This window comes from Trematomus bernacchii, unplaced genomic scaffold, assembly GCF_902827165.1.
Source record: "Trematomus bernacchii unplaced genomic scaffold, fTreBer1.1, whole genome shotgun sequence".
Classification (NCBI taxonomy): domain Eukaryota; kingdom Metazoa; phylum Chordata; class Actinopteri; order Perciformes; family Nototheniidae; genus Trematomus; species Trematomus bernacchii.
In genome coordinates, this window is record NW_022987641.1 from 1,412,958 (window position 1) to 1,557,136 (window position 144,179).

The 144,179-nt window shown below is 42.5% G+C and overlaps 2 protein-coding genes and 1 long non-coding RNA gene across 5 annotated transcripts in view; 1 reads left to right on the forward strand and 2 right to left on the reverse strand.

The window, feature by feature from the left end:
- Positions 1-33,284: 33,284 nt before the first annotated feature.
- On the reverse strand, positions 33,285-51,648 carry nrf1 (nuclear respiratory factor 1). Of its 3 annotated transcripts, none has more exons than XM_034133607.1 (12): positions 51,562-51,648; positions 49,788-49,908; positions 49,501-49,645; positions 48,840-48,954; positions 48,493-48,619; positions 48,215-48,355; positions 45,312-45,470; positions 44,846-45,070; positions 44,644-44,742; positions 44,171-44,328; positions 40,622-40,743; positions 33,285-34,427 (listed from the first exon to the last, which is right to left on the reverse strand). In XM_034133607.1, the coding sequence occupies exons 2-12, from the start codon at positions 49,863-49,865 to the stop codon at positions 34,261-34,263; spliced, it is 1,536 nt and encodes a 511-aa protein (XP_033989498.1). In that variant the 5' UTR covers positions 49,866-49,908; positions 51,562-51,648; the 3' UTR covers positions 33,285-34,260. The 3 variants fall into 3 exon arrangements, with proteins under 3 accessions (XP_033989498.1, XP_033989497.1, XP_033989496.1); XM_034133606.1 differs by having other exon boundaries at positions 49,782-49,908; XM_034133605.1 differs by having other exon boundaries at positions 44,644-44,766; positions 49,782-49,908.
- Positions 51,649-52,350: 702 nt separating this feature from the next.
- Positions 52,351-69,143, forward strand: LOC117485048. The gene is made up of 4 exons (XR_004556190.1): positions 52,351-52,418; positions 54,096-54,154; positions 54,346-54,419; positions 68,954-69,143. It is a non-coding gene; the product is annotated as an uncharacterized LOC117485048 (long non-coding RNA).
- A 70,734-nt stretch (positions 69,144-139,877) lies between these two features.
- Positions 139,878-144,179, reverse strand: part of plxna4 (plexin A4) — a 216,184-nt gene continuing 211,882 nt past the window's right edge. The window contains exons 31-32 of the mRNA XM_034133662.1: positions 143,687-143,837; positions 139,878-142,540 (exon numbers count right to left, since the gene is read on the reverse strand). Coding sequence (XP_033989553.1) covers positions 142,445-142,540; positions 143,687-143,837 — 247 coding nt within the window. The 3' untranslated portion in view covers positions 139,878-142,444. The remainder of the gene's footprint in view (positions 142,541-143,686; positions 143,838-144,179) is intronic.

Here is a 144,179-nt window from a genome sequence, read left to right on the forward strand (position 1 = left end):
CTGAGGAGGTTCAACATGGACTCCAGGATACTCTGCAACTTCGACTACAGGTGCACCATAGAGAGCATCCTGACTGGCTGCATCACGGCCTGGTACGGCAGCTGCACCGCCCTCATTCGTACGGCTTTACAGAGGGTGGTGAAAACTGCACAGAGAACATCACCAGGACGGAGCTGCCATCCATGGAGGACCTTTACTCCCAGCGGCTCAGGAAGAAATCCCTCCAGATTATAAAAGACCCCCATCACCCCAGCCACAAACTGTTCTGTCTGCTGCTGTTCTGTCTGCTGCTGTTTGGCAGGCGCTACCGCAGCATCCGGACTAAAACCACCAGATTCAGAGACAGTTTCATACCACAGGCAATAAGACTGCTAAACAACTGAACTGCTGATACAACATCTGTTAAACACCTGAACTATGTTGAAACAACATCCATAACATTCATCTGCTACTTAGTAATTATTTATCTATTTATCTAATATATCATTACAATAACTTGCATATAGACTCTTATTGCACTATTTCACTTTTTTTAAACTATTTTTCTTTTTGTATTTACTATTTACTATTACTTGCACTATATTTGTCTATTTATCTGTGTTATTGTGTTGCACTGTTGGAGAAGCCTACAAATGTAATCGGCATAACTACACTGTAGATATGTTTGTATGACAAAATAAAGAACCTTGAACCTTGAATTTGTTCGCTCCGTTTTTGTTTCACACAAGTTGTAACTTGTGGATCCGTATCATGCGGTAAGTGACCGCGTATCTCCCTCAACTCTCTCAGACCTGAATTCCAGCTGTGTCCATGGCTGGAAAATCCTGATGAACATGTTCAAGGTAAACAAAATGATTACAGTCCTCTAACACAGGGGTTCCCAACCCCCGGTCCGCGGACCGGTACCGGACCGCGGAGGTGTTACTGCCGGGCCGCAAAATAGCTGTGAGTTTATCGTAATATTTGCAGAATTATAAATATATAAAAATATTTTATCATAATATTTTTTCAAAAAGTGTTTAATTTTTGCACCTATGCCACTAGTCATATTATTTCATCCAGTAGCTAGTTAATCTTTCACCAGAAAACCGTTGAAAATGGCTTTTATGATGTTCCGAGGGATTCGGCGGCTCAGCCTAAGGTCTCAGCCTCTTGTGCGCACGAGCATGTTACCGGTGCGCCAAGTAGGAAGAGGAGCGCACAGGAGACAACCGTTTGATTGCAGACTGTTATGTTTATGTGGGGAAATGGTGATGCATACATTATTTGAGATATATTTCAAACTCGGACTTCATTTTAAGGACATGTCGGCCAGGGGTGGAGAGCTATTTGTTTAAGCACCGGATTGGCAAAACAGGAGAGTAAACCAGTCTGCCTTGATCTATGAATTAATCAAATCAAATCAAATCAGGTTTTATTTATATAGCACATTTAAAAGCGATGTTTGGTCGAGCCAAAGTGCTGTACATGTAATAAAAACACATTACTACAATCACAATAAAAGACAATAAATTACAACAGATATATATAAAAAATAAAATAAAAAAAACACAAGGAACAGTCAGGAGTCGTGCTCCGCTCTAACTAGAAGGCCAGGGAGAAGAAGTGTGTTTTTAGTGTAGATTTAAAAAACCCTAGGGTCTGGGCTGACCTCACATGGAGGGGCAGAGTGTTCCAGAGCCTAGGGCCAGCTGCTGCGAAGGCTCGGTGCCCTCGGGTTTTAAGCCTGGTCTTGGGCACTACCAGCAGCAGCTGGTCAGCAGACCTTAAAGCTCTGGCTGGGGTGTAGCGCTGGAGGAGTTCAGCTATATAGGCCGGAGCCAGCCCATTTAGTGCTTTAAAAACAAATAAAAGGATATTAAAATCAATTCGGAACCGAACTGGAAGCCAGTGTAGTGAGGCCAGAATAGGGGTGATGTGGTCACGCTTTTTGTGGCCAGTCAGCAAACGTGCAGCTGCGTTTTGGACTAGCTGCAGGCGTTTAATTGAGGCCTGGTCCATACCCACATACAGAGCGTTGCAATAGTCCAGTCTCGAGGTTACAAAGGCGTTAATAACCCTTTCTAAGTCATTAAAAGATAAATACGACTTGGTTTTGGGCAATAGTCTTATTTAAAAAAAGCAGGATTTGACTACGGTGCTGACCTGCTTGTCGAATTTAAAAGTGTTAGTGAAGGTCACTCCAAGGTTCATGACCGAGGGGAGGATGTTTTTTTTGAGAGAGCCCAGAATATCAACCGGAGAGGCTGGAGGTTGGGGTCCAAAAAAGATGACCTCAGTCTTGCTCTCGTTGAGGTTGAGAACGTTTTTGCTCAGCCAGGATTTTATCTCTGTTAAGCAGTCCATCAGCTGCTGTAGTGAGTGTTTGACATTTGCTTTGAGAGGCAGATAGATCTGTACATCGTCGGCGTAGCAGTGGAAGGGAAAATTATGTTTTGTGAGAATTGAACCTAGGGGCAGTATGTACAGTAGAAAAAGGATGGGGCCCAGAATCGAGCCTTGGGGAACCCCACAGGTAAGAGGGGCTTTGGCAGAGGAGAAGGCACCTAGCTGTACCGAGAAGTTACGGTCTGTCAGGTAGGACCTGAACCAAGCAAGGGCAGAGCCTGTGATGCCAGCGGACTGTTCAAGCCGTGACAGCAGGATGCTATGGTCCACAGTGTCGAAGGCAGCTGTCAGGTCTAACAGCACCAAGACAGCTGGGCTACCTGAGTCAGCGGCTAGGAGCAGATAATTAAAAACTCTTAAAAGGGCTGTTTCAGTGCTGTGCATGGGTTTGAAGCCAGACTGAAACTTTTCATGGATTCCATGGATGGTTAAAAAAGATTGCAGCTGGGCGTAGACTACTCGCTCCAGGGCTTTTGATAAAAAAAGGTAGCTGGGAGATGGGCCTAAAATTTGCGAGAATGGAGGGGTCGAGATTTTTCTTTTTAAGTAGTGGCTTAACCACGGCATGTTTGAAGGCAGCTGGGACACATCCTGAGCTAAGAGAGGTGTTTAAAAGTAATAAAATACTTGCTCCAACTGAATCAAAAACATCACTGAGAAGGCGAGAGGGAATGCTGTCTGAGGTGCAGTTTGTCGGCCGCAGGTGCTTGACTACATCCGAGAGAGAAGAGAGGGATACAGGCTCAAAGTGGTCGAGGACAGCAGGGCACAGAAAAGGAGCAGGATCTGGGGTAGCACTAGTGTGGGCTAGCCTAAGAGCAGATACTTTTTCAATAAAAAATGTAAGAAACTTATCACAGAGAGTAGTCGATGGGACAATAGAAGAAACATCACAGGGATTAATGATAGAGTTGAAGTACAAGTGCGCCAAGTAGGAAGAAGAGCGCACAGGAGACAACCGTTTGATTGCAGACTGTTATGTTTATGTGGGGAAATGGTGGTGCATACATTATTTGAGATATATTTCAAACTCGGACTTCATTTTAAGGACATGTTGGCCAGGGGTGTAGAGCTATTTGTTTAAGCACCGGATTGGCAAAACAGGAGAGTAAACCAGTCTGCCTTGATCTATGAATTAATGTCCGGGACTCTCACGGTATCTGCTGCCCGCAGCTGTTTTATAGAAGGAAACCTTCCTTCACTTCATGAAATGGCTGCAGCATCAGGAGGCAGCGGGACGTATACTCGGTAAAGAGCTGTGCCTTTTTACGCACCGCCTTCGCTGTGTTTAACTTAATCAGAACAGCTTAAGAGTGACTGCAGGCTGCTACGTGTTAACCACACACACATCTACACACATCGAACTGCCCGATTACTCCCCCTTTTATTAGTTTTATGAAGGAGATGTCCAGTCAGTCACCAAGGCGCATGATGTGTGTGTGTGTATGTGCTCTGCTCAGCTCAGCTCTGTGTGTTCGGTGTGTTTGTGTCTGTCCGACACCGGCATATATGCGGCTGTTCGCAAAATAAATTAGTTTAATCTTAATCTCGATGTAGTGCTAAATGCTGTCGGGAGTGCACCGGAAAGAACGACACTATCATAATATCTTCTGAAAACAAATGCCAGTGTCACACACACACACACACACACACACACACACACACACACACACACACACACACACACACACACACACACACACACACACACACACACACACACACACACACACACCCTGGCGACCAGACATCTCCTTCACAATGCGCCTTCTCCTCGTTTTCCCAGCATTCACTGGATTATCCGTAAATCATACAAACAAAACCAAAACGTTGATTTATCTGTTTTCCCGTTTTGGTTTAAAAACTGAATAACGTCGGTTTTTTGGTTTTCCGAAAAACAAAAAACAACACCGGTTCTTTTTTTAATTTTGTTAATATGTTTTGGATGCATATTGTTCTAGTATTTGTTCAGGCTGTTACATACAATTAGCCTCTGTTGCTACCTGCTGGTGGTGAGTAAATATTAAAATCAGTTAAAATTGACAACCGGTCTGCGATTTTATTTTAATGTATCTACCGGTCCTTGGCACAATAAAGGTTGGGAACCCCTACTCTAACACACTTTCTATGTTCACTGACAGATACAAATAATGTTATCAATGTGAAAACTGTTGATTCCATATAAATGCACATACTTCTTTAGCCATGTTAACACTGTTTATATTGCGCAGTATGTTTTACGACCCGTGCCCATCTTTATTTATAAAGACGATTACACAGACCACTAAAACTAAGCATTTAATACTTAAACTGAGTCACTTTCAACACTTTGAATGTCTATTATCTAAAGTCAGAGGTGTAAAGTAACTAGTAGATTTACTAAAGTACTGTACTTAAAGTGGACCTATCATGCTATATTTAAATGATATATTGTAGGGCCATACCTATATAAGGTATATTTATACGTTTCTGTTTTCAAAATACCAAACAGATCATGCATTTTAGCCATGCCTCATTTCGCTCTATGTGCTGTTTGCTGTCTACGGGTCTGATTCTGCTGACCACGCCCCCCTGCAGGAGAGGGGAGATGTGCTCTGATCAGCTGCTGGGCTGTCAGAAGAGGGGGAGAAAAAGAGATCTCCGTCCTCCGTGTTTTATTATATAGAGTCGTTATTCATTTGTTTTAAAGCTCAATAAATAACAAAGAAGACCTTTGACCGACACTTTTCTAATTTTGTCCGGAAGATTTAAACTTTAACGGACATCTTGACCGGCGAAAGAAACTGAAACTGAAACTCTGCCGCACGGTCCCCTCGTTCCTTGGAAGCAGTGTTAATTTCGTTAACGAAAACTATGACGAAAAATGTTCGTCAACGACCTTTTTTACATGACTAAGACGAGACGATGACGAGCTAAAAATAGATTATTGATAACGAAAATTTGACGAAATGTATATTTAGTTTTCGTTGACGAGACGAGACGGGACTAAGGTGTTAATGGTGGACTATCGGACATTCAAAATGCAGGGTATTTCCCCCCAAGTGTCCGTCTTGTCTGTCAAAATGCATCTTACATTTCTAACTTGCAATATTATTTTTTTTATTATTTTTTTATTTTTTTCCGCTCTCTTCACTCCAGAAGAGCGATCTCCCTCTCTCTCTGTGTGCGGGGGCGGGGCCTAACAGACACGCTGCAGCGGCAGAGATCTGCCGGGGACGGAGCGTTCAGAGAGTATAGAGACACTCTACAAGACTCGATGTGGACAAAGCTCGTTTGCCATGTTTTCGCGTTAGCGTGTTGACACGAGTAGAGTAGTCTGTCCAAACAGCCGGCCAAAAGGCGTCATATTCAGTCGGAGAAATGCACAATTTTCGACTTCCTTAACTCGTAGCTCTGTTGCCCCAATTACGAGTAACGTTATCACATCAGGTGTGCAGAGGTGGGAGAAGTACTCAGATCTTGTAGCTAAGTAAAAAAATACCATAGTGTAGGAAGAGTTCCTCAAGTCAAAATATGATCATCAAAATATATTTAAAAGTAGCGACAGTAAAAGTAGTCATTGTGCAGATTGGTGCAGACCTTAACGATACCCATCCCTAGATATTACACAAGTAAAGTGTTAAGAGAGTGAAATGTTGCTTTACGAATTTCAACACTTGATGCTGTCACCTTGATTACAATGTCAGATACCTGTATTTGCCTAACTGAATTGGTTTAAAGAGAGAAAACATTTTGACTAAAAGTTGACTAAAATGTAATTTTTCATCGACTAAAAGTAGACTAAAACGTTTTGAGTTTTCGTCGACTAAAACTAGACTAAAACGTTTTGAGTTTTCGTCGACTAAAACTAGACTAAAACTATGAAGGATAGAAATGACTAAAATGTGACTAAAACTAATAACCATTTTTGTCTAAAGACTAAGACTAAGACTAAATCAAAAACAGCTGCCAAAATTAACACTGCTTGGAAGAGGCGGAGAGGTGGGTGTTTGTCATCTGCTGGTGGACTAACCGGAGAGAATTACAGTGCTTGCCTCGACGGGGAGGGATTGCATTGAATTAAAGCAGCGGGAGCAAACGCTTGCCTCGGGGAGGGAGAAAAAAAGCCACAGCGGAGAATAAACAGAAGGGTATGGGCGGGAAGTCTTCTTCGCTGCTTTTGTGGCAGACTACAGCGCCACTTACAGGCCTGGCATATGTACTACAGCGTCTCCAGCGCTTTCGAGCGGCAATGGCCGGCCGTGGCCCAACCCCACATTCCCCTGATAGGTGGAGAGTTGGCCCAATAGCCGTAGCGCCACTTCTGTGACGTAATAGAAGTGTTCAAATCTGGATCAGTCTGTATCAGATCCGTTGCAGCCCCTTTTTTAGAGATTTGGATATGGAGGAAAATAGAGAGGGTTGTGTTTTCTGACACTTGGTGAGTTCCCTGGAACACCGGGGACACATATTCATGTATAAAAGACGTACAAAAGTGCATTTGGCATGATAGGTCCCCTTTAAGTAACATTTTTAGGGAACTTGACCAGAGTATTTCAATTTTTTGCTATTTTCTACTGCTATTTCATTAACTTTCTCAGGTAAAATTGTGTACTTTACTCCACTACATGTATTTAATACCTTTAGTTACTTTACAGATCTGGATTAATGATGTGAAATATAATTAAGTCTTAAATCAGACTTTAGTTCCACCTGGAGTAAATTCACAAGCTACCCTGCAGTATACAAAGTCATTCAAACTAGCTGCACCTTTACCAGCTTTGAGAACATTTTCATGATCAATCATTATAAAACATATCATATATATTATTCTGAACAGGGCCAATCTCCATATTAAAGGTGGGGTAGGTAAGTTTGAGAAACCGGCTCGAGATGCACTTTTTGTTATATTCCATGGAATGCTCTTAACATCCCGATAGCAATGAATATCTTAAGTGCTTTGACAACAAATCCATAAAAAAATGTCATCTGTGGAAGCCGTAGTACTGTAAAAAGTACGACCAATCATTTTAGCCGGCCCGGCTAAAATAACTGGATGGCCTACCTGCCTGTCAGCCTTCCATCTGTGCACAAACTTATCTCATGCCCTCATTGGTCATGTGCGCGTTCATGTGTGTTGGAGGAGGGGCTCTATAAGGAAGTGGCAGATTTTTTCCGGCTGTGTATTTTCAAATTCTAGCGATCTCGAGCCGGTTTCTCAAACTTTAAGTACCTTTTTTTGGTAGGTTAAGTAAGATAAGATAAGATAGATGGACCTTAATTAATCTCCGTGGGGAAATTCAGTAGTTTAAAAAGCAACGGGGTAAGAAAAACAGGACAGCACAGATTTACGCAAGATTAAAGGTGGGGTAGGTAATTTTGGAGAAACCGGCTCGAGATCGCTAGAATTTGAAAATACACAGCCGGAAAAATCTGCCACTTCCTTACAGAGCCCCTCCTCCAACACACACGAACGTGCACATGACCAATGAGGGCACGAGATAAGTTTGTGCACAGATGGAAGGCCAGAAAGTCAGTGTGTTTTTAATGAGCTCTGCGTCTGTGGCTCTCAGCCTGTGGCTGTCCACCACTGACCTGTTGGCATTACCAGTTATTTTAGCCGGGCCGGCCAAAATGATTGGTCGTGCTTTTTACAGTACTACGAGAAACCGGCTCGAGATACACTTTTTGTTATATTCCATGGAATGCTCTTAACATCCCGATAGCAATGAATATCTTAAGTGCTTTGACAGAAAATCCATTAAAAAATGTTATCTGTGTCACACCTTGTGTCTGTGTTTTCCCTTTCCTGGGCGTGGTGGCTGTCACTCCTGGCTCCCGGCTCAATCTCCACCTGCTGCAATCAGCTGTACACACCTGATTTCCATCAGCCATTTACTAATGGCATATCAGCGGAGGCTCCACAACCTGTCAGCGCCAGATCGTTGTTTAAACCCCAGTGGTAAAACTCTCAGCCTTCTTAGCCTTATTAGCTATTTTTCTCTACACTGAATGTTCTTCTCATGTGTTCTTCTTGTGCTCCAGGATCACTCTCCAGCCGCCTTGTTGCCATCACCAGCCGCCACCAGTCATCATTCCAGCCGGATTACTCTCCATGCTCCTCCACCTCAAAATAAACCTTTTTTCCAACACTCTGCCGTGTCCTGCGTTTGGGTCCTCTCGGATAACGTAACAACAACTGTGTTGGAGCGCTAGCCAATATAGAGGCGAAGTCCCGCTCATCTACTTCCGCCCCATGGGACCTTATTTCGGAAAAATTATGTATTGAAGTCAATGGAGAGAGAAAGATTATCTTTCGATCCCATTTGAATTGTGCCACGAATTACACATATGATGTTTATCAATCTTAAAAAATCATTTCCATGTCAAAAAAGTCACAGTTTGTCGTAAAACTGTTGAAATATAAGACTATGAAAAATACACAACTAGAAAGACTACAAATCCCAGAGTCGCATAAGTGATGTCATTAACGTTACACATTACACTCGTGTTACTCACCGACACCTTGTTAAGCCGGTCCCGCATGCTGGCTCTTACGGAACCGACTAACTCCCCTTTTCCGTATGTACAGCTCTCAACATGCCCAGACTTGGAGTGATTTTCACTTCTTTTAATACTTTTCGCCTCATTCTGAAAGAAAGAAGTGAAATGTGCTAACGTGACGGCCATCTTGGTGTTGGTGACGTGTGCGAGACCAGAGATGTAGTGTATGTAGAGCGTTTCACACAAAAAAAGTGTTACTACACAGTTTTACGACACATTTAAAAAATGTTGACTTGCAAAATTATCTTTTAAATTGAAATTAAATCTTTTTCCGAAATAAGGTCCCATGGAGGTCCCCCGGAAGGGGAGGGACTTCGCCTCTCTATAGAAGTGCAAGTGTTACATAGTGTAAATATCTTACCCAGCCCTCAGACTATGGAAGCAAACAAGAGACAGAAGTATTTGAATTTTATCAGACACCGAATTTATAGCATTGAAAATACTTCTGTCAAATACTTCTGTCTCTTGTTTGCGTCCATAGTCTGAGGGCTGGCACAGTCTCGCTGTAATCAAAGCGCTCAGACTTCATTGAAAAGAACAGAAGTCTTACCTTCCAGATTAAAAAGGAATCACTGATCCGGCGTTTCAATGTGCTAAATCTCTAAAACCAGCAGAGAAAATGTCTTGTTGCTATGGAGATATGTTCCCAGTCCTCCCTTTTTCCTTAATTAATAATGAACTTGTGTTAATTAATACAAATACCCAATAAAATACAGAATTTTCTGTTTTACTACTGTGTTGTCCTCGGATAGATTTATTGAAAAAGATAATGACATTTAATCAGATTACGTTTTCAGACGCTGATATATAGCTCCATCATTAGCACCATTTATAACGAATAAAACACAGATTTAAGGAAACGTGATAAATGTGAAGCCAAGTGGAGTCGGATATTTAGACTTGTGTTTGACAAACAACAACAATTCGGATGTTAAAAGTGGTGTAAAATAAAACAAGTCATAAAGAATTTTAGCAAAGGTCAAGCCTTTCCTTTCTTTTAATGACTTTGAGAAAGTAATACATTGTTTTATATCCACTAAACTGGATTACTGCAACGCTCTGTACATTGGAGTAAGCAAGGCTTCCCTGTCTCGCCTACAGCTGGTCCAGAATGCTGCTGCACGTCTCCTTACAAGGACAGGCAGGTGTGAACATATTACGCCTGTACTCGCCTCTTTACATTCGCTACCAGTCAGTTTTAGAATACAATTTTTAATGTTATTGTTTGCATACAAAGCCCTAAACGGTTTAGCCCCATCGTACCTGGCAGATCTTTTAAAACCATACACACCCACACGGTCACTGAGGTCTGCTGACAGACTCCTTCAGGTCGTCCCTAAATCAAGGTTAAAGCAGCGAGGAGACAGAGCCTTTGCTGTTGCAGCTCCAAAAGTATGGAACGAATTGCCCCTCCAGGTTAGACTTTTTAATTTCGTTTAAGAACCCACTTCTTTTCCCTGGCATTTACAGACCAGGTGACACTTGTGCTTTTACATTTGGGTTTTTAACTTACTAGTGTTTTGTATTGTTTGTACGTCATGTAGGAGAGTTTCTCAGTCTGTGGCTTCTGATCTGGTTTCATTGTCTCGTGTTTTACATTTGTTTCATGTCCTGTCTGTTTTTTATGTATTTATGCTATGTGTTTATACAGTTGTTAATGTACGGCACTTTGGTCAACTCTGGTGCTATGGAAATAAAGTGGATTGGATTGGATAATGATCAACGACAATTATAGGGAAATAGAAAATAAAACTGATGATATAACAAAAAAACTTTATTAATCTGTGTTTGACGACCAATTGACAAACATGAGGATGTTAGAAAGTGGTAAAATGTTGAAAATAAAACTAATACAAGTCATAATAAACAACATTTAAGTGAAAATACAGTGAATTAAAAATTATGATTAAAAAAATGATTAAATCTTAATAATAGAAATAGGTAGAATAAAGGAAGTAAAGTAAAAATAACGATAAAATGTTGACCAATTATCACATTTAAAACAATGATATAGCACCTTTTAGAGCTCCTGATACACTTCAAAGGGTTTGACAAGCAATTGATACAAATGTGAAAATAAAATAGATTAAAACAATAAAAAAAGTCATTCAAAAATACAATGAAATGGAAAATAAAGATGATAGAGTTATAAAGTACATAATAACCAGACCGCAATGATGTATTTTATTTAAAATCAGATTACGTTCAGACCCTCACAGACCCTCTGTCAGAAAGCAGCACGGCCAAAACACTTCATTTAGTCTCAGATCACTTGCTGTCTCCTCTGGGTTCTGGTTCTGGTTCTGGGGTGTAGAACTGGAACGTGACGCAAACAGGGACCCCGGTGAGGGCGGTGCTTAGAGGCACCTTTAGGGTGGGGGCTGCTGTGGAGAAAGGGTGAGGAAACTCTGGAGGGGGAGGGGGAGGCGTCCACATGTGGAAGGATGTTCAGGAGGTCAGCAGCGCTCGGAGAAACGTCCACAAACAGAGCTATGTTTGCTGGGTCTTCAGGGAGGAGAGGGAGGGGGTCTGTGGAGGTCTGAGAGGAGAGGAGGGAAGGAGATGACGAGGGGAGGAGGTGAGGAAGGGAGTTAGGAAGGAGGTTCAGTCTCCTGGATCACGTTAGGTAGGGGTGTCTCTGTGATGGGGTCCTGTGGGGGGGGATCCTGGGACGGGGACACAGCGGGGGACGTCTCCTCGGAGGAACTCACCTCCATGGACTCTAAGGAATCTGAGGTTTCTTCTTTCTGCATTGAGACACATCTGTTGGAGGGTAAAAGAAAAGATTTAAAAGAAGGTTTCAACCACAAATCATCATTTGGGTGTCAATTAAAGAGGACGTGTATAGTTTTCAGGTGCATATTTAGTGTGAATGCACAGAATAAGGATTTCTCTCTATATAAAAGCCCCCCCCCCCCACACACACACACAATACTACTACTATACTTCAACAACTACTACTACTAGTACTACTAGTACTTACAGTACAAAACGACTTACTGTACATCCAACTATTAAATCAATCAGCTATCTCAGGACATTGAGGCTATACATTTACAGTGGAGGAAACAAGTATTTAACCCCCTTCAGATTTTGTAAGTTTACCAACTTATTTTACAACTAAAAGCTCTTTTCAAATGAAGAGCAGGTTGTAACCGAGGCTCTGTGTCGGTCAGAGTCTGAGCGCTGCTCTTCCTCCTGGAATGAGTCAGAGTTTGATAAGCCCTCCCTCTTCTTCCTGCTCTCAGACACAGCCAGCTCCACTCTGTGTTTCCTGGTTCCTCCCCTTCAGATCCACACTGAGGAGGAGGGGTGTAACCAACATGTGGGTAAAGCACAAGAGCTGAGAGGCCACATTCACTGCACACACACATGTTGTTCAGATCACAGCTCACATAGTTTCAGGTTTCAGGAAGTGAAACTCAGAGCTGCTACTGACAGGTGAAATGGCGCAGAAAAGAGTTCAGCTGGACCGGGAAATGTTATCTTGTCCCATCTGTCTGGATCTACTGAAGGATCCGGTGACCACTTCCTGTGGACACAGCTACTGCATGAAGTGTATTAAAGGCTTCTGGGACGGAGAGGATGAGAAGAAGATCCACAGCTGCCCTCAGTGTAGGCAGAGCTTCAACCCGAGGCCTGTCCTGCTGAAAAACACCATGTTAGCAGCTATAGTGGAGGAGCTGAAGAAGAATGGACCCCCACCTGCTCCTGCTGATCTGAATATGTGGCCTGTGATGTCTGCACTGGGAGGAAACTGAGAGCCTGTAAGTCCTGCCTCGTGTGTCTTATATCTTACTGTGACAAACACCTCCAGCCTCATTATGAATTGCCTGCCTTTAAAAAACACAAGCTGGTGGAGCCCTCCAAGAAGCTCCAGGAGAACATCTGCTCTCGTCACGACGAGGTGATGAAGCTGTTCTGCCGCACTGATCAGCAGTGTATCTGTTCTCTCTGCTCTGTGGACGAACACAAAGGCCACGACACAGTGTCAGCTGCAGCAGAGAGGACTGAGAGGCAGAGAGAGCTGGAGGGGAGTCGACTAAACATCCAGCAGAGAATCCAGGACGGAGAGAAGGAAGTGAAGCTGCTTCAGCAGGAGGTGGAGGCCGTCAATGGCTCTGCTGATAAAGCAGTGGAGGACAGTGAGAAGATGTTCACTGAGCTGATCCGTCTCATGGAGGAAGGAAGCTCTGACGTGAAGCAGCAGGTCAGATCCCAGCAGAAGAGCGAAGTGAGTCGAGTCAGAGAGCTTCAGGAGAAGCTGGAGCAGGAGATGGCTGAGCTGAAGAGGAGAGACGCTGAGCTGAAGCTGCTGTCTCACACAGAGGATCACAACCAGTTTCTGCACAGCTACCCCTCACTGTCAGCCCTCAGTGAACCTACACACTCATCCAGCATCAACATCCGTCCTCTGAGCTACTTTGAGGACGTGACGGCAGCCCTGTCAGCAGTCAGAGACAAACTACAGGACGTCCTGAGAGAGGAATGGACAAACGTCTCACCGACTGAAGTAGAGGTTTTACTGTCAGCAGCAGAGCCCACCACCAGAGCTGGGTTCTTCAAATATTCACAGGAGATCACACTGGATCCAAACACAGCATGCACACTGCTGTTATTATCTGAGGGGAGCAGAAAAGCAACAGTCATGGAACAACCACAGTCTTATTCTAGTCACCCAGACAGATTCACTGATTATCCTCAGGTCCTGAGTAGAGAGAGTCTGACTGGACGTTGTTACTGGGAGGTGGAGTGGAGAGGGAGAGGGAGAGGAGTTTTTGTAGCAGTCGCATACAAGAATATCATCAGAGCAGTGGAGGAAAGTGTATTTGGATTCAATGACACATCTTGGTCCTTAGAGTGTAACCAAAACAGTTATACATTTCTTTACAACAATATCACCACTCCCGTCTCAGGTCCTCCGTCCTCCAGAGTAGGAGTGTACCTGGATCACAGAGCAGGTATTCTGTCCTTCTACAGCGTCTCTGAAACCATGACTCTCCTCCACAGAGTCCAGACCACATTCACTCAGCCGCTACATGCTGGACTTTGTCTTCATTATGATTATGGAAACACTGCTGAGTTTTGTAAACTCAAATAGCCTGAAGTCATTGGAGGAACTCTTCTACTTCTTAAACTCACCGTGTGTCCATCAGAGCTGATTGTTCATGTCTTCACTGTGCAGAGATCAGCTGTCAATCAAACATGATGGGTGGGGCTTCAACATCTTCTCATGAGTTCTCTGTAGATGTTGGACTTTCTTCCGGCTCCTTCCTGTGTCTGTGTAGCCATGGAGGCTGTCACTGCTCAGGAGGATCCTTGTTCACCTGAACTGATATGTAAACTTTGCTCTAAATATGTGTTGGATATTTCTTTTGATTCATGTTGTTGTTTCTCTTGTAATGCACGAGTCTTCAGAGAGAAAGCAGCTTCTTTTATTGTACACATTTTATTCTGGCATTCACTTTTTAAAACAATAGAGACATTTATAATCACATGTATTATTCTGACAGATTAAATGTTATTGTTGCCCAAATTAACTAACAAATGAGTTCCCAGATGGTTATAACACTTATTTCATCATAACATGTTTATTTAAAATGATATTACTTCCTGTCATGATCATAATCAATAAGTACATCATGTATTATTCTCCAGCTTAGAGTCTTTGCTCGGGAATTAAAATGTATAATATTACAGTTATTGTGTTGCAGACTAATTGTTGTTGTTGTTGTTGTTGTTGTTGTCATCCAAATAGAAAGTGGGTACTCTGATGTTTTATAGAACATTAATTATCATGATAATAATCAATAAGGAACTCATGTATGATTCTGTTTGAATAGCTGAGATTAAACACATCTATGGTGAGGATAAAGTGAAACTGATCATGAAATCATCGTCACTCCCCAGCTTAACCAATCACTTCGCTCTATTCTCACAAGCCTATCATAGTGCTCCGCTAACCCTTTTAAATCTGCTCTCCCCTCTGACAGCTGTCATTTCAGGTGACTCGACGCAACCCTCCTCCACCCCTTTTCACCTCCTGTCCCTCTGAATCCAGGGTCAAGCTAAGCCCCTCCCCTTCAGACCGAACCCAACTATCCCTTCACCACCACCAGTGTCGAGACCCCGGGGGGGTTTCATCGGATCGGTTGTCCCCTCCCAAATTATACTCCTGAACAACGGGGCCTAATCGCCAAAACTCCATTACATTCGTTTGGGTATCTCTGCAATAAATATGTATTCTTACTAGGGCTGTCAGTCGATTAAAATAGTTAATCGCGATTAATCGCAAATTAATCGCACATTTTTTATCTGTTCTAAATGTACCTTAGAGGGATATTTTTCAAGTTTTTAATACTCTTATCAACATATGAGTGGACAAATATGCTTTATATGTTTGTTTATTATCATTTGAACAATGACAAATATTCTCATGAATATTAAACACAACAACCTCTGAACATTACAAATATTCACCTCAATTCAACCTGGAACCTCTCTCATACAATAATACTGTGTGTGTGTGTGTGTGTGTGTGTGTGTGTGTGTGTGTGTGTGTGTGTGTGTGTGTGTGTGTGTGTGTGTGTGTGTGTGTGTGTGTGTGTGTGTGTGTGTGTGTGGACACTGTGATGGATCGTTGGAGCTATGTGCAGCTCAAGGCATATATGCTCGAACGGGAGCTGCCTGGACGCTGCAATCATGTTGCGCGCACTATCCGTGCTGAGTGTGCTGACTTTTCGTACAATGTCCCACTGTCTGGCTACCTGCATAAAGTCAAGTGCTCTGCGCAGTTGTCGGCGAAATGTCGCTCCTCTGTTTTCATTGAAACAGCTCCTTATATCCGTTAGCGCAGCTAGCTAGCACCAGATGCTAACAACAACAACACGTAAGGTGTGCCTCGCTCACGCCACACATACACACGCTCCCGGTCCTCCCGATGGCCAGTCCGGGCCTGCCGTGGAAGTGTGGTCTGCCACAAGCGGGCGGCAGGAGCGGGGCTGTCAGCATCAGCTTGTAGATGCTATTTTAAACTCGATGCGCTCTGAAACTACGGGGCGGCCGAGGACAAAAAATACACATGCGTTAATCGCGTTAAAATAATTAGTGGCGTTCATTCTTTTTTGCGTTAACGCGTTATTAACGCGTTAACTTGACAGCCCTAATTCTTACATCAAAACCGTCTCTCCTGATTGAATAACTTAGTTTCTTCCTGAAACAAAGCACAGTGTTCATCATCACTCAGTCTGTCCCCTCATGCTAGTGGAGCCGCGCAGCGGCGAAACCGTGCTGCGCCACACTAATTGCGCTGCATAAGCGCATGGGTGCGCCGCACTTTCGGCTCAGTTGAGGCACCCTCCGCAAGATGAGGCCCCCTCCGCAAGATGAGGCCCCCTCCGCAAGATGAGGCCCCACGCAGTCTGCATGATCGGCCTGTAGGGAGGGACGGCCCTGCTTATTAGCTGGCCCTAACGTGTAAAGTTATACAAGCATTTTGTACCAGTGCTTTTCACAAGACTCTTGCAGGCCAGAGTAGCTGGAGTGAGTCAACAACAACAAAAAGACATATCTGAGAAGTGATGAGGACGAACAGATAGAGGAAAAGGAAAAGAGAGTACACTGAAGAGACCAGGAGGGTCAGAGCAGGAGGAAGCCAGGAGGAGATGAAGAGACCAGGAGGGTCAGAGCAGGAGGAAGAGGAGGAGATGAAGACATTAGTCTAGAAGAAGAAATGTATGTGAGGAATAAAGAGGAAGTGTCAGAAAGAGGGACAGAGGCAGGGATCAGGAGGCGGATGAGACTCCAGCTGGACCACATGGTATGTTTTTATTCTCCTTGCATACATATTCCATCACAGCAGCACAATCTAGCGGCTCTTAGTATTGACAAATATGTATTGAAATGTGTTGCTGCACAGGTCACCTTTAGCTCTCTTAAGAGATGGGTGATGCCATTTGTGTACTTCATTATAACTAAGTACTTTTACTGTACTTACAGTAAACAGAGTAGGGTATCATGAGTGTTTTCTGCTGTTTTATACTATATTTTAGTTTGTTTGTCTGAACACCTTGTTTCTCTTGTGCATTAAGAACACTTGTGTTAGGGCATGATTTAACAATAAATAGGTTATATATACAGTATAAAATACCACGTACTGTCCGCCCTCCCATGCCACCCTGGCATGACCTCTTGCCCCCCCTTTGCCACCCCATGTAAAATGTTCTAGAACCGCCACTGCTCAAGTACAAGATCTGAATACTTTTCCCACCTCCGTAAAGCATGTTTTGTTGTACAGCTACTTCACAGAAAAGGCTTGTATCAGCAGCACCGCCACAAGGGGGCAGTGTGACTCTGCACTCCAATATGTCCCCCATGTCTCTCAGCTTCTCTCAGCTTGTACAATATGGGCCCCTGTCCCCTGTGAAACCTGATAGTGAGGTGAGTACCCCAGGACTTCCACTCTTATGGGGGGGGGGGGGGGGGGGTGATGAATGACCCCAGCCATCCTACACACTGAACAGGTTTCTGAGTTCTGGTTGTCCTATTCTCTGCCACAGTGAGTGACCTGTGTATCAACCCTCAGTGCTGCTTGGCTTTACATAGCATTGCATAAGTCTTATATACTGCAGTGATCTGAGCCAAATCTGCTAAGCATCTGAGCTTCTGACTGGGTTTTATTTTGAAGGGGACATTGGACTGTGGGAGATTAACCTTCAGTGAGGGCAGCCTTCACATGCAATGATGGGTGCAGTTTGACATGGAGCCAGATGGGGGCGCTGTGTCCCTCAGCCTACTCAATCCTCTGCTGAAACGAAACCCTGTATGATCACAGCAGGGGGGAATAAATGCTGTGACATAAGGCTGCTTAATCCCCTCTACTCTGAAAAATGTATTCTGTCACGCAGCAATCTGTCTCTCTTCCTGTGTCTTTATTTATATGTTGCAGTACTGAGACATTTAGACTCTGGTTTGATGTTGTTTCTGTGAGTGTAGATTTATTAATGTGTTTCAAAGATTTCAATGGTTTTATTGTCAGACGCACAGTAGCTACAGTGTAGTTATTGCAATGAAAATCTGTAGTTCCAGGCTCCTCCATCACTGCCACATAAATATATATAGGACATAAGACCAATTATATTACAATTACTGCTATACTTTGTTGATATATACTTTTAATGTTATTATAATTTCTTCAAATAGTTTTCTATCTGTGTTTTTAATTTGTAGTTTTATTTGAATGTATGCACCACAACACCAAGTACAATTCCTCGTATGTGTTAACCTACCTGGCAATAAAGCTGTTTCTGATTCTGATTCTGATTTCTGAAAACAATTCCAATAGTGCAAAAATAAACAGAATAGAAATAAAATAGTGTGAGAAAATGTCAACCAATGTGCAAGTAAATGTGTAAGAAGTAAACTATATACATGTAACATAGAATAAGATGAGCTCAAAACAGAATGTAAAATAAAACGAATAATTAATTTTTCGAATAATACATAAATATGTGAAATGCAAACAGTGAGAGTTTTGTTCAATCTCTCTTGCCATGGTGTTGTCTTCTGAGGCTTTAGTGAGGAATTGAATAGCCTCACAGTGGATTCTAAGGTATTGAATGCTCTGCTGCACACCTCTCTCGCTCTCTCTCTCTCTCTCTCTCTCTCTGTACTGTACATGCTGTGCCGCCCACATGCTCCAGCCTGTCCATCCCTGCAGGAATGTCATGAGGTGATTGACACGTGTCTGTGTTCCAACAGAAGAGATGGCTCCTAAAGGGCAGACATGTTCATATATTTACTCAACTTAAAATCTCCAAACTGTGTGGTTACAAATTATAGAAGTACTCCTGAAATGTATTATAAATGAAGAGGGCCTGTAGAAGAGACTGGAAACAGACAGATGTTCAACATTTAAGCAACAAGGCCGAGTAATCCTGACTATATTGAAAAAATAGACTTTCTACAATGCAAACCTCCTTCTCAATTAAAGTCCTCATCTTCCATGTTTCACACCCCCTGTATTTAATACATAATATGAAGTCTTAATGATCTAGATTCACCCTTAAAGTGATGGGTGCAAATGCTTCCTGTTATACCTGTCATTATGCAGCAGCAATTGTGCATCTTTCTGGTCAGTTTTCTATTTTATATCTGAGTCGAGCAGCATGTTATAAATATGTAAAAGTAGTATATAAGACAACCTTGCTGACACTGTGCTTCATTCAGAGTTCCCTGGGTTAGGAATATAGTATTAGCAAATGATTTTAGCTGTAAAAACCCAGCCTCTGTTCTCAGGAGGAGGAAGATGGAGGAAGAGGAGAGGAGAGGACATGGCTGTCTGTCTCTCTCTCTCTCAGCCCTGACCTCCAGAACTCCAGCAACCTGAGATCCTCAATGAAATATTTAAAGCTTCAGTTTTATCCGCAGTGCGTTGGTCAAGACAAACTGTGGGCCTCCATGACGTAATGCTAGCCGTCGGATTGGTCCTTTCTGAGCAGTGTGGTCAGGTGACCTGTGCCGCTGTGGCCTTTTAAGGCATTACGATGCCCTGAGGCTCCACATTAGGCTGTCTGCTGGAGGGAGGATCAATCACTGGCTGCTCCATAGCAAAGCTTTTAGCAGTAAATGTACTGTATGCATTCTTTGATAAAGGCCCCATAGCTTAAGTTATAATCATCTAAATTGAGATAAGAGTGGGTATAGCTGTTATTTTTCCCATCATGCCTTGTTTTATGATATGAGGCCTCCACAGATCCACTTTGCATGCACTGAAAAATCTGAAACATTGACGATTTCCTATAACTGTATGAGGTTAGTTGAAAGCAATAGTATTAAGTTTAAATAAAAAATAACTTAATATTATTGCTTTCACCTAACCTAGTACAGTTATTTGAAATTCGTTGACATAATACATTTAATTAAAGATTCAAAGGTTTTATTGTCATATGCACATAGCTACAGTGTAGAAATGGCAATGAAATCTTATGACCTGAGCTCCTCCAACAATGCAACATATATAATAAAATACAAAATACAAATAAAAAATTGTGCAAAAAGTCCCCATATAGAATAAATAGAATATGATATGTACAAGAACAGAATATTAAATTAAATAATGTAAAACCAAAGTAAATACGGTTTATTGTGGTGATCAACTTTTCAGGTTTTTCAGTGTAGTGCAATATGTAAATCTGTTTGTGGTACACTGACTGAAAATCTAAAAGATAATCTGATTTTGTTTTAATGTCCTTCCCCATCATGCCCTGCTGCTGCTGAGCTGACAGCCTCTCTGGGTGCAGCTCACTGAGGGTGGAGGGCAGCGGGCTCTCAGGTTACAGGCTCTGTTTCACTGGCACATGGGGGGTGGGTGAGGTGATGGGGAGGCAGCAGCAGTATTACAGTGATCCCTGGGTCTTTACTAATAGATGACCCAATGATTAACATGCCCCCCCCACACACACACACACATCCACCCCTCTGCTGCAACAGGAGCAGACTGCAGAGAGACAGGGATGTAGACCCTGTAAGGTGGTAAGGTAACCAAGCATACTGAGAATATGTTTGAGTATTTTTAAGAACAAAAAGTCAGAATCAGCTGATACAGCTTCTTAAATGTGAATGTTTTCTGTTTTCTTGACTTCTCTTTGACAGTAAACTACATACATTTTAGTTTTCTAGACAAAACATTTGAAGATAACGTTGTGGTTTTGTCAACATTTTGTCTGACATCTTACAGACCAAACAAATAATCAATGAATCAAAAAAGAATCAACAAATTAACCAACAATGACTTATTGCAAGGACACAATGACTTAGTCTGAGGAGAGAGGAGGGGACGTTTTTAGATATGTATTATTGTCGACCTTTTTTCATGCCCATATTTGACTGTCATCTTTACATGCTTCACTTCCCGTGAGTGATGATGCTGCACGTGCTGAGGCACTAAATAATCCCTCTTCAGTAATCCTCTGCAGAAGTAACGCCATGTTGGAACTCAAATGTAATTTAATATCAACATGGAAATAAACATTTGCCCCCTCAGAAATTGATAACCATGACTCATTTCCTGTTTGATATTATATTATTGAAAATAATAATTTGTCATTATATTTATTCGTATGGTTGCCTGACATTTAGATAAAACAGCTGGTACAATGATTGAGTGCTTTAATGACTCTAAAATATTCAAAGTTTCAAAGGCTTTATTGTCATATGCCGAGATACAGTGTAGATATGCAATGACAAACTTAAGTCCCAGGCTCCTCTAGCAATGCAAAAATAAATATATAAGAGATTAAACAACATTTAAAAAACAATTTAAAAAAAGAGGTGAAATTCAGTACTGCTTATTCGTCATTTTTCAACATATTCTTAAGCCATTTTAGGATTTATCATTTGATATGCTTCTTTATTTTTCTGGAGCACATCCTCAATTAAGTGATCTCTTTGTTTCCCTTCAGTTATTTCTTTTGGAGCAGCAGTTATAATGTTGCCGCATTATTATTTCATCCTCCTCCTCTCACATGGACCCCTGCACAGCCTCATCGGATCCCTCCGCTGGCACCTGTTTCCTCTGCTCCTGCATGACAGCAGCGCAGAACCAAATGAACGTTTTAAATATTCATCGCGGGCTACTCGACTCCTTTACAGGCCGCCAGATGATCCTCATCTCCGGTGTCAGCTCCTCCAGGTGGAACCCACGTCAGGGCCCCGGGCTCCGGCTCCTCCACGATGAGCTGCAGCGCCGACTCACCGCGGATTGATTTCACTGTCTATCCACCCTGAAAGGAGTGTAACCAGACCCAGCCGCATCACCTCTAAATATTACACGAGGTTTGTCTACCTGGTTATCTGTCTAATTATCAGCAGCAGGTAAACGGACTCTGACTGGCCCTCGAAGAGGAGCTCGCCCTCATATATTAGGGCCCTACAAGTGATGAAGGGACACAGCTCAGGGTCCCACTCCAGCAGGGGCCTTCTGAGGGTGCGCAGCTCTGCGTAAAACCCGAGGAGCAACACGGAGGCCCTTGAAGGCCCGGAGCAGCTGCGGGCCCACACCAGGTTGTATGCTTTTCATTTGAAGGGTTTTAGTCACAAAAAGACAGGACGTTGCTATCATTTAGAATGATGGTAACAATAAATTGGGTGTTGCAGCAAATACTCTTTCCTGTGTTCCTCGGACAGGAAGTATTATGCAATCTGCACGGAGTAACCACTGCAGGCTTTAAATCCACTATTTGATAATCATTAGCCATCTGGACGTGGTCATTTGATCCTGCAAGCATCTCGACCTGAGAACTGCAGCCTCAACAGCATCAGCCGACTAAAACTAATCCGGGGTGGGGGGCTGGGACAAAATAGTCTATCTGTAGGCTGTGCTCAGTTTAATATGTGGAAATGCAACGAGAAAGCCATAGCTTTCATGCAGCCTGCGTGTTATTCACATTTTAGATCACAATTAAGATGAATTCACATTGCAGGTTAATATTAATTTAGGTCATTTTCTTCAACAGTGTGGTTCATTGTAAAATATGTATTTTAAATAGCAGCAATAGGCATAACAAAAACAAAGAAGTAGGATTATTCTTTTATTAGATAAAATAACTACAATATAAATCAATTTAATACACTGAAACTCAATTCTGTGTATTCATATTATTTTAATATGATAGCATTAAATAGAAAACCTCTAAAAATAGTATTTCCTTTTTATCTGAAGTCGTAATTCTAAATCGTAGGGATTCCCTTTTTTATTATCTAATTGGCCAAACATATAGGAGTCTAAAAAAATAACATGTGATGTGTATTTCCCAACCGGAGAAAAGTGTGTATTTTCTGAGGTCGGGACAATCTAAATAGGGGGTTGGTCCAAAATATTCGTCAGGAAATCATTTAATCCGAAGAGACAAAACCAATCCTCATCCGCTCAGACTGCAGCAGTCCGGGGGTTTAAGGTCTCCTCTCTTGCAGATAGATCCACCTCAAAGGCCTGGTATGCAGCTCGAGGCCGTGAACGCAGCACGACAGAGGCAGTGTGGATTATTGCTCCGGTGCTTGAACATGTCTTTCCTACCGAACAAACCCCGGGAATGGCAGAGTAAACCGGGAGGAGGCAGGCTGGATAGAAGCTGTTTGAGTCCCGCTTCCAACAAAAACGCCCACTCTTAAAAAACAGGTAGGCCTACTACGGTCCTCTGTTAACCCTCAGAGGGCACGTTAAAACAGAAGTGTGTATATTGTTAGTGATGGCTTCTGCATATAGGCTAATATAAACATAGCCTACATTTTTTTTTGAGGCGACTTCAAAAGGCATCCAGTATTTATGCATGCAATGCATGCAGAAATGAGTGAAAACAGAAAGTATGGTAGACAGAAAAATAGACCATAAATTAAAGAGTAGGCCAATGTGTTGTATACATTTAGAAAAATATGGACTTGTTCTCACTACGGGGCCGGGCCTAAATTAGAAACGAATATATGTGTAGGTACTATTCTTATTCAAATGTAGATTCAGTAACAGCAGCTGTGCTTCAAAGACTTGGAACGCAACATATTAAACCGCTGCACATTTTAAGGTGCTTTAAAGGCTGGAACCCGCGCGCTCCTCTGTGCCTGCGCCTTTAAGAAGGTGCACGGAGCACCTTTCTCTCTGTCAATGTGCAGCACGCGCAGGTAAAAGGGAGGAGGGTGAGTCAGGAGAGAGAGGGGAGAGCAGAGGAGCGCGAGGCTCTATGTGACATCTGATACTCAGGAAGTTCAGAGCCGCTTGGATTTCTTTGTTTCATTGTAGTTGTGCAGTCCTTCTGCCGCGGCGGCCCGGAGGCTGCTGCCGCCTCACCGAGCTCTGTAACCGGCCAGTAATGATAGGTGAATGACTCAAAAGATGTGGGTTCGACTCCAGTGCGCTCTGTAGCTTCATGACGCACAACGAAGGACTCGGAGGAAGGTATGACATCTTTATTTTACACTTTTACTGATATTAAAGATAGGGTTTTATAGCTTAGAAACAAAAAGGAGGAGGCAGCGCGATTAAGTTAAAATTACATTGGCCTTTACTTTAAAAAAACAACATTGTGCTGTAATAACCACTTGATTCCATAGCTGTTACATCTTGAACAAATGCACCACAGGGTATAATTTTTGGGATTTAGTCAATTTAATATCAGAAAGAAGCCTAACGCCAAATGTAGGCTATTCTAACCGTCTGCTGGCTTGATCCACAAATAGTCCGAACAGTTCGAATTTGGTTAAATAAAAAAGTAAAATAACAACAGTTCCAGAAATGTAATTGCTCCCAATTAGTACTTTCAAATTAAACCAGCTATTTTAAAGTTTTTCTCTGATAATGCCAGAGGTTTTTTGGTACGCCTTAATCACGTTGCACCTGCTTTTTTCAAATAGCGAGTGCCCAGTTTTAAGAAGGCTAATCCTATGGATTAATACGGAGTCGTGCTATCTTGAACATTTTTACGCACACACACATCGAAGAGTCGCGATGGTATGTAGAATTTATAATAACTATGAGGAAAAAAAACAGCAATCAAATTAGAAAAAGCTAATGGCAAGTGCAATAAAACTATTGCTCTCTTAAAAAAAAGTATAATCGTGATGCTTCCTATCGGAAAAAAAGGAATGACTTTATTTTTAAATAGTATTTATTACATCTTGTTTTTATGGCCCGTTTCTTCAAACAATGAGTGACAGTGTGGCTGAGTCTCTGCAGGGCTCAGACGCGGTAAATCCTCTTGAAATAACCGTGAAGTTGAGGACTTGTAGACTCCCGATTCAGACAAATGCGATTAAGTGAAGGGGCTTTGGAGCTGTGGAGGTTAAAATAACGATGGCACACACAAAGCAGCGGGACAGGCCCTGTGAACATTTCAGGAGAATAAAGCTGCAAGAAAACCCACTGCTGCTTAATAATGAGGAGGAACATTCATTCTAAACATCTACATAATATGACTATTGTCCCATAAAAGGTATAATTACAAATTTAAAATATCATCATTCACTGCAACACTTTTACATGCATTAGTTGATTTGTAAGTAATCATTTTAAATGTATTATTAAAAGGGTGGTTCCTGTTTATGTAGGCTAATACCTAACTGTGTATTTTAACAGCTGGCCTTGATGCCACATCAAAGAAAGAAGACTGTGTCATCTGTCGATCAGATTACTATTCAAACAACATTTATATTTACAGAAGAACCTAAATAGACATTAGGTCTACATGCACAGAAACAATACTGAGAGTTTAAAAAATACTAAAATAAATGAAGCACCTGTGATATGCAACACATTTAGTGTTTTCATATGTGCTAGTGGTTCATTGAGGCTCCTAATATATTTTTAAAAAATCTGACCAAGTTCCATTATTAACTAATTAAGGTATTGGAGAAACATGGGCTGCCTTTAAAGGACAGGTTCTTTTCAACTTGGCTTTTTAGTGCTATTGATTTCCCCAGGAAATGGCAAGGGGAGTCTTGCTCAGGGAGCCATTTGGGCGTCTGAGGAATCACTTAGTCCAGGTTTGATGGCTGGAATCAATGGCTGCTCCGGCACTGCAGGGTGAGGGAGCTAATGGCTGGAGCAGGGTGGGGCGTCTGAGGGAGAGGATTATCTGCTGCGCAAAGATGCTTCTGACAACACACCCAAGGTCAGGGACGGACTAAAGGTCATCTCTCCGCTGCAGTATCGTGGACATAATAATGTGTGTGTAATATTCACACTGAGCCGAATATGAAAAATAGAAAGTGGCATTAGTCAATTTGCTGCAATGTCCCACTCTGATGGCAGCCATTTTCTGGGATTTGCTGTGAGAGAGAAATACAACTGGCTGCTGTAAGTCTCTGAGACATCGTGCCAAATCACTACCTATTTATAGCAGGTCAGACAACAAGAACCTGCGTACAGGCTGATCATTTTACTTTATAAGGGAGATATTTATTTGAAAAATACTGCTGCAGGTTAAGCATGTCTTGGTGGATTGCCAAACAGAAAAAAAAAAACGTTATCTGTATTATCAAAAAGTCTGAGAAGTTAGAATCAATAAGTATGAACTATTCAGTCTTTCCAATACATCGTTTTAAAAATATTGTTCTTCATAACCTACAGAGATTTAAAAAGCCTTGCTGGTACAGGAGGTAGCAGCATGTCTCAAAGAACTTGGATTGGGACAATGTTACAACGCTAATCTAGAGCGAATTAAGAGGTCAAATTTAGGGTGTCACCTTTTGGACAAGTAGAGGGTGTGGGGGAGGGGGCAGATCCAGGATGTAAAGAGATTACTTATAAACCATAAGGGCTCTTTTTGTACCAACCTTATGTCGACTTATAATGATTGTTTGGACACTGAAATCCAATTAGGTTTAAATAATGATGTGATTGCTTTTTTATGATGTTGAGGGAAATGAAGCAACCATCCTCACAAAAATCTTAAAAAAACACCAACAAATCATTGAGTATCTCAATGGTATGTAGCATTATTGTGTGAGATTTCCCAATCATTTTGTAGAATTCAATCTTGCTTCAGTTTCCTCATCGGTCAACCTTGACTTTCCTAGACATCTACAGACAGTGCAGGTGATTAGCAGGGAGCTTCTATATGAGGATGTTTTCTCCCTCCAGGATTGACTCGTCTTACATTTAGACGCTCACACTGAGACACAGTAACCTTTGACCTATTACTCAATGCATGGATCCATTCACTGCAGTGCATCTCCAGTTAATCTGCGTCAAAGCATCACTGTGGACAGATTGAAGGCTGTGAATGCTCCTCAGATCTCTGTCCCTCCTTCCCTCACCTCCTCCCTCCAGGCTGTTCTCCTTGGTGAGGGTCTCTGGTCAGTTTTGCATAGCTTTGCTTCCCGGCGCTGACTCTCCTCCGCTGGGTGTTTGGCTGATAATGACTCCTGTTCTGTGTATGGCACTGGTAGAATTCACTGTGAGCGCTCACTATCAGTGAATTACCATAGGGCCATAAACAGAGCAGAGAAAGAACCACTTGATGAAGCCCGTCCATCGCGGCTTACTGTCTCTGTCTCCTGTGGGTGGGGGGGGTGTGATGTAATGCCTCTGGTGCGGGTGCATGAGCTGCGCACATCTCTCTGGGTGCTTCGACGTCTCTGTCCTGATGTGCCTCTGCAACAACAGCTGGAGGCAGCCACTTCTCTTCTTTGCCCATTTTGGCACTAGCACATTTTTGCTTCTGTATATATACTTTGAGCAATCATGTGTAGTGCCAATATAGGACAAGACAGACTTCCATCGGCTTTTGCGTAACCGTGGACTGTAATCTTCTCTGTGTCAGGACATGTGTTGGTGATGTGATCGACCTCTGAATTCAGCTCACTGTCTTCAGTCTTCATGGCCAATGGATGTGGAACTAGATTTTTTTCCAACAAAAACTGAAACGTTGACTTTAATTAAATGTATTAATCACCAGATTAGGTTATTAGGTTAGTTGAAAGCAATAATATTAAGTTTAAATGAAAAATATTAGGTTCAACTTAATATTATTGCTTTAAACTAACCTAATACAGTTATGTGAAATTAGTTGACATCATATTTTTTATTTAAGTCAACATTATCTGGACAAGATAACCTGAGATTTCTTAAAACAAACACTTCAGTTCCTGTCCATCATTTTATTAAACTCCTCTTGCTAAGCAATTCAGATTCAGGCCACCTCATATTTGCTGCTTCTTGTATCGATCTGAATCCCTCCACCTCCCGAGGATCCCTGTCAGGTTTGAAGCGGCCCAGCGGCTCTCTGGTGGTGTTTGGCAATGGTAGAACTCACACTGGTGAGGTAGATGGATCCGGTGGTTCTAGACTTGCCAACTACTACCTGAGAGCGTCCACCAGCTGAAAACACATGAAGAGACAAAACCAGCCTTCCTGTACCGAGTGGAGAAACACCTTCAGGACGTGAAGGCAGAGAGTGAGTGAGTGGCTGATGGTGATGAAGGGTGGGGTGAGACTCTGTTCCCCCCCTCCACACCCCGGCCTCAGAGCTCCAGTCTCTCTAAGGACCGTCTGCATAGCATTCAGGCCTATAGTCTTCTGAACTAACAAATAAGCAGATGCATAAGGCAGAACATGGAGATACAGTATGTGGACATGTATAGAGGTCGTTTTCAAGCTTTGTAAATGTGGATATTTGCCTCATATTTCCTAAATTCTGCGTAACTCTGATTTTTAGGGTCACTGTTTGTAATGTTTTATTAAAATAAAAAGGATCTGGAGGGTAGTTGACTGAATGCTAAAAAGTATTTTATAACATCCCAAAGGTTGTTTGTTTTAATATGTTTACCATATTATAACCCAAACCAATAACACTATGTTAGGTTTTACGTTTTTCATGCTGAAATAAGTGCTCAATCAATTCATCCATGGAAAATGTTTCTCCAACTAGTTTAATTATTGAGTAATGAAATGACCAAGCAAACGTGAGAAACCTTTGCAGTTTGCAGGTTATCAAATATGAGCAATTTCCAATATCTTTGGGCTTTGGACCGTTGGATGGACAAATAACCAATCTGACTCATCACTTGATTTGGAAAAAAAGTCATCATTAATGAAGATAATATCATTTGCATTCCTACATGCATTTAATGAAAGAAATCAATGAGTTTTACTTCTTTCCTGCCGATAATGTTTATGACAATGGTTTCTTCTGTTCAGCAGCGGTCTGCTGCAGAGTTAGAGTGAGGGCAGCAGAGGGGTCTCGCTGTGTGACTTCACATAGAGAGCTTCAGCCATCGAGGGGTCCTCTCTTAGCTCCGTGGCATAATTGGCAAACCGTGTGGTGTCATCTTACCTTCTCTTTCAATGCGACTCTTATCCCTCCTCCCCTCCAAAACGAGTCAGGGTGGAGAGCGAGGGAGTCTTTCTCAGAGGCCGGTTTGGTTTGCTGGAAAATCTGCTACATACTGAGCTCCTTATATCTGGGTCAGGGTCTGCTAATGTAGGTGACAGGGGGATCTGGGGATTAAAACCTCTTTATCTGCCTGTGCATAAATCCTGCTTTATAGCCTACACTTCAGCTTTAGCTAATATGATTTGTATTGTCACCAGTTTGCCTGCATGCTAGCTATATTTGTGGACGTAGACATCAGACCTTCTACCTTTGGAGAATAAAACAGACAGAGTGGGTAGATGCTGAGCTGGTGGTGATACACACCCTAAAAGAGCTGTTATTCACTAGACAACTGATAAACTGTGGTTGTGTCTCATGTTACAGAACATACATGCACATATAACATACATGACCACACCTTCTGAGCTTGAGTCTCGTAATGCCAGATTTGTTGTGTATATGTGCTTTTATCTGTTAAATCATGTATTGTTTTTTTATCATACAATTTCCTCTGTCTGTGATGCAAATAAACTATTATAAAGAACGATCCGTGTCAGACTCCCTCTAACGATCTTCTCTGCAGCAAAGTGCATTGTGGGATAACCCTTGTCAATGCTGGCCTTCTCCAGATGGGCCGAGCAGCTCAGGTTACATCGCATTTTTCAGTTCCCCTCTATCCCACAGCCCCCTGGCCCCTTTCTCCATCTCTCTCTCACACACACACACACACACACACACACACACACACACACACACACACACACACACACACACACACACACACACACACACGCACACACAGTTTCCTGGGTGGGGAGAGTCCGGCTGAGACAGTGCTTCATCTGTGTTCTAATGCAGGCTGCAGAGCATTAGTGAAATGAGATTATCAGAGTTCTTACTGTCTGGGCAGGAGGTGGGCAAAGGTGTGAGTTTGAAAGGTGAGGATGCCATTATTAGACCACCAGACTCCATTATGGAGGAGAGTGCTTCCTCAGCAACATGTCTGCTGATGCTCAGGGATGAGCCTGCTATAGGCCAAAGTCTGTGCTATCATTATTGGTCTTTTTTATAGAAAGTAATGTTAGTTCTTTTGAATTTCCACTGATTCTCTCAAACGTGGGTCAACAGAAGATGGGATTTGGTGAAGAGTTATGCAGTGACAGATATATAAGTATTCTTCTCTGATCAACCATTTCTTTGGAGTTTTTTGCATTATATACTCCAAGTCTCTTTATTATATAATTGTATTTTTACTGAAAGAGAAGGGGTTCAATTACATTGAATTCACAATTTCGACATGGAACCAAATATTCCCTTTCTCTCAAGAATAAGTAAATAAAATATTACCAAAAAATTAACATACTTAAAAGAATATGAAGGAAAAAAGATAAATACATTAGTTAAAGAACAACAAGTTGATGAAAAATGGTTGTCATTAAATAATTGTATATCCCCACTCCTTGCAAAACAAACAAACAAACAAACAAACTAACAAACCCACCCCACATGTCTCTTTTCACAAAAATCAACCATTTCATTCCTTTGAATGAGGAGGATGTTTTTTGAAGTTGGGACCCAGCACTGTCCCAAGACGAGGGGTGGGAGATTATCTCTTGTTAGAGCAAGTGCGGCCCGTGCTGCCAGCAGTTTGTACAAACGTGTGCATTTGGAAGTGTGTGTGTGTGCATGTGTGCGGGGGTGTAGGGCCTGGGATGCATGTATTAAGAAACGATTAGTGGAGATTAAAGCCCTGCTCTAGAGTCTGCCTGCACGACTCCAGGCAACAGGAATGACCAACCCCCCCTGCAGAGACCCCTGTGGAGCCGACCACCGGAGCCCTGGCCTCAGGCTGCCCCCCCGGCTGAGGATCAATGGACCTGCCCTCCCTCTGCCCAGTGATCCTCCATCACTGAACATATTCCCCCCAGGACGCAGCACTCACACTGTGGCCGCTGATTGGATGACTTTAATATCATCCAATCAGGTTCAAAGCGAGTCGGACGGATGTGATGATTTGAAGAATGCACTGCGGTGTGCAAGGTGATGTAACCTTGACAACAGGCAGTGCAGCCCAGGCTCTGTCCTGGTTAGAGAGGAGTCTGAGGCCTGGATGTGGGCCTGACGTTTTCATGATATTTTCCACATAATAAACTATTGCTTCTTTCAAATTATTTCACATACAATAACCTTGTTCAGTACATTTCCAACATACTATATCATAAACCTTTTTCAAATACTTCGACATACTATATATTAAGACTTATTGTCACATTTTTCACCATACTATACTATAAATGTTTTTAATAAAATGTTCTACATATTATGCTATACTGCTTTACTTACTATACATTTTTCAAAAATATTTTGGACATACTATACTATGATTTTTTTTGTATTATGTTGAACATTTTAAGAAAAACATCATAGTATAGTATTAGGAAAATTGTAAAAAAAATTGAAAAGCAGATAGGCTATAGTAAAGTATGTTGAAAATATCATTAAAATAAAGTCATAGTACAGTATGTCGAAACATTTGAAAAAAGTTATAGAATAGTATGTCATAAAAATCCTCATAGTATAGTTTGTTGAGAAACTTAAAAAAAAGTCATTGTACAGTATATCAAAAAAGTCATTTTCCTAAAGAAATTTGAAAAAAGTAATTGTGTAATATTACATTTAGAAAATGTCATGAAAAACGTTATAGTATACTACAGTATGTGGTCAAAAGTCATAGTACAGTATGTCAAATAATTGGAAAAGAAGATATAGTAAAGTATGCTGAAAATATAATTCTAAAAAGTCAGTGTAGTATGTCGACATTTAAAAAAAAAGAAACTTAGTATAATATGTGGAAAATGTCATGAACATTTTCAGAGTTTATGAAAAAGTCTAAAGAAATTAATAGAATAATATGTCAAAAATAACGTTAGAAAACGTCAAAGAATAGTATGTCCGAAAACATATAAAAAAAAGTAATAGTATAGTATGTCCAAAAGTATAATGAAAAACATCATTGTAAAGTATGTTGAAAACAGTAGTATGTATTGTATATAAAGTATAGTATTATGACTTTTTTCAACATACCAGACCGTTTTTCATTATGGTTTGACATGGACTTTTTTATACATTTTCTCGAAATACTTTACAATGATTTGTTCTTCTACATACTATGAAATTATTTTCAATATCACTCAATATTGTAGTTCTTAAATATATATGTAAACATTTATTAGACAGTAGTATTCATGTGTTAATAAGAACCATTTTCAAATAAATTCAATTAAAGTTGAAAACATTTTCTAACAAATCTTAGTTGATAAAAAATTCTATAATTTATTTCCATAACAAGCTTCAAACATACCCTTCATATTTCCCCTTATTACAAGCATTCTGAAGCTTCTGTTTTAAGATGAGCTGCAACACTTTCTGTAACACAATACATGAAACCCTCTGGAGAGCTGGCTGCTTTCTTCTTAAAGCATATTCAAGCATCATTAACCTACATTTGATTGATTTTGCTGACTTATAACTTAACTATTGAGGCAGTATACCTCACCTGTAGAGAGGGGCCCGGCCCAGCCCTTTGTATGTTTTACTGTATGTGGCCCTCAGTGAAAGATGTTTGGACACCCCTGCACTACACCATGACTTTCTTCAAATGTTCCAACATACTATGGTACTACATTTTTGTTATACTAGGTCTTTTTTTTGTTGAAAAAACACGCTAATAAGGTCTTTTTATTCTCCAATGAGTCTGCTGATTCAAACATGATGCAGAGTTCTCTCTTGCTCCAATATAAAACAGTCAGCAAAAAGAATAAAACAAGAACCAAAAGGATCTTTTCATCTGAGTAAATGCAACCTGCTTCAGCATTAATCTGGAGGGAGAGCCTGGTAGATTAAGGCCTGAACGCTTCTCTCTGCTACTCTGCAACAGAAGGGCCCGGCTAGCAAATCCCAGGCTTTAAATCAGAGGAGGTTCAGCAGCTTATGATGTAATCATGGCCCTGTCTGTCACGACAGGGGGGGGGGGGCGGGGCGCTGTAGAAAGAGTGTGGAAGGTATCGGGCTTTGTAGCAACTCTATCACCATGGGACAAAATGCAGAGAAATGTCATGAGGTATGGAAGAGCTGGACCAAGGTCATCGCTTTAAATACAGTTTGATGACTAGACAAAATGCAATCTAAACCAATCACACTCAGCCAACACTATATCCCCAAATGTCAATGCAATATTAGCTGTTTTAGCTCGGTGCTCAGCTCCTAAAAAACACCCGGGTCCACCCTGCTTGATACTATGCATTCAAACTTCATTTGGTTTCAGAAAAGCATCCTGCATTGCTTTCCTTAATGCAACTGCCTATTTACATATTTACAGTGAGACTAGCATATTCAAATAATTGAACAAAGCAATTTGATTCAATGTGAGAAACAATACATATTTAAGCATTTCATTTACGCATTTATCGTTTGGATGAACATTACTAATAATCATGAGTGAATCTGACTGAAGGGTGAACAGCAGCCATTTTATTACACTTTATTTTTTAAATAGTGGTGAGACTGTGAAACTGTTACAGCTGAACCAAACCGAGTCGATTCGTGTCGAGCACTTTTTTGTTGTTTAAAAAAGAAAACCCTTATTCATATTTGCAACACAGATACTGTCGCCAGTGTCAAAGTGTGGCCAGCTTCCTGTGATTTACAAAGTGATGCAGACCACCAAATCCTAAGTGATATACAAGTCCATGTTAAAAAAATAACATTAACCCCTCTCCATGCACTGTGGATAAATGGATTTGGTCGACAAAATGGCTGCTCCAGGAAGTCAGCTTCGCAGTCCAGCAGTACAAAACACTGATGGAAATCCTGAGTCTTCACAAATGTTGGCATGTGCGGGGACTACAGTACAATAGCACAGGGAAAAGCACACAATATGGTATTTCAACATAATATTTCATTATCTAATGGGAGAAATGTCCATGAGCTCAGACGCTGATCCGATGCGTTGAAGAGGAATTGAGAATATGATCGAGGATTTGGAAACAGGAGTGAACTCTATGGCACTGAAGTGTAAATGCATCCTAAAATCCAAACGGTCAAGTACCAAGACGACATGTAGATGGAGAACAGTGTGAACACACTGTGGGTGGTTCAGTGGTGGCTTTGCTCCCGGGCTTTTTGGTTCATCATTGTTTTAAGTAAAGGTTAATTGTGAAGAAATAAATACTAAATACTCAACATCACAGATCTAAAAAAAAAAACATGAAGCCGAATGGGAGAAACAATACACCACAAAAGCAATATCTTTACATAGTAAACACATTGATACCTCACTTCCCCTGCAGATGTACATTAAAAAATATATTTGACATTGTACACAGCATCATAGCTGGAAATCAGTAGGATGAGCCAATCAGCACAGAATGCCGATCGGCCGCTCCTACTCTTTCCAGGTTCATCATTGTCACTGTTCCAAGGTCACGACCTCCACGGCCTGACCGTCGAGCGTCACCGTGTTATCGATGCGCGTGGTGACGGGCGCCATGGCGACTTGCACGGCCCGGTTTCCATGGGCGAGGCTGGTCACTACCGTCTGGTACATGCTGACCGGGATCGGGATCTGGACCATACCTGGGGGGGGGGGGGGGCACACAGATGTTAGGGTTTAGACTCACAGCAGCACTGTTAACCTGCCGGTGGGATGGCTGCATGCCGAGCAGGGATCAACATCTGTTTTATCCCAGCAGCTGGAATAAGGGATTAAAGAACTAATCATTTTTTTGTCAGACGGAACAATGAATCATTCTGATGACGGATTTTTAACTCAATGTTTGATTTTTGTCTGTAAGCAGTAAAGAATCTTGATGAAAGGGTGCAGCAAGGGCCGATAAAGAATCCATTTCACTTCAGAGCTAAGATGATAACAGCAGCCTCTCTCAGAGACCTTTTAGGTAGTCATTAGATTTACATTGCATTTACCAGAGTCTCACAGTCAAATGTGAAGATTTGCTCGTTTTTACTATAACTATTGACCATTTCAGTCATTTATCAGTTAAAGTTGTATAGCACTTGCTGGTTCAAGATTTTCAAAGGTTAGGATTTTGAGTTGGTAATAAGTTGGATGAGACCACACCATGCTGGGCTCTTGAAACAGGCAAACATCCCTAACTGTGACATTTTAAAGAGTGATCAAATCATAAAATAAAGTAATAAACAGATTCATTAATAAAGAAATGAAATTGTTGCAGCCTTATGCTAACTTTTTGTAATCTTGCCACTACAGTTTAACTCTGTCCAGGTAGTAGTCTGTGACAGGAGGCAGCCATGTTGCCGAGATGGCATTTCTGAACAATGGTCCGATTGAACGTTCTTGAGCTTCCCCCAGGCCCAGCTGTGTGTGTGTGTGTGTGTGTGTGTGTGTGTGTGTGTGTGTGTGTGTCTGTAGGGATTACTGCTGCATCACGTGGGTCTCGCCCCACCCTGCAAGCTGTCACAGTGTCACAGGGAGGCAGGAAGGTCAGTGTGAGGGGTGGCAGAGGCTAATGCCCGCTCCGTTTACTGTGAGCTCAGACACTGAATGCACCAAACACACACCACACATCAACCCTGTCAAGGTACATATATTATGAGAGTGCAGGGTTGCGGTCGAATAGTCCGTTTAGCTTAGGAACCTTCCTAACGGAGTGAAATGACCCGGAAGTCCCTCAGTGGCAGCCATGATAAGTGCCGTTCGAATTCTCTAAATTAAAGGAAAGGAGGTTTCAAACTTCCTTTATAACCTCCTTTAGCCTAGGAACCACTGGACCTCCCTAACCGAAAGGAGAGGAGAAAATGCTGCCCCACAATGCCTTGCGGCCGCCGCATTTGCCGTCACACAACAGTCGGCCGTTCACGGAAACAACCGATTATGAACGAGAAATGATATCATGAAAGTTACGGTGCTTATTAAGCATTTTAAAACGTATGTGGTAAGTTGCCAAAGTGCTTTGTTTTGAACGTTCATCAGTATTATAATCAAAAAGAGAAATATGAACGTTAGTTTTGACTGAAATGATCAAATAAAGTCAACATTTCACAGTCTTTACTGAGCTGTGTGGGGTTTGTTCAACTTTTAAAAGATGTTTGAATGGTGATATACACAGTGATAGATGTTAAGGACTAACGTTTATAATAAATACATTTGTATTGCTTTTAATATCTTTTCATAGTTCATACAATCATACGTATTGGGATCATTTGTATTAATGTGGACCGGAGGGAGAGGGTGACGAGCATAAGTTTCACTTTCCTTTTTTATTTCAATTCCAACTTTGGTCATGAAGAATATGTTTCTCTGTTGTCCCCGTTCATAAAGCATAAAACAACAGCATCAGAGCACGGTGCAGAGTTTACAGTAGTCCCTCGTTCTTATTAAACATCCCTGTTGTAGTCCGCTGTATAGAAAACTGTAGTTTCCATAGTTTCCGCACCGCAGCAGGCGCACATTTATGACCTCCGCTGGCGCATCATAAATGCGTTGATAGTGAAATGCAGTCGGATTCTCTAAAGTACCGCAGTCTCTTCTCCTAAATCCTTTTGAATTCTCCTATCCACTATCCCTTAACGTTTCACTCAGAGGTCAAGGAATAGACGATAGGAATAGAACTTAGGAGCTGATTTTTGGACTATTCGACCGCAACCCAGGTCTTTTGGTCAGAGCATTGAGCTACCAAGCTCCCTTTCTCTGGAACCAGCTTCCTGTTTGTGGGTTGAATACGTACCTTTTAATAAAGCCTCAAGTTAGAGCTGGTTTAAGATGAACTTTTGTTTCTCCTTTGAGTCCTACATTTTATGGTATTTTATTTTTACTGTCTTTTTGTTTTATTTTATCTCGTTTTATACATACGTTACATTCTATCATGCCTTTTATCATTTTCTTGTGAATTTAATTACATTTTACACTGTCATCTATGTTTGTTGATCTGTAAAGCCCACTGAGACTAATGTTTTTTGTGATAGGGGGCTATATAAATAAACTTTGATTTGATTATTAGCCATCCTTCAAGTCTCCCAAAATAAAATCAGGCACCTTTTGTTAGGCTAGCTTTCTAGTTATTGGTCCTCTAACGTGGGCCCTTGCTAAGCCCACTCGCAGGTGATTTGCGACAGGGTTAAGATCTGCTGATGCAGGTGATTGTGCTGGCTGTGATTGTGGAGGGGGGCTTAGGGGAGGGGGCAGGGGGCCTGGCATGGTGACATACGGGGCCCGCACAGTGACTGAGTGAAGGGCCTCATCGGGCCACTCCAACACTGTCACTCCGACATTAAGGGTGGTGTGTGGTGTGTGCATGTAGAGTGTGTTTCTGCCGGTGTGAGCGGAGGGTGGGCACACAAGCCAATCAGACGTCTGGCTGCTGCACTTCAAACAGACTCTCCACTCCTGGGCAGCACTCCAGTGATTAGCTAAGGTCAATAGTGAGGAGAAGGACTGGCTCTGGCAGCTCCATTAGCTGGTGGAGAGCCGGAGCAGTAAAACGACTCCTTATGGTTCAGGGAGCAATTAGTCCCACAAAGGCTCAGGAAATAAACTAAATAACTTGGATTTACAGCAGTGCATACATATTCAAATACACCGTGTTTATACGATTGTACCGTGGCAAATAAAAAACCCTAAGAGTATAACTTATGCACCAGCACGTACAATGGTCTTGCTTGTTTGAAGTGAATGTCAGCACTGTTCTTGCTGTTTGAGTCTTAATGGTTTATTGAACATATTGTACGTGGCTTTGGATAAAAGCATCTGCTAAATGCAATGTCATGTAATACGTTAGCATTCTGCACCATGTTTTAGAAGGGCTGTCTGTTTTGAATATTCTTTAGGTTTTTCTTACATCAAATGATGTGTTTGTGTGCTGCCAGCTGGCCCAATGACAAGTCAATGGACTGATAATGGAGTGGATCGGCCCCTGAGAGCCTGGACTAGTGTACCTTGTGTAAGTGTGTGTGTGTGTTTATCCTACTGTCGGATGGTACTGATTAGAATAAATGGTAAAAGAGAACAAAGATTGACGGATTGATGAGACGTGTGTACTAAATGTTTTGTCTGTTATATTTGCTGGAGATTAGCATTACAAACTGAAGTGTGCTAAATAATGTGTTGCATCCCTGCATTGATTTTAAATGAGCATGATTCAAAGCATTAATTGGCACACAAAAAAGATTACATTGAATTATTTTGGCTCCAGCAATTATTGTTACATTTGTATTAATATGAGATATACAATTTAAACACAGGGTTCTTACACCTTTTCCAAAGTCAAATTCAAGCACTTTTCAAGCATTTTCAAGGTGCATTTTCAAGCGTTTCAAGCATCTTACAGCTGTTGTAAATTACATATTTATATACACATACTTATACTCAAATGATTATTTCCCTACCTCACATTAAATCAGATGTTCTTTATGCTATAAACAACCAAATGTGTGTTTCATAATAGCATTCTACATGAGGATGAAAAATTAAAAATGTCAGAAAAGAAAACTAAGTTTAATATTTCAAAATGTGTGACCCATCTGTACGTAGACTGGGCATCCCATATAACCTGGCTGAGCCAATATAAAACAATCAGACAAATAACTTTTCAATATATTATAGATTACTATTTTTGAGGTACTTTTAGGTTGGCAGTAAACACAAGTCAGAGGTAAATGGTGTACTTTGACTCCACTACATGTATTTAATACCTTTAGTTACTTCACAGATGTGGATGAATGATGTGAAATATAATCAAGTGTTAAATTAGACTTTAGTTCCACCTGGAGTAAATTCACAAGCTACCCTGTAGTATACAAAGTCATTCAAACTAGCTGCAACTTTACCAGCTTTGATAACACTTTCATGATCAATCATTATAAAACATATCATATACAATTATTAGGGATGCTCCGATCGCCAATTTTGGAGCTGATCGCCGGAATCAGTATCGGCCGATACCGATATCGCTCTCTTTTCCTCTCTCTCTCTCCTGACAGCCCGTCAGTATCTCCTGCAGCTCACTGATCCAGTAATGAGCGACCCGACAGTGAAGAATACATATATTTATAACTAGTTTAGCTTGTTCCAGAGGTAGATAAAATAGCTAAGTGTGTTAGGTCTAACTCTTAATGTGTGTTCTGCTCCGCTCACCGGTCCGTCACAGCGGGTGGAGTTGCAGGATTTCTGCTTCACACACACGTTGCATACCGCTATTTTATTGTCATTGTCGGACACTTAAAATACTGCCAGACTAGTGAAGCCATTTTGGCGAGCTTGTTTTGCCGCGCACAGAGAAAAGTGTCATGTATTTTACATGCAACGATAGCCTAATCTAAAATGTTATACTACAGCGTACCTTTCGTGTGGTGTGTGGCTCGTCAGCGCAGACTCTCGCATCGTTATTGTTGCACACTTTGCAGGAGGCTACTCTTGGGCTTCGCTTGACCCTCGTCTTAGCCATGGCTTGTATTTGTCTTCTGCTAGCCAACGCTCGTTGAAACGGCAACCTCCTGGCATACTGTCATCTATCACTCTCATCAGAATGCCCAGGTCACACACGTAACAAAAACACTTGCCGGTCACGCGCATTGCGCGGGAAGTCCGGAGCGGAGCTGTTTTATGTAAAAGCGAAGCAATTAAGCGCGCTCAGACTTCTTTATTTTCTTTTAATCTAAAAAGCGAAGTAAAGCATTTACAATTTCAAGCACTTTATCTCAAATTCAAGCACCATTCCCAAAATTCAAGCACTTTTCAAACCTTGAAAACACCTCGTACAATTTCAAGCATTTTCAAGGATTTCCAGCACCCGTACGCACCCTGTAAACAGCTTTTAAATCACACTGGTAATTTAGCCAGCAATTGACATCTAATTATAAAGTTTGTATTCACGCTGAGTTTCCTTTGTATATCTGTATTTTTGTAAAATATGCTACTGACACTTCCAGACTAGCTTTAGTGATTGATCCGATTAGCAGCATGTCCCCTGGTGTTAATCATTGACCAGCAGTAGCTTTACATTCCCCCCAGGGTATGGATGGACATCAAAAAGGCTGTTAATGCTATCCATGAGGATGTGAGGACAAACTGCTCCAGTCCCAGTAGAAATGCATCGCCATAGCAAAGGATGCAGTGTGCCTGTGAGGAAGCTAACAATGGGCTCCTGCGTCTAACGTATCATTAAAAGAAGGGAAGATACACACAAAGAAACCCACACCATCTGTCACATCAGCACATGGTAGATTAAAGTGCAGGAGCTCAGAGGCTGCAGTGCTACTGCGGGAGATTACACTTAGAGGCTAATTAGACATGCCATTGGCTGGGGAACACACACACACACACATGTACCAATTAGTACACATGTGAAAAACTAAGTTTATGACGTGTATTTTACTCTAAGTTTAAAATCCCTTAAATGTGTCACCCGTGTGAGACGCAAAAAAGAAAGATGATCGATGACTCAAGAAATCTGAATTTACTGCGCACTAAAAAAGTTAAATATTCAGTGTCTACTATTATTTAAATAGTTGTGGATTAAAGAGAGCGTTAGGATTTTAGTAGCTGAAGTTGCGATTAAGAACAGATAGTGTGTGAGAGTAGTGACACTAATAATGATCCATGGTATTTATACAGCGCTTTTCCTGGTGCCCAAAGACGCTTGGTGATGTAAATACTCCACCAAAGTGTCACTTAAGCTATAATTAGTGCTATAGACATTTCAAATATATACTTTATATGATAACTATATCATTTCTGTAATTTAAGAGGCATTTTGCATGTTGATCCTAACGTTATTGATGAACATGTAGTATACCTGTGGCATCTTGGACCCCCGCCAGGGCCCCAACAGCAGCTGCTGTCTCTGCCAGGACAATCTGCCCCCCGCCCTGCAGAGTGGCCTCTGCCAGCGTCGCTACAGCATGGGCTGCTGCCTCGCTGCAACACACACAAACACACACACATCAGATACTGTGAACAACAGGTAAAAACACAGGCATCTTTTTACTGTGAATACAATTTAGAATGAAATGTCACACACGCAGGATAGGTGTTCTGTAGCTGTCAGATACAATCACACTACAAAGTACACACACAGTCTGCTCACAAAGGGTTATCACAGAGATGTGGGGTGAAGAGGTAGGAGTGTATGAGCTGTAAGAGGCTTTTCTAGTCTGGCCTTATGGAGAATCTGTCACATCTCCAAGAGGGGCCAGGTGCCACGGGTCTAACAAAGCAGTTTTATTAACCAGATCTACCCAATGGATTTACCAGCAGCCTATTGGAAGTGTTCACAGCTTGGTCTATAATCACATCTGAGATAGAGCTAAGATAAGACAAGAGGAGGTGGAGCCGAGCAGAGACGCATTAATGATGCACTCATACTGTTGTAAGCAGACGATGGCTCAGGACGACTATGGTAGTGGAGCCATGCTACATTGGTAGAAAAGAAGGCTTCTCATACAGCCTTAAATACAGATACTGAGCCTTTCTCACATTGTGTTTGGTGGTAAACATTTCTATAGGTTGCTGTTTTTACACAAATGCAGTTAAAAGAGTCAAAGCATGGCAATAAGATGCTTTACTTGTTACGTTTATAATAAGGTTGGCGTCTGAGGAGTGGAGGGTGCAGGAAGGAGTGTGTTTATGGGGCAGGTCGGTGAGGTGGGAGGGGGCCTGGTTATGGAAGGCTTTCTGAGTGAGGATGGGGATTTTGAAATGAATGTGTTAAGTAGGGATGCTCCGATCGATCGGTCACCGATCGAGATCTGCCGATACTCACTCTCTACCGATCGATCGGTGCTCTCTAAACATGCCGATCGCGAGGGCCGATCGCATGACGTAAAATACATGACACTTTTCTCTGTACGCGGCAAAACAAGCTCGCCAAAATGGCTTCACCGGTCTGGCAGTATTTTAAGGTGTCCGAAAAAGACAGTAAAATAGCGGTATGCAACGTGTGTGAAGCAGAAATCCTGCAGCTCCACCCGCTGTGACGGACCGGTGAGCGGAGCGAAACACACAAGAGTTAGACCTAACACACTTAGCTATTTTATCTACCTCTGGAACAAGCTAAACTAGTTATAAATATGTTTATTCTTCACTGTCGGGTCGCTCATTACTGGATCAGTGAGCTGCATGAGACGATACTGACGGGCTGTCAGGAGAGGGAGAGAGGGGGAGAGAGAGGGGGAGAGAGGGGAGAGAGGGGGAGAGAGAGAGGGAGAGAGCGCTTCCGCTAATTTCTCCCGTGGTATTATCCAAAGTGAATGTAAACTTGAATAATATACATAATTTGAATGTAATAATTAAGTTGATTGTTGTTTGTGGAAGCTCCAGTGAATGAGCCCCATTAACTGAGTTTTAAACATCACTTTAAATGGAAGATTTAAAGTGATGTTTAAATCTTCCATTTAGGCCCCGCCCACTCGATCGGATCGGCGATCGGTATTGGCCGATACTGATTCCGGCGATCGGCCCCAAAATTGGCGATCGGAGCATCCCTAGTGTTAAGGGATGGGGAGCCCGTGGAGTTTCTGCAGCAGAGGGGTGATGTGAAGTTCTGCTGTTGAGCATGACCGATGCAGTGGGAGAAAGAGGATCTTAACTCCCTCTGGAGCTGGGAAGCAGAGACTAAATGTTCCAGAGATGCTCTGCACAGGTAAACAGTAGAGGGGGGGGGGGGGGGGGGGGGGGGTGGACTCAGGTGGAGGCAGGTAACAAGCCCCACTGGGACAAACCCTTACACATTAATGCCTTGACACCACTGCAGGGGAGAACCAGCTAGCATGTTTAAATCAAAGCAAGATAAAGATCTTTCATTGTCATTTGTAGGATCATGAATATCAAAAATGAGGATGAGGAAGAAGCTACAGGTGTCAGCCGCAGCCAAAGACCCCCCACCTTATTTGATAGATGAGCACACTTCCAACCTGCTCTGTTCTGCGTTGTAATCAGACACTGCAGACGACTGGCCCTCCCTGGGACATGATTTAAGATCCTGTTGGAGATCCCATCTGAATACAATCGAGTGGCTGATTTCCCTCAAGAAAACATTACGGCAACAACAACAACAACACCCCCACAGCTGAAAACAGGACAATCTATAGGTGCTGTACGTTAGTATACCTTATATTTGATTAAATAAAACACAAGTTTTAATAGCTATTTTATCTGTAATTCTATTTCAAACTGCACCAAGTCACACATGTAATGTAAAAGGGTAGCAGTTGATTTAATGAATCAGCAAAGAGCCTTATTAATTCAACAGGCTCATTAATTAGAAGCTAAACTACGATGACAGGTAGTTCCTGAAAACAGAACACAATCTATATAAAACACACGTTTGAAATGCTATTGTGTGTGTCATTTCATTTCCAACAACTTGTTTTTGTAAAGGAAATTCGATTAGGTCGTTAGCACAAATAAAAGGGTAGGAGTTAATTTAATGAATGTGCTGACAGCAAGCTAATTAATTGGAAGATGAACTACTATGGCAGGTGGTTCCTCTCTGGTCACACTCTCAGTCCAATCATTAGGATCTGTCTGTTTGCTCTGCTGGCTCCACCACCACCTGTACTCCTCCAGGACTGTGTCAGTGACAGCTGATCACCAGATACAGGTTCTCCGACAATTCAAACAATCACACCTCTGTTTTCCCTACTAAACAATTTTATGTGAGGAGGTAAGAATTGTAGACCGGGACATGAGCATTTCCAATCTTTTAAACTTAAAGTGGACCTATCATGCTATATTTGAATAATATAGTGTAGGACCATACCTATATAAGGCATATTTATACTTTTTTTTCCTTCAAAATACCAAACAGATCATGCATTTTAGCCATGGCTCATTTCGCTCAATTTGACATTTTTTAGCTGTTTTTGCAAGGGCTGATTCTATGAGAACAGCACCATCTAGAGGCCTGGCATATGTACTACAGCGTCTCCAGCGCTTTGGAACGGCAATGGCCGTGGCTGTCTCCTCCTGATTGGTGGAGTTGGCCCAATAGCCGTAGCGCCACCGTCCTGATGTCAGGACAGTGTTCAAATCTGGATCAGTTTTTATCAGATCCGTTGCAGCCCCTTTTTTAGAGATTTGGGTATGGAGGAAAATAGAGAGGGTTGTGTTTTCTGACACTTGGTGAGTTCCCTGGAACACCGGGGACACATATTCATGTATAAAAGACGTACAAAAGTGCATTTTGCATGATAGGTCCCCTTTAAATCACTCCAATGTAATTATGGTTCTCTGGTCTATATCTAAAAGTACAAGCCACCTAACATCCAATATCTTATTAGTTGTGACCCTAAAAGCCTTGTTCCCGTGGTCTTGTAAAATAACTTGTTCTCTCCCCCACCCTCACCTGTTCAGAGACATAGTGACGGTGGCTCCGGACTGCATTTCGTGGCTGGCGGCGATCGCAGCTTCTGCCAGAGATGCGACTGCCTGCGTGGCCTCCGAGGCCTGAGTGGTCTGAATTGTCATTTCACCACCCTGGAGGGTGGCCCAGTTCTGATCCACCTGGAAAGGAACAATATATAAAAAGAACACAAAGCAAATAAGTATCTAGAGAGAAGAAAAAGACAACGTGAAAACGACCAATGATATCCTCTGGCTGGGTTAGATGTTGTGGTGCTGAACGGACAGCTCCCATTAATCACTCACTGTATTTGCCCTAAATGTTAGTTTCTATGACTCATGCATCAGACACTCAAATGAAATAAGTGGTTGGTTTGACCATTCGCTCTACAGTCTATGTGTGTAGTAAACGCTCAGAATGAGTTATACTACTGTACAGAACAAGTGATGAACATGCGATGCTCTAGTGGTTGCTACCTCTCCGTCAGTCACTGTGGCGTAGTTGACCTGCGCCACCGTCACCCCGGGCAGCTCCGAGGCGTCTGCCAGGGTGGCCACTGTGTGCCCCGTGCCAACCTGAGATAGTGGTGCACACAAGAACTTCAATTACTGAATGTGATTTGGATAAACAAAAAAGAAATGAAGAACTTTTAAGACAAAGTGAGGAAGTCAAATCTACCTGGATGAGCGACACTGTCCCGTCGGGGTTGTTGACGGTCTGTACCACCGTCTGTGAGGGAACCAGGTGAGCGATGCTGGCGTTGGTCAGGTGGTGGTGGTGGTGGTGCTGGGTGGTGGTGGTCGTCGTGATCACATGATCTTCAAAAGCGTACAACAGATCCTCCCGGCCGTGCTGCTTGTAGCAGTTCTTCACGATGGTCCGCAGCGCCTGCGTCCAAGACACCTTGGGAAATGCATGATAACATGGCAAATGACTCTACAGTCTGCATAAAGGACTACAGACATTAAATGCCACATTATAGATTGCAGTTGGTCAGGCAACTAGACTACAAAAAATCCTGTTGCATCTCTTGGAATATGCTTGTTACCTATAGTTACCCATTTAAAGGATGGGGCAACGGGTTGCAGCATTTCCCTGCAAAGACTGATAATGTATGACGTCGTAACTTGAGTATTTCTCTCACCCTCTGTTTCTGCTCCTCGGTGCGGACGTCACTGCGGACGTTGGCCCATGGGATGTCCTCCGGCCACCACAGTGGTTTGCAGCTCTCCTTCCCCCAGCCAGGCTTCCCCCGGCCCGTCGAGTACTTCAGCATCTCAGGGATGAACGCTCGCAGCTGGGCCTGAGGAGAGAAGCGCAGGGAAATGAGACGAAGCAGAGCAGAACTCCAAAGTGGAGAGCCGCAGTGTCTCTCCCAGGCTCACACGCCCTTGAAGCAGGAGGTGAGTATTGATCGGGAAGCTGCTGCTGAGGTGGTCAACGCCTGCAAATAGAAATAGGCTTTCTAAAAGGAGAACAATGCGATCATGTTTGCTAACAGACCAATCTATGGCTGTGGCTCCAGCCTGGTGAGACACTGAGGGGGCATCGGGGGGGATCCAGCAGGGGCAGCAGTCAACCTGTCCAAGCTAAGGCTCCAGCACACTCAGGTACTAACAAGGACAAGCTGGTCAATATTTGTACAAAAATCAATGTCAAACAAAAACATTAGATTTCTTTTCTTTTGTGGTCTATTGTTTTTACTATATGGCTGTTTTTATTTTTATTTTTGTAATTGTTACGTTTATTCTGGTTTGTTTTGTGTTCGTACCTTTTATGTGATTTTATACTTATTTGATGTTTTGTGAGCTGAGCTGTGTGATTTTATATTTGATGTATCTCTCTGTACAGCAGTCTGTAGAGACTCAAGTTATTCTTTTATTATTAAAGATTGACTGTATTACCGAGTCCAATATATTGCCATTCTTTAAAGTAGGTGGTTAGAACTAGTTACTTGGTGTTGGATTTAAGAGATTATTTATTTGAGAGTCAAGAACTTCCTATAAAATATTGGCCATTATTTATTGTGTCATATCTACTCTCCCTGTTCTGATTGCTCTGTCAGCAACGCTGCACAGAAGGCTCCAGGAGACTGCCATGTGCTGCAAAGCAGGGAGTGGGGGCATCTGATTGGTTGGCTATTGATCACCCAGCAGACATGCTAAATGTGTGGCAGTGAGCGACATGCCACAGCTTCACCGTTTCTAGAACACGCCTGCCCTCACGCTCACCGACAGGCTGGGCAGGCTGGGGGGGTTTAGTGTCCTCAGTGTCCTGGTAATATGCATCACCAAGGGATTATATTGCACAATGAGGCACTGCAGCGTCTGCCTGCCTGACATCACGGGCAACATTTGGTTACACAGAGAAATAAATCCATCCCTCCCCCCCTTAGACCACGTATTCTAACTGATAATCACAAACCTTTTATAACGGAAGATACGACAAAATGGATCTTGATAGAAAACGGATGGACAATACTTAAGCACGCCAGCTTTAGAAAAACACGCATCCGCTACAGGGGCTTTACTTCAGACGGCACTTTATACCTGACAGAGGAACTTGGATTAACCCCAGAAAGACGGATTTAGTGGCAAAAAGATGCTTGCATTTCCACCTGTGGCTTATCTGTGTGTGGATGTATGTGATGCATGCGTGCTGGGCCAGATGGCCTAATTACAGTGGCTCGTGAGTTAAGTGGCGTGTTATGCTCGCACCCACAACCCCGCCCCTCCCAATCCTAATCCTCCAAGCAATTGTCCAATCAGCATTTAGGAAGGAGCCTATGTCGCCGGGTCCCTGTCCCTAACGAGGCTGGGGGGTAATTATGGGCTCAGGCTGGACCGGGATCACCTGCTGCAGATGCTTCATATACCGGCCTTGCATCACTACACCTCACTTGGGATTTCTTCAGCTTTGTAAAAACCTACTTCAGATGTCTGCATAGTGAACAATAAGCACTGTCTTTTATGGAACAGGAGTTTTCATTTGAAAACTTGCTATTTCCAAGGTAGATTTTGACAGGACAACATCCTGTCTCCAACACCCTCACCTTTCCACCTGAGTGAGGCAACAGGTTACTCATGATAATCTCATCCTACAACCTCCAGAAAAACAAGCACCAACTAACACCCGCCCCCCGAGGACACATCCGCCCCTCGGATTGGCTATCGTCCTCCCAGGGTTGAGGACCGTCTCTTTGGGCCCTGTCATGCTGGCTGCTCTGACGATGATCCGCGTCGGCAGCACTGGGACGAAGGAGTAAACAAGTCAAGTCCCCTCAGAGAGGATGGTGCAAATGTTGCAGTGAAAGGCCTCTAAGTGCAGTCTGCTCTGCTGCCCCCCCCCCCCCTCCCTCACTGGTACCGCAGCCTGTCTAGCAAAGGGAGGAGGCTTGGCTTGTTTTCAGATGCGGAAAGTACCTACGCATCAAGAATACAGTCTGACTGAGTTACAAGTCCTCTTCACCGTAAAGATAAATTAAAGTATTTAAAAGAACGTTCATTAAGTGACGCTGATAGACATCCAGAAACAGCTGAAAAAAGGCAGTTGACCTTGATACATATGCAGTACCTGGCTAAACTTCAGACATAAAACACAATGTGAGAATCGGATTTGTTGCCAAACGCTGCCCTCTGCTGGGACCGTCCACTCTGTGTTTGAGTCTCAGACACCAGAAGGGCATTTGGTTGGAAAACTGATAAATGGGCCATCTCCTTTCAGACCAGAATAGATAAGATATACGATACTTAATTTCCATTCAAATGTTTTAGAATGCTTTGTCTTCTAATTTTGAGGTGAATTGTACATTCTATAGATTATTATGTTCAAATGTTTAATTTCTAATTTGTGTGTTGTGATTGTAGTAGTCTTGCCTGTTGTCTTTTTTGCGACTTGATCTGGTTTTGTCATTTTGTTTTTGTGTTTTGACTGTCTTGCTGTTTGTACTATATGTTAGGACCCCCCCCGTAACAACACGGTTCATCTCAAGAGGTTGATCCTAAATAAACAAAGTTCAGTACAAGCACAGACAGTATTGAGCCTGACCTGGGTCATCTTGTCCACAGAGACAGGGATACCATCGATCGTGAGGGGGGGCAGCTCTGAGGCCAGATCTCCTCCAGGGGGGGCATGTTCAGCCAGAGCGTTCTCCAGATCCTCCAATATCATGCCCTTATACTTCCTCACCTGGAGGACAAACCACAGTGGATCAGTTTGGTATCAGAAGTATTTGCTAGGTGGTGGTTAAATCATCAGGAAGTGAATTGACTGATAAACATCTAACAGAATAGAATTCATAGTGAATAACTGAAGCTAACACTCACCACATTCTCCAGAGGAGCAGCCCCGAACACCTTGTACACAGGGTTGGGTTTAGAGGGGGAGATACACAGCACTATGGCCTGCTGGCCCACTCTGGTGGTGTACTCATCCAGGGTGGCTCTGAGTTTCCTGTAAACACACACCATGCTTTACCTCCGGTTCACAATACAAGCCCTGAAGCACAACAGCAACTCTAAACACTGATCCCAGGTGCTGAAAGTGACTTAAAGTTAAGATTTACTTTATTGATCCCAATTTGGGTATGATAAAACAAGGCATTGCACATCTACAAAAGAGTAGAAAAAAAATAGGACAGTACTAGGACATGTTTCCTGGTGTTCAAGCTCACCTGAGCAGACGGGTCTGCTGCCTCTTGCGGATGGAGGGGTTAGATTCAAAGACATGAGGCCTCTTTCTTTTCTTCCCAGTTGCCACGGCAGCAGCAGCCGCCATGCCTACTGGCCCTGAGAGAGAAAGAGAAAGTTGGACTGTAAGTACAAATAAAGGCTAGAAATCACAAGGAACTACAATCTGTAGAGTTCTTGAATTCTGTTTAATACTCTCTTGAGCTTATCATCTTCATCTTGAATGTACACTTAAAATATTCTTCTTTTTGATTTAACACATTTGATTTGCTATTCGTTTTCAAAAGTAGGCTAGATTTTAAATTGAGCCGAGTTGCCATGGTGGCACAATGGCATCATTTGGGCCCTTAAAAACTACAAGGGAAAATAAAATAAAGCATTATCAGGAGGCCTTATAGTGGCACTGCACTATAACAGCCCACTGGCACCCCCTGCTGTTCATTTAAAAGCATTACACTGAACTCAGGCACTATAAATGTGATTCTTGGATAAGGAAAATCCAACATGCAAGATTATAACATCTACTTGTCTTTCAGACTTCCGTTGGGAAGTGTTGATGGATGTTTCTTATCAAGTTAATCCCACTCTCACTAATTTGGAGGCCCCAGACGCTCTACTTCTCTCTATAGCCCAGTGTAGACGTACCTGCTGCAGCCAGGTGTGCAGTGATCTCATCAGTGCCCGCCGAGTTCAGGATGTCCGTGTCGTCATAAGGATCATCATCTGGTGAGGACGTTGAGTCTTCGTCAGCGCTCATCATGGACGCTTCGGTATAGGTGGTCACATGTACCTATACACAATGATCCAAGAACCAATGGGTTAAATTAAATGTTTGACTCTTTAGAATAATGGGGCTTCCTGTTTTACACTAGCCATTCTGCTGATATGCGAAAAATTAAATCCACCTATGGGCAGAAATAAATAACCTGAACCTGCTGGATCTGTTGGCTGACGGCACCAGCCTCGATGGTGGTCATGTGTTCTGTCTGGTGAACGACGTGTTCGTCCATTATGGGCCACCTGGTGTACACGGCTGTATCCACGGTACAATGACTGAGGAGAGAGAGAGGAAAGAGCAGCATAAGATGAGGACAGAGAGTGTTTTACCCCTACTCTACAAGGTGCCCGAGTAATTTCCCTTTATTCATTAATAGCAGAGAACTTGTAATTCCTGCTGTATTGATATAAGAAGTTTAGCTGATGCATAGTATTGCACATACAAAATGAAAACATGTAGTACCAGCTTTCCTCAAATATATATTGCTACCATAATGCAAGTATGCTTAACATCATATGATATAACTCAGTCTCCTTATGACAGCTCTGAACTTGTGTATATCAACAGTGTGTGGTGCACTGACTGCTGCTCTGCCACTAGAGGGCTTCATACGGCATCAATACTTCCATCAGGAATAACACCACTGTGATCAATGTATGAAAATAATGTCCTATAATGTATTAATATGTATAATATATTAAATAAGGGTTTACAAGAGAAGAATGGGCATTACACACATGATACTCATTAATAGATCATACTTAGCACTCTTAGACATATACAGTTTAAATTCAGATTCATCAGATTCAAAGGGAATAACTGATTGTTTAATGAATATAAGAGCAAGAAGTCATTCAGAATATAAAGTGTTGAAGAGCATCTGTGTGTGGCATGGAAAAACTGTATGTCTGCCAATATGGGGCTAAACAACACAATAGGGTTTCACTAAATGTATACATATAATATTATTCTTCACACTTAGAAATGTATGACTTAATCCATACATGGTCAATGTAGACAGGCTTTTGAGAGAAATATCCACAGGTTCAGTTTACTGGAGATAGCCTGTATACTTGATTCATAGTGGGAAGCTGATATAAAGGCATATGATATTTATTTAAACAGTTCTGTATAATACACCATTGCTTTGTCTTGAGTATTCTTGGACGGGAGTTGTTACCCACACATGCAAAGTTAATAAGCATAAGGAGGGAAAAGATGGCATTTGCAGCAGCCAGACAGGTTTATGGGCATGCAGTATCATCTGTAACATCAACATGGACTGTGTGAATCAATGGGATGATGCACGACTCGACAATAACATTGGCGTTTAACCATATCTAAGGCCGGTAATAAAGTAAAATCCCTATCACATAGTAACTACGCATGACTAACTGTATTAAATAGACATTGTAACTGATCATGCGTTACAGTGCTCTCATGTTAGCCGGCTTGCTTCACATCGACAGCCAAACAGAGCTAAGCTAGCTGTGTCCTACATTTGGCTAATAAGCTAGCTAGCTAACCATTTGGCGGTGTAGCATCGGTCATCTGAATGGACATTAGCAATAATCGTTAACATCGACAATCTCCCGATGTTCGCACACTGATCACGGATGAATTCAGTGTGCAGTGAAAGGTAACAGTTAAACATTGGTAACGCAGCAGCAGCTAGCAGTAAACCCGCGCAATATGAAACAAAACACAGCGCTAAGCAGGCCCAGCGGCCTACGTCTCTATTCTACTCTTTCTCAGCTTCTTGTCGATACGCGCCTACAAAATGATTCCGCACAAAAGCCATATCGGTGTCATAAGTCTGCTCTAGTCAACATCTAAACAATCTGCATCTTTCGCCCCAACGCTGCCGGGTTGATGGTGCGGCTGCGCCGGGGCAGAAATAGATGGAGATTGCGCGGTAGGGCACTAACCTCAGAGCGGCTGCGCTACTTCAGGCCTGCGCGTACAGATGGTACCGAACTGTAATGGACGACAGAGGGGAGTCAGCAGCAAACAGCACTGCACTGGTGGTGCCTTCAGGTGCCCTCCCGAGCTGCTATTTTATACATTCACAATGCATACATCGTCAGACGTGCATTTCGGGGCGCTTTTAGCCAAAAATAAAGGCATAAAGCAGCTTTCTAGGAGGTTTTTGTTCATGCATTTCGTTTTTTATCAAAATAACATATTGTGCCGATTTTCTTAAGACTACTTACGACTTCTACCAGAATCGCCGGAGAACTTGCATCAGAAATATAAACCGTGTTGTGATTACCTTGTATTTTTAACAAAAAGTTGCACATCTCTAGAGAAAGTATGGAACCATTCTGTTGTGAATTACAGATAAAGATATTTCAAGTACAAAAGCAGCATCGACATAAGATAAGGAAAGTATTGTGTTGTCTTCAATACATCCCTAACACAAAGACATATTTTACATAATGCATTACAACCTTTATATATACAGTCTATGATTACAACATAAAAAGGAAAAATAGTAGGCTACAGAGGCTGTAATATATCACATTGTAAACAATTGCTGACAAAGTTTCCATGTTCCTATGGGCTACTCTTCATATTAAGAAACCTAGGCAATCACACATTTCCTTTTTCCGATTATAAATATTCGTGCCTTGCTATTAAATCCATATCGGTCATTTTTGCACCATTGATTGTGACTAATATGTACGATAGTTCTTGAACGCCACACAAGACCTGTCAAACCACGCCCCTTTCTGCCGAAGCTGGCCCCTCAACCATGGATGAGAGCTCAAACATACCGTGTGAGGTAAAGTTCTCTTCATTTAATTAAGGATATCAAGTTTATATTATAAACACATAAACAAAAACAGACAGTTCACGCTGTCATGTAGCGTTGCTGTTAAGATAGACTCATGTTCATTTTGGAAATAGTCACCAATATGAAGTTAATGTCTCTCAACCGAAACAAACGTTCGAATGTATTCCAATCAGCAACACCTGTGTCATTCAGGCACACGGTGCTAATTTCTATGTAGAATTTCCGTTTAAAAACATTATTCAAACAAGCAATGTACTAGGACACATTTACTAGAGATACATCTCTAAATACACATGTTCACAATCTTTCTCATGGGACCTAGACTCTCACAGCAGATGTTTACAGAAGAACCAGCTGTGCATTATTTAGCATTTCCATTTAGGCCTAACCTACATCTAGCTTAAGCTAATGAAGTTTATACAAAAAACTAACAATGAATCCTAACTCCCTGAAGGTTTTTATATCCAGTAAGTGTTTAATCTGTTTTAGAGACAATGATCACATTACATTTCAACAGAACCTCAAACTCAAACTCAAAATTGCAGGGCTGTTGTGTCCAAATGCATTAGTTTAAGATAGCTCTACCTAATAAATGAATCGGTGAGCTGAGGTGGGAGAAGTATTCAGATCTTATACTTAAGTATAGTACAAATACCGCAGTGTAGGAAGGAATACTGTGTTACAAGTAAAACTCCTGCAATCAAAATATTACTTAAGTAGAAGTACAAACGTATTAGTATATCTCTGGTTTAAAAGTAGCCAGTGTTGTAAAGTAACTAAGTAGGTTTACTCAAGTACTGTACTTAGGTACAGTTTTAAGATACTTGTACTTTACTTGAGTATTTTAATTTGTTGCTACTTTATACTTCTACCCCACTATGTTTCAGCAGTAAATGGTGTACTTTTACTCCTCTACATTCATGTGTACCTTTAGTTACTTTACAGATGTGGATGAATGATGTGAAATATAATCAAGTCTTAAATCAGACTTTAGTTCCACCTGGAGTAAATTCACAAGCTACCCTGCAGTATACAAAGTCATTACAACTAGCTGCACCTTTACCAGCTTTGATAACACTTTCATGATCAATCATTATAAAACATATCATATATATTATTCTGAAATGGACCAATCTGCACAATGACTACTTTTACTTTTGGTACTTTAACTATATTTTGATGCCAATACTTTTGTTCTTTTACTTGAGTAACCTTTTTGAATGCAGGACTTTTACTTGTAACAGAGTATTCCTGCACTCTGGTACTTCTACTTTTACTTAAGTACAAGATCTGACTACATCTTCCACCTCTGAAATTAGCCATGTATTCGTGTGTCTCTCATTTTAATTTTGCAGCTGGCAAAGATTGGGATGACGTTAACAACTTTGTAAACAGCCAGGTATCTCCCACCATAATATCACATCAGTGTATTAGTTGATTTAACTTATTTTATTCATAATATGAACCTGTAAATAGTGCAAATGGTAACTAATGTTGTCAAATAATTGTAATGAGTAAAAAGTGCAATATTTGCTGCCAAAATGTATGTACCTCAAAAATGTACTTAAGTACAGTACTTAACCACATTTACTGAGTTAGTGAGTGTATGATAGTACACCTACAAAAACATGACAACTGACCAGCCTGTTCTCACTTCTCTTTTAGCTTAACCTGCTCCATCCAAATGTCCTACAAGTGACAATGATGTCTAATAAATCTGAAAGGTAAAATCTTAATATCCTTGCCAGTTAACTGTGACTATCCTGTTTATATAACATTCAAACGAAATGTGTCTCTGTTTCAGGACTCATGAAGGAATAACTTGTATTCCTGAAATATTTGGTCATACTACCATGTAAAAGTATCTTGGACTTCCTTAATTCTAAAAGCCTCTCACCCTTTGTAATCCAAATAGGTACACGGGCCATAAAGTGTGATGGACAACTTGTGTTGGTGCCTCAAGGTCCATGGTAAAGCTGACTTCGAAAGGTAAGTTTCTCTGTGTTGTATGCCTTCTTGAGTGTAAACCTTACTAAAATGTAATGCTCCGATGTACACATCACAGCTGAGCAGCCGTAACCTAAAGAGACACCTGAAGGGGGCAGCGTTGCATTAGAAATCCCTCTTGGAGCTCAGCCTCTCAGGTCTGTAGTAACAGGAGATGATGCAGCTCTCTGCAGGTGCCCTGGCGTGCATTCAAGATGATGGATGTTTTACATTAGTGTGTGGTGACAGCAGCTAATGTTTGTGTCTCACTAAATGTCAGCCAGTATCATATTCAAAAATCTGGCAAGAGCCGCAAAGTGTGACTCCACATTTTACAGCTTTCGTACTGTGGAACTGACCTTCACACTACACTGTCTCACTGTAATGCTTTCAGCATCTGCATACAGGATGCCATAACATTAGTCCAGTATCTCCTAATGATACATGACGGTCAAACTACGGTCGGAAACAGATGGGTACACTTCACACTGTTGCTTACAGAGTTTACAATGGTTTCGTTTGGTTTTCCTTTGAAAATACCAGCTCTTTACCATGTTTTCTGACACTGGTGACAATTTAATGATTACAAAAGTTGGTAACTACCTTGCATTCTGGTTTGCATATTATATTAGCAAAGTTATAGCTACTTAGAAGGCGCTGATGTTGCATACATTTATTCATTTCTCAAGGGCACTGCAGCGGAAACTGTTTCTGTAGGTGATTGTGTGACGTAGAGGGAGTGAAAAGCTGGAGGACTGTTAATGAAACAAGGTCCTATTATTTGGTCGTATTCTGCTTTCTCCTTCGTGGGCTGTGGTTTGCTATAGATAAGGTTTTACAGCCGTAGGGGTCTGGAATCAATAATGGATGTAATTGGTGAGGTGGAAGTGAGGATAATTGAAGGTAATTGTGTGGTCTGTCACAAGCCTGGGAGCGAGGTCAGGACAAGAGTAGTAGTAGAAGAAGAAGAGAAGTAGAAGGTGGTGGGGAAGGAAATGTCTTCTCAAGTCCTCTGTACTGTATATGGTACCAACCTCAGTCTTCTGGTCACTAAAAAACACTCCATTGAAGTATTCATCTTCCTTTGCTAAAAAGAAGGTCTAGCGTTGTGTATAATTAAGAAGAAGTCTACATTTGAATGAGTGATGGATAGATATCTTTAGCTTGCTGTCTCATTATAAGGCAGCATAGACCAGCTGGGTTGTTAAACATGAGCATGTTGTGTAGAGTTTACAGATGTCTCATTACATGATTTCTGAAGTTAAAGTTAAAACTTTATCCATTTGGAGCTGCAGGTGTTGCCTCGTGCTAAATTGATTTAAAGTTTGTAAATCCATCTTTATCAAGTCTCTTGGGTACCAAGTTCATCTCCAGTCAGTCCAATAAAACTCCTTGATAGTTTTCTAATCACTTTCAGTCCATTTTAAAGCATTTTATACATGCAAGAAAAAAACTGCCTTGCTTAAGGGCAGCTGAACAGTGGTACATATGAGAGTGAGTGTGCAGTTTTATGGGTTTGTTTCAGGCAGATAACAATCTCTAGCCACTAGGGTTCAACCGCTCAAAGTCAAAGTGTTAAACGTTCCTGGCACACTCAGCATTCCTGTGGTAATGCGAACCTGCCTTATATCATTTCAGTCAAAGAACAGAAAGAACACTGATGGAATACATCTACTTCATTATCAAGTATCTTCTGTTCCCCAAGGTTGTTTGGGGAACAAGACTTTTCCACACTTTCATATTTCAGCTGAAACAGGTGAGGTATGGTGCAGGTCAGCAGGGGGCACTGCAGCACCGTGCATCGCCCCAAACCCAAACTGCTGTATACTCTTCTGCTGCTCTGCAGAGTCATGCCCACTGAATCATACAACACATTCATTCATATTTACCCTGAGAACATTCAGAGATGACTTCCATCTCATATCTTGGAGCAAACAGAATCCTATATCTATGCTGTTATCATTCTCTGCATTATATTGACTTATTTGCTCACATTTTGATAGGTTGCTTTTAACTTACATGCTGCAAAATCATAAACTAAAGTCTGCAGCAAAAACTATAACGTGATGCAGTGGTTTCTTACTTTCTTTAGCTAAACTATTAATGTCATTTCCTAAAAAATGTATTCCATTTTGCTTATATTTTTCATTTGGGCATGTATTTAGTTACTTTATATTAGATTACACTTTTTTTTGTACAAGTACTGAGACAACAAGACGCAGTTAGCATCTAACCAAAAGTGCAAAAGAAGCAGTAAAGTGCATTGTAATTTATAATAAATTCAATCAAAAATAACAATATAAATAATAATAATGACTAATAGTCCAGTCTGGATATGTCTTTTCCATTTTTCACAAAGCCTACAAAGAAAATATCTAAACATTTCTAAGAGAACACAAGGGGGGGTGAGTGAAAGCAGTGGTTGCATTGACAAACTAAAGCGTGATAAATTGTAGGTGAGTAGGTGTAATTGCATTGGTTCAACATCAGTCACCTGCTTTGATGTCGCAGCCAACGGTTTCCAGGTGATCTCACAACTTCACAGCTGTCCTGTCATTGGCTGGCTCAGAAGTCGCCGCTGCAGCATTCCTTCTTGTAGATCCACTCCCTGGAGGATTTGGGAAAGGATGTTGTAAGTGATGAATGCCTTCTGCAATTTAACTGGATATTAGAATGGAAGTTCTCCTCAACGCAACATTCAGCTGGAGGGAATGTGAAGAGATAGAGCTCATTTAAAGTCACGTATTGATTCCATATTCCATATTTTGTCTCCAGTTGTCTGTGTTTACCTGCTGCGAGAAACATGTTTATCTTCCTTCAGCTTTACTCCTACACTCTGCTGTCCCCCTCTCCTTCTATCTTATTTTCTGATGTTCTATTAGTGGTGTTTTTTGAGGGAAATTGTTCAAACGCAAGACTTTGAAAGGGAGCGAGTTCGCCACTGTATTCCAGTTTGGAAGAAAAGAGGGAGAGTTGTGTTTTCATTATAGATAATCAAGTCAAGGCTTTGCCTTTATTCTCCAAGCACAGCCTTTTGTCAATAGAAACGGGAGTGTAGAGAGGATGATAATAAAGGGCAAGAAAAACAGGTTGAAGGGGAAAAAACAAGCAGAGATTGTAAAGAGAAGATGGAGTGAAACAACCATCAGTGTGCTGTCTCTCTATCAAGGGTCTGTCTCTACTCCTTCACAATGTCTTCCAATGCCTGATTGGAAATGCTGTGTAGGTAATGAACCTGATTATAGACTCATTATTACATATCCAGCTTTAAGCACATACTGTGGACATTGAGGGCGAGAGCTGTGGAAAGGAGAACGGAACACAATTAAATGCATGAAGAGACAATTGAGAACTATGGCAGGGGAGATATTGTCATAAATCTGCACACTTTGACGTAAAAAGATGTGTCGCAGGTGTACTTTGAGGCCTCTTCACACATGCTGATTGTTGTGACCGGGATAATTGGGCCCCTGTCGGCTTGTTTTGTGCCATGAATGCTCGTTTAACACCTGCCAAACAGGGGAGTATAGCCTCATAAAACCAGGCTGCTGTTCATCTTGCAAGCTCAGTTTTTTTTAACTGCGGGATTAAACATCATGAGCAGAGTACACATTGTGAGCTAGTGCTGCTATGCTATAGCAAGGCACCTTGTAAAAGCAACAACTGGCTCTCCAGAGAGATGACATTGCAATAACTGACAAAGGGAAAGTGCTGAGCTTTGTGCACGCCTGCAGGAAGTGACATGGGCAGATTATCATGATCATGATGATATTCTATTATTTCCTATTATTGTTATACTGCTTTGTGTCTTTATCAATATTGAAGGTTATTTTGTCTTTAAACATAGTGTGTTGCCTGGCATCACATCAGCATTATCACAAAAAAAGACTCCTGATCTTAAGAATTATGTTTCCAACCAAACAGTCATATTTTTTACCCTCTATTGAAATTTGGTAAGCCGAGTAAAATTACATTTTCCCAATAAATACCCAGCCTGACATTCTATTAGTTACAAACTGTGCACTAACACCATGACCCTAATAGATCCAGCTGTTTTAACCCATGCTTAAATGCTTGGAAGAAGTGCATATCTTGATGCCACTGACTCACTCTGTCATACTTAACAGCACAATGTTCTCTTGTTGATTTAATGAGCTTTATTTAGTTTTGACTCAATATCTCTGAGATTTGAGTGTTTGTTATCCCCCAATGCTAATTCAGTAACAGGGACTGCTGTTCTCATGCTGGGTGCTTGTAGAGCAGAACAGTGCCATAAAGAAGTCAAGATTACAGTAAAGTTATCTTGTCTTTCTCACCCGATGTGATACACTGCCTTTTACATACCATACTTACTTGACTGGACAGCTTTTGCCATCAAAGCCAAGCTATTTTTGTCAAATCTTTACACCACAACCATTGGCGTTATCTCTGCCAAGATTCCCTGATGCTGATCCATTTGAAGCTGTAGAAAAAGAGCTGATGGGAGGCGAAAAGTAACTCTGTTTTTAAAGGCCAGCCACTTTCACTGCGTGTGTGCGTGTGTGTATGTGTGTGCGTGTGTGTGTTGTTCTTTCTATAATTGACCAGCTGTGGCTACGTGTTTTGCCTCCTGAAAACCCCCCATTGATCACATGGCCGTTTGACGACGACTTTGGTTGAACCGTCCCAGCCATCTGTAATGCCTCTGAAGATGAGAGAAGGAAATGGAGGGGTCTGTCTGAGGGGATAGGAAAGTGAGGGAGGATAAATTCAGTGAGAGATGGAAGCAAGTGGGGGCGAGGGAAATATTACAGTCAGCGTGGGAAAAGACGATCAGGATGGTCTGTTCTGTCACACTATGAAACCCAGTCCCTTATGAAAACTATTTATATTGTAGATTAAATGTGCTTATACACAGACATCCTGCTCCAGGAACCTATTTCATACAGTGTGCAGGAATCAATAAATCAATAGCAGAATTAATTGCAATAGATTTGCAATGATGAAAACGATGGGTTATGTATTGTAACCCTAGTTATATAGAGAGGCGAAGTCCCGCCCATCTACTTCCGACCCATGGGACCTTATTTCGGAAAAATTATGCATTGAAGTCAATGGGGAGAGAAAGATTATCTTTCGATCCCGTTTGAATTGTGCCACGAATTACACATATGATGTTTGTCAATCTTAAATAATAATTTCCATGTCAAAAAAGTCACAGTTTGTCGTAAAACTGTTGAAATATAAGACTATGAAAAATACGCAACTAGAAAGACTACAAATCCCAGAATCCCGGTCCCGCATGCTGGCTCTTACGGAACCGACTAACTCCCCTTGTGTGTATGTACAGCTCTCAACATGCCCAGACTTGTAGTGATTTTCACCTCTTTTAATACTTTTCGCCTCATTCTGAAAGAAAGAAGTGAAATGTGCCAACGTGACGGCCTTCTTGGTGTGTGGTGCGAGACGGGAGATGTAGTTCATTGAGCGGTTTCACACAAAAAAAGTGTTACTTCACAGTTTTACGATACATTTTTATTTTTTTGACTTGTAAAATTATCTTTTAAATTGACAAACATCATATGTGTAATTCGTGGCACAATTCAAACGGGATCGAAAGATAACCTTTCTCTCTCCATTGACTTCAATGCATAACTTTTCCGAAATAAGGTCCCGTGGAGGTCCAACGGAAAGGGAGGGACTTCGCCTCTCTGTAAACACAGGCGGAGCCCTCTACTGGACTCTATGGGTACTACCCCTTGACCTTACAAGCGCTCACCTACTGAGATATCTTTAAACGTAGCCGGCCCTCGGGGCGGGCCTACCTGAGTGCGCGCGCAAGCCCACCCTATATAAGGCGGCCTCGCCTCCTGACTGTCATCCTACACCCTCTTCAGCGAGCAGCATAGGACAGACAGGGCCCCTAGTAGAGGGCTCCGCCTGTGCTTATATAACTAGGGTTACAATACGTAACCCATCGTTATATCTCACAGGCTCCGCCCTCTACTGGACTCTATGGGTACAGTGGGTGGAGCCCTGATGGATACACGCCCTGTCGTCCAACAACCCATCACACTGCCCCTGACCGGCTTTTTGGTTAGCAGCCACTGCACCGTAACCTCTCCTCCCTCGGTCATGACCGTGGAGGAGCCGGGGCCGCAGTTTACTTGGCTGATAGAGCACACTCAGACACGCTTATGTGTGCCCTGTATGGGGCTCACTGCGCACCATGTTTCCCGGGTCCCTAAGGAGCATGGGAAACCATAAGTGCATTATGTCCAGGGGGTGGGGGGGGGTCAGATACCTACTGACCCACAGCCCGCCTCCCCCCCCTCACCAGTCCTGTGTTGCCCCAGCAAGCACAGACGATGAGAAGGAGCCAGACATGTCCAAGAGATAAAACCTTATGAAGGGGCCTGGCGTGGACCAAGACGCCGCCGTGCATATGTCCTCCACACTCACGCCGCTAAATAAGGCTGTTGACACAGCCATAGCTCGTGTAGAGTGTGCACGGACCCCCGTGGGGAAGGCTCTCCCCGCCTGACCTCAGGCATGTACAATGCACTCGCAGAGCCGTCCTGCCAGGCGTTTCTTGGACAGAGCTTTACCGGCCACACCCCCACTGAAGCACACAAACAGCTGTCAGTGCGCCTAATGACAGCCGTGCGCTCCACATAACATGCCAGCGCACGTACCGGGCAGAGGAGGTGCAGTTTAGCCTCCCTGTCCCCAATATGGGGTGGAAGACTAAAGCCGCCCAGCTGTATAGCCCTTGACCTGAACGAACTCCTTAAGTTCTTGGGAACAAAGGAGGGGTTCGGCCTGAGTGTCGCCCCGCTACGGTCACCCCGGATCCACAGGCAACTCGGGTGTACCGACAGAGCGGTCAGTTCGGACACTCTCTTGGCCGAAGTCAGGGCTAGCAGCAATCCTGTTTTTAATGACAGTGCTTTCAGGGAGGAGAGCTCCAGAGGCTCAAATGGTTCTGTGACCAGAGCCTCGAGCACCAATGGCAGGACCCACTGCGGGGCGGAGGCGTGCACTACTGGGTGCTGCCTCCTGACCCCCTGCAAAAACCGCGACATAAGCGGCTGACTGAAGGCTGACCTGCCGCCAAATCCCTCATGACAGGATGAAATGGCTGCTCCATACACTTTAACTGTGGAATAAGCAAGCCCTCTGTCCGCCAGTAACTGTAAGTAGGACAGAATAGAGCCCAGCGTACAAGATAAGGGCTCTAGACTTCCCTCTTCACATCATCGCTGGAATCCCAACCACTTTGGCCTGTAACAGGCTGTGGTGGATCCTGCTCTTGCTGCCTGGATAGTCTGGATAACTTCGTCAGACAATCCCCCCTGTCTCAGCCTGTCCCTCTCAGGAGCCAAGCCTGGAGAGGTTGGCCAAGAGAGGGTAACGCCCCCTGAGACATCGCCCCCCAGACCTGAGGAACTGCCCAGGGCTGGCCCACCATCATCTGTGTCACCTCCGCGAACCACGGCGCCACGCGGCGGTCTGGGGCCACTAGGATGACTAACAGATGTTCTCGTCTCACCCTCTCCAGGAGGGGGAGAATGAGGCGCAGCGGTGGAAAGGCGTAGAGCAGCTTTCTTGGGCATGGCTCGTGTGCAAACGCGTCCACCCCCAAGGGCGGATTGTCCCGCCGAGCCATGGAAAACGACAGAGTACAGTGGCTGTTTCGCCAGTTGGTGAACAGGTCCACCTCCGCTCTCCCGAGCCGGGCCCAGATCTGCATCACCACCTCCGGGTGAAGCACCCACTCGTCTGGCAGGGGCCCGCCTCTTGACATGAGGTCGCCCCCCCCCCGTTCTCCAGTCCCGGGATGTGGAGGGCTCTCAGAGACAACACAATCTCTGAGGCCCATAACCACAGGTTCTCTGCTGTGGTCAACAAGGCGGCGGAGCAGACTCCGCCCTGCCTGTTGATGTACGCCACTGTGGTGCGGTTGTCGCTCCTCACCAGCACATGTTTGCCCTGTATTACGGGTTTGAAGTGCTGGAGGACCAACCCTACTGCCCGCAGCTCTAGGAGGTTGCTGTGTTGAGTCTCCATCAGAGCCCAGCGACCACCTATAGCTCTCTCTAGGCAGGTCCCCCCCCCATCCTGTCACGGATGCGTCTGTGAACACCATAATGTAGGAAGTCACTCGCCCCAGCGGAGCTCCCCTCCGGAGATGTACTGGGGACCCCCAGTACCGGAGGTTGCCCACCACTGAGGGGGGGGATAGTCACCAGACGTCGTTTGTGCCTCTTGGGATCTAAACAAAGGCCGGCATATGCAGCAACCCCAGCGGCACCACGGAGTGAGCAGCCGCCATGAGACCCAGAGTCTGCATGATGGTCAAAGCTGTCACCGTTGCCCCCTGTCGCAGTCTGCGAACTGCCCACAGCAGGGACGCCTGTCTGCTTTCTGACAGGGTGGCACGTAGCCTGCCTGCATCGAGCTCCATCCCTAGATACTGCACCTGCTGGTGAGGTATGGGATTGCTCTTCTTCCAATTGACCGCAAAACCCAACTTGGTTAGGTGTAGGATCAATTGGGATGTTACAGGAGGGAGACTGCAAGCCGTCCCCGGCGTGTTCAGGCCCCAGACACTCGAAACACAGGCGGTGGGGATCGGCACCTGCGATTAGGCCGGTGCACGTAAGACAGGAACGGTGCTCGAGGACTGGTGAGTTTTCCATTCTTTGCTCGATCTTCTTCTCTCTCTTTCGCTCTCTCAGTTGTTTATCCTGCTCGCTGAAGAGAAAAGGATGACAGTCAGGAGGCGAGGCCGCCTTATATAGGGTGGGCTTGCGCGCACACTCAGGTAGGCCCGCCCCGAGGGCCGGCTACGTTTAAAGATATCTCAGTAGGTGAACGCTCGCATAGTAAGGTCAAGGGGTAGTACCCATAGAGTTCAGTAGAGGGCGGAGCCTGTGAGATATAACAGTATGTATGAAAATGTCCCACAGTTATTAAAATGTAAATGTACCCACATTTCTTTTATGTCAAATTCAGCAACAGTTATAGAGGTTAAGTGGAGAACATCAATTTGTTCTCATCTAAAATATATAACTACAGACTTACCTTGGTGTCAAGTAGTCTAAAGTAGGGCAGAGCTCCAACTTTTCATCAGTGAATAATCTGCCGAGTCTTTTCCTGATTTAATCGTTTGGTCCATAAACTGTCAGAGAATAGAGAACAATGTTCATCTGTCTAAGACCTTTCTTGAGAAAAGCAGGACATCTTTGTGTCTTATAGTTACAGTTTTAAATGGCTTTAGCTGTGAGCTAAGGTTATATACTTTCAAACTTTGCTTCCTTTAAATACAAGCTTAAGCTCATGTTCAAGGGAATAAACTTGGAAAAGTCCTGGTTAGCAGAATTCCATCTGATTTTATAGTGGATGGAAGCCTGCCAAATATCCCAGCTCCGAGTTTCTCCTGCTCTCTAATAGTATACACACTTTGACCTTTCTTCCTCCAGGGCTCTGTTTTCCGGGGTTGTGGGTCGGGGTCAAGGCCATTAAACCTGGCTTAATAAGCTGCTGAGCCCTCCCTCTGCCCCCCCTCAGGTCCATGTGAGGTCTGAAGGTCCAGAGTCAGCAAAGTCAGAGTCTGGTCCTGTCAGCAACCTTCACACATGAAGAGTGTGTCTGTAGCACCTTTATCTTCACCATGATACTTCTGATACATGTTCTCCTCTATTGAGGTGCAGCCCTGTACTTCAGACAGCCAAGCATTTGAAGGACACATAGGCATGATGTGAAAGAAGAAAAAAGAACACTAAAATATTACTTAGGAAAAACCACTGGAACGAGCCTGTTGGACACTGACTGCAGGCATATACACACTTGCTTTCATTTAATATAATGTATGTGAACTGGGATTTAATTCTCTCTGCTGACAAAATAGATGAGTGTTTCTCATACCTGCTCTTGAATACACACTTGTATTTGAATATGTAGAAATTGTGTGCCTAACTTCCCTGTCTTCATGGAGCTATAACTTTCACTTTGCTAGATCTATATCGTGTGGCTTGATACTTGACTCATTCTCTTTTTATTTTAGTTTTATGCTTTGTTTCTGAGTAAAAGTCAATATACACAGTAAATGTTACTGTCACCTGGGTTCTGAAAGCACTTGATCAAAATTAGAAGATGAAAAACTGTTCATGTTTAGCACTGGAGTTTGTTTCTACAGTGTCTTACTCTTGCAAGTCAATGCATATTTAATGTGGACTTATTTTCAACTGAATAATTTAGTGCATGGTCAGCAGCAGGGTGAACCAGAATCTATCTGATGGGCCGAGAGAGCAGGAGGTATTTTCAACGCAGGAAGTTTGAATAGACATTATAAAGCATATTGTAGCACTATTTGTATTACAGGTTGATTCTGCCATTTCTGAATCTCACTGTGTAGCAAGATTAGAAATGGGCAGTTTAACTGCACTAATCAGAACTAACTGACCAGATCACCTCAATTCTGATATCTGAGAAAACATTTTCTGTCAATAATAAGAACTTTTGAGATCAGTTGAGACAAAATAATAATCATGTTAAAATATATTTGAACCTTCTGTATAAATCGGTCTCCGAAGTAATTTTGGTTGTTGTATATTTGCGTACAACTTCTCCAGTGACAACAGTCATTTTGCCAATAAATTAATTGCTCAACTAGCCCAACGAAGCATAAACTGTAAAACTTTGTTACAGCGTAATAGCAATCAATTGGAGTTTAATGGGTTCATGGTCTCAGATCTCCTTCATCTGGTTTGTGTCTTTTGATTGAGGCCGAGTCATAAACTCCCATGGTTCAGGTTCTTTCTAAAGGGATGACAGGAGAGTAACACAACAACACATATTTAATGTATCCCTGTGAGTAGGACTATGTGGGAGTGGAACTATTTAAACCTTAATCATACTGTTTTTATTAGGTTACAATATAGAGGCACACATCCATCTTAATCTTGTGTTACATTGTTTCTAAATCACAAGATATATGTAAAGGAGAGTAGACCTGTTTATCAGTTTTTGCAGTGTTGAAGCATTTAATGCAGGTATGCTGCAATGCTTCACCTTATACACACTGCATTAGCTAGTGTTAAGAATAAGCAGCTACAATGTACAAATAGTGTGGGCTGGTTTATTTTCTCTGCCGCCCCTACCAGCTCACAGAGGTCTGTATTCATTTGTTTTATTGCGTTAGAGAGCATTATGTAAATATGTACATTGTTGCACTCTGGAGGGAGAGTGTGCCGATGGGGCTGAATGGAGCATCCAAAGAGGCCAGTTTAACAGCCAGCCATGAATGCCCAGTAGCATATGTCAGCTTGTCACACACATACACACAAGTGGACATCATCATGCAGGACAGCGAGGAAACCCATCTGCGCCAGGGGTGGACCCGGGCATCGGGGGGCTCCCTCTCTTTCATTCACCATAGCTGGGTACCCAACTATGAACGCAGGGTTTGTGAATAGCCGTTATTAATGAGGCCTCATTCGGTGCAAGCAGACACCCAGGGCTGCTGCTTAGTGGCGTGCCCTCATCCAACGTGAATAACAAAAGGCAGAGTGGGATCATTAGGCCCCCGGATGCCTGCGGGGTCCGCCACTTTAATCACGTTTGCGTAATGAATGCAGCTGCTGTGAATCACTGCTTATTCATAATGTCTCAGAAATGCAGTTGTAATGTGGTACTAATGTTGCTGCTGCACTGCCAGAGGTGGTGTGTGTTTGTGTGTATGTAATTGGAGGAATTAAGATGGTGTTGGTTTTTTTTATTACTCGTGGACAGTGGCCATTGTGTGTTGGATATATTGTGAGAATATTATGACAGGGCCTAAGGTCATGTTAGATTGATCATCAGCGTGGGATTCCCTCATTCTGCCCTCATGAGTACGAGACATTACAACTCACTAAGCATCTGTGATAGTAAAACGTTGGAATAGGCTGTGAGATGTTAGCCTATGACTGCAGGCTCACAATAACATTTAAGTTAAGTGACTTCTACATATATCTTATTCTTCTACAAGTTTTCCTCTTGAATCTTTCCTCACAATGTTGGGAGGGATTCTCAATGAATGATTGATGCCGTTTTTAGGTCTTACATGACATTACAATAATGAATGTTTAAAAAGAGAGTTGATTTGAGTTTTCTTGAGATGTTTGTGTCTACATCTATCTTTGTCCAAAGAGCACCTCAAACAAGCTGAGTCAAACGAGCCCTCCTACCCAAACATTTTATGATTTTTAAAGTTGCTTATCCTCTGTCCTTTCTTAGACTCAATATTAGTCTCCATTCCTTATGCCTAGAGGGCACAAGTGTGTTTGAATGAATCCTGTTTCCTGTGTGATGAATTGTACAGACTGAGTGGTTTTTGGTTTACTACATTTGACGCGGGTTCCTGATGCCACTGTCTACCACCATCACCACACCTATGTCAAATGCTGAGATTTGTGTTTTATATGTAGCGTTGATAACATGGTTTGTTTGCTTTTATGTAACCTCCCTGAAGCCTATGTGGTTAGATGCCAAATAAGTGACCTTTTCCTATTTGTCTCCCTCACAGGGGGCTGTGCTCGCTCCCAACATGTTCCCCAGCTGTTGGGCTTGCTAAGGCTCCACTGGAAAACAGCATGTCACTCTCCTCTTTTTGATGTTCTCACTCTGCCTATGTACCGGTCGATGCGACAGTGGGCGTCTCTACATGCCAACAAGTCTGGAATAATCTCAATTAAAAGGGCTAATCTTGTTATTAGGGTAGCACTGTGTCGTGCACTGCCACACATCAGTTTTCTTTTTGGCTGTCAGATGTGCCAAATGGTGCCAAAGGGGTTTAGAGCAATTGTGTCCTGCCCTTGAAAAATATACATTCGTTTTTAGAGAACATTGTTGATCTGGGTCTCCTTTGCGGCCATTGTAGGCCTACTTTCTGTTCGTGCATCTAGCTACCCACTTTTCAAGTTAGAATTAATCCCAAGAAGGAGGCTCAGTGCTAAACAATTCTTATCTCCGTTCGGTTTAAGAGAGGAAAGCCCCATGGCCCAAATCCCACATTTTGTAAACCACAGGTCTATTTAACGCAAATACAGGTTGCAAGTGGAAAGATGCCTTCTGCAATTTTATTAAGATTTCTATCTATTTGCATATGCATAGGATGACTCTTTGTTGTCTATTTATTGAGGGGGGGGAAACTCCCTCACAGACGAATACCACAAAAAGAGAGCATTTTGATGGAAGACATGCCTTCATGACCAGCTTTAATAGGCTATTTTACTGGGGAGCCGCATTGAAGTGGAGCGCATTAAGAAACAGCTTAAAGTGGCTCATAAACTGCTCGGATCCAGCGATGCCTCATGTCATCATCATCATCATCATCCCAGACAGACAAAAAGCATTCCATTTGGGTATTTTCTGCCCCCATCGTCTCCCCTACCCCCTCCCCACCCAGTCATTTTAGATCCTCAGGCTGGTTGTGATGCCGATGATCTGGTGATGTTTAACACCGTGTTTTTCAACCATTTTTTAGCCACAGTACATTTTTTACACTCAACAAATTATGCAATTATACAAAAAAAGTTACTTAATGACACATTGAAGCCAATACAGCATATATAATTACTGTCACATCTCTCAATTTGGCTACATGTCTGTTCATGAGTAGCTCGCTTTGAGGGCTCTCTCTCTGTTTTTTATCATCTAAGTTACCTGTTTTCCAGTTTGTTTACGCAGGCGAACAATACAGTCATTGTTGTGGTTTTGAAATGACAGGTGTCTGGAGATGAGGTTTTCTCTAGCTTGGGACCATGACACTGTTGGATTTTTTTCGCAGCAAATAAATAATATTTTTTTGGACCAATTAAGCGAAAGTGGACAATTTCCCACAGCACACCTGACGATCTCTCACGGCACAGTGTTTGAAAATCACAGTTTTAACAGATACTCAAAGGTGCCTTGCCTAGATGTGGTCTGTTTATCAAAGACTCTAACAAGAGACTCCTTTAGTGTTCTGTTGTCACCCTATCCTTATCAATATCAATTAAGTGAAACCTTGTTCTTGTAAATGATTCCATTGTTCAGTCCCAAGGGCCACAGAGGCTCACCAAGCTAAGCGGGTACTATAATAAGCACATGAAACCAATACTTTGCAATTTAATTGTTTTTTTTAAAACAAACTTTGTTGTCAGTTAACACGATATTTGTTTTATAATGATGTATTGTATTGCCTCTCAGAGTACTGTTATTGTGCTTGAAATTAATATATATTTATATATACTGTATATTATAGTTTAACTTTTTAAACAGCAACAGTGGCTGACTTTTTGACAGCCTTAGCTAAATATTGGGCAAAGCATAGCTGCAACAACCTAACAGAAGCCTGCATGGCAAAAAACCAACACCTTCTCATGCCAACTCACTTTATCATTCTCTGCTTTCCACAGAATTTCAGTCTGTCCCCATGCAGAGACATTTCTGCTTTTGCTATCCCCAGCAATCTGTCCTCAGCTTATTTAGTCAGTGTGAATAACAAATAATGAAGCATCTCCATTTGTCAGGTCAGAGGGAGAGAGACGGGGCTCCTTGGCTGCACCAGAGGAGCAGAATTCGTTTTTACTAGAGGAAGCATAGCGGTGGAAGGGGGGCGATGAGGGTCTTCTACTGAGGCCCAAAAATTCTCTTTGGAAAGTGACCATCAGTAAACCCCCCATCCATCTTATTGTGTTCATTAAAGAGTTAATGCGAAGAGGCTGAGGTTATTTTTTAATGGCAATGTTTCATTTACAAAATCAATTTGATTGGCAGTCATTTTCTGGGAAATATTCATTTTGTTGGTGTATACAGTCTGCTTATCATGAGCTCCACAACCACACACAGCAACAGGATAGCAATGTTGCATTCTGCAAAGCCTGATTTATGTAGTGTCTTAAATGGATAAAACAAATTTAAATAATTAAAGTGGACCTATCATGCTATATTTAAATGATATATTGTAGGGCCATACCTATAGAAGGTATATTTATACGTTTCTGTTTTCAAAATACCAAACAGATCATGCATTTTAGCCATGCCTCATTTCGCTCTATGTGCTGTTTGCTGTCTACGGGTCTGATTCTGCTGACCACGCCCCCCTGCAGGAGAGGTGAGACGTGCTCTGATCAGCTGCTGGGCTGTCAGAAGAGGGGGAGAAAAAGAGATCTCCGTCCTCCGTGTTTTATTATATAGAGTCGTTATTCATTTGTTTTAAAGCTCAATAAATAACAAAGAAGACCTTTGACCGGCACTTTTCTAATTTTGTCCGGAAGATTTCAACTTTAACGGACATCTTGACCGGCGAAAGTAACTGAAACTGAAACTCTGCCGCACGGTCACCTCGTTCCTTGGAAGAGGCGGAGAGGTGGGTGTTTGTCATCTGCTGGTGGACTAACCGGAGAGAATTACAGTGCTTGCCTCGACGGGGAGGGATTGCATTTCCCGCTGCAAACGCTTGCCTCGGGGAGGGAGAAAAAAAGCCACAGCGGAGAATAAACAGAAGGGTAACCATGGTAACTACAGTATGGGCGGGAAGTCTTCTTCGCTGCTTTTGTGGCAGACTACAGCGCCACTTACAGGCCTGGCATATGTACTACAGCGTCTCCAGCGCTTTCGAGCGGCAATGGCCGGCCGTGGCCCAACCCCACATTCCCCTGATAGGTGGAGAGTTGGCCCAATAGCCGTAGCGCCACCGTCCTGACGTCAGGACAGTGTTCAAATCTGGATCAGTCTGTATCAGATCCGTTGCAGCCCCTTTTTCTTAGAGATTTGGGTATGGAGGAAAATAGAGAGGGTTGTGTTTTCTGACACTTGGTGAGTTCCCTGGAACACCGGGGACACATATTCATGTATAAAAGACGTACAAAAGTGCATTTTGCATGATAGGTCCCCTTTAAGTGAAATGAAATGGCAATTCAGTCTGATTATCTGGGGAGAGTTACGACCATAAAACTCATTCCTTACAGTTTTGAGACATATTTCAGGTTGCACAACAACCAAACATAAGCAGTTAGTTAAAAAAAGGCTATAGAAAGGACACATTTATTGCATCATTTCAATGTTTTGCTAAGTGAGTGATGCCAGTAGTTTGGGTACTAAAGGGCCAGTTATTGATGGCATGACTTTTTAATGTTTTATCAGAGAAGGTCACTAACCAGCATTTACTGGGGAGCATGAAGCATCTGCTGGGTTTGATTCTGTGCAGTGGATTCAATTTGGCTCATAATAAACCCTGTAAAGGCTTATAGGTGTGCTTTTGCATTAGGCATGTGTTACTTTTCAAAATAAAATATAATATATTTGTAATTACAAAATAAATTAACTGTAATGTTAACACGCTTAGACTAAAGATAAGCTGTATGGGAGCTACATTATTGTTTGTTTTGCATATATAGCAATAAAGCTTAATAATTGTCTTCCAGAGATTCATTATTTTTTGTTTGGGCCTGGCAGTACCTAGTTTATACCTCAGCGACAGAGCATCTATGAAAAGATAAAAGAAAATAATAACACAGAGACAGTAATCCCTGGGAAATTACATTTTGTGTTGTGCCTCAGGAATAAGCAGAGTGTGCACAACCAAGTGTTTACAAATCTGAACAAATGGGACAATTTCGGTTTGAAGCACTTTCACATATTCTGTTATCAAACATCCGGTCGTTGGGTAGATGTACGATCTGGGTTTGTTTTCTGTAAGGAATTACCATACAGATGGCCAAATCAGTTTTCTCTGATAAAAACAATGCATAATTCAAAGAGAAATCATGTCCTTACCTGCACTTACCATTAGTTTTTATAGAGAAATAGTGATCAGATGATGAAAATATTTAAAGTACGAATGTTACAGTGCACTTGACATTTCAGCTAGGCTTAACACTTTTTTATTCAATCATTGTGGTAGGCCTGTTTTTATGAAAGTTGTGAGCTGCGAGCTCTAAAAACCCAATCTTATAATGTCCCTTGACTCATTTGCATGTGTATTTGCATTTTATAGATGCCACATTTTCATTTCACTTTCCTTAGAAGTAAGTCTCCACAGGGCTGTGAGGGAGATAGCCACATCAGACTCTCTTCAAACATGCTAGTATCTAACTGTGGCTCCCTAAATGAGACGACGCAAGGTGAAAGACAAGTAAATGTTCACAAACTTCATCACTTTCCAAATATATCCCATTATCAAGGTGTATACCGATGGCACATCTGAAAATGAAGGTGTTAATTTGGTTATTAACAGTAACAATCCCCTTTGTGCCGCAGGTACATTGTTAATACTCCCCGCATGTACTGTATCATTCGCAGCATGTGCAAAATAATGGAGAGCAGAAAGAGGCAATTATACATTATTCAATATTTTGCTCTAAAAATAGACCTTACCATCTGCTGGGCCCTTGGAATGAATCCCAGTGTACAGTATTTTGTAGATAAATAGCATCAGACAGGAGAAGGTGCTTTGTTAATTTTCTAATGTAACTGTTGTTAATTGGTCACTAAATGAGACGTGGCCTTTTTTAACCCCATGTGTTAGTACAGTACTGCATGCATGCCGGTGTCTGCGTCTATGAAGCGAGAGGGAAGGGAAAGAGACGTGAGATAACGAACGCTGCCAAGGTGTCGAGGAGACTGAGATGAGGAGAAATGGAGGGAGAGGACAACTTTTCACTTGGCCCCCATCCAGCCCGCATATCAACTGTCTGTTGAGCTTCTCAAAGGCAATTTATTTTTAGATATTTCAAAAACTCATTTGAAGGCGATTTTCACTCTATGGCTGCAGCCCCTCGCCTTCAGCCTCCTCCCCATGCGCCAGCCTCACCCCCTCTCATGTGGCACCCGATGTGTCGCAGAGCCCATTCCTTGGCAGTCAGCACAGTTTTGATTTAATTCTGAGGGCCATCTGTAATCCCCTGCAGGACACAGAGGCCTGCAGCCCCGCGTACCGCCCGCTCTATCTCACTCTCTATCTGCCTTTTTTCCCACTATTCTCTCTGGACCCTACCTTTTCCTTTCTTTTTCACTATCAGCATCACCCCCAACCGTTCAGCTACCCCCCTGCTCTGTCGCCCCACTGTGAGACTGTCAGAAAATCTTAAAAATAATGGGATTGCAAATAACCAAAATCTACTGCAGTTGTTTAAAGAAAACGGCGCAGTAGACTTTAAACCAAGAAATCCTGTAAATCCAAAACTTTGTGCAATATGCCCTTTACTTTAACCATGGTTTATTTATCTGCTATTTGTTTCTACTTATTGGCTTTTGTATCATTAATAATGTGTGTCTACCTTTTTATTTAACATGTAAGTCTATTCTCTTTACTTTATCTGCACTATAGTCCTGCTGTTGTAATACCGTACATTTCCCCGTGGCAATTCTGATTCTGTAAAAGACCGCAATAATATGCTGATGTTGAACAGCAAGCACTTTGTCTAGCCCTATTGATCCGTGAATTCCTGATTTGTTGATTTGTTTCCATCAGTTTCAATAAAACAGCAATATTTAAGTGCTGTCCTAATTTTTCTTCAGCATTTAGAGCCCTTGCAACCTCCTGCCCCTCTCATGATTTGTATCTACGTATTTAGTCTACGTAGGATATGTCATACATATAGTGTCATCTTTCTGCCTTGTAGCATGGATGGTACTTTTGGTGATATAGGAGTTCACGGTGCTTGAAACACAAATACACTCACACAGAAGTTTAGAAAGCACATTATCTGCTACAGGGAAGTTACACTAGCTTGGTGGAAATATCTTTCCTTGACATTGCTCTTCACAAGCTGATTGGAAGTTACCCTGTGAGTGTCTTGTGGCCAGGGTGAAGCAGTTTGGCGCTCGGTTGACTCTGTAAGCTCTGGTCAGAGATAAGCACCTGGCTGGAGAGCTTTTCCATTTCCTCCCAAAGCGCCCAATCAAGTAGTGGCTGCAACTCAGCACTAAGGAGACCTAAATACTCCTCGCTCTTCCTGTCTCCTACTCCCCCGTGGAAGGCTTTCTGACTCGCGCCTTCTTTCTGTCTTTTGATTTCTCTTCAAACTTAAACTCTGAATATTTTGTTTTGCTCTAACGCTTGCCCCCAAAAAGCTTCAGTTTTTTTTTTCCTTCCAGTGAATTTTTTAGGGTCACGTTGTGGCGTTATTTCTCCAACTTTCCAGTAGAAAGTATCAATTTACAACACATACTCATTTAATCCCACTTGTGCAGATGTTGATATCTGCCCAGCTTTGGTAGCTAGGGGTTGTGACACGTCTGTGTGTGTTAATTAGAATGATCAAGGGGCCACAGAGCCCATAATCCTTTATAACCTGATTCAGGCAGAAATGTCTGTCTTCCTTTTGAATGTGTGCCCTTATCAGTTCCTGCATAGTGGTTGTTAAAACAATTACCAAATAAGATATACTACAAATTTGCCACATGCACAAGTTCTCTAATAATAACCCACTAGCCTAAGGAGTTACATTTAAAACCTTTACAGATAAAAAATAATAAGTAGGCAAGTAAGAGAAGGATTTTGAGGCTGTTTGATATGGATTATGCAGAAGCTGCTACAGCTAAATATCAATCACATGGCTCATTGGTTTATTTTTTGGGGAAATGGATGTAAAATCCTCTGATTGTTTGTACTCCTGTTGCTATCCAAAAATAAACCAATGTGACATGAACCTGATGCTTTTAAAAGAAATCTTTCGAACGGACATATTACCCCTTTGCATATAATAAGTTCTCCCCTGAATTTTCAGTCTCTTCTTCATCACTTTCTGCTCTCAACATGGGCAGGTGAAATCTTTTAAAATGCTGAATCAGCAGTGGCTCTGATAGGCTGGCTGGATACTTTGTCTTGCGTGTGACCTTGCCACTCCTCTGATGTCCATAACAAATTGCCCCAGGTTATCAGCATGATCATGCCCTGGCAACACAGCACAGGAATAACAACAAGCCCAACCATGCTGCATTTTGTGTGTGGGTGTGTTTGTGTGTTGTTACTGCAGCTCCACACATTTTAATTACAGTGCTGAGTGTCTCTCTTCTCTGGAAAATCAACATGGTCCTGCACATTTCAATTTATGCCTGTGCGACCCAATAAACAGATTCATAACACCTTCTGCATGTGTAAACATTGCTGTGTCAAATAACAATAATTAATTACTCAATAGCCTACAAACGCTTACATTTTTGCTTTCATGTGGCTGTAGGCACAGTTTTAAATTAAAGGTGTGTGCACATTCATTATTGCCTCCTCACCCCCCAGTACAGTAGTCAATGGCTTCAGTTATTAATGTGTTTAAATGTGATTCATTGAGTACAAATGGCCTATTGGTCAAGCTGTAAGTGGCTGTGTCATCCACAAGTGCTGCAGGGGTTGTAATTCCCTCTCTGTTCAATACACACACACACACTCGGCGCTTGATGAACAAGCTAGTCCGGGCGATTTGCTGCAGAAGCAGGATTTTATAGTGTTTGTGTGTGTGTGTATTTACATGTGCAAGGGCAGACACATTTAGTAGTTAACTGAAGTGCACGTGAGAATGATTTCACATCCAAACATCATTGATTCAATCTCTCCCTGTGTTTTGTATCATTAACCCACAATTTAAAAGTGCTTACACATACAATAGTGTGGCATCAGTCCATATGAGTCTTTTTCATAGTCAGGGTCACTCACATGGACCCCAGAAGCCCCTCACACTCTGAGCCCAGCATGATAGATGAGGGCTCTTATTGTTGAGCCAGGCTAGCAGTCCCCCCTGAACTCCAAAATACAGTATGAGCCACATATACAGGATGCTGTCGCAGCATTGCATTGGCACACACTATCATAAAGTTCCAAGGGCATCGATTTTACAGTGCTTCATTAATATGTATTGGAAATTATTTTCCACTTTGTTAAGGCAAGTCTTGCTTCCCTGAAGGTTAGGTCCAGTGGGAGTGTGCGCATGTGTGTGTACAGTTTGAGCGGTGCCAAATACATCACAAGTGTACTAATCAATGTACCATGGGTATTCAAGTCTTGCTCAGCAAAAAAATAAAATGAGTAATGCTTCTTGCTGCTCAATAATATGTTGTACAGGTTGTGTTCTCCATTGTTGGAGATTCAAAAGGTTTGGTAATTACATTAGCATGACCTCATGATTGATATTTCAGGGGAATCTACTGATTCATAAAAGATCATTTCACGGCCAATGATGCAAATTGGATGTTTTGATCAAATGTTTTACCCCATTCCAACCATTGACGCATGAACAAATGCTTGAATAGACCCCATTCTAGACCCCATTATTGACCCTATCGACTAACTAGCACCCTGTTGCTGATACTCCTGCTTATTCAGATTTTGATAGCCGATCCCAGTCCACAGTCCGTAGCTCTTTGGTCCGATCAGGATGTGAACCGGCGACCCTTTGGTCCAAAGTCCAATGGACTGAACCACTGCCTATATAAAGCATCAAGTTATTTATATTTGCCCTACAATATTCTCAAATGTTTCCCAATAACCGCCAAACCACATCTATTTTGCCAAACAGTATTGTATTTCTAATAACATGGCTCTCTTCTAATAATACTCTATTGGCGCATTTCCACTGCAGCGCGTAGCACGGTTTAAGCGTGCCGTGCCAAACCTGGCCCATTTTTTTGTTGCTTTTCCACTAGGGGTAGTTCCGGCTAGCGGGTACTGTTTCACAGTTTTCTGGCTCTCCAAAATCCAGGTTTTTTCCGGGCCAACAACCGGGCTGAGTATGCTAAACTAGTGAGAGAATCGCTGGCAAGGGGGCTACAACTACAACAAAATGAACATATTTTACCGTGATTTAATTGTAATACACGTTTCAAAATGATGCCGAAGTAACAACATACTGATACCGGTTAGTAAAAACCATGAATTCATGCTTTGACAAGTCTGCAGACAAGACAGCAGGCGAAGACCCTTTACAATGCGTGTTTTCTGAATGGAGATCGGATCGATCAGGCTAAGCTAACGTTGTATATGCTCCGACCGTCCACACTCACAACAACGGCCTACAGACATAAATAAACCAGCGACTGTATTCGCCATGACACAGACAGTCTGTGGTTTGTACTTGTTTAACTTTTGTCTAGTTTCTGAACAGATATGAGGAGCTGTGAGCTCTGAGTGCTAACAGCTAACGGCTGATGTTGGTTTTGTGTTTCTCATTGAAGATGACGTCACGGCTCCGCCTACACTGCGTTACTATAGTTACTGCCCCAGCTACTAAACTGTAATGGAAACGCAGCATAAAGTGAGCCTGGCCTACCAAGGCCTAACTATACCGTACTAAGCCGTGCGAGGCCCTGCAGTGGAAATGCGCCATTAGATGCTGACCCAGGGCTCCCCAGTCTTCTTAATTCCTTCTCTGATTAGTGCTAATGTGCGCTGGGCATTGTTTCTTAATGGGGCATAATATTGGCCGCCATGGCACAAAGCGGGTCTCATTGGGGAGCTGGTGACACCCGGGGCTGATTTGATTAAACCCAGAATATCCCATTCTAAAGCTGCTCATTACACTGGGTAACCAGGGACCCAACGACAAGACCACTTAGCATATATAATCGCCAGGTAGCGGGAGATTTGGGTTAAGATTAATGAGAGGATTGGGGGGCATGGAATAGCTGTAAAGAGATAAAAACTTTTCCATAAAAGATTTCATCAGAACATTGTGAACATATCTGAAGTTTAGCAGCTATGAATGTCATTTTTCATCTTTACATATAGTTTGCGCTGCAGGTATTATAGACCTCTTGTTGATGAAATGTCAAGTGTCATTTTAATGTGGCGCATGTTTAAAATATGGGCCTTGGATGGATTAATAGAGACCCACCCCCAAATTGCAGTTTTCCCTCCCCGGAGCAAATGAAAGCACAGCAACCTGCATTAGTATTATGAATATACTCCCAGATGTCTGAGATTAATCCTCAGAAAATGGCACTTAATTTTTCAAAAGAGCGAGAAATGTTGGCCTCTTTTTAAATTGAAAATATCATAATGAAAGATTTTTACTGCAAAAGGCATCGCACACATTTACCCTCCCCCTATGCAGGCGCTCATACATTGAGAAGACGATTTCCCCTCTACATCTTTTAGAAATAAGAGATTTAAATGGAGGTGTCAGCACCGGGAAGATTGATAGGTCTCAGTTAATGTGTTTTTTCTCACTCCGTAGGAATTAACTCCTCTTCTCAACTCTGGCTCACCCGGGAGGGCAGAGTAATGAACCCTAAAAGCAAAGTGCTGAGCATGTTTATCTTTTTTCCAAGTGTCTCTGCTGCCACAAACCCAAATTCCTTGACTCCATCCATGACTTATTGAGGGGCTCAAAGCTCAAAGCCAATTTCACAAACATGTCCTCCATCTCCTATTTACGAATAGGTGTGTGCATTGAAGGGAAAAAGAGGACTTAAGTGTATACAGGTTAAAATTCGGTGTGTATGTGCAGCAGTCCTGTGGGGGGTGTATATATACAGTATGTGCACCTGGGGAGCTTTACTCACCTTACATAAAACAGAGGAGAAAATGAGGTGTGTTTTTTTAATCATTGAATCGTGTTTCCATTCTCAACTTACTGAACCGTCTGTAGAGCTTTGAAATGGCCCAAAAGCGTGTCTACTTTTTTTGGGATGATTTATGGTTTCTATAGATGTTTTGCACAATTGCATATCCACTGAAACATTTATATTCTAGCCCAAAAAAAAGCAGCAGCAGAGCATATACACTTTGTTTCAGCACATACAGGAAAGAAAATCTGCTCACTAATGAATCTAACCTTTCTGATTGTTTGGACTGAGGATCAGTGTGGAGAGCACTTTTACTGTTTATCCTTGAATAGATTTCATTGTTAGGTTTTCTTCCCAGTCAACTGCTGTTGTGACTATTTGTGGTACAGCTTACAGTGCTGTTATCACAGAAGGAGGCTAATGTAGCAGGCTATTATATCTTAATTGATGTCTAAAGATAAAATTGTGTGTACTCGGAGAATGTTTATTTACAAAGATATGCACATTTTACAGAATTCCCAACTGCCCAAATCCATTAGTTTGCATTCAAGTTCATTCTTATGTCTGAGTCCATACACATATGATTTCTGGATGAAACCCAGAGCCCCGTGAGACCTCTGCTCCTGATCTCTGCAGAAGAAGGGTCCTGTTATAGTCCACACATCCCCACCAGGCAGCGCCTGGCTGGGCTTTTGTCCTCTGTGTCCTGCCTGGATATGGTCCTCTGCTTTCTAGCTGTTTTTTCTCTCTTAGCTTGACATCCGTGACAATTACTTCAGGCCTAGGGGAGATAATGCAAAGGACATGTGCAAGGGCACAAATGAAATTAGAATATAAAGACTCAAACTCTGCATAAACACTGCACAAGTACATACAAGTTGGTTTTAAAACTTTCACTGCCATCTGTCTATCATTTATCAAACTACCAGAATTAAGTCAAATGTAACATCATTCAATAGGACAAGATATCAACAATTATTCAAATTGAAGTTTATCCTCATTATGATAGTATCAGAGGGTGTCATCATCTAATGATTTATGTTTATTATCTTTCATTTCACTTTTTAAGATATTCTTAAGATAAAAATATACTATTGGACACGATATTTTAAGAGGATGGCATGCCAAACGAGTGGAGCTGAACTGAAACTATGCATCACCCCCCCCGACAGATGGATATTGATGTTAATTGGGGAGCTTCTTGCTAACAAGTCAAGGTGCTCAGCATTATCCAACCATCCATTAAAATCGTGTAATGTGCCCATTGAATATTTTTTCTTCTCACTAGATAACTATCCATCAGTGTGTGTCAGATATTGGAAGGTGGGTAATGAATAGCTACTACAGGTAACCATAAATAATGCAACGCACCTTATCAGGGGTGGAAGTCAATCTAAATGCCCGCTGTATAACCAAACTGATCGATCCTCTGCTGAGAGGCTCTGCATGCCTGTCCAATGTTTAGCTAACACATCTAATAATGTACAAATACATTTAATTTGGCACTATTTCAGCAAGGTCTTGCTTTGGTGGTTTTTATATACCTTCACAAATTCTACAGACAACGGCTAAGTACAATTATTTTGAATTTGAAGCTGTTGCTGCTCCAACCAATGGCATTCATGGATTTAAGATTCAAAGGTTTAAGGGTTTTATTGTCATATGCAGAGTAGCTACAGTGTGGATATGGCAATGCAAATCTTAAAGGTCCCATGTCAAGCTTTTCCGGTTATTACCCGTCCCCTTGTGTGTTATGAAGGTTTTTATGCATGTAAACGGTGTGCAGAGTCAAAACCCTCAAAGTACACCCTGTAGCGAGTAAAACTCTAACACAGAAAATACCTCCCCAAAACGCCTCGTTGGAGATACGTCATTGTCCATTTGATTCTTCCGGGTACGGGATGATGTAATACCGTACCCGGAATGAAATGGACCAATCCGTGGAGCCGTTACGTTACGTCCGCGGAGCCGTTACGTTAAGCCCCCGCTGATTGGTCCAAATTGACCAATCCACGGACTTCCTCACACACAGGCAGCTCTGCTGATTTCTCCTTTCTGGCTGCAGGCTGATAACAGACAGTTGGGATCGCGGCGAAATTCTCTCTGCAGACCCATTCTCACAGCTTTTATCAACCTTTTTCTTACTCAATATCAAGCCACACTTATTGTTTTTACTTCGGCTGTGAGTTTGTGTGTGCTCAGGATGAGTTTGGCTGTGTTTGGCTGTGTATCGCTAACAAGGAAACAACACCTCCACGGAGCTCAGCGCTATTCACAACATCCCGACCAATCAGAGCACACTGTGCTCACAGGGAGGGTGGGGGCTGGAGCTATTGGAGCTCCAACGAGCCGTTAAAGGCAGAGAGTGAAATTCAGTGAATACACGTAGTTTACAGAGATGCTGTATGAGAAACCAATGTTTGGAAAATTGCACAATATAAATCTATTTTAGTATACCTCAACAATGGAATTATGATCAGTAGAAATGGCCATGACATGGGACCTTTAAGTCCCAGGCTCCTCCAACAATGTGACATAATATATATAAGACATAAAACAAGAAAACAACAAAAAAAAACAAGAAAATAGTGCAAGATTATCTTGCAAGACCAATGTTCAAGTAATGCAGATGTAGTAAACTAAATACATTGAAAAAATACATTAACCTGTTAAGCATCAAGCCTGTTTTTCATGTTTCAGGCTCGAAAATGACATGCCCAAAACAAATGACTACAACTTAACTTCTAAAAGGGTTATATGAATAATTTCTTTTATCAAAGCAAGGTTACATCTGTGAGTTGGATGTAGAAGTGTCAGAATCAATATAGATGTTTTTTATTTTAAAGAAAATTCAGATTTTACATAGTAAAAAACTGTAAATTATAGTGTCCGTCCAAACATTCTTTTTTACAGATATTGAAAACTACCCTTGGATGATGGGTTAGTAGACTAAAAGCTTTAGGAATCCAAAGTACAACATATAATAAGTACCCTGTATCAAGATTGATGCAAAACAAGTGACATTTGACCTTTTTAGAGAGGTTTAGCCAAAACCACCCCACCTCTGAGGTGATTTGGGTGAAAATGTTTTTTTTTCCATATCTCTGGCCCCACTTGGTCGATTTTGATGGTTGACACCTCTTTCTGACCGTTAGAGCCAATAGAATCGAAGGGGGAGGCCCCCACACACACACGTTGTGAAGAGAAAATGTGGGGGCTGCGCGCATGTACATTTGCAGCAGAGTGGACCTATCTCTAGCTCTGGCATTTGGAAACGAAAAAACAGTTTTATTGCTTATGGATTATCAGAAATCATTTCAAAGAGGACACAGACACATTGGATTAACCTATGGATTAACTGCAGCATAGTTTTTTTTATCGTTTTAATGCCATTGAAGACCAGTTTTGACCAAGGTAAGCCATGTTAGCGTTTCTAGCTACCTAGCTCCACATGTTATGATGTACGCTTTCGGTTATAGCTTCGCAAATGTTTATCACTGAGTGTTGATGTGGGCACCCCCAGATTCTGTGTCTCCAGGTGATGCAAAACGAGTGGTTGGCTGTGCATCTAGGATAAGTAATAAGGGAGTTATTGTGAGTTTAGGTGCCGTTTTAGGTTACATTTTTTCGCTCGTGGCTAATTCAGAAACTGAGTGTTAGCATTGTGTTTTTCTTTTGGATTTAAAAAAAAAAAATATCAGTTAGCTGAGTTTCTTCCCGTTACATGGATATAAAACATTCATAGTTTATTAAATATTAAGATTCCTTAGACGTTGTTTCCTGCAAATGACGCGTTTATCCGCCCGGTACCGGGGGGGCCGTGCGTAACAGGTTAAGCTAAATGTGCACAGAATGTTGTAAGTGAACAAGTAAATGCAGGAGTCTATACATTGAAATAAGATCTAGTTATATCTCACACAGGCTCCGCCCTCTACTGGACTCTATGGGTACTGCCCTTGACCTCACTATGCGAGTGTTCACCTACTGAGAAATCTATAAATGTAGCCGGCCCCCTGGGGTGGGCCTACCTGAGTGCCCGCGCAGGCCCACAGTATATAAGGCGGCCTCGCCTCCCGCCCGTCATCCTTTTCTCTTCAGCGAGCAGGATAACAACTGAGCAGTAAACGGAAGAGAGAAGAAGAAGAAGTAAAATGGACTCACCAATCCTAGAGCACCGACCCTGTCCTTCGTGCACCGACCTGATTGCAGGTGCCGATCCCCATCGCCTCTGTTTTGAGTGCCTGGGGCCTGAACACGCCGCGGACGGCCTGGCCCAGTCTCCCTCGTGTAACGCCTGCCGCATGCTGCCACGTCTTGGCCGCCAGCATCGTCTGGAGCATTTCCACGCTTACTACGTGTCGCCAGAGGAAGAAGAGGACCACGTGGACCTCGAGGTGGTGGAGATGGGGGAACAGGAGGCAGATGAGGCGGTGCCATTTGTGTTCGCCATCCCGGGGGGCCGACGGCCCCGCTCGTCGAGGGGGAAGACGACGAGGGTTTCTCGATGTCGGGGGCTTCCAGTTCCGCTCGTCAGGACGTAAAGGGGTTTTACGGCCCGGCTTCTCCGGCGCAGCCGGCCTTCGTTTCGCCCCCGTTGCCAGACATCTGGCAGTGTGCAATATATATAATATAATATGCAAATATTGTGAGGCATACCTTCAATAAAAAAGATGATTGTCTAAATGTCATTTCTTTCCACAATTCCACATAATGCTAACCGTAATGATTCCCCACGAGAGCGCGCCACGGTCCGTTCAGGGACCTCAGTAGAAAATCGGCCCTTTCTGTGTCAGCCCCCCATGGGCAGAACTTCCTTTCATGGGTATTTTGCGGCGGAGTGGGCCACCAGAGAGTACCACAGCTTCCTAGCTGTGGCTCCCCAGCTGGTTGCTCATCCCCTAACACAATGTTATGCGGAATGGAAGCACAGCTGTGTACTAACAGAGTGGATGGACAGGACGCTGAAACGGGGTTATACACTTCAGTTTTGCAGCATCCCTCCTCTGAGAAGAGAGACAAATCTACCATCCCAGGAGGTGATTCAGACCCTGTTACAAAAACAAGTGGTGTCTGTTGTGCACCCCCAGCACAGGGAGAGGGGGCTTTATTATATGTACTTCCTGGTTCCCAAGAAGACAGGAGAATTCAGACCCATCCTAGATCTCCACAGCCTAAATTGGCACATCGCCTGCAAAAAATTCCAGATGTTAACTGTGAGACAGGGTGGTTAATGGGGCTGGTTCAGCCGGGCGATTGGTTTACAACCATCGACCTGAAGGACACTTACTTTCATGTCGAAATTGTTCCAAGACACAGAAAGTATTTGCGTTTTGTCTTCCAGGGGATAGCCTAAGAGTACAACAGACTGCCTTTTGGCTACTCCCTATCCCCACGCACGTTCAGAAAATGTGTGGCCACAGCGCTTCAGCCGCTTCGCGACCACAGCATGAGGGTTTTCTTTTATCTGGACGACCTCATGGCCAGGTCCAGGGAATCAATTGGGCAATGTTTCACACTGCCCAATTGATCTTACACCTAACCAAGTTGGGTTGTGCGGTCAATTGGAAGAAGAGCAATCCCATACCTCACCAGCAGGTGCAGTATCTGGGGATGGTGCTCGATGCAGGCAGGCTACGCTGCTGCGGGCAGTTCGCAGACTGCGACAGGGGGCAACAGTGACAGCTTTGACCATCATGCAGACTCTGGGTCTCATGGCGGCTGCTCACTCCGTGGTGCCGCTGGGGTTGCTGCATATGCGCCGCCTGCAAAGGTGGTTTGCCGGCCTTTGTTTAGATCCCAAGAGGCACAAACGACGTCTGGTGACTATCCCCCCCTCAGTGGTGGGCAACCTCCGGTACTGGGGGTCCCCAGTACATCTCCGGAGGGGAGCTCCGCTGGGGTGAGTGACTTCCTACATTATGGTGTTCACAGACGCATCCGTGACAGGATGGGGGGGGGACCTGCCTAGAGAGAGCTATAGGTGGTCGCTGGGCTCTGACGGAGACTCAACACAGCAACCTCCTAGAGCTGCGGGCAGTAGGGTTGGTCCTCCAGCACTTCAAACCCTTAATACAGGGCAAACATGTGCTGGTGAGGAGCGACAACCGCACCACAGTGGCGTACATCCACAGGCAGGGCGGAGTCCGCTCCGCCGCCTTGTTGACCACAGCAGAGAACCTGTGGTTATGGGCCTCAGAGATTGTGTTGTCTCTGAGAGCCCTCCACATCCCGGGACTGGAGAACGGGGGGGCCGACCTCATGTCAAGAGGCGGGCCCCTGCCAGACGAATGGGCGCTTCACCCGGAGGTGGTGAAGCCGATCTGGGCCCGGTTCGGGAGAGCGGAGGTGGACCTGTTCGCCAACCGGCGAAACAGCCACTGTACTCTGTGGTTTTCCATGGCCCTTGGGGGTGGATGCGTTTGCACACGAGCCATTGTTGAGAAAGCTGCTCTACGCCTTTCCACCGCTGCGCCTCATTCTCCCCCTCCTGGAGAGGGTGAGACGAGAACATCTGTCAGTCATCCTAGTGGCCCCAGCTGTGGTTCTCGGAGGTGACACAGATGATGGTGGGCCAGCCCTGGGCAGTTCCTCAGGTTTGGGGGGCGATGTCTCAGGGGGCTGGTGCAATAGGGGCGTTACCCTCTCTGGGCCAACATCTCCAGGCTTGGCTCCTGAGAGGGACAGGCTGAGACAGGGGGGATTGTCTGACGAAGTTATCCAGACTATCCAGGCAGCAAGAGCAGGATCCACCACAGCCTGTTACAGGCCAAAGTGGTTGGGATTCCAGCGATGATGTGAAGAGGGAAGTCTAGAGCCCTTATCTTGTACGCTGGGCTCTATTCTGTCCTACTTACAGTTACTGGTGGACAGAGGGCTTGCTTATTCCACAGTTAAAGTGTATGCATCAGCCATTTCATCCTGTCATGAGGGATTTGGCGGCAGGTCAGCCTTCAGTCACCCGCTTATGTCGCGGTTTTTGCAGGGGGTCAGGAGGCAGCACCCAGTAGTGCTCCGCCCCGCAATGCCTCCGCCCCGCAATGGGACCTGCCATTGGTGCTCGAGGCTCTGGTCACAGAACCATTTGAGCCTCTGGAGCTCTCCTCCCTGAAAGCACTGTCATTAAAAACAGCATTGCTGCTGGCCCTGACTGCTGGCCAAGAGAGTGTCCGAACTGACCGCTCTGTCGGTACACCCGAGTTGCCTGTGAATCCGGGGTGACCGTAGCGGGGCGACACTCAGACCGAACCCCTCCTTTGCTCCCAAGAGCTTAAGGAGTTCGTTCAGGTCAAGGGCTATACAGCTGGGCGGCTTTAGTCTTCCACCCCATATTGGGGACAGGGAGGCTAAACTGCACCTCCTCTGCCCGGTGCGTGCGCTAGCATGTTATGTGGAGCGCACGGCTGTCATTAGGCGCACTGAATAGAATAGAATAGAAATCCTTTATTTTCATCGCACCAGGTACAACACAATTTAAAAAAGCAATCCTCGCAGTGCATTTCCACATAAAACGAATAAATATATATCTATATAAACATATACACACATAAACATATGCTCACACATCCATACCAACATGCATACATGCCCGCACATAATTTAAATACAGTTTACAATATAAAAAACACAGGGATGATATTTGCATCTCTGATGTCGATCAGTTAATAAATTAATAAAACTATTAAAAAGGAGTGCAGTTGCAAATTGTAACTGTGTGTGCTAGTTCAGCGTGTGATGGTGTTCAGTTCTCGTATGGCTCTGGGGAGAAAACTGTTAGAAACTGTTTTTCAGTCGGTTTGTCCTTGATTTAATTGACCTGTAGCGTCTACCGGAGGGCAGAAGAGCAAACAGGAAGTGTCCAGGGTGTGAAGAGTCTGCAATTAGTTTGCCTGCTTTGTTGAGGCAACGTTGGCTGAAGAGTTCCTCCAGAGAAGGCAGTGAGCAGCCGATGACCTTCTGGGCTGTGTTGATGACCCTCTGAAGGGCTTTCCTGTCCTTTTCTGAGCAGCTGGCACACCACGTGGTTAGGCAATATGCCAGCACACTCTCTATGGAGCAGCGGTAGAAAGACACCAGAAGCTTCTCCTCCAGGTTGTTTTTCCTGAGGATCCTCAGGAAGTGGAGTCGCTGCTGGGCCTTTTTCACAAATGTTGTGGTGTTGATAGACCAGGATAGATCTTCAGCAATGTGTGTGCCGAGGAACCTGAAGGCGGGAACCCTTTCCACACAGTTGCTGTTTGTGTGCTTCAGGGGGGGTGTGGCCGGTAAAGCTCTGTCCAAGAAACGCCTGGCAGGATGGCTCTGCGAGTGCATTGTACATGCCTACAGTCAGGCGGGGAGAGCCTTCCCCACGGCGGTCCGTGCACACTCTGCACGGGGTATGGCTGTGTCAACAGCCTTATTTAACGGTGAGTGTGGAGGACATATGCACGGTTGCGTCTTGGTCCACGCCAGGCCCCTTCATAAAGTTTGATCTCTTGGACATGTCTGGCTCCTTCTCATCGTCTGTGCTTGCTGGGGCAACACAGGACTGGTGAGGGGGGGGAGGCGGGCTGTGGGTCAGTAGGTATCTGACCCCCCCCCCACCCCACTCCCTGGACATAATGCACTTATGGTTTCCCATGCTCCTTAGGGACCTGAGAAACATGATGCGCAGTGAGCCCCATACAGAGGGCCATGCACACCCTTCATGAGGTAAGCATGTCTGAGTGTGCTCTATCAGCCAAGTAAACTGCGGCCCCGGCTCCTCCACGGTCACAACCGAGGGAGGAGAGGTTGCGGTGCAGTGGCTGCTAACCAAAAAGCCGGTCAGGGGCAGTGTGATGGGTTGTTGGACGACAGGGCGTGTATCCATCAGGGCTCCACCCACTGTACCCATAGAGTCCAGTAGAGGGCGGAGCCTGTGTGAGATATAACGGTGGGTTACGTATTGTAACCCTAGTTATATAAGCACAGGCGGAGCCCTCTACTAGGGGCCCTGTCTGTCCTATGCTGCTCGCTGAAGAGGGTGTAGGATGACGGGCGGGAGGCGAGGCCGCCTTATATACTGTGGGCCTGCGCGCACACTCAGGTAGGCCCGCCCCCGGGGGCCGGCTACGTTTATAGATTTCTCAGTAGGTGAACGCTCGCATAGTGAGGTCAAGGGCAGTACCCATAAAGTCCAGTAGAGGGCTCCGCTTGTGCTTATATAACTAGGGTTACAATACGTAACCCATCGTTATTCCCAAAGAATATGTGTTTCTCCCAATAGCACAAAATGAGAACTGAAAGTGAAACATTCTTCCACAAAGCCCTTTCCATATTAGTGATATTATTCTTTCATTCCACTCCTGTGGACGTGCCACAGCCACAGTTAAATCCACAGGATGATCGCCAGACTCGGAGCCTCTAGTTGATTATAATCCATCTCCCTCATCAAAGATCAGCCCCTCTGATTGCTCTGTGCTGTGTTTGACAAGATTAAGCCCCTTTCCCTTTGTTAGACATGAAGATTGTGTTAGATTTAGTGCTTCCTACTGGAGATTTATTTCAACTGCTGCACTACTAAACACTATGAAGCAGACAAAAAAGTAATGCAAGGCCTAATATATTTCAATTTTATATATCTTTATTGTATTTTAAAAAACAGATTGTATGTCTTTGCTGCATCCATGCATTATATGCTCTCTAAGTAAGGAAATGGTCTTGAGTCATGTGTGGTGTAATGTGGATACAGATGTTTGATTATAAGTAAATAGCAGCCATCGGCCTCTCTTGTAAAAGGTTTACACTTGCCTGCAGAAAAACTGAGTTAGCCACTACTAAGTTAATGTATTTTTCAGTTAAGTAAAGTTGCATTGCGTGATTAAAGTCCTCTAACAGCTGCCACCAGAGACACTGCCAAGTCATTAAGGCATTTCAACTCGATTAAACCAAAAACTGGGGGATCAGCTCATTCATTCTGAACATTCAGTGTGAGCCAGCTCTCCACATATGCTCCAGACCTACCAGCAAACTATGGGGAGTGACTCAGAAATGTCTATACTCTCACTGCAGGGCTTCTCTCTCACCCAATATGGCTACATTTGCTGGTCATTATTGTGGTTAGAATAGGAATTAGTTACAAACCTCTGTAAAATGTTTTGTGAAAAGAGAATTCATCACTTGTCACAATGGTAGAACTTATTTGTCACTTTTTGAGCTGTAGAATGAAATGCGCTGTTTTACTTTTGACTCACAGTAGGATAATCAATGTTTTATTTAAACTAAGAGCAGCATCATTATTGAACCGTGTTTGTATTTCACATTTATTTTGTGCTCTGGGACTGTAATAATGCCGCCCTCACAGCACAATTGTATGTAAGACCAAGCCTCACTATAACAGAGAATATTACTTTAGTCAGAAGTAAGTCTTTAGAGAGTAAGTCTTTAGAGAGTTTGGCAGGCGGATAAGTACTCTACACTAAACAGTAACATTTGCTTGGCAAGCAGCATCCAGAACTTCTGTCCTTCAAGCTTTAACAGGATACAAATGTTATAGTAATTTACATTCAAACTGACCTGCATAATGTATGTGTTAAAAAATGCAACAAAGGGCATTCACTTTAAAATAATGCATGTTTGTGTACACACTTGTGTATACACAGAAACCTTTAACTGTACACGTTCACACAACCATTTGACCCTGCACTTTAATGGATTATTGAATACAATACATTCACTGTCAGCAGTATCACTTGTAAATCCTGTAAATGAATGTGTGAACATGTATAAAAGAATAACAATATCTTTTTTTGGGCATGGATCTAGCTGTGGTATGGTCTTTTTTCCCTGATATAGGACGTTTCATGTTCCATGATGTTTTATACAAAAGTAATTGTAATGGTTAATAATCTACACGGACATTCTTGATTCATTTAACAAGCATGTACAGTGTCCAACTGGAAAGTGAAATAGTATATTAAAATGATTTGGTAATTAAAGTAGGAAGGAATCAGTCACATGTTTTTATTATCTTGTAAACCTCCCTCATTTATCAATTTTGGTCTTTGGAGTAACATGTGATTTTATTGCAGTCCACCCCTCATTTCATCCTCTGCTCGATCAGGTGCACATCACATTGCATTTTCTAATCCTACTTTAACTTCACAAATCTTTCCGTGCCCTTTCTGTTTTTGTCAAATAGTTAAGACTACAAAGGGGGATAGAAAGCATTTTAAAGCAAACAAATATAAGTCCCTTCCCTGATAACTTTACCATCCATCTGTTAACAGCCCACACATAAGCTTGCTGCTTAATTAAATCCACAACGTGATATTTTACAGTTCCCGTTTCTGCTCAAATATGACAGCGCAAGTCATGTGAAGTCATGTTATCAAAAAGCAAGTTGCCTTTCATATGTGAATATAGAAAGGTGTTTTAGATACAATCAGGCAACATTTGCATTGATGAACTTGGACACAAAAGGTAGTTTTTAGAGGTTTACTGCATATTTGTATCCACAGGCTATGACTGCTGTTTCCTGGGGATTTCTCCCCTCATATTTGACCCAAAAGCCCCAGCAGTCACACAACAGGATTGACTGAGATTACACTGTTCCACTGCATCAAAAACCACCTGCCTGGGGGCAAATGTGATTGGTTTACACATGGCATCTGGGGCTATTTTCCATGAAGGAAACTGGAAGCCCACAGCAATGCACCAGCAGAGAAGGTTCATAATACATATTTATACCTGCAGTCTGTGGAACATTTACACCTTTATGCTTTTCATTCTTGTGTTGCTCCTTATCTACTCACCCCTGGCTGTGTTTCTCATTTATGTGGGCAGATTTGCCTTTTGTGTATTTTTTACTATTATCATATTAATTTTTTGCTGCTCACCTTATCGAGAAAAGCTCTAGGGAATTTATGATTGAAGCAGGTGGCAAAGAAAAATAAAGTGACAGCCTTAATAGAAAACTTTGGAAAGTTTTCCTGTTGCTTGATTTTTTTTAAGTTGTGCTCTTTACTGTCTGAAGAAGAAGAAGATTCAACTTATTGTCATTACGTAGTACAGGTACTATGTAATGAAACGGTTTCTCTGCATTTGACCCATCCTAGTGTTAGGAGCAGTGGGCTGCCATTATGTACGGCGCCCGGGGAGCAGTGTAGGGAACGGTGCCTTGCTCAGGGACACCTCGGTAGCACTTGGTCTTTCCGGGACTTGAGTTGGTGACCTTCCAGTTGCCAAGCCAAGTCCCTATGGACTTCGCCACCACCGCCCCTTTACTGTCTGATGTACCTCACTTGCATTTTTACTCCATTATGGCAATCCAACTGATCAACCTCTAAAAGATGAGATATGTTAAACAAACTTAAGGAAAACTTCCCCCCTAAATCGTGACCTGTTGAGTAACTTACAACTTATTGATGAGATAAAGCTGAAGTAGTGCTTCTTCACTGACATACACTACCACAAAACCGATCAAAGGATGATTAGATCTACGTTTTCCTATCGTGAATAAATAAGCTCTAAGAAACAAGGCTCATTATGAACCCCGTTTTGAATAAATTGTAATCATACACTGATAAGATCACTGCAATTTCCTGTTGGTTCACGACCTTTAAAATGATCCCTCTCTGGGTGTAATTCCATTGCTAATTGGTGAGAGTTGAGGCAGGAGCGATTATAAACGGTGCAATTATTAGTCAAATTGCATGTAGAGCAATAAGGCATCTTTTCTGTTTCCAAGAGAACCTCCAGGCACAGTGATTTGCAGGGCTATAGCTTTTTGACTGACATCAAATCCAACAAAAGCGAACAATGCTGTAATGGCAACGGAAATCTTTGCAGCCATTATGCACCAGGGCCGCTTTTGCTTTTGTGGAGAAGACACAAAATTGCTATGTTATTATCTCACCGTTCCCCTCCTCCTCTCATCATCTCTCCTCGAAAAAGTTGCCCTAAGAGCAAGGATAAGCAGGCAGTGGAGAAATACTGATTTTTAAAATGTCTTTTGAAGAAACTTAGACAAACCTGCATCTTGGTTCAGGAGGAGTGACGTGCGTTACTCTACCTTGTGTATCTAACTGTATTTGGGCTGGTTTTTGAGTGATGATCCATCGGAGATTGCAGGGATTTCCTGTTCTATACGTTGCCTACACAGCCAGCCTTCCTACTATCTCTGATGTCGTTTACCTTCCTACTTGACCCTCAGCCTATCCCAATCCTCTCTCCTTCTCAGCATTCACAGGGTGTTTCTCAATGTCGAGGAAGGCTGCTCCAGAGCCACTATTTCAAGGATACTACGTCATCGAGTCTCGCCGAAGGACTGTTCCAATGTCCAGGATACTTGGAATTCTACCGAGGCCGGCGTACTTCGTTGCGGGAAATTTCGAGGCTGCACATGAGTAGACTCCGCGGTCTTAAAATCCCCACAATGCTTTGCGCACGGACCAATTTCCCAAATCTTTGGCGGAAAATGTAAGGCGGGGCCTCTCATATGACGCACACCTGCACACTTGCTAGCCTGTTCCATTCTTCATTTTCCGAGGCTAGGAGGTATTCTTGCCTCGCTTCTGAAGGAACTCACTCGGAGGTACATGTGCTACCAAGCAAGCCTCCTCGACATTGAGAAACACCCACAGTCTCTTTCCCTCCCACACATCGCTATTTTCTTCATCCATTACTGCTCCTCATCATCATCCGTCTGTCTGCTTTCCTGACTCTTCAACTCTCATGCTGTTTTTTTTTCACTTTATACTCCCTTGATTTTGCTTGTCTGTTTCCTCCTTCCAATCCCCCCTCCTCCTTCTCTCCATCCCTTCTTCTTTTCTTGAGTCCATCCACTCCCCAAGGGACAAGTATGGCTCTGATGAACATGGAGAGCCCGGAACAAATCAGTCTATCGATCTGTCGATGTATCCCTCGCTCTGCCCCTCTGATCGTCAGCAGAAAACAAAGTGTTTATTAAGCGAAACCTTCCCAAGCAGTCCACTATCCCCCTCACTCGTTAATGGAGAGCCGGTCTCTGGGCCCTGTACACCCAGCTGAGACTTGTCCTGTCTTCCAATTACATTTCTTTAGCCATGTCCCACCTGTCAAGGTTCCTAACTTCTGCATTTCTTCACCTTCTTTCTTACCCTGTCCACCTTTACTGCCAATTTAAAGTTGGCTTGTACTATTCCCAAAGTGAGAGCACAGACTTCGCTCTTATTTATGACAATGCACTGCAGCAAAGTACAGCTACAAGGAGGAGAGTGACGTAGAGTGCTGCGTTTATCAGTCATCTGCAGTCTATAGGGCTTCAATTGGGCCCTGAATTTTGTACGGAAACGATTGCATTATGGGTTCTTCTGAAAGGCCTGAATTTGATTGAAATGGGAAGCAGTGCCTTCTCGCTCTGAAAATACATAACTGCTGATGTGATTTCCAAGAACTGCAGGGGAGGAAGGGAGGGCGTTCAGAGTGGTGGCAGATATGAGGGGGACATGCAAGCAAAACTTACTGTGGTAACAGTCCAGAGCGAAGAGAACGGAAGAGGGATGGAAAAATAAAGTGGATGCATGAGACAGGGTGCGAACAAAATAAATTCCTGGATTTCTTGTATTTGGCCTCTTTGGTGGAAGTAACCTCATATCGATAGGGTATTAGCTGGAGTCAGAGGTTCTGCAGCAGAGCAACCCGCCTTCACTTTGACAGACAGACAGAATAGATCCATGCCATTCCCAGCCGCGGGGCTCCCAGGCCTCGCATAATCAATCAGCCATTAATGGAGTAAGTGGCTGTGGAAGGATATTAAATGTTAATTGCTGTAAGGTATTGATAACACCCATTGATCTGCTAGATAATTGCAATCAGTGAAAACAAAGATACATTATATGAGACTAAGCCCCTTTTACCAGAAGCCAGGGCTAAACAATGACAAATGGACATATGGATCAGATGTGCTTTTGTTGTGCACATCTCCTGGTTGTGTCCTCAAGGGAATATTTTAAATCAACCACAGTAGTAACAATCACCTGCAATGCTAAGCTGTCTCTTATTGTTTTGAAAATTAAGATCGACAAGCTTTTTATGAATTTTTACCTTCAATCAGGTTTGTTTTATTAAGTTTCCTCCTGATTGATTCCTGTTTGAGGAGGGCAACATTTTCATTTCTATCTTTGCCTTTTAAAACAATTAAGAGAGACACTGAAAGTGATTTATTGTTTCAGAGTCAAGTCTTCTATAGACTTTATTTAAGCTTGTCAGGATTCTGTCCGATGTGTAGCAATCTACAAAGGATACATATACAATTAATAAAGTTGTAATTTTCATCTATTGAAGCACCAACAATATATCTACAACAATGCCTGAATGTCCAAAAAACACAAATAAATATTGTTCCTGTCTAAATCTGCTGCACAGAAGATGATCAAAGACACCTAGCATGAATGTAGAATATAATCCCAGACATATGAACTTGATCATTATCAATACCAGGTACATGTACAGTTTTGGAGACACTTAGAAAAGTAGTAACTTGAAGAAATCATCATCCTTTTATCCCGTTTGCCTCCTCACTTCCTCCACGCTCTCTGTTCGTGGATGCTGTCTGCAGTGTGTTTGCCGGGAAAGGTTGGTGTCCACAAATGACTTGTTGGGAATAGAAGCAGACAGCGGCATCAGTCAGTTCATGATAGATTAACCCCTCAGTGGAGTGTGAGGTCGATCAGAGAGCAAAACAACAATCTGCAACCTCCAGTCAGGAGTGTGTGTGTGTGTGTGTGTGTGTGTGTGTGTGTGTGTGTGTGTGTGTGTGTGTGTGTGTGTGTGTGTGTGTGTGTGTGTGTGTGTGTGTGTGTGTGTGTGTGTGTGTGTGTGTGTGTGTGTGTGTGTGTGTGTGTGTGTGTGTGTGTGTGTGTGTGTGTGTGTGTGTGTGTGTGTGTGTGTGTGTGTGTGTGTGTGTGTGTGTGTGTGTGTGTGTGTGTGTGTGTGTGTGTGTGTGTGTGTGTGTGTGTGTGTGTGTGTGTGTGTGTGTGTGTGTGTGTGTGTGTGTGTGTGTGTGTGTGTGTGTGTGTGTGTGTGTGTGTGTGTGTGTGTGTGTGTGTGTGTGTGTTCCCAGGCCACCTGAGAGGAATTGGCAGGCCCTGGCCAGGCGTCGTGTCAGAATGCCTGTTGAATAATGCAGGGCCTCAGAGGCAGTTGGGCTTTCTAATACCACATGACTCTGAGACACCCCGTCTGAAATCAATAACACTTAGAAGCTGCTTTATAATGAAGGAGACACTAAAATTCCATCATCAGGCAATTAGTTGAACTCTGCCTCCCATTCTTCACCCTTTCCCTTCCATTTCTCTCTGGCCAGGGCACAACTCAAGGCACATTAAGAGTAAATCATGTGGGCACAGGTTCTTCTTCTCTGGCTTTGATAAGGAAATGTATTGAAGAAGTTTTGCACGCCAGGATTTAGGAGAGAATGTGATTCCTCTCTGAAGGATCTTGTTTTTTCAGGCTCTATGTGAGTAAGAGAGAGAAAGGTACAGCAATTCTGTGATGTTTAAAGTAAACATCACAGAATTGCTGTGCTCCTCTTTTCCCTGCCCATCTAAGGCCTATGGCACATGCATTATAAATTACCTCTAAACTCTGGCTACAATGTTATACTAGTGTGAGTGGAGGTCCTTTTAAGAGTCTACTCTGTAAAAAGTACAGACTCCTGCAGTTAAAGCCATCGTTGGAAGTATGTATTGCTATGGTCTATTACAGTCTATTATTTATATAATACCCACTCTTCCAGCACCCTGCTATGCAGTCTGTGTCAATGCATAATGACTGAATGAGCTGTGCAGACAGAAGGGCTCTCCGCTCTACTCCACCGGGAGGTCAAGGGTCAGGAAGCGATAATGCAGTGTAAATATACTGGCTTGGGATTTGGAGTTCATTAGAGGTCCATTATAGTCTTTGAGTGACATCACTCTCTCTGGGAGCAGGAAGAAAGCGGAGATGTGTGTGCTTTGTCATAAATGGCCTGCGGTGTCTCTGGTGTAGTGATTTATGATGGATGATCAAGGGCAGGGGTGTCAAACTCATTTTGGTTCATGGGCCAAATACAGCCAAACTCAAGTGGGCCGGATCATTAAAGCTATTGCATAATAACCTATACAAATCGAAATTTTTCCCTATATTTTAATCAGTTCAAGTACATTCTGAAAACTAACTAATGAACAATCCATTCACAAAACAGGTATTGAACATCCAGAAATGTTGCACTGATTTCTCAAACCTGAAAAATACAATGTATGTTCGGTTCTCAGTTGTCCTTACAAGTTATTGTAATTATAATGAGTCTGATAGTGGCACTGAATATCATAATATTTGACTGAAAGGTGCTGTTAACACACAAAGCACACTATGGCCATCTCTTTTCTTCTTTTTGACAAAATACTTTACCACTGTAGGGTCCTTATACAAACAGTAGTCCCTGCATTGTGTCTGTATGGTTTGCTACAGCACAAACATTACAAATAGTAGTGCATTTAATTGAAATTTGAAATGAATGACTGCTCTGGGTCTTTTACACTTTGCAAAGCCCCCAATAAGCGAACCAGTTCTGGGATGTTTGAGATCACTGGGGTCAAGAGTATGTTGTAAAACACATGCAATCTAAGTCTTGTATTTGAATCGAACTGCCTTTAATGCCTTAAATCTATTTTGAGTTCTGAATGGTGTGTGTCACATTGCAAGTAAAACTTTAGAGCCGATCCTTCAGACTGCAGGGCCAGCACTTCTCTTGCGTAAGACTTTGCAGAGGCTATAAAGCCCTTCTCTGCCCCCTCCTCAACCCCATTATCATTCATATTCATAATCAGCATCTGTAAAACCAACTGCTGTCGTCTGCAAGTAACCAAATTTATTAGGCAAGAGCACGGAGGGTAGATTACGACTGTGGAGAGTGTACACGCTTAGTTTGAACCGGAGCCAATATCTCATTATTCAAATGGTTCACTGTTGGTTGGTGAGAGGTAGAGGAGGAGGAAGAGGTGGAGAGGGAGCGGCCGGAGAGTCATCCAGGGCTGCGTGGCTCTGCCGGGGATCTCTTCTCTGCGCTGTCTGGGTCCTGGAGGTCAGGCTGAGCTTCGGCCCTCTCTGTCAGTCTGCAATGATAGAATAATGGCAATGGCATAATTAACGGGCAAGAAGATTCTGCCCGGGGGACGCGCTCTGCTGCTCTATCAGAAGAACTGGAGCCTCGGTCCGGGCTGTAATTAGGTCTCCATGGGTTCTAATTGTCCCAGAGTTTTCAGAGGTAATGGTAGCAGTATGGCAGAATGGATCTGCAATGAGGGAAGCGGAACAACTTTCACACTCTGCAGGTGTTCTCTTTTGCACCCCTAGAACCAATTAAAGTTGTTATGGATAAGAAGTAGATTTGGCCAAATGTTTTTGTACAAGTCTGATGGATAGGAGCTTGAAGCCAAAAAAAGTATTGAAACGACTATTCAGTTAATCAGTTAGTGGATCAACAGAAAAATAATAATTTTGATATTTCAATGTGTATTTATCAAGCTAAATTACAATCAGTAATGTCCAATTTGAGGTTGGAGTGTTAATCTGACAAGACAGGCCATTTTAAATTGGGCTTAGAGAAGTTGTAATGAGTATTTTTTACTATATTCTGCATCGGAAAATGCAACCATGTTATTCTTACAAATAAAATGGCTCTATTGTGTTCAAGCTTCATACCATACTGTGTGCAGTCATATTCAAAGCTGTATTCTCAATGTTTACCTCGTATTGTCTATACAATGAAAGATATAATGATTGCAGCTTTCCGGAGTTGTACAATCCTGATAGTATTATTAACCCCAGAGCAATGTTTGGGTGTCTGCTAAGCCTTCAAACTCATGCTGGATTCTATTAATGTTTTTTGGACACATGTGTCATGCTATGCTAAAACGCACGTTTCATAGCATCTCTGAACATTAGAGTGGTTGAGCACTCTCTCACCCTTCACATCATCTTATCTGTTTCTAGCAGCGTCATGCTCTTAACCCAACAGAAGAATATGTGTCTGATAGTCTATTGACTCTCTGATGCTTTAACAGTGCCTAAGCCGGCTAGCTGAGGCTCTTCCGCCCCAAACACAGCTCTAACTGATCTCGCATTGAAAGAGATAGCCGTACATATTGGTTTTTCATACAGCCGCTTATACTGTGCTCAACTGGATACAGAGGAGTGCCCCGCTTCGTTCCTGTTTCTGATTTATTTGAATTTATCACCTCAATTGATCGAGACCCTTTACTCAAGGGACAAAGATGCAGACTAAATTACTATTGACTCGCAAATGTTTGAAAAATGTATTTGTCAGACCACCAGTGCTATTGATGAGGGTGTATTAAAAAAAATGTATCTGAAGAATCAATGAAGAGGAAGGAGAAAGTCCATAGCAGTGGACTACCAATGAGTCTCTGTAGCTCTGACTATATTTCCTCTTTTTCTTTCTGACTTGCTTTTGTCTCCTAGTGCTTATGTGCTAACCACTGCTGGCGCATTGCAGTAAACCAGGGGAGGTAGAGTAGTAGGGTGTGTGTGTGTGTGTGTATGTGTGTGTGTGTGTGTTTATGTGTGTGTGTGTGTGTGTTTGAGAGGAGTTGCAGCATCGACAAGCATCCGTGGGTTTACTGTCTCCATAAATCCCACTTACCCACTGCACACGTGCACACATGCACATGCTCCACATCCAGAGACACTGACCTTTTCTCACAAGTTTTATTTTGTATCTCAGTACAAAACTGTGAAGATGAATCACACTGGAATGTAAATGTCACGTATATTCCTTTTGGGTAAGTAATGAAGTTTGGGAAATGGTTTAAATTAAACACAGAATAACTTTTTGTGTTGTTTAATGACATTAGCTTTCAGTGTCGCTTTACACTATGACACTTCCCCGATGATGAAATAGTCTAATCGCCAGCATAGCCAAAGTCTTAGGCCCCGTCCACACGGACACGAAACGGGTTGTATCTGCTACAGTTCTCTATCGTATGGACGGTTCGTCCACACGAGGCCGTAACGGAACCGGGGAAACGGAGCCCTCAAATGGTAAAGGGTCCCAAGGTGGGTAGATCTGCGGACGGAACGCTCTGGCGGGTCAAACGGCTCTGTGTGTACGCCCTATACGCCATAGCCCCGCCCCTCCCCACCTCTCCCACTCACCCCCCGCGTCACCCGCGTCATTGCTGATGTGTTTCGCCAACAACAACAACAACAACAACAACAACAGTGTTCCGAGTGTTTCGAGCCAGGTCCCGGTAGGTATCTCGCAGGACAGTGCACCCAGCAGGAGCCTCCAGCAGACCCCCCCGCACGGTTCCCTCGTCCCTTGGAAGAGGCGGAGAGGTGGGTGTTTTTTCATCTGCTGGTGGACTACCGGGGAGAACGTCCTGCTCGGGAGCCAGGCTCAGAGTTAGTGGCAGTGGGTGCGGTGCACCTGCCTTTTACAGCAGGAGCACACGCTCGCCTCGGGGAGGGAGAAAAAGAGAAACAGAGGCCGCCGAAACAGCCAGAGCCCTGCCTCTCCCCACCTCTGCTGCTCACCCCCGCGTCACCGCTGAATCCACCGCGGAGAATAAACAGAAGGGCAACCAGGCAACCATGGCAACCATGCTCGGGAGGTCTTATTTGCTGATTTTGGTGTATTTTGTGGCGGAAGTACAGCGCCACTTACAGGCCCGGCATATGTACTACAGCGTCTCCAGCGGGTCGAGCGGTCTTTTTTTTTTTCATGAGGCGATACCGTGTGGACGGAAGACTTTTTTGATATCGAATTCGGTTCTTTCTCCGTTTCGTCTCCGTGTAGATGCAGCCTTATATAGTACAGGTCCAAAGCACAATAGAAACCGCCGGATGCTAACTTGCATATCTTGGGCAATTTGCACAATTAGCATAAATGTGATTAATTAGCATTAAGCGCATTATAGACTATGTGAACCATAGATACAAAATAGCTTGGCGAATTTGGCAAATTTTGAGTGATTTCGGGGGTTATTGAGGATGCTGAATCAGTTTCTGACAGTTTCAGGATCAACAATAGCACTTCTAACCAGAAAGTGTCCGAATCGGCCAAGCAATTTGTTCTACTATTGTCGAAATAGGCTATAATGGTAATAATGGTAATTAATGCACGTTATGCTAATTGTGCAAATTACCCAACATATGAGACTTAGCATCCGGCAGATGCCCTCGAGCAGTGGTTCCCAAACTTTTTGTGCCCAACGCACACCAAAGGACAAGTACAAATCTCAAGGCACACCTATTGTGCAAAATAGCCCTTATAACACGTGTTATCACTCATATCATGTAAAATATCTGTAAATGTGCATAATTATTTACTAATGCCAAATAAAATGTGACAGACAACTATATTACTCATGAAATATTTATTAACGAAATATTTCAGAAATTAATTTGAAACTTTATCAAATTAGGCTTCATCAAAGCAGCAACACACTCATTTGAACCAGACAGGTCACAAAATAAAAAATGAGGCAAAGGTAACTCAGCAGAAATTCAGCACAGAGAACTGTCAATTTTTTTAATCCTTGGTGGCACTGAGGAGAGGGCCACTCGCAAGTCCTGTTCAACAGAGAGCCGTGACCTCCTGTTGTTCTTCATGTAAACCAGAGTAGAGAACGCCAACTCACACAGGTAGGTAGTGGGAAAAAGAAGAAGTTGCTCAATCGCGTGGTGGGAGATGCTTGGGTACTCCGATGCAGAAGCCAACCAAAACTGATCCAGTGGGAGCTCACTACATTTGAGTTTCAGTGTGCGGTCCACACGGAGCTCTGCGCACTCCTCTCTCTCTTTCATAGTGAGCTTTTCTGTTGGGAATTCCTGGTGGAATGGGTCTCGGATCCAGTCATAGTCCTCGATGTCAGCCACATGTGGAAAATAGCGGTCAAACCTCTCTTTTAAGGTCTGAAGGTGTTCGGCATATACAGCGCGCTCCCTAGCTGCCTGCGGCGCAGCTGATGCCAGCGGGAACATGTCCATGGAGCCCTGTTCCAAAGCCTTGCGCCACAGGATAAGTTTGCCCATAAACCCCCGAATCTTGTCTGTGGATGATAAAATGTTTTCATTCCTGCCCTGAAGCTTGGCGTTTAACTCGTTGAGATACCCAAATATGTCTGCGAGGTAAGCCAGCCTGGCACACCACCTCTCATCCGCGAGCTTGTCTTTATGTGGGACAGCGTGTTCACGTGAAAACTTCAAAAGCTCTTCCCGAAGTTCATAAAGACGGGATAGGACTTTCCCCCGTGACAGCCAACGTACCTCTTTGTGGAGGATCAGGCTTTGGTGGTCGGCTCCCATCTCGGCGCACAGCTGGGAGAAGAGGCGAGATTTCAGGGGCCTTGATTTGATGTAATTCACCATCTGCACAGCCTGATTCAGCACCTCAGTCAACTCCGGGGGCATGGTTTTGGCAACTAATGCCTCTCTATGCAAAATGCAGTGGTTTGTCACGATATGTGGGTTTTGTGCTCTCACCTTAGCAATAAATCCTTTCACTCTCCCCGTCATGCTTGCCGTACCATCTGTGCAAAGACTGACGCACATATTCCAGGTCAGACTGTTCTCTTTTAAATAGTTATTAGTTACCCTGAATATTTCTTCTCCCGTAGTATGGCTTTCCATTTCTTTGCAGAAGAAAAACGTCTCTTTGATAGTCAGCATCAACATATCTGACGTTTGCCAGAAGTTGGGCAGCCCCACTTATGTCAGTAGATTCGTCTATTTGTAGGGAAAATCTGCCGCTCGCCTGCAGTTTCTCTGTCAAATGTTGCTCAATGTCTTCTGACATGTCGTCGATTCTTCTTTTGATTGTATTATCAGACGACGGCACTTTGGATAGCTCATTTGCGGCATCTGGACCCAGCATGATACCTACAATTTGTTTGCAAGCGGGGAGGATGAGTGTCTCCGCTATTGTGTGAGGTTTCTTCTGCTTTGCAATGAGCTCCGCTAGCATGTAACTAGCCTCCATTGCCTTTTTAGACACTTTCACACAATCCAACAAACGGTCTTGCTGCCTCTGGTTCAGATCCCGCGCTCTTTTGAAGTGGGCCAAGTTTCTCTGAACATGGAAGGGATGTTTGGTTTCCAAGTGCCTCTTCAGCTTGCTTGGAAGCATGTTCGCATTAGCTAACTTCTCCCGACAGACGACGCACTCGGGCTGAGGATTGTTGACATCCCCGGTCCAACTGAAGCCATAAGACAGGTAACTTTCATGATACTGTCTGCTGACAGTTTTTTTCCTCTTTTCTTTCGGTGGTGGGTTGTCGGCAGTCTCTGCACTGGTGGTTGGTGGTTTGCTCCGCACAAGAAAGCGCTCCATTTTCCCTCTTGCGTGTTTCTCTGTTTTAATGTTGTCCTTCAGCCTTCGATGTGTCACGGTCTTATAATTCCCACCTGCAACTGCGTTAACAGCGAAATATGGGGTTCCGTGAGGATTTTTTTTAAAAGAATTGTTTTTAGGTATAGAGTTTGCCTCTGTATTATGAAATGAGTGCATACAAAGTACTGATATAGTAAATTAAAAATAATTATTTTTGTGTAGTTGTATATTGCAATAATAACGTATGGTTGTCACAAAATCCCACGGCACACCCGGACTTGCCTCACGGCACACTAGTGTGCCGTGGCACACCGTTTGGGAACCACTGCCCTAGAGACCCCTACTATACATTTCTAACATTAAATGTTTGGAGTACATTTCCCGGTTCACAACAGGACTATGAGCTGGCAACTAAACTAAAGCAAGGTAAGTAATGAATAAAATAATATGGATTAGTTTGTCCTAAAAAAATGTATACATTGCTTCGTCTTGTATTTTGCTGTGGCCCTAACACTGAATGAGTTAGGAAACCTTTTCCTTTGCATCTCATGAAGCTTAAATCTGCATGATATCAAAACTGACATCTTAATATACTCACAATCTTGACAGGATTTGGATGCCTATTTCGTTTCACTTTTCTTTTTCTATGACTACCTTGTGGATAATCCTCATGTTTGTAATATTTGAATTTGCAAGTCTTGTTTGAATTGTGGGCCAATCAGCGCTGCAGTCATCCGTACAGAAGTGTTAGCTGTCCGGGAGCTAGCTGTACAGTTTGATGGTTGTGTTTGCTGTAGGATTTTAACATCCTCATTTCATGACTGGCTGGACTTTATAGAGGAGATGATGAAAGGTGCAACAGTCCACACCATCTCGTATATCATGTCCTCTTCACACACTCGCTCGGCGTCAGTCTATATCCCCCCCGCCCTCTCTCTCTCTCCCTATTTTATCTCCACCCATAAGCTGGCATACCTTCCAACTAATGCTCTGTCAAGATCATTAGTGAGTAATGGACAGCTATTGATGTATGTCATCATTCACTGGTAGAATGTGTGTATGCTTCCGGACTGAAACGAGTCCCAGTCGAATTGGAGCAGCTCTGAAAAGGTTCAGAGTGACCTTTGACATTTGAAAGCAGAAAACACAGGAGGCTGGAATGATGATGGACCTAGATGAGAGGAAATTACTTTGGGATGGGTCTGATTTAGTTTGGCCTTTATTGCCATGGAGGAAAATGGTGGAAAATAAATGGTTTGGGTAATTTGTTTGCAGTGCTTTGAAGTAATATTGATAGCATTGGTTACTATCGAGAAGCCCAGAATGTGATGCCAGAGCTGAACAGGAAAAGCCCCATCTATGTCCAATAAAGGGCTTTGATAATATACATGTATGCATGTTTAATTTTTGTCATTCAAAAGGTCTTGTATCTTAAGCCCTTTCATTTTAAATGTAGCTTTTTTTGGGTGTATGTGCAAATAATGTTTCCAAAAGCACATGGAGCTGGGGTTTGCCATATCCGCTGTTGTGATTCTCTATCTGAACAGTGAATAAGGGTGAAGGGTTTCATGTGTAAAATCCAGGTCAAGGGGACTTCTGAAACTTAATTAGGGGACAAAGAGAGAGACTTGAACCTGTTCCTGCTTATCTCAAGGGTGGGTAGGTGAGTGTTTTGGGGTTAAGGTCAAGACGCATCACTTCCTTACAGAGGAGGGATTGTGTGTGTATGAGTGTGTACACGCATGTTTGCGCATGAGACCCGCGTCCGTGCGTGTAACTGTTTGTGACACCCTGTCAGCAAACAAAACTTGTCCCAGTGATGAATGGCATTGTAAACATTGAGCCAGGCCAAAACAGCTCCCTGGAGACCATTCATGTTTGTGTGAGATCAGCAGAAAAAAGCTCTTATCAGGCCTATAGCGGTCCTTCCCCTCAGCGCGGGCATGGTATGTGCTTTGCATCCTAATGTCCTAATCTATTCTTCATTAAAGCTTAACGCAGCAGTTAACGCATCCTCTGATAGCATCACACTGTGCCCTCGCAGCAACGCAACCTGGCCTGTGTGGGACTGATAAAGTTTGAAATGCAATAGAGATGGCTAAAATACGACAGAACCTCGGGATGCCGACGGAGGCGACTGCCACAGCCTGCATAGATACCCCGTCTCATTAAGAACACTGAAGTGCTAATTTTGAGGGAGAGCTCTCTATATTTCACATGGCTGGATAATTCAGAGGAGTTGCTGACGTTTGGAAGGCCCTGTCAGGAGGTGCCATGTGTTCACAGGCGGACGGTGCCATCTGGCCCTGTTTACAGCGTGCTGCTAAGGCCATCACGAGGGCTCAAGCAGCTGATGTGTAACTGGCAACGACTTGAACCCTGTGTGTGTGTGTGTGTGTGTGTGTGTGTGTGTGTGTGTGTGTGTGTGTGTGTGTGTGTGTGTGTGTGTGTGTGTGTGTGTGTGTGTGTGTGTGTGTGTGTGTGTGTTTTGTGTGTGTGTGTGTGTGTGTGTGTGTGTGTGTGTGTGTGTGTGTGTGTGTGTGTGTGTGTGTGTGTGTGTGTGTGTGTGTGTGTGTGTGTGTGTGTGTGTGTGTGTGTGTGTGTGTGTGTGTGTGTGTGTGTGTGTGTGTGTGTTCCCACACCTACAGTCTGTTAAGTTGTCCTGCCTCACTATGACAGATGTGCGAGTGCCAGCTTTGCTCGGAAATACAAGACTACAAGGGACATATTCATGAAGAGCATGCCAGCACCAAGTCTGCAGTTAAAATAGATAAATAAAAAGAGAACATTTAATTGGAAATGTTCATCAATCTGTTACCCATCTCGAGTGAAAGAAAAAAAATTGGGAACACAAAGGAGAGTACGATGTAAATCTCAGAAAGTATGAATAATGGATTATGGAGTGGAAGAGAAAGATAATGTGGGGGAAATGAAGAGGAAAAAAGGACAGATGATTGACAATGACAAGTAAGATAATGGAGAGAGAGTAATCCAAATGCACCGGGCACCAACACATTATGCACCGTGCAGACTGTGCTGTTAGCCTTCAGGCCTTGCAGCATTTCTGTCTGCACCACTTCTGTCTGCACCACAACACCTCCAGGAGCTCAATGGCCATTTTTTGTCCAAACTGTTTTTCTAGTTATTATTTTTTCATTTCGTATGCTCCCTCTGATGCTTACTTCATTTGTATTTCATCCAACTTTCAAAAATATGGTGCTGACGAGACAAATACATGACTCTAGTAAGTCTGATCCCTCTGTCACTGTCTCTTTGTAAATGAGCTGCATCCCTCTGTTTCTGTTAAGCAAAACATTCAGAATATGTATTATTGCTGCCACCTCCAACATTATAAGCTACTATAGCACTAAACTCAGGTGATTGTTTCACACGCTTGCTGTCTCAATCATAAATAACAAGTAAAGCAAATGTAACACTGAACTGTAATGAATGGCAAACAAACCCATGGAAATGTATAAATCCTCTCTGTGATAGTTTGTCTTCACATTGAGGTCTGGCTCCAGCAGGATCATTTGCTACTTCTTCTCTGTGTTTTCTGTGTCTATATATTTGTAAATAAACATATTTATAGGAGAAAAGGTAGTGTCAAATGGGTTCACACCAAACAAAACCTTTTTTTTTATAATCCACTTCAGTATATTTCAAATCCACTTCTTGATTTGAACAAATGAGGCAGATTTGACATGTGTTCAATGTTTTATTTGCCAGGAAGTTAATGTATTCCATAGTAAAAGATAGATCACATTAGCTGTAAATATATAATAATATATATTTTTACTATGTTATTCAAACTGCATATTCAGCTACTTTTTGGCTTCTACCTTGTTTTTTATGTATTTTTGTAACTTTTCTGATTTTATGTGTGTGTTTGTTTAACTTAAAACACAATTTTGTCTGGACCAGAAACGAAATAATCTCGGTCTTTAACTGTTCACTCGTCACTTAACACCTCAAATATATTGTTTTGAATTGAAGTGCCTTGCTCAAGTGCACCTCGATAGACGTTAAAGAGAGTGTTAATCATTCTCACACTGTGATCAGATGTACTTCATTTCAAACTCTCTTAATTGTATCAGCTGATGGGAAGAATCCATCATGGTGTCATGTTCCCATTCAGCCTCAGTATCATTGATTAATGTATCAGAGCTGCAGCATCTCGCCCCTAAATGAGTTTGAGAGTGACACTCCAGTTTATTAGGCTCCACGCTGCAGACTTGTAGAGTGTAATTAAAACTCTCACCCTGGCAGCCATCATAATGCAAGCAAACACACAGACACGCTTTGTTTTCTGCTGGTGTAAATTGGGCTACTTTAGCTCAAGTAATCTGTGGAATCAACTCTGTAAACTCAGATGATGTGATAGAAACTCAGCTGAGGTCCAACGTGAGTGTTCTACCTTCATGTTTCAAATGGATACAAAGAGCGTTTCCCAGGGGTGGTTAAAGATCTTTTGGGGGGATTTTATTTGTTGTATTTCTTAAGGGGTGGCTTGACCTCTTGCCCCTGGAGACTTTCTCTCTTGTTGTTTGAAATGCCATGTGTTTCTCTCAACTTTCTTACCTTGCTTACAGAAAATAATGCAAAAAAAACCCCAAATCAGCTGATTAATTAGTGTAGCTGTAGCCCATGTTACATACATAAGATACATTAAAGGCAGACAAAGATTGTAGAAACAGGATGTAAAGTTGAAAATAGAATAATAAAGAGACTACTATAGTACTGAATACTATAAAATGATATTAAATATGATCATAAACTCATAGTCAGTACATACAAAAACAACAGTATAACAATTATTTAGCATTTACAGTAATCACATGCCTCCACCTGTTGCAGCTTATTATCTTCAGGTCCCAAGCTGTGTCTCTGGCCCTGTTCCAACACCTCATACCTAATATAACATGAGTGTTTGCATCAGGTATAATGACTGAACACTGAGCTTGATTGAAATGAATACAGTCAACAATTTAGTAGTGTAGCACTTCTCACAAAACTGATGCATCTGAATGAATGAGTTCTGAACCACCATTTTTATGTCCAATTACCTCTCTCCTAAGTGGCTGTTATGACATGCTGTTGAGCACCTGTGGATTTACCTCCTCTGAGCTTCCAGCTGCAAAGTGTTGAAAATCAGACTTCTATAAATGTCAGCAACTGGACCAACTATTAAAAGGGAAATGTCCAGCGGGTTTGAAGCCCTGTTGTGAAGGTTTAAGTTCCTGAAAAGCACAATTTATGTCCATAAAAACCTCGCTATGTTAAGAGATGAGAGGAAATGCTTGATGTGTCTGTCCTGATGGAAAGGAACAGATTCACAATAATACAGCACGTAGGTGTGATTCTTTTCTAAGGGGGTATCTATAATAATGGCTTGAGGCGCTGTGTGCTTGAAAGTTGATTTCACAGTTGTTAAATTGTGTCACAGTACTCCAAGCTGAGAATTCCTCGAGGCAATGCACTTATCTCTCTGCTTGAAAAAACATCCCATCCCTCAATTCTGAACTATTTCCATCTTTCCAGCTTTGCGAGGAACTTGGTCGTCCCACTCTTGTTTTGTCTCTGAGACGTGATGAATTACCTGTGGTCTGTCTCTAGATTTATGACCTGCTGTCTCGCCATGCGGCATTATGAAGTTGGAACGAGTGACACAATCTAATATTCTATACTTAAAGGATGAATAATGTCACACACCACCCACACGCAGCCCATAGGTATCAAAGCAGTGGAATATTAAGCATGCCCAAACTCAATTTAAAACCCACCAGTGGGAAAATGGTGTTTCTAATGGAGGTTTGGGGCTGGGAGCGGGCTGATCGGAGCTGTTGAGCTGAGAGGGGGGATCTGGTGGCCTCGACAGGTTATCTGCTGCAGCCATTAGTGCCTGTTAAGTGGCTGGTCTCTGTGTCACACCTTGTCCATCAGTCTCTATTTGCTGAAACATGGACTTTCCATTTCAGAGGATGCTTTCTCACACAGACCCCATTCCCCCTCAGACCCTCAGAGCAGGGGCCCACATGGTGATGGTCTGGCAGGAGAGCCCCAAAACGACAGCAGACACTTATGTCGTCTAAATGGATGAACTGACCTACCACATCAACCACCATCAGCCCCCAGGCCTCTGTTAAACCCCCCCTCCCAATCCCTCTATCCAACCACTCAACCCCTCTGATAAGGGGCCGTGGCCCAAGAGGGGCCCCTGATTGCAAGGGGTAATTAATGACAAGAGGGTCTTACCTATAAAAGGGGGAGGAATAACAGAGGACTTTATTATCCTCATCAGATAAGAGAGGACGAGTGTTTGTGTTGGATTATGAGATGATGGTTGAAAATAGACTGCAAATGGCACTCGATTATGTTAAGTACAATTACATTTGATTTTAAAATCTGCTTCGTACAACTTCTTTGATCAAATTCAAAAAATAGTTTTTAATACCTCTTAGATGTAATTACAATAACATGGGATGCAGAGGTACAGAAAGGTGGCAGTTGCAGCGTTGCAGAAAGGCATCACCAGGCTTTCACTTTGACATTTTAAAGGTGGTTCTTTAAGGTTAGCTTTAGAAAAGTCAAGTGCTATTTTTCTTAATATAAAGATACACTGTAACATTTTTGGCTGTAAATGTACAGTAAATTACTGGCTACTAGTTGCATGAATTTCCCAGTAATTTACTGTAAATATTTCACAGTAATTTACTGTAGATATTTTATAGTAAATTAGAATAAAAGAAAATCTACTTACTGTGACTTTACAGTTGCCATGCCCATGGAAGTACTGTGATATAGCAGTACAGAGCTGTGGTCTTATGGTACCTTGCTGTACATACATTACAGTAATTACCTGTATTTCCACACTTTTACTGTAGAAGTAATGCAACACAGTAGCCAGTAATTTACTGTAAATATAAAAATGTAAATAATACTATAATATATTGTACATTTGACTAGTTAACTGGGATTTTACCATAACTACACAATTGAATCTGCTCAAGTAACAAAGAAAAACAAAGAAAATACCCACTTTAACCTCCATTCAAGTGCAAAGTACATTTCACATGAAACTTTCTCCAGACTGTGAGGGTCCTGGACATGTCTACATAGACATCCACTCAAAGTCAAGGAGTTTTCTAAAGAATGTGCTGACATGGGGGTTTATAACGCCACGATTCTTCTTGGCTTTCGAGCCCGTCTCAGGGTTAATGCCCAGGAAGCACCTGAAAACAATAAGCCAAGACAACAACTTTCAATTTTACATAGATTTATATGTTGCATCGTTTATTTTAAGGCACATGCAGCGGTGCCCCTTTCAATTTAAGTAACAACGTTTACCTCTCTTCTTTGGACGGGGGCAGCCTTTGGTTTTGCATGCGTCTCAAATTGGTCGCAACACAGCAATGTGAAACCTGGGATCAGAGAAAAAACTCATTAACACATACACATATACACATTTCAAATGTTATAAGAAAGATATCAGGGACAATAATGTTGCAGTCGGTGCAACAGACAACACACCAGATATTTCAGACTGTCTGCAATCACATTAAACAAAACTGGAGCAAGTCTAAATAAAAGCACACATTTTCATTTAAGTAAAGGGGAACAAAATGCGTTGAATTACCTATCAGAGTAGTGACATTCTCCCTTCTAGTGCTTCTTCTCGTCTTTGCTTGGCGCCGAGTGACTCGTAGCAGTTACTTGCCGTTTGAAACCTTTTGCGATCCCACAATGCAGCGCAGTTCAGGTAATTTGTTGTGTTATCACAGAGGATGGTCTGAATACATTATTTTACTGTGAAATAATACAGTAACATGTTGTGAAATCCTGGTAATAATTTATCCTGTACATTCACAGTAATTAACTGTGCCTGCATTGATTTCACTGTCAAATTCAAAATTACAGTATTATATTGTGAACATTACAGGTAAAGACTGTAAAGTGGTAAAACAGTAATTTATTGTAAAATATTACAGCTAAATATTGTGAAATCATGGTAATAATTTACAGTGTAGTATATTACAAATCCTTATTTCCCAGAACCCGAGATGATTATTATCATTGCAGTCAAAACATCAGCGTATTGTGCAGCTAGAACAATTGAGTGTCTGGTGTTATAGTTCGATCATTTATGATGATTATTTTTGATAATAAAAATAGTTGCTGATTCAGCCCTAAAATGTATAAAGGGTTTTATTTGACATGGTTTTACAGTTTGTCTAGTATTGATTTCCCCAAATCCTAATGAAGCCCTTTGACTTTGTGCTGCTTTTTGTTTGAAATGCTTCTAATCAACGGCCAGACTATATTCATTTCTGTTACAGCTGATCAACCAGGAAAACCCCCCCGTTCTGCGGATGGTTGATACGTCGGTTGGACCAGAACATTTGGCCATGTTTGAACGTTTTTCTTTCCAACAAACAGAACCAGATTTTTGGAAGTCTGCTTCTCTGCATGATATCGTTTTATTAACAACAGTGTTCATTTATATTACCATTTGAAGCTGGATTTGATTTTTTAAACCACTTAAATAAGGAGTTATATTTCAAGAACAGTTGCATTATTTGCTGCAGTTGATGGTATTATTATTATGTCAGTTTGAAGTCAATTTCTGTATCTAAACTGACGCTGCGCTGCCTCTGAGAGCAGGAGCTCAGCAGTCTTGGATGTTTCAGGGTTCATGCATTGTGCTGTATCTGCTATAGGTCTCCTATACTGGGGCTAAATAGCACCTTGAATGTTTATTATTTGCGGGTTCACTTGAAGCTTCATGCGTATTGATGAAAGAATAAAAGGCTGGAATGTATCTTCATGTCAGACAGCAACCATGAAGTTAAATGAGAGACAAATGTTAAAAGGTGCTTTGGTTCGTGAAGAATAAGGGAAGTGATGGCAATCACACCCTTGACGAAACAATTATCCCTCCTCTCAGTCTGCTGCCACAGCTGACACGCTGAGGCCAAAATGGGAGCCTGCGCCCCACTGTTCAAGTGTCTCAGCACCTCCATTTTTTCTCCTGTCCTCGCCCCCCTTCTCCTTTTTGTCCTCTTTTCCACCTAGCCATCACTGTAATTAGTGCTTCTGTCATTTGCCCTGACACGGTGTGCACATGTTAGTCTCTGCATGTGTGTGTGTGTAAGGGAGTGTGTGCTGGTGCGATGGGGGATAAAGCGGAGTAACAATAGGTCGACTTCCAGAGCGATCGATTCTCAATTGCCGTAGAAGCGCTTTCCTCCTGTTTTTTTGCCAATTCAACACATGATTAAAGCCGGCGGGGCAATTACCATTCATCTGGAAGGAGACAGGAAGAACAGGCCCTCAAAGAAATGTGAGAATCAATCTATTATGAGCTGCTCTGCTCCTCCTCTCCCTCGCTCTCTTACTTTCTCCCTCCCTCCCAGCTAATCTTCCTCTTTTTCTGCTGCTGCTTTCCCCTCTCATTCTCTTCTTCTGTCTCTACCCATATTCCTCACTTCCCTGTTTCCTTCCCCATCGTAGTCCAATTTGTATCTTTCTGTCCTCCTTTCCATCACCCCCCCTCCTCATTGCTCTCGCTGTGTATCCTTGGTCACCACCATTACATTCACTTTTTCCTTCAGCTATTATACTCACTAGATGTATGTTATCTTCCCTTTATCCAACAAAGATGCTGTGATTTGACATCTCTGTAAAGGAATAGTTCAATCTACAATTCAGAGGAAAAACACTTCTCTGGGGGAAAATGTGTTATGTTTAGCCAATTGTGAAAAACACCACGGATAAATTGAAGGCACATATTTTTTACAGTAAAATAAGGAAACAAAATATTGCACCTTGTGTATTGAGAGGTTCACTCGCAGATGATCCTGTTTGAAACGTCACAATCCACAACAAGTAAACCACATATGTTATGCTTATGAACTCTGAATTTGAACCATGCCCACTCTGTTATAACAACAGCTGCTACAAAATGATGTGTGTGTGTATGTATTGTAAATGTTTCCTTCATGCCAGGATGAAGACTTGCTTATTTATTCATCTTAACGTGCGTTTTTGACCTCCTGGTGGTTAATGCAATATTTATACTTTGTATTTATTGACCATTGTTTGCGGTGACACAAGGCGACACGTAGCAACGCTGGCAAACATAAATGCAAATAATGCTGGAATGAACGTAATAATCTTTGCAAATTGTTTATGACAAACAAAATTCAACTCCATAATATAATAATATATTCAACTGTATAAGGCTCTAGTATTTTTATTTTTATGTTCTAGAGTGTAAAATCTTTGTTTTCATAAAACCTTCACAAGGTGACTTTATGTTCTACAAAAACACTGCATTGGTCTGAGGCAGAACATTTACCATGACCACAAAATGATTTTGTTGCAAAAGAAATAATGAAAATGTAATATGTGAAATGAAGATGGGTACACTCTTACTAATTGCTTTTTAAGTGGGACTGTCCCAGGTCTGGTCCATTTATACAGAGAGCCTGGGTCTCTGGTCATTAAAGCAGGAAAATAATGTGTGTGAATTCATTAAGGTCTGATGATTGTTGACAGCACGCCTGGGTTGAGAATAGACGGAGATAAGGAAAGGTCTCGGTAATTAGAGTTCTTACACTAAGGCCTCAGCTATAGTGGAGGAAATAGGTTATACACTATCTACAGCTGACACACAAATGCAGCTTGACACACACCCAGAGTACACTGACATACGAATCTAAAAAGGCGTACTGTAAATACAAACACACACAAATATCAATTGAGCTTGAGAAAATGATACGTTACGAGTGGCACAGGCCTCAAAATCAGCTCATTTATGATAATGTGCAAAATCCAATTTGCTGCCGTTTTCTCATGAGAAGTGATAAGCAGCGCGTGTGTGTGAGCACTTCTCCACCTTTGATAGAAAAGTCACTGCCGGGCACAATCCAAGGCCGAAGAACTTAACGATTTACTCCAAAATCACACAGCACATCCACGTTCATCAAGAGAGAGAGGTGTAGACTCTTTTCTCCCACGCAGCGGGACAGTGTGACTGATTGAAGTAGATTTCCTTCGCAGAGCTTTGCATCGCAGCAGAACGCGGAACAGTAGGCTGATAAATAACTCAACCCCCCCCCCCCCCCCCCTCTACCACTGGAAGAGGTCAGGTCCACAAAGACTGTAGGATTGTGATTATACTGTATTCTCATGTTGAGGCAAATGAGTGGTCAGCTGAGTGTTTTTTATCTCTGTGGGTGAACAGAGCTGCTGGATACATAGACATCAGATCCTGGCCTCACATCACTGAGATGATCATATTTTCAGATAATGATCTCCACTGGATACTCGTGCACCCACACACATCACCACCGTGACACATTACTCCAGCGCTATGAGTTGATTAAGCCTTAATTACAAAGTCAGCCAACCACCCTAACCATGGATGTTACACCAAATATGAGAGTCCCATTATTGCAGCAGTACATCAATACAAAATACAATTAGGGTTAATGGCTGTCCTGTAGTTTTTAAAGTACTACTTCCTGGGATTATATCACTTTTGTCATCAACTTTAATATTATATGTAATATACAGGGTTGGGAGGGGTACTTAAAACATGTAATCAGTAACCTAATCTGAGTATCAAAATATACAAATAATGTATCCTGATTATTTTCCGTTACTTTTGTAATATCAAATGCAATGTAAATGAAAACAAGAGAAAATAATAAATGTTTTAACAATGTAACCTTAAGAAAGAAGAAACCCAGATATTTCATATCAAAATGCAGTAACAGTATTAGTTTACAGATGCTGTTTGAGCTTAATACGTTAATCAAAAGCAAAGTGTATTTTCGTTTTAATCACGTGCCCACCTACTGCATTAAAAATAAATGTATTTAAAAATTAAAATTGCATAAATATAAACCATAAGGAAATTAATTCAGTACACCTACCTGTAATATATCAATCTTTAATTCAAAATGTATTGTAACACTGTTAGCCTGCAAGTAATCTCTTTTTAAAGAAAAAAATGTAACAGTAATCTGATTACTTTTTGTTTTAATGCGAGTGTCATTGAATGCATTTACCTTGTTTTTGTATCCTGAGTACGTCATCTTGTTACATGTAATCCGTTTCTCCCCTAGCCTGACACTATATATGAAACACAATATATTGATCATTATTCAGATAAGTGTATTTTTATCTCCATCCGATTCTATATCAATATATAGAAAGATTTCTTAAAAGGCTGTAGTACAATTATAAGAATATTACCACTACTCTTGATAAAGATGTGTTTCATGAAAGACAAAGCACAATGTCCAGCATGGAGGAAACTTGAGTTACATTTGATTTAAGAAGTGCTGTGCTATGTGTCTGACGAAGTCAATAACGGTTTGCAGTGATATGGAAGACGCCGTTTCTGCATGGTGTCCCGTTGTTTGGGTGTTTTGAGTTATGAGAGCGGTTAAGTTAAGTTGTGGCCATGTTCTGTAGCTGACAACTTGACATCATTCTCGATATCAGTTCTGCAGGTGTTTCTGCATGGCTTCCTGGTTTTGGTGAAAAAAGCATCCTACTCAATGTCAATCACATAACAGATTTGTCCGTCCTCAGACCTCCATCAGATGGGGTTTTTTTTCCAGGGTGTCCGTAAAAGCTTTATAAGTACAATCCCAATAGTCCCACACATACGCCTGCATGCATCCACATCCACACACTACACAATAAATCATTGGTAAAAATATTATTTGGACGTAAGGCCACTCCTCTCTATGAAAAAGCCATTAACATTTTCTATTTCCCCAAAAAGCTATATCAGATTGCTTTGCGTGCGTAATGATACTCCCAAATGAATCATTTGTCCATCACCCAAATTAAAAATAAGCACATATCACCATAAAACAGTACATTGCCTCCATGCCCCAAGGCCGGATAGCAATAAAATTGATTGATAATCGGGAATAGGATCACAGGAAGTATGATCTCTGGAAATGAATGAGGATATTGTATCAACACATTTTCTTCTCATTAGAGTCCAGAGACCTCTTTGAATGAATTGCCAGGAGTACCGAGTGCTTTTTAGGTGTGAGACCTTTGGTTGGCTGTTAATCATATAAATGGCATGGTACCAATTAAGCCCCACAGTGCTGGGCATTAATGCTTTTAACTGGCCCTAGATTACCCCGGACCACTCCACCAAGAACCTTTAATTACCGCCCTTACCACGGAGGCCATATTGGATGCATTCATCAATGTGTGGATACATTCATAGAGCGGGCTACTTGTCTCTAATTGCTATGATTGACTTTTACAGGAAGCTCTTTCCCGACTCAATGTATTTGAGATTCTGTTTATGATATGATGATATATTCATTTTTAAGACGACTAGAAGAGACAAAAACACAGAATGTAGTCTGGTCAAGGTTGTGATAAATGTTCGACCTCTCAGCAGTGCTGTGTTGCATTAATGATTGCCATTGGCATTTTTCGGTTCAATTAAATGTGAGCGAGGTGTTGTATAAATTAATGAATAAAAAGCTCAGTGGGTTGTAAAGCAAGCGATGCTAATCACTTTATTTGTATATCTCATTAGACCAGACGGAACTAAAGGAAACCGCTCTGCAGAAACGATTTCATTATATGCATGCCAAGTGAAATCATTTGTCAATTATGTTATCTTGTCATTTCATCCAATAAGGTTTCTATTCTTCCTCATTGTACTTCTCTGTTGGTGAGCGCCAGAGCCTGTCGCAATTCTGATGATGACTTGATACAAGAGGCTTCCCTTCTTATGGAGCACAAGATATGTTGTTAATTAAAGAGAAGAAAAGACCCCGACAAGGAAATTCAATTAATTATATGTTTAAGATCTTGGGAAGTAACAAAATGTGGTACATTTCTCTTGAGACTTAAAGATATGGCCAGCTATCAGAAATAAGAAATGTAATTCAACATTAGAAGCTGCTTTAAAACCACATGATATATTTTCATTAAGTTGAGACCATGGTGGAAATTATAACAATTCATAGAATATGCCGCTCAAAGTTGGTAAAATGCTTTTGTTAAATGAACTCTTTTCATTGTTAGGGAAGATGGCTGGTTTTTCCCTGGACACGCATGCTGATTTGAACTTGCATAGTTTATTTTAATTGGGTTTCAAGGCCTGATAAAAACGAGGTATATGAAAGGAATAGTGGATTTTTCCACGGCCACAATATCCTCTGTATCCTCTATGTCACAGGCATTGTGAGGGGCAGTGACCCAGGCATGAATGACTTCTCCTTTTGCTATTCCAAGATATCAACTCGACAGGTCCGATAGAATGGTAATTCATATTTGAAAGACATTTTGGAAGCTCTGAATCATTACGCAAATCAAAAAACATGTTAAAAGGTTTAAATTACAACCCGTACAAGGCATACATAGAGGTCATGCATAACTGCTGAGTAAAGTGTCCACGTGTTGAGACAGATTTACACTCGTGATGAAAGTGAAGAGGCTATAGGCAGCCGCAGTAACAACATAGAGAGAGAGACACTTTGTTCATCCCAAAGGGAAATCATTTTGTCACAGCAGCAGTTTTGTCAAGCATTACCCAGGAGTTAGAAATTATTAATAGATAGAATAAAATACAAATATCATACAAATAAAAATAAAGATTAACAGCAAAAATGATAGAAAAAGACAAATATCACTAAATTATCTAAATAATACACTTTATTATTTTTTATAATATAAAGAAAATACTGAACAAATCTAATATTACAATATATATTTTCACTAGGAAATAAAAACATATTGACATTGGATTATATACACATTACATCAATGTACTAGTAATATTAATCATAATAACCATGATTAAGGTCAGGAAGTCACCTTTAGCTAAAGAGAGCAAAAGGACAGGAGTTTGAGCCACCGCGACTCACCAGCAGTGAGTGCACACAGAGCTTGTTTACAACCTTGCATCTCACCAGGTGAGCCTGTCTTTCATTGGTTGTCAGAGTCCCTCTTCTTTGCCTGTTGCAGTGGAACCATGTAATGCAATTATTCAGCGTTTGCATTTCAGCACGGTGAGCGAGCGTGCTTCAGAATTCTTCTCATGATGTTTTCTTTCTCCCTGAGCTCATCTTCACAGCTCTGGCAGGAGCTTAATTCACTATCAGCAGAGCCATGGCCCCTTCATGTTTGTTGTCAACTGATACACTGCTCTGTTTGAAATATGTTATTTCTTAAAACAAATTTAAAGAGCAAAGTGTCTGAGGAGTGATGGCATTGTTGAGCTTTTTCACAGCCCATTTGCTAATTGCTATCCTGGGCTCAATCAGCCGTGTGTTCCACTGTTCAGCTTGTTGTTCCTGGTTCTGTCACCATCAACAGAACCTCTGCTCACCCTGTTTGTTTCTGTCTTCTCACTGCCCTGTCATATACACACCCACACACACTGAACAGCAGTATTCACACTCACCTTTCGTAAACACACAAAGACCAGCTGCCTATCAGATTGGAACAGCTGGAATAAACACGTAAAAACTGCGCGCTAAGAGGTTGCAATCAAATACTGAGCACCACCAACACTGTTGAGGAAATATCTGATGAACAGATGGAAAGTCAGGCAGCTCACGGCGTGCTGCTTGGTGAGAGCAAGACTTCAGGCTCCCTATAATATGATAGGATTAGTCACAATGGAAATTGCCGTGAATGTGAAGTAGCCAGAAGTGATGGAAGAATAATGAATATCCTAAAGTATAACTTGTGTAAGCCACAATGTATGGATTCCTTTTTATCTTAATTTTGACTCAAACTAAAGTCTGTGAGTATATTCAGCAAAGCACCTGTTACCATTGTGCAGGTCGTGACCCCAATCAACGTTATATTGTTTGTTATTTTAATGTTAAATTATAAGCACATATCAAAGTTGTAGTTGGTTAAAAATGAGCTAATTGAACCTTCCTTATCTGTGCAGCAGTTCTATTTATTTTATAACACAACATGGAGTTTTAAAGCTCATTATAAACATACAAAATCTTGATCTGCAAATGTCAAATAAATGGCGATTTAAAAAGTGCAATATGTCCACTAAATTGAGCAAGTAGCGAAAGTTGAAAAGCCAAAACATTCAGAGAAAGGCACACGACGATGTACGAACACACATGTGTAGTGACACGATTGCCAAGTGACCAATTGCATGATTGAATGGACACTGCCCTGTAATTACAGTCTATGACAATATGTCTGCTGCCCTCTGTTCCTCTGTCCCCCCCACAGGCTCCCTTCATCCGTCCTCAAAGCCACTGACCCGTTGGCTTCTATGTAATGACCACTGAAACGGTTCATTCTGTCTTATTGACACAGCCTTACACAGCCTGGACATTATGGCGTGTCAGGATTGGGGATCACAGCTCCGACAATAAAGAGTGCTGTCGTGGATCACGCTCCCCGTTAATGACCTCTGCTGCCGGTGCTGCTGTGTCCATCTGTCTGTCAGCAAAACTCTGGAGGTCACGGCCTATTCTGGGAGACCCGCTGACAATAACAGTGCCTGCAGTTATGAATGCCTTCATTCATTCATTCATTCATTCATCCATGCTTTAAGAAAATCAGACACACACCGCCCCAACAGTGGGCCCCATATCCATTAGTGTGACATGTATGTTGACCCGCCCCTCCTCATTCCCTCCAGCAATCCCACATATTGGGGGGCTGGATCACGGCCCCTGGACTCAATGATTCACCAGGCGACAGATGGAGGGGACACATGGAGATGGTGGTCCGCCTTCCATTACTGCACAGCCTGAGGGAAAGGGATGTATGTATAAGGGATAAGCGAAGTGTTGTTGTTTCAGGGGTTGTAGAGAAACACAGATTTATACCTTCAAGTAAATTACACAATTCATGACGATACAATATTACTATGAGAATAGACAAACAATGCAATACACCGTATGTTTAACACAGCTGCGCAGTCACGTCGTAAAAATGTAATTTTCTTGATACAAGCAGTCACCACTAGCACACTCATTGCTGCCCTGCCATCTGGTTAGTTTCTGAATAGTGCCAAAAACAGAGCACTTGTATATTGAATAAAGCCGTGATACTGTCGATTGGCTCGGCATGATTATGGGCAATAAAACCAAAAGCAGCCAGGTTTAGCTTTTTTCAATGTTTGGCCACTGCAAATAAATAGATACAAAATTAAATGATTATTGTTCTCTGATTACAATTTTACCCAGTGTGACCTGTCCATACATATTGTTTTGGTGTGATTGGTTGAGGTTTGAAGAGGTCTATTTACCTCAACCCAATCTAGAAACATTGTGAACATTGTTTTATTAATTAAGTAATATTATGTGAATATAAAGTGGGGATATTTAGTTGATTTGTCCTTTGGCTGTAGAGGGGATGGAAGTATCTGTGTCACAACAGCTTGTAATGGGGATGTTTGTTTTTCTACAGAAGCCATGATGTTTGGAAATGTTTGTACCATGTTCAATATTATGAGCATAAAATGCAATGTTTTTCAGTATATTCCTTTTTGCTAAAGGTTGCTTCCTTTCCTGTGGGGTTTGAATTGGGAATTGTTCTTTGGTATCCAGAAACAAGGTTACCACTTAAAGATAGTAGCATCTCTGAAAAGGCTTACAATGGTCCAGTGGGAGCAGAATTCAGATGAGGCTGGAGAATGAGCATAATCTCCTCAATTTAATTGTTTTCCCATTTCTATATTGGAAACACATGCGTCTTGAGGCCCTGCTCAGAGATTGAATATGGCAAAAATAATTCTGGTGTGCTCCCTCTGGCATTGCATAGGTGTTAGTGACTTGACTGACTTTAGCCTGCATGCCTCTGATGAGATCTGTGCCATCCATGTACCTCATAATCTTTCAGGAACAACACTGTCCCCCAGCACCCGAAGCCTCTACCTGGTCACAGGAGAGGGCGGGGGGGGGGGTTGGCTGTGTGTGGGTGTTTTTTTTGCGTGCACTTGTCTGGCTGCCTGCCTTAGTTTAGGTCTTATTCTCTCAGATTGACATCTGTCTATCTCTCTCCCTTTCCCTGCTCTCTCTCTGTTCTATAAGAAGATTGGATCGGTCAGTGTTTACAAGTCTATCACCATGGCAACAAAAGCAGCTTCTAAGCATCTCACAACCCAATTATCTTCTTTCCTCAGGCATCTTGGATTCGCTGTACTTCCTGCTTTCCCCAAACATTCATATTCAATGGTATTCTCACACACACAGAGGCAGCCGCACACAAAGCAGGTGAGAAGATTTCGGGAAATCAGATTTTCAAAAACAAACAAACATGCCAAAAACGTTTGTCTGCCTAAAGTGTTCTGAAAGCAAAACTTAGGTAGTTTCCTAGGCTGTGAAAAATAACAACCTTGATATGAATGCACTAGAACAGCAGTATAATGAGCACAGTGGAATGAGCACCAAAAACAAATGCTAGGATTTTGATCTAGCAATCCAACATTTGCCTCTCCGTGTTGTACGAGGCTGGGTTTAAAGAGGATGGTGATAGGTGGATAAAATAGGCTGTTGTTGAGGTCACTACTCTGAACAGGAGGAGATGAAGCATTTCTCTCCTGGCTCTGCCCCCCCCCCGGTCATTGATGTTGGCCTTTCCCAAGTTTAGATAGTCTTTTAGATTGCAGCGGTGTTGATTAAGCAGACTTTTGTTGTTGTTTACTGAAACTGCAAGTGTGTAGAGGTATTCTTGTTTGACCCAGGCACTTTGCCCAGCCAAAGGCTTCGCCTAAGGTAGAGAGCTGGAGGCTGAGGAGGTTGTTCTCAGTTGACTCCCAGGGTGGTTCAAACAGGAAAGAAATATAACACAACATGTTCCCATGGACATCATTTTTTATAATTATTTACAGACTTTATTGATAAATTGGTTCAGAAACTAGGAATAATCTTAATTTCCATATAATAAGACTTTTCCAAGCTCAATTACTTCAAAGGGAGAAGCTTCAAGGGTTTTATCAGTGGGTGTTGGACTCTGAATGTGTGTCTGCTTCATGTACTGAAATGTTCTATTGTTGTGGAGGTGAAATTGAAGTAGCAAGGTCAGGTAGAAGAGGAGGCGTTTGGGTGGAGGAAAGCAAGGGGGCTCAGCAGACAATTATAATAAGATTAGGAGGAGATTTGAGATGTGAGAGATATTGTACTAGCAGACCAATCTAGCGCTCTCCCACTCATTCTCCCACACGTAAACACAAAGCAATATCATTAACTTTGGCATATAGAAGGATAGAGCTTGCCTGTTGTGTTTCCAGAAGTGTAGCTACACAGGAGCCAGCCAAACATTCACAAATACAGACGTCTCACAGTTGAAAACATGATACAGCTTTTACACTGTGTGCTGTTCACAACATGGCTGTCTGTATTATGGATTGTTTAATGTTGTCTTTTGCCTCTCCCCTTGCCTCACAGGGGGTCTTTCTGAGTACCATTGCCATGGGACAATTTGGGAGAAATTGAATGAAATTAATATGATTTCATGGCAAATGCACAAAATGATCACAGTGCACAGAGAGATGGAAAAAGAATGGCAAGATACAGCTCTGTCTTTTTGAGGCAAGTCAGTCGGGACAGGAGTCAGTCATATCACTGAGAAATGGTCTGAATGGTCTGTGTATATCTGGAATAGCAAGAAAAAACCCAAATTCTGAAAGATCCACGTCGCAGTTGGAACTTTTCCCCTAGAGGTCATTTGTCAGTGCCCATTGATTCTTTAACCCTTCCCTGAGGCGTGGTGTACGCACACTGCCAACATTTGCATTTCAAAATGGCTACATTAGCTCATATCTGCAACCCCACAACCCATTAGTCAATTAAAGGGTTAATGACATGTCACAGAATCAGGTTCAGTCTTGGTTGGCATATAATAATAATTCATTTATTTTATATAGGCGCCTTTCAAGGCTCTCAAGGTCGCCGTACAAACACATTAAAAAAAAAAACGATACACAATACATAACACCAGCATAAGAAACATAAACAAGACACACATAAACAAGACAATGCAGTATATAAATCAATCAAATAAATAAAACCGAGGATGTGTGATGGATAATGATCAGGGTGGATATGCGAGTGTGAAGAGATGTGTTTTGAGACGTGATTTGAAAATGGGGAGAGAGTCAGTGTTGCGGATGTCAGGTGGGAGAGAGTTCCAGAGGCGGGGTGCAGAGCGGCTGAAGGCTCTCGACCCCATGGTGGTTAAACAGAAGGGGGGTGCAGTGAGGTTGAGGGAAGCAGAAGACCTGAGTGTGCGGATTGGTGTGTTGATGTGCAGGAGGTCGGAGAGGTACAGAGGAGTGAGGTTATGGATGGCCTTAAAGGCGAGGAGCAGAATCTTAAAAACTATACGGGATTTGACGGGGAGCCAGTGAAGTTGCTGAAGAACAGGAGTGATGTGGTTAATGGAGGGGGTTCTGGTGATGATGCGGGCGGCAGAGTTCTGGACCAGTTGAAGTCTGTGGATGGATTTGAGAGGGAGACCAAAGAGAAGGGAGACCAAAGAGAAGGGAGTTGCATTAGTCAATGCGGGAAGTGACCAGGGTGTGAACAAGAATGGCGGTGCTCTTAGGGTTAAGGGACGGGCGGAGGCGGTTGATGTTGCGTAGATGGAAATAGGCAGACCGAGTGATTTGACTGATATGAGATTTGAATGAAAGTGTGCTGTCGAGGATGACACCCAGACTCTTAACCTGAGGGGAGGGGGAGACTGAAGAGTTGTCTATTGTAATGGAGAAACTGTCAGGTTTGGTTAGGGTGGATTTTGTGCCAATGAGGAGAACCTCGGTTTTATTGTCGTTAAGTTTGAGAAAGTTAGAGGAAAACCAGGATTTGATGTCCTGTAAGCAGTCAGACAGGGAGGATGGAGGGAGGATGGTGGTTGGTTTGGAGGACAAGTAGAGCTGGGTGTCATCCGCGTAGCAATGAAAGTGGATGTTGTGTTTACGGAAGATAAGGCCAAGAGGAAGTAGATAGATGATAAAAAAGAAGAGGCCCCAGGACAGAGCCCTGGGGAACACCGGTCGTGACTGGAAGTGGCTGTGATTTGAAGGTTTTGAGTTGGATGAACTGAGTGCGGCCAGAGAGATATGATTTAAACCAGAGGAGGGGTGTGTCAGTGATTCCGATGGAGGTCAGTCTGTCAATGAGGATGCTGTGGGAAATGGTGTCAAAAGCTGCACTAAGATCAAGGAGGATGAGGATTGTTAATAGTCCGGAGTCAGCTGCCATAAGGAGGTCGTTAGTGATTTTCACCAGTGCTGTTTCTGTGCTGTGACTTTTCACAAAACCAGATTGAAATTGTTCGTAGAGGTTATTGTCAGACAAGTGGGTATGGATCTGGGATGCAACAGTTTTTTCCAGGATTTTTCAGAGAAATGGTAGGTTGGATATGGGACGAAAGTTATTAAAATGGTTGGGGTCTGCACCAGGTTTCTTCAGTATGGGCGTGATGGCGGCTGATTTGAAAAGTGATATACATATAGATACATATACTGCTTCCAGAAGACCAACCTTTAATCTAACCCACTTAAATATGCATGAGCCCTCCCAGTGGGGCTTTAATGGCCCATAGTTCCTCCCCTCATCTAAACCCACACCCCTGCCCTCCGTTTGACAAATGAGATAGTGCACCTTGAGTTACCAAGACAACACTTTGCTCAAGGTTCTGTGAAAAAGAACATTAAGGAGGCACGTGTCAAAAATGTGTCTCGCTGCTGTTAGCAAGCCTCTGCTGACCCCATGTTCATAATGATGCTGGTAGAGTGTCAGCTCGTGTGATGGCAGTATGTAAATATCACACATACACTCCTGCTATAGAAATTGATACCCTCTATAATGAGAAACTTTGTCTAACCACGTATTACCTGACAGGTGCAATTTATATTCGCTGTATATGGTCTTTGACAGTCCAGTTGATGGCCCTACCTCATAACGATCTGCCGATGTATGTACAGCTTGTAACACTGATAGGGATGCACAGATTTTTCAACCAAACATCAGGATAAAGACATAATGACCTGCTTTTTCTGCACTATTAGCTCCATGCACCAGCTCTGTGTCTCATGCCTTGGATGAGAAGATAATAGACTGAGCTGCAACAACGCAGAGATGCTTACAGAATACAGTAGCATTAATAGTTGGTATAGGTAGTTGTATAGCAGGTTACAATATTTTTGAAGCAGCTATATGAATAAAAAGACAATTTTGTTTCATACATGTGAATGATAAAGAGTGTTATCTACAATAAGCCAAATTGTTATTTGAGAAATTTGCATCTGTAATTGCATGAAAAGAAAGAAAGGACAAAACATGGTATGAGGATTTTTGACACAAATATTAATATTTTAGTTTTTTACACAACTTGATCACACATTTTTGTGACAAAATGTTATGACAAGCAAGATTTTGTAAACTTTATTTGATCTCTTAGTTGTTGCTTGACAGACTGTTACATCCATCCTTTTGTCAAATCTATGAAGAGCAAACATTGAATACAAGCATCTTAATTCGATTTCACAAATGTCCTTGTTGTATTGTTTGTAGCTATTCTTTGTGTCATAGCTGTTTTGCATGTTGATTTTTTTATTTAGCATTTCTTCAATCAGTTTACTTTAGCAGAGCTAGCGGGTATACCAGTGGTCTGATCTGTAGCTATTAAAACATCCTGTTAACACTGATAAGGCTACTGTTAGGCTAACTAATATTCTAATCCTTGTGCTATGGTGTGAAGTATCTAATGTGACGTTTTTTTAATCCAGTTTTATTTTGCTAATGTTTTCAGAATACTATTTTTGTCCTCTCATATTTTTCCAACACTGAACTTCGTGCCCAATACTCTTTTCCCACTTTCACAATTGCTTCCACTGTAACCTTTAAATGCCAGCACCTTGTCTTCAACCTATGTTTTAATGGTGTTGAACTCACTATGCACCTCCACAATTATTAACTCATGGTTTAACATAACAATTCTGCCATATGCAACTTTTATGTACTTTAATTTCTATCTGTGTATCTGCCAACACATGTATTGTTACAAGCCATATTGGGTTATAATATATGGCACCTGTAGATGTATTGGCCCAGTGCCCCTAAAGCAGTAATGCATGATTTTAAAGTAAAGGTTGTCACATCTGTTTCTGGCACTGTGTTCAGTATAACCTTAGTTAGGAAGTTATTGTTGTAAAATGCGTGTGAACCCATTTCCTGTGCTTTGATTTCATAACTTTTTTAAAAGCTTGTTCCTGAATCCATCTGCAGCTCCCTTTTTAATCCTTTACCCCTCCTTCTTTACCTCCCTCTCATGTCCCCAATGACCTTAGAGCATATTGTTGTCTAAAGGCATTTCTGTGATTATTTCCGGATCAATTGGGAACATATGGATATCCTGGGACTGACAGCAGGGCCACTCAGTTATTGTAAACACGCCAATAATATCAATGATGGGAGGCTAAACAGCAGAGGTCATTTGGGTTGGCTCTAACATGTCAATCGTGTTTATTTAAGAGACTGAACTGGGCAGTGTACGGCCCACTGTTCCTCCACAGATCCATTTCAATACATAGATGGAATCAATGTGTGTGAGTTTATGTAATTTGAGTATGTAGTGAGTGGTTTGCCCTTGCTTTTTCAATGTTCGCACTGCCCTCACACAGATCCCCACTCGAATTATAATGGAAAAGCGGGATGGTAACCCTGCTACAGTATAGGGGACAAGTCTCATTTCACTTGGGAAACAAGGTCATCCACTAACCTTCTGTCTCAGGCCGCAAAGCAAATACTCAGGGAGAGACCACCATTACTGGCTCCCCATCGGGGGTATCAAGTCTATTCCCAGCAGGAACACAAACACGCAAACACACACACAGACCCTCTGACACACGCACACAGTCGCAGGCACGTCCACACTCCTGTCAATCCCCCCTGACCTCACCTCAATTACCGGGAGACATCTTTGTTTGGGTTGCCGTGCCTAATTAGCATGGTTCACCACAGAGCAAGTGCTCGGTTAAATTCATTTATCAAAGGGGCCTGGGACAATGCTTCATGTCACACCATTAGGATTGCAATCTCTCTCATCATCTCTCCAGCTCATTTCATGAAGCCATTTGACAGTTCTGAACGAGGGAATGAGGTAGGGAGGGGGGAGGGGGGCAGGGGGGAGAGCAGCATTATGGAGCGCTGGACGGAAGATAACGGCATGTTAAGCAGAATGCTAGAGAGGATACGTGTGGATACCGAGCGAAACAGACACATCGTGTTAGAGACCCAATAAAGAGAGCAGCAGGACCAGAGGGAAATGAGTGACAACGTTTTAGAAAGTGGCAGATGGAAGAAGAGAGAGTTGAATAGATTTGGAGAAAGGCAAATAACTGAAGAAAGGAAGGCAAAGAAGAAACAGGCTCATATTGAGGCCAGTTTGAGTCGGGCACTGTAGAGGCCGCCTGAATCTCTCCCTATCACACCTTCCCCCATGAGGACACAGCTTACCAGCTCTTTGTATACACACACTGCCTATAGAGGCCACTGCAGCCTTCTACATGCATCAAATATTCAAAGCATCTTCTGTTCTCAAGACGCACACACACACACGTACCCTCCAACACCCTCACACACATTTCCTCACAGCCTCTAAGCCGTAAATGTCAATATAGAAAGCAATGCTGGCACATCTTCGTCTCTGTCACCGTCTGCTCTATTTTGTTCCCTCCTTTCGGTAAAAGGAAATTGTTTATCTGAATTGCTAGAAGATATTGCGAACCATTTTTCAAAACGTTATCATTTGCTATTTTTCACATGCTGTGCAAATTGATGCATGGGTAAGAGAGGGGCAGGGGGTTAGGGACTGAGGGAGACGACCATCGGACAATCAATCACCGCAAAGTTCCCCGCAATGACAAGTAGAAGGTCTGTGACACTTTTGACTGACTTGATTGATGTGTTTTTGAAGTGTGGGGGGAGTCAGTGTCAAACTTCCTTTCTGGCAAAGAGCAGATAGATCACACATCACAGCCGGAGCTCGGCTGGAATCAGAGATATACTTGAAACACTTGGTGTGGATGTGGTGCACCAGCCAGGTATTCCACTGGAGAAGAGGGTACACATACGGCAGCATAGGGAACCTGGAAATGTACTTCAAAGTTTTATGTTAGAAATGTATAGTAGCACGTAGAAACTGCCGGATGCTAACTTGTATGTTGGACAATTAGAACAAGACGCGTTAATTAAAATAAATGGCATTTTATGTAAACAATAGTAAAAGAATGACTTGGCCGATTTGGACAGTTTTGGAGTGGTTTTGGGGGTTATTGGGAATGCTGAATCTAATTCTGACATTCAACTCGCAAAGAGTATAAAACATGGACATTTGCTGGTTAAAACTGCAATTTGTTCATCCTAAATATGTCAGAAATGGACTCAGCATTCTCAACAACCCCCCAAACGTATTAACTCTCCAAATCGGCCAAGTAATAATTTTAACTATTGTCCACATAGGCTAAAATTAATTAATTAATTAATGCAACTTATGCTAATTGTACAAATTGCCCAACATATGCAAGTTAGCAACCGGCAGTTTCTATGTGCTGGGGAACATAACTTTACATTTTGAACCTAAGACTTTGGGGTACTCTACATTTCGGGGTTCACAATAGGACTCCATGAGCTGGAAAATAGACTAACAGGAAGAGTTCCATTCTCATTCATCGGGGACATCTGCTAGGGTTCAGTACAGTTACTATGACAATTTCTTATTATATAAAAATGAACTTCCTGTTTCAGACTTTATAGAAGTTGTGTTCATTACAGTATATGAAAAAGCAACCTCGTGTTATTGTGCAGTAGAACCAGGATGTAAGGTTTCTCTCATCAGTGTGTGGCACTCTACTGTATCACAGAGACTCTTTTGTGACACACAAATCCTTTCAGCTGCTATACACTATCAGTATATACATCGCTCAAGAGCTACTTAGGAGCTATTCAGCTATATCTTAAAGGTCAGTTTTTTTAAAACTTTATATTATTGAACCCATTCCATAGAAAAGTGATTTCTTCTCTTTTTTAAATGTATTGGCGTGTTCTTTACTTTGTGATTTGTGTGAGGGGAATATATATATAACAGGACAGTAACTCTCTCATCAGTAACCTTTCCTTCATTCTACCACAATGTGTCTGGGACTTTGTGATGAAACATAGCTGACACTTTGTACACTGCATCAAGGCTCTGTAAGTTGTTGCAGGGTGCATACATATGCAATCTTTCACCATCATCAATTAAAGACAGAACATTAGTACGTTTTTTGCTTTGCATTGATTTGTTTTCTAAAAAATCCAATCCAATATTAACCTGGTCATTAAATAGAAGATCATTGTCTATTCACATTCCCAAGTACTTGTATGCTATGGGGGTTATTCCCTATCTTTATTCAAGAGCGTGGTCTTTACATTTGAGAGCATCATTTATTGATTTCACGTTCAGATGATGTATTTCTTTCCCTCAAACCCTGTCCCCGCACTCAAATAGTGCCTGCTTGCGCTTAGATTTGCTCTGCTTCTGCTCAAACCGTACGCTTGCACTCAGATATATTGCTGCTTGCACACATTTCCCGTGTTCCAGTTTAAAGACCACGCTCTTGAATAAAGGAATAACCCCCATAGTATGAAGGCACCCTTTTAGAGGTAGGAAAAGTGCCAGAGTTTAGGAATACTCTGTTAAGTCCTGCAATCAAGTACAAAAGTATTGGCATCAAAATATACATAAAGTACTCATTATGCAGATCGGCCCCCTTCAGAATAATATCATATGTTTAATTATAAATATTGATGCATTAAAGCTGGTAAAGGTGTAATTACTTTGTATACTCTAAGGAAGCGATGTGTTTGTTGTAGGTCTTAGATATTGATTATATTTCACATCATCATTCCAGTTCTGCAAAGTAACTAAAGGTATTAAATAAATGTTTGGGGTAAATGATTTACCTCTGAATTCTAGTGAAGTGGAAGTATAAAGTACCATTCAATTGAACTACTCCAGTAAAGTACCTTAATATTGAATTTAAGTACATTACTTGAGTTAATCTACTCAGTAACTTTACACCACTGGCCCTTTTAATGAACACCGGATCAAAAGATGGAAAACTGCTCAGAGTTGGACTCTTATTTCCCGCTCAGTATTTCAGTATATTCACTAAGTCTCAAACTGAGAGCATGTTCTGTCTTCTCTCCTCCAGCTGTCTTCTCTCCTCCAGCTATTTTCTCCTGGTGCGCCATTTCACACCGTTCTGTCTCTCAGCGTAAAGGGTGGCAAGGCAAGGTGACATTTGAAAAGTGCATTTCCCTCTCCGCTCCGTCAATCTGTTCTTTTCCCTCACAGACAGCCCCTCCATCTGCACACACACACACACACACACACACACACACACACACACACACACACACACACACACACACACACACACACACACACACACACACACACACACACACACACACACACACACACACACACACACACACACACACACACACACACACACACACACACACACAGGGGAACATGTCCTGGTTACTGCGGGGCTGAGTGTGTTTTGGGGACCAGACTTTGACCTCTGGACCTCTGAATGACACTGTGGTCTCGGTGTGACTCGAGGGCCCATTAGGAATCAAACCCAACACCCGACCTGTCACATTCTGTTGTGTGACGAGCTGTTGGACACACCGCTGTCACCTCCCAATGACAGGTTGTCAACACCTGTGTCAAGATGATCGATTAGCAGATTGAGTCCCAAAACATTGACCTCCCGCTCGCTCTCCCCTCTTTAGACAGATTAAAATACGGTTTAGAATTGTTCATACTTCCTGACTGCGGGTCTGTTGATCACCTTGGTGACAGAGATTTGTTGCATGTTTGGAGGATAATTGCTTAGCTCATTAGCTGTGTTTGTGAGCAGCGGGGATTTCATCTTGTTATGGTGAGATGTTTTACACTGGTGCTCTCTCAACCTGAGGCCTGGGATGGCCCGAGTGCATTGCAAAGCCCTGTGTGATCTGTTCAGTCTCCTCATTCATTTTTAATGGCCTTTGAGAAGAACGCTTGTTTTCCATCACCACCTCCATTTTGGCAGCGAGGTAAACAGATGGATACTGACAGTGAGCGAGCGTCTCCCAACAAGTGTCTGACTCCGCCATCTCTCCTCCTTGACAGCATTCAGCAAGCCTTCGCACAGTTCTTTCTTACCCCTGCGGGTAGCCAGTAAATTAAACACTAGACATTATAGGGATTTATGTTGCACAGAAATGGGAGGAAATACCAGTAGGAAATTGACAGCTTTTCTACTGCAGTCACAAATAATGGGACTCTCTATGAGTTTGCGGTCCAGACAGCTCAGGTTTTTATTGCTGCTGCTGTCTTTTATGAAAGGGACTTGGTTTCAATCTTAAATGTTTAATAACTTCAAAAGAAACAGCCTCCCTTAACCGTCTCTCTCTTCCTCTTTGTGTTTCAGCTCTGTGTTTCATTCCAACTCTTTTGTCACATCCTCATTCTCCCATTTATTCCCACATTCAGAGGGATTCACTTGTCATCCAGGTGACATTTGCCGGTGAAGACAGCCAGACGTTATGTAGCCTCTTTTCATCGTCACAGACACAAGTGTAACAATCAGCTCTGCTGCAGAGCTATTGACAAACTGCTGTTATTGTGACTTTAAAGGCGCACATAAACAACCAATTCATTAATCGCTTCCTCCTGATGGCTTTTGATCAGCAGAGCAGGATTGTGTTCAAGGACTTGTTGAAGGTCGCTGTGTGCAGATCTGTGATTGCTGTGTAAATCGATTATGGCAACGCCTCCCTCCGAGGAAGCTGTCAGAGAGCCAGGCAGCTCCGAGCTTCAGAGACGAGGGCCGTGTTTAAGAGAGGAGATCCGTGTCGGAACATCACACGCATCATAGACAGGAAAACAAACAGCTACATACATGTGCTACATACAGCACATGCTTACATATTGTCATACATCTGCAGTATTGAATCAACTTGCATACAATGAATACACTATGCTTCTATTTAAATTAACCTGAGGAAATGTAGAGTAGTGTATGTAAACAGCAGTGTTAACCACATTGCTATCACTTTGAAAACAACTGACAAGTGACAATTTGAGCTCTCACCCCCTCCTATGGGCAGCCATAATAATGTGCTAGCCTAATACAGCTTTGATTTTCAGCTATGTGACGTATGTCCCCCTCTGACCTCTGAAGCTGCTCTTATTCTGTTCTGTTACACGTTAACTTCATGTACTTACAACCTGTTGATGACTGCGAATCCGGGTCCACAGAAAGGTGTTTTTGGCCAAAAAAGATGGACCAATGACAGGTCACTAGAACATCCTGCTGACTCAGGACCTCTCAGGTTCTGTGAACTCTGACAAATCCTGCGGCTACATTTGGAAAATAGTTGAATATGAAGAGGGCATTGAAAGGTTGAGGGACTTGATGGGTGCAGGCATTGTGAAGGTAAAAACTGAGAAGCAGCTTTAAAGAGAGATGCATTAGGAGGGGCAACAGGAGGGACGGGTGCAGAGGGGGGTGAGAGGGGGGGCAGAGCCAGGTGAAGTGATGCTCAGTCTTGTGAGCAGGGATGTGGCTGTGTGTCAGCTCCCAGGCTGAGGGTTATCTGTCTCCCCCAGCTGTGCCCCAGCTGTGCCCCCCCCCCCCCCCCCCCCTGCCCTTGCACCCTCTGCCCACCATTCAGTTACAGTTGAAGATTATTAGCATGGGAATGAGCAGGTTCAGGTTGTTTATGCAGTGTGCACCAAAATAAGAGCCCCCCCCCCATGCCCCATGTCCAGGACAGTTGACCAGCACTGTAGCTATAGCTACCACCTAGTCTCCTTCTGTCTCTATTTAATCAAGCCAGTCTGTACACGATGAAAGTTTTCTTTAGGAGGCAGTCTTGGAATCTCTGTGCAGTCATTTCCCAGAGGAAGCCATGTGCCCCCTCCAGACACTAGACCAATCTGCAGCCCCCCTGCCGGGTAAGAGCCTCAATTACCCAGAGCCTATCACCGCAAACAGCCACTTTGCAGCCAACCACCTGTGACTCGGACTGTGGGAAGCTTTGGCTGCATGGGGGGGGGGGGGGGAGGGGGAGGAGAGAGAGAAACAGCCAAAGCCTTGTGCCGGCCAGCCAGCCATTGATTAAAGGAATCAGTATTGATTAAGGGAGCAGGGGACATCTGGAATGGACCAATTTATGTCCCCACATCAATTATTCAAATGGCTGCCGCTGAATTGGATTAGAGGACGATCTTCCTGCCATCATTTCTACGCCTTCACAATCTCCCTCTCAGCAAGCTGTTGTCACCAGTCTACTGACAAGTTCGCCCCTTGAAATGCAAACTTTTTGTTTGCCACATGGACATTTACTGCGTCTACAGCTGGTGTTAGTAAGTCACTGTGCTCTGTCCAGGTTTCCTCAGCTAAATAAAGTGCATTGGTAGAATCCTAGAGAAAGGCCTTTCAGCCCCCTGCTCACTGACTAAATGCCCGGCTGCAGGCCCACACTGTGTTGTCAGATTTGTTTCTCAGTTTGCCCTTCTGTCTGCGTTGACATCTTGAGGGCTTGAACGCAGCACAAAATGGCACAGCCTGCTAAAGTCTGGTCCAGAGGGTTATTCATATTCATAATGTTGGGGCTGGAGAAGCTGTGGACACGTGCCCGGCTTTGTTCACGTATGGTGTGTATTTTCTGTGGGTATTTGTGTGGATCTCTGTGCCTGGCGGAGTTGTGCTTTGTGTATCATGCAGCACTGGGCCCAGATGATGGGCTGCTGTCCATTGTAGACAGGCTAACATGGGGGGGGGTGAGCAGTGAGACTGAGCGGTGGACAAAGCCCACAGGTGGGCCGCTGTGATAGAGCGCTGCCCTTTGTCTGTCTCCCAGCAGCTCACAGAAACACTGACTCTGACAGTGATTGATGAAGGATTTTATTTGTGCTTCAGATATTATCATGGACAGAGTTTGACTCTGTATATAGCAGTGAATGTTACTAGATCACTATTTTATTTGAGTTGTATTATTTTATCCTAACCTGTACGATGTAAGACCAATGATACTTTACTTTACGCAACATACTATATTGTGTTTATTTCTATTTCTTTGATATACTGAACTATGACCTTTTTTTCATAGTTTTTACTATACTATAGTTTAACTTTTTTGACAACGTTATTTTAATGACATACTATTCTATGACTTTATCGACATAATATACTTTGACTATTTTCAATATACTATACACTTATTTTTTCCAATATTTGTAACACACACAAAGTCACCTTCACCATGCCATCCAACAATAGCAGGCCACAAACCCTGGATAACGAAGTCAAAGCATCTCAAGCTCTGACTGGTGCCTGACTGTTTGTTTGGGAAGTAATTGATTTGAAATGCAGCAATATTATCGTTGAGTGAAATACACATTTTAAATGCATTTCTGTAAAGTTAAACCTTGTTGAAGATACAGTATGTGAGGCTGTTGACGTACTGTAAGACGGCCGGCTCAAGTTAATCTCTTTATGCTGCAGAGATATTTTCCGAATCAAACCTAAATGTTTCACAGCTTCAATCCATTATCAACAGAAAGAACGTTTTGGACATGTAAGCGGACAATAAAATAATATTAAATTCAATGTACTTCACAACCAGATAATCAATTTGCTGTTTCCCATAGGCTCTCACGGCCCTGGTAATTCCACTTTGGTGAGAGCATTGCGCTGGAATCGCATGGTTGTTATTGATTAGAAGGTAAAATGGGAGAGAAGATTTGTGGAGCCCGAGAAGGAGAGACTTCACAGCATGCTGTGTGTGTGTATGGGGAAGGCAGTGTTGTGTAAGATCATTGGTAATGTTTAGCATAACGCAGTGTGTCTAGACCCTGTGTTGTGCGGCTGATTTACCAGGTGCTGGTGGTGAGCGGGGGGGGGGGCAGTTTGAGAGAGGAGGCGTCATACATGTAGTTTGGAAACAATCACGTATCAAAACTGCTATTAGGGAATCAATAGGAACTAGAGAATGGAATTCCTGAAGAAATTGCTAGTGGGAATGCCTTATGCTGAAAAGCTGACGCTGAATTGCTATGCTGAAATGTAATGTGTAAGAAGAAAGTGAAGAATTTAGATTGAAATGATACATGAACACTGGGGGGTTGAATGTGTGATGAGAGAAGAAAAGAAAGTAAAAAGGCTTGGAAAAGCAGCAGAATATTTGAACTGCAAACTATTGAACTAACTTGATGGCGAATGATCTGTCGCCATGGCAACGGTATTTGATGACACCCCATAATACGCTTAGATATGTTGATGGCTGCATTGTTACCAAACCTGTGAAGTTTTGGGCTGTTTGGAGCATTTTCACTGAAGTTATGAGGCAACGGCATTTGAAGAAATCTCAAAACTGTCACGGAGATGTCTTCACGGCTGGACTGATAGCACACATGTGAAGTTTGAGCACTTTTTGAGTTATAGCAATATCGTGTTTTATTGCGAGGCCATGGCAACAGCTTTTGAGGAAAACTCACTATTGGCACATAGAAATATTGAGGGCTGGACCATTAACCATTATCTGAAGTCTGGTGCTGTTTTGACCCTTTTCCTAGGCGTTACGACAACATCGTGTTTTATGGCGAGGGATGCGTTTCCATGGTAACGGCATATGGTGAGATGTCAGATTTGACGTAGAGCTGTTGAGGCATGGACCGGTGATATACAAATAAAGTTTGGGGGACGATCGGACCGTGTCCATTGGAGTTACAGCGACATCGTGTTATATGGCGAGGGATGCGTTTCCATGGAAACGGCATATGATGACACCCCATAATTCACATAGAGCTGATGAGGGCCGGACCATTAACCATTATCTGAAGTCTGCTGCTGTTTTGACCATTTGCATAGGAGTTACGACAACATCGTGTTTTTTGTCGAGGGATGCGTTTCCATGGAAACAGCCTATGTTGAGATCTCAGATTTGGTGTAGAGCTGTTGAGGCATGGACCGGTGATATACAAGTGAAGATTGGGAGACGATTGGACAGTGTCCATTGGAGTTACAGCGACATCGTGTTTTATGGCAAGGGATGCGTTGCCATAGTAACACTACATTACGTAACATCAGATTTGATGTAGAGCTGTTCAGGGCCACAGTGTTAACCATCATGTGATGTTTGGTGGCGTTCTGAGCATGTCAGTTGGAGTTATGACATCATCGTGTTCCATCACACAGGTGTTTATGTTTGAGCTAACGACGTTATGAAACACCTGTCCTTGAGCCCAGAGATCAAAGGTTTCCATGGTGATGTGCAGTAATCAGTGAGAGGAGAGCCAATCCATTGTTCTGAATGAGAGATAAACCTGTTACATGTGAACGTTTTGTTGAAGAACCGTAACAGATATCAGTGAAATTTCAACGCGTGAAGCATCTCAAGGACCCTGAGCATCTGAAGTGTGCTTTTTGTGTACTTTCGGGTCAATAATGTGGCATTTTTTACAGATTAACTAAAGGTGTGCGGCTGCTGGCTGTGAGGAAAGATCAGCCTGAAATTACAATGGTTCTTAATGGAGACATGTTGAAAGTATTTGTCACTTCATGCCCTCGAGGCATTTTGTTTAATTATTTTACTTAATTTATTTTTATTTTTCAAGCTACGAGATGTTTTCCTACGTTTCTCATAAAAAATTATGTCTCAGGAGATTAGGGTTTGGGAATTATGGCAGGTTTAAAAAAAAAAATATGAAGGCAAATTTCTAGCTGTCCTCCACTCTAGTTGTGACATCACGCACTCCCTTAACGAGCTGCGCAATACACATTAATGTTAAAATCTGAAGAAGGCCTATTTACAATGTTTAATATTTCTAAAAGTATGAATCTGATTTAAAAGTTGTTTAATATGAATAATGTCAGAAAGATGTGTAACATTTTAAAGTTGGAATGAGGTTTCTGAGTGAAAGTATGAAGGAGCAGTTAGCAGTTGAAGTCGCATGAAGATTTTTCAAGTCTGAAGAGTTTCTCCATTGACTTCCATGTTAAAAATGTGATGAATTATGGGATGTATCTCGGGAATTATGAAAGTTATGAATGAGAAAAGTAATAGCCATTGATTCCCGATCGAGCTGAACGTTTTGATGTTTGAACGGAGTTTCTGCGATGTGGAATGTGGGAGAAGAAGAGGTACAAAATAACCCGGCGGAATAAAAATAAAGAATTGTGTGCGTAGAAGAACAAGTAGTGGGAATGCTGTATCAGCATTCCCACTACTTGTTCTTCTACGCACACAATTCTGTATCAGCATTCCCACTAAATAATCATTTTAAACAGTTTCATTGAATATAAGCGTCTCTTGCAACATCTAATAGGACTCAGATCCATGATGAAACACTTGTTTATAGTCATTGATTTGACTCCAGCAAACTGTCTCACCTGGTCTCAGCTCCAATGGTGACTTCAGGTTCAACTCTGTTTTGACAAGATCAGATTTGCCTCTTCATTCTCCATCTGTGGTTTTAAGGGCGTTTCTGTCTGTAAACATAGATTTGTATCTGTACCCACTCATTCCCTGCTGCCACCAGACACACAAATGTTTACCAAGACAGAGCAGACGGAGGAGAACGGGCTAATTTTGGTAATGGCTCCCATCTGTTTGAGTACAGTTGTCAATATCTCTGAGTCCACTCCTGAAATTAGACCCGTCAACCCGTGTCCAAACTGCACTCCTATCATCAGTCCATCCATCCTGCCAGTCAGGCAGCTATTAACGCCAGGAGCCACATGTTGGACCTCACTGAAAAACACAGACTGACAGGCAATTACCAGATGTTTCTAGAATCAGAATCAGAATCCAGTTTATTGCCAGGTACGTTGACACATACAAGGAATTTGCTGTGGTGTCTGATGGTGCGAACATAAACATCTGAGAAAAAAGTTGTAAGAGTAGGTCAAACATATAACGATAATAAAAGGAAAGTATATAAAAAAAAATAAAGACAAGTATTTACACCACTTAAATTTAAATATACAAAAGAACCTAAAATGCAAGAAAACTAAAAAACATAGGACATTGAATATATAATACAAACTACACTGTTATATTTAAAGTGGTGGGCTGTGCAGAAATGGTCTTTGGATATATTTGATGGAAAACAAATAAAACATGTTGACTCATCCTGTTATACTCTATCATTAGAAAAAGCTTGAAGTAAAAAGTGATGTTGCTGCGCCCTTCTGAAAATAAAAGAAATGAACAGAGAGAAGATGTAGGCTCTGTGCACCTGCTCCAGTTTGACACCTCAGATTCTGCGATGAATCCCCTTCTCCAGTCATTTTCATGCTCCAAAGCCAATGAGTGTTAGAGATACATCACAAGCAGGAGACAGGCTGGCACCATTAGCAGGGCCAAACCATCACTAAGCTTGAAGTGTTTTTATTCCCCGAGATAACTGAGCTGTATGTGCAAACCTGGTTTCTGTGACATTAGTTTCCTACCTGGACCTTTTACTCAAACATGTTTTTTCTTTACAAGAGAACTTTGCCACAGCAGCTAATGGAGTAATATTCATCTTTCCAATTGCTCTGTTGACAGTAAATCTAATCATCTTGAAGATAAGTATTTGGCGCTGAGGTGGCCAGGCGATGAATATGAGTTCAAGTCCCCAAAGCTGCAGGTTCAGCCCTATCGATTATCCAATCCCAGCACCCAGCTCCTGGTCTGTCCATCACTCCATCTCCATGTGGACGGACCTTCCAGCCTTTTCTCCCTTTATTCCTCCATGGCCTCATCACATCAGTGTGTGTTGGGGTGGGGGTTGGGGGTGAAAGGGCTGCAGTGATCATGGGAGTGTGGAAACCCCCCCTGATGCGAAGCAATCATAGCCGGCTCTCTATCATCCTGCCCCCTTCACTACCTCCATCCAACCTCTCCTCCCTTCCATTATTCCCACCTCACTAGTCAGAAAATTAGGGTGACACTTGGCCCTCTCTACCTCTCTTACCTCTCTCCCTGCATCGTCCCTCTTTCTATTTCTCACCCATTACCCCCAGTTCACTGGATGGTATATGGAGGGTGACACTGGGCCAATTCAATCTCTTATCCCCGCCTGACGAAATGCCGCAGCCCCCGCTCTGCCTCACACACGGACACACACCTGGACACACACGGACACACACCTCACACATCCCCTGCCCTGCTGTGCTATAGACAACTCTCTATTTCCTCAACTGTCACTCCTGCTTTCCATACGTTTGTCTTTTTTTTGTAACCTTATTTTGGACTTTTAACTCCTATGCGTCTAAGGGAATATGTCGCAAATAATGTCATATAAAGCAGTAGTATAGTATGTCGAAAAAAGTAAGTATAATATGTCAAAAATATCATGAAATAACATATTGGTATAGGATGTCAAAAGATTTGAAAAGATGTATACTATAATATGTCGAAAAAAGCTATTGTAGTATGTTGAAAATATCATGAAGAAAAGTCATAGTATAGTTTGTGGAAATTTACAAAAAAACGCTGTAGTATGATCGAAAATATAAAAAATAAAGTCACAGTATAGTATGTTGAAAAAATGTGTACATATTCATAGTAAATGATGTGGATAAAAGTTGGTACGGTATGTAGAAAAAGTTATACTTATATACTTGTAAAAAATATAATAAAAAATCATCAAAGTAAATGATGTTGGAAAAAGTCATAGTATTGAGAAAACTCACTAGTAAAGTATGGCAAACAATCTTAGTATAGTACATCAGAAAAGTTATAGTATGTCATGGTAAAAACATAAAAAAAGTCACATGTTGAAAATATCCTGAAAGGAAATCAGTGCAGTATGTCGACAGTCTTTGTGATTTTGTATCTTCCAAGTTTTATATTAGGCTGTGTGTGTAAGTAAAGAAATGCTTTGACCTTGGTTTTTGTTGTGGCCACACCATTAACGCCTTGTAATGCTGGGTATACACACAAGGTGTTTTCAGAGAGTACCTGATGCCGTTGGTTTTGTTGAACCTGCACGTTTGTGGTCAGATTCTGATGACTGCAGCAAAGTGTTTGCACAGTTTTAGCCTGTGAAGAGGTCTGGGAGGTCGACCGGTTCTTTAAATATTCATCACCAAGTGTGCATCTTGCAGGCGGCTGTGTCCCGGTGGAGTTCGGCCCGTGTCAGTCTTAATCTGGCTCATAGTACTTCTATATTCACGCCATAGTATCTCAGAAAACAATATATTTTTAGCAATTTAAACTTGCCAACTGCACGACAAGACTGCACTCTGCAAAGTGAAACAAAGACAAAAAACAAACAGGAAGTGCTTGGTTTCATAATAAAGTTTATTCTATATTACAAATAGTATTTTGTTCTTGACTGCAAAATAGGAATGCATTATATTTACATACACAGGTATACAATTAATTATAACAAAGTTAGAGAAGCTCGCCTTATATCCCCCAGGTTTCGTTTTGATCTCTCGATAAGATACTCTTTATCTTTCAAATATGGTCTAATAAAAGTCTTTTCTAGCATGTTTCTGTAACACCTGCTATAACACTGAGCTAGGAGGACATTTTAAGTTCCTAAAAAACGTTTGAAGGTGGAAACTTTATCTGTGGCCTTGGCAACACAAGGTGGCTACCAGCAGACAACCTTTGTTGCAGGGAGGGAGGGGGGGGGGGGGGGGGGGGTGGAAGGAAGGACAGGATGTTACACCGGGGGGTAGATTCACAACGACAGAGCAGGACTCACCGCATGTTCTCTCTAGCACACGGCAGTGAGGGGACACTTTGGGTATCTAGACACAGTAGACATTGGCTACGTTAATGAAAGGGGCTTCAGTAGTACGTGTTTTACAATATTAATGCCAGCTTTGCGTGAATTATTCAAGTCCCTTAATGAATCCTTATTCCCCTCATTTTCAATATGATTAGTTTGATATGTTTATTCCATGTCCAGCAGACGCTTTGTGAATGTACCCCTCCAAGTGAACAGACATTGATCCTACTGTTTCTGCAGACAGTGATTCATGGACAATGACTTGGACCTTTCACACACATTGGACACGAGGGCTAAGAAAGAAACAGTCACTAGCCAAACTCAGTCTTAAATGTAAGTCTACTATAAAACCCATCGTGCCACTCCTGTTAGAAAGTTGCTTATCTCTATGATAAATCATGTGTATACATTCTAAAAGGAACAGTAACATGTTTTTGTGACACATGGTGGCGTGCTAATGCAGTCTCTTGTTTGCTTTCATAAGTGGCCATCTTTAGTTGCTTGAGTCCAGCTTCATAACTCAAACATGTAAAAGTACATTTTCTGTTCTGGGCTCAATTGATATAGAGCAAATGTAACGGATGAAATAATCAATTTAACGCAATAGACAACTATAAAAAGAAGATGTAATAGCAGCAAAAACAGAGCAAGACTTAACTTGCATCTACTGTGTACTAAACTAATAATGACCTGTGATGAAGGACAAGGGACACAAATGTAAATCTGGGCTTATGGTGTCTTTGGCCGTTTCTCAATGTTGAGTAAAGCTGCTGCAGAGCCACTATTTCAAGTATACTACGCCATCGAGTGGCGCCGAAGGACTGTTTAAATGCATGTTAAATGCCCGGCATTCGGCGCCACTCGATGACTTAGTATACTTGAAATAGTGGCTCTGCAGCAGCTTTACTCGACATTGAGAAACGGCCTTCGTGTGAGATCCATATTCTAAAAAGAACATTGGCTTGTAAATGAAGTCCAAAGTAGCAGTACTGTAGAAGTGTGTATATATATATATATATCTTTGAGCAAGGCATTCCATTTCATACCATCCAAATAGGTCAACATGCAAGGGTATATACTATCTGTTTTATGTAGCATCTAACACGTCACAAAACTATGGGCATGAGGTTCTGCAGTTTGGATAAAGGTTCCACCTTAAACGAAAGTTATAGTTTTTATTACATGAACAATCCACTTTTCCATCTCGTTTCTTCCAAGCAAAAGAAAGATAAAAGAACACATCCACATCATCATTGCAAGGCTTAGTTTTCTTATTTTTCACTTTTTTTTTAAATAAGTTTCTTAAATTGTTTACGTTTTACATGCGCTTAAAAAGCCAATAAAGGACCCAAGGTGGACCTAGGGCGGTCTTCACACATTCACATCACCACATGGGGCACGTTGTCAAGGCAAAAGAAAGGGCAGAGGTCAAAGGTACGGAGGGCGCCTCCATCAGCTTTCAATCACGCTCTCCAACAAGTCGGATCTACTTTGAATGTCTATCGTTTTCTGTCTGTCCTGCCGTGATGCTCACGCTTGTTGCGTTGCTGCTCTGCTTGATCAGATTTTTTTTTTTAGGTTTGGAGAAGGCCACCCCTGCCGCCACTGAGGAAAACTACACTAATACAGACAAGAGCGCCTCAACAGTTACACACTCAAGAGTTGGGGTTTTGCCGTATGCAACTAGCTACCATCTCCAACGCTTGTGCAAAACAGAAAGAAACTGGTAGGTCAGGAGCCGGACAGGGGGGGGGGGGGGAACGGTGTGCCGAGAGCTGGAGACCCAGGTGATGGAGAGAGGAAGGAGGGGGGGCTCACCTCGCCCACAGAGCCTCTCCCCTCGACACACTGAGGTCAGAAAAATCACACAGGTTTCTCAGAGTTCCAGTCACAATATGTTTTTGTCCTAGAAGTGGTTGACTTTACATAGTCCTTTTTTTGTCCGTTCCTCAGTGGCACTTTACAAATACATTTTTGACCGTTTTGAAAATGTCAAGCTCCTTTGGTTTTTGGCTGACCGACTTAGTCCATCTTGTTTGATTTCTCCACACAAAAGTCTTTAAATAAGAACATCCTGGGAAAGGAGTGCTACTCTCACAGCAGACCCCTTCAGGGAGCAGAGCTGCATTGAATCATTCTTCTTATTGTTAATGTTGAAGCAGTTTCTTACCCAGTACATTTCAGTCAGCTTTCCTTTTACCTCCGCTAGGGTTGGCGTACATATCTGGGCAGTCAGGATCTTGTGCAGCTGCTGATTGTGTGTGTTTCTGTGCGTGTGTGTGTGTGCTTTGATAGACCGTCGCAGTGGCGACACAAGACGAGGACTGCTCGTGGTGTTTGATCAGCAGTCGGAACACTGTGGTCCAGGGTCGGTAGTGTGCTTCTAACAGAGGATCCAACTTGGGTCGGGGCCTCTAGGGTTTTGTCTAATAGTTTAATTTTGCAGTAACCACATAAGCCAGATGGAAGCAGAAATCATGAGCATTTTCTTTGAAGTAATGTATGCTGGGCAGGGAAGAATGTGCGAATGTTGCAAAGTGATATAGATCTGGGATGCTCTGGTTTGTCAAGTTTTTCTGTCAGTCACATTTCAATAACGGAAAAGTTCAGAGAACCACTAAACCTTCCCTTTCCCCATCAGTCTTTTTCTTAAATAAAACTCCAGCTACATTAAAGAACAAAAGAACATTCTAGGTTTGCCTGGACTCGCCCCAAATTTCGCAGATATGTATGCTTCGCTTGTAGGTACAGTGTAAACTTGGCAAACCATCCTCGCATTCGTTTTCTTCAGATGTTCATTTGGCTTGCAGTCATCATTTGTGATGTTTCCTCTTTATTCCGTACACTTAATATAGAACTACATAACTGGACCGCAGAGATGGTTTATCTTAACTATCCTATTTTGAAAAAAGTTCTCAACAAAATGGATAACCATCATTGTGGTTTTTAAAGAATTACCTATCGGTGTAAATTCTTGAAGGCAACATAAAAATGTTTTTCCCCTCTCTTCTTCCAGCAGGGGGACTAAGTATGCCAATGTGGCCAGCTTTCAAGCAATCACCCCTTGAAGCCTTCTCTGTGGTGAAGCTGAGGGATCCCCGCATTGCACTGTGGGAAACGCCAAACTCAGCCCCGGACCACCCCTCAGATATCTTCAGGTAAACTAGTCTATGCAGCAGAGTGGATGAGGAAAACAAATTATCTCTCAGGGAAGAGGAAGCAGAAAAAAGGTCAAGGAAGAAGTCATCATCTTTGAAAGGCGGAGGGAGGAAGTCACATGATGAAAAAGATGGGGACAGGTCTTCGCTCAGGCACGGCTCGGTTTCTGATGGGGTCTTTTCCCAGTGCGCCCTGGGAAGTGCGGTCCTCAGCTCTCCAGACTCATGAAGGCCACCACCTGCTCCAGCTTGAAGGCCAGCCTCTGTTTCCGGGCTGCTTCGTCCTCCTCCAGCGAACACACAATCTGCCCGCAGCAAGGGGGGGAAACACACATTACTCAAGGTACTCAACATGACAAAAGCATACCAAGATGCTCCAATGGGTTTCCTATTTACTTCTTTAAAGCCCTGTCCTGAAATTGACACCAGATGGACACACGATAAAGGAAATGTTCAAATTCGTTTCTGATCGTAACAACATCGGGCCATTCGTGAGGGCATCTTAAGCCATCGTACGACCGCCGGTGGAGTTTCTCAGGCTCCGGCAGCAACTTCGTGAGCGGTGGCAAAATCTTTGGCATGCCAAAAAATTGCCGAAAGACCTTGCGAAGGTTCATTTTCGTGTTGAATTCGTGTGTCCATTTTGCCCTTCGTAAGGCCATCATGAGGGCATCCTGTCAAATCGTGTCATCTTCGTCTTTACTTCGTGTGATCATCGGTGCCATCGGGCATTTTTCGCCTCACGAAGACAATACGAAGGAAACAAGAAGCTGCCCGATTGTCTTAGGAAGGCAACACGACTACGTGAAGCCCTCGCAATGCTGTCGTGTAGCCATCGTATTATAGTACGATGACATCGAGATTGCATTTATTGCACAACAAAATCATGTAAACATATTATGTAAATAACTCAATTTGTGTTCTGTGAAACTGAAAAGGATATTACATTGTTTTGTTACTTTCGTTGCAGTTGTATGTCTTAAATGTAATTTAGGTTAACTTCCTGTTTTATTTAGATGCTTTTATTTTGAAGGCGAGTTTACGCTGTTGACAGGAAGTTGTTGTTGCTATGGAAACAACATGACGGACATATATATGACATATAAAGACGGAGAAAGTAGAGAATAAAGTGTATGTTTAAATGTTAGCACCCCCCGAAGAGGCACACGCTCTTACGTTGAGTCTGGATACATTCTAAATCATCAGTAAAGTCTAGGACCATATTTTAGTGTGTGGTTCGGGTGCCATCGTGTGGCCTTCTGTAGGCATCGTACTTGCTTCGGGTGTTGCTTGGCTGTTGACTAAGTTCGGGGCCATCTTCGTGCGAAATTCACAATTCCATATTCGTGTGTCCATCTGGTGTCAATTTCGGGACAGTGTGACGCGGGCTTTAGGGGCAGCGGGTCTCAATTGTACATAATCTTAGATATTGATTTCCCAGTATTACGTACCTCCTCAGTGTATTTTTCCACATAGGAGTAAATCTCACTGAGAGAGCTCATGGAGTTGAACTCGTTCACGTGCATCCGTGACTGTTCTGCCAAGTAGGCGTTCATGTCCTGGTCGCTGATCACTTGCATCTTACCAATGTCGGAGTAGTACCTATTAAAAGAGACAGGAATATTAGAACAAAGCATTAACACTTAGAGGAGCAGAATACAGCCTGCACTGTTTAGTGAAGATAGTGCTGCTTTCTCCTTGGAGCTCATTACTCCTGCAGGTCTTTGAAGATATGTAACAGAGGCAACAAGTGTGTTGCATAGTTACAGGACTTTAACCTTGAACCGAACCACACACACACACACACACACACACACACACACACACACACACACACACACACACACACACACACACACACACACACACACACACACACACACACACACACACACACACACACACACACACAGCATTGAGGTAAAGGTAATCAGTCACTGTCAG

Bases quoted from the DNA above. Each gene is read 5' to 3' on its own strand.
- nrf1 (XM_034133605.1), bottom strand. From the start codon at position 49,865: ATGGACGAACACGTCGTTCACCAGACAGAACACATGACCACCATCGAG. The intron at 48,620-48,839 runs GTGAGCTTGAAC...GTGTGTTTACAG, and splicing joins CAGCAGACCCGTCTGCTCAG to GAAACTCAGAGCCACCCTGG. The intron at 45,471-48,214 runs GTCAGGCTCAAT...TTCTCTCCTCAG, and splicing joins CTGTGGACAAGATGACCCAG to GCCCAGCTGCGAGCGTTCAT.